The sequence below is a fragment of the Paralichthys olivaceus genome, chromosome 10, assembly GCF_024713975.1.
Source record: "Paralichthys olivaceus isolate ysfri-2021 chromosome 10, ASM2471397v2, whole genome shotgun sequence".
Lineage (NCBI taxonomy): Eukaryota > Metazoa > Chordata > Actinopteri > Pleuronectiformes > Paralichthyidae > Paralichthys > Paralichthys olivaceus.
In genome coordinates this window covers 4,939,810-5,042,401 of record NC_091102.1, presented here as the reverse complement: position 1 = coordinate 5,042,401, position 102,592 = coordinate 4,939,810, and the positions used below count along the sequence as shown (strand labels likewise).

General features: G+C 42.4%; 11 protein-coding genes and 1 long non-coding RNA gene across 32 annotated transcripts; 9 read left to right on the top strand and 3 right to left on the bottom strand.

The window, feature by feature from the left end:
- Window positions 1-9,161: 9,161 nt before the first annotated feature.
- hao2 (hydroxyacid oxidase 2 (long chain)) lies at window positions 9,162-17,852 on the top strand. 9 transcript variants are annotated; one of them, XM_020100608.2, is made up of 9 exons: window positions 9,162-9,579; window positions 11,205-11,255; window positions 13,593-13,745; window positions 15,002-15,153; window positions 15,337-15,626; window positions 15,960-16,178; window positions 16,689-16,847; window positions 17,033-17,102; window positions 17,376-17,852. In XM_020100608.2, exons 2-9 carry the CDS (start codon window positions 11,239-11,241, stop codon window positions 17,429-17,431), a joined length of 1,116 nt encoding a protein of 371 aa, XP_019956167.1. In that variant the 5' UTR covers window positions 9,162-9,579; window positions 11,205-11,238; the 3' UTR covers window positions 17,432-17,852. The 9 variants fall into 9 exon arrangements, with proteins under 9 accessions (XP_019956167.1, XP_019956169.1, XP_019956168.1 ...); XM_020100610.2 differs by having other exon boundaries at window positions 9,477-9,579; window positions 15,337-15,620; XM_020100609.2 differs by having other exon boundaries at window positions 9,477-9,579; window positions 15,337-15,620; window positions 15,957-16,178.
- A 760-nt stretch (window positions 17,853-18,612) lies between these two features.
- On the top strand, window positions 18,613-27,269 carry LOC109637929 (kelch-like protein 9). Of its 2 annotated transcripts, none has more exons than XM_069532680.1 (11): window positions 18,613-18,858; window positions 20,010-20,057; window positions 20,898-21,019; window positions 21,329-21,516; window positions 21,785-21,917; window positions 22,265-22,461; window positions 22,676-22,751; window positions 23,185-23,742; window positions 23,870-24,049; window positions 24,239-24,352; window positions 25,772-27,269. In XM_069532680.1, the coding sequence occupies exons 1-11, from the start codon at window positions 18,692-18,694 to the stop codon at window positions 26,266-26,268; spliced, it is 2,280 nt and encodes a 759-aa protein (XP_069388781.1). In that variant the 5' UTR covers window positions 18,613-18,691; the 3' UTR covers window positions 26,269-27,269. The 2 variants fall into 2 exon arrangements, with proteins under 2 accessions (XP_069388781.1, XP_019956159.2); XM_020100600.2 differs by having other exon boundaries at window positions 18,647-18,858; window positions 20,898-21,040.
- A 957-nt stretch (window positions 27,270-28,226) lies between these two features.
- hsd3b1 (hydroxy-delta-5-steroid dehydrogenase, 3 beta- and steroid delta-isomerase 1) lies at window positions 28,227-30,353 on the top strand. The gene is made up of 3 exons (XM_020100624.2): window positions 28,227-28,509; window positions 28,601-28,765; window positions 28,910-30,353. The coding sequence occupies exons 1-3, from the start codon at window positions 28,359-28,361 to the stop codon at window positions 29,716-29,718; spliced, it is 1,125 nt and encodes a 374-aa protein (XP_019956183.2). The 5' UTR covers window positions 28,227-28,358; the 3' UTR covers window positions 29,719-30,353.
- Window positions 30,354-30,877: 524 nt separating this feature from the next.
- Window positions 30,878-37,760, top strand: pla1a (phospholipase A1 member A). 5 transcript variants are annotated; one of them, XM_069533551.1, is made up of 12 exons: window positions 30,878-31,014; window positions 31,151-31,344; window positions 31,852-32,068; window positions 32,631-32,808; window positions 33,095-33,203; window positions 33,914-34,015; window positions 34,099-34,191; window positions 34,408-34,572; window positions 35,336-35,425; window positions 35,614-35,719; window positions 36,847-37,002; window positions 37,328-37,760. In XM_069533551.1, exons 2-12 carry the CDS (start codon window positions 31,278-31,280, stop codon window positions 37,410-37,412), a joined length of 1,368 nt encoding a protein of 455 aa, XP_069389652.1. In that variant the 5' UTR covers window positions 30,878-31,014; window positions 31,151-31,277; the 3' UTR covers window positions 37,413-37,760. The 5 variants fall into 5 exon arrangements, with proteins under 5 accessions (XP_069389652.1, XP_019956136.2, XP_019956135.2 ...); XM_020100577.2 differs by having other exon boundaries at window positions 34,390-34,572; XM_020100576.2 differs by lacking the exon at window positions 30,878-31,014 and having other exon boundaries at window positions 31,021-31,344; window positions 31,814-32,068.
- A 658-nt stretch (window positions 37,761-38,418) lies between these two features.
- Window positions 38,419-45,407, bottom strand: popdc2 (popeye domain cAMP effector 2). 2 transcript variants are annotated; one of them, XM_020100579.2, is made up of 4 exons: window positions 44,652-45,407; window positions 41,953-42,061; window positions 40,820-41,414; window positions 38,419-39,401 (listed from the first exon to the last, which is right to left on the bottom strand). In XM_020100579.2, exons 1-3 carry the CDS (start codon window positions 45,143-45,145, stop codon window positions 40,869-40,871), a joined length of 1,149 nt encoding a protein of 382 aa, XP_019956138.1. In that variant the 5' UTR covers window positions 45,146-45,407; the 3' UTR covers window positions 38,419-39,401; window positions 40,820-40,868. The 2 variants fall into 2 exon arrangements, with proteins under 2 accessions (XP_019956138.1, XP_019956139.1); XM_020100580.2 differs by having other exon boundaries at window positions 39,181-39,401; window positions 40,961-41,414.
- Window positions 45,408-46,750: 1,343 nt separating this feature from the next.
- On the bottom strand, window positions 46,751-49,572 carry cox17 (cytochrome c oxidase copper chaperone COX17). Its single transcript, XM_020100568.2, has 4 exons — window positions 49,433-49,572; window positions 48,270-48,405; window positions 48,081-48,185; window positions 46,751-46,931 (listed from the first exon to the last, which is right to left on the bottom strand). Exons 2-3 carry the CDS (start codon window positions 48,386-48,388, stop codon window positions 48,101-48,103), a joined length of 204 nt encoding a protein of 67 aa, XP_019956127.1. The 5' UTR covers window positions 48,389-48,405; window positions 49,433-49,572; the 3' UTR covers window positions 46,751-46,931; window positions 48,081-48,100.
- LOC138411925 (uncharacterized) lies at window positions 49,454-51,611 on the top strand. 2 transcript variants are annotated; one of them, XR_011244414.1, is made up of 4 exons: window positions 49,454-49,591; window positions 50,234-50,294; window positions 50,571-50,658; window positions 51,404-51,611. It is a non-coding gene; the product is annotated as an uncharacterized lncRNA (long non-coding RNA). The 2 variants fall into 2 exon arrangements; XR_011244413.1 differs by lacking the exon at window positions 51,404-51,611 and having other exon boundaries at window positions 50,234-50,298; window positions 50,571-51,381.
- Window positions 51,612-52,247: 636 nt separating this feature from the next.
- Window positions 52,248-59,172, top strand: hcn5 (hyperpolarization activated cyclic nucleotide-gated potassium channel 5). The gene is made up of 10 exons (XM_020100567.2): window positions 52,248-52,564; window positions 53,573-53,759; window positions 54,379-54,483; window positions 54,754-54,891; window positions 55,193-55,354; window positions 55,538-55,631; window positions 55,732-55,859; window positions 56,491-56,637; window positions 56,856-57,093; window positions 57,847-59,172. The coding sequence occupies exons 1-10, from the start codon at window positions 52,380-52,382 to the stop codon at window positions 58,017-58,019; spliced, it is 1,557 nt and encodes a 518-aa protein (XP_019956126.2). The 5' UTR covers window positions 52,248-52,379; the 3' UTR covers window positions 58,020-59,172.
- A 32-nt stretch (window positions 59,173-59,204) lies between these two features.
- LOC138411794 (uncharacterized) lies at window positions 59,205-65,025 on the bottom strand. The gene is made up of 4 exons (XM_069532748.1): window positions 64,889-65,025; window positions 64,506-64,695; window positions 62,915-63,118; window positions 59,205-59,939 (listed from the first exon to the last, which is right to left on the bottom strand). The coding sequence occupies exons 1-4, from the start codon at window positions 64,939-64,941 to the stop codon at window positions 59,205-59,207; spliced, it is 1,182 nt and encodes a 393-aa protein (XP_069388849.1). The 5' UTR covers window positions 64,942-65,025.
- Window positions 65,026-65,625: 600 nt separating this feature from the next.
- ska3 (spindle and kinetochore associated complex subunit 3) lies at window positions 65,626-70,593 on the top strand. 2 transcript variants are annotated; one of them, XM_020100544.2, is made up of 11 exons: window positions 65,626-65,906; window positions 65,992-66,053; window positions 66,337-66,508; window positions 66,632-67,100; window positions 67,256-67,317; window positions 67,660-67,868; window positions 67,973-68,179; window positions 68,280-68,471; window positions 68,868-68,947; window positions 69,101-69,228; window positions 69,676-70,593. In XM_020100544.2, the coding sequence occupies exons 1-11, from the start codon at window positions 65,789-65,791 to the stop codon at window positions 69,831-69,833; spliced, it is 1,857 nt and encodes a 618-aa protein (XP_019956103.2). In that variant the 5' UTR covers window positions 65,626-65,788; the 3' UTR covers window positions 69,834-70,593. The 2 variants fall into 2 exon arrangements, with proteins under 2 accessions (XP_019956103.2, XP_019956102.2); XM_020100543.2 differs by having other exon boundaries at window positions 65,638-65,906; window positions 67,657-67,868.
- A 534-nt stretch (window positions 70,594-71,127) lies between these two features.
- Window positions 71,128-76,703, top strand: LOC109638005 (uncharacterized). Of its 5 annotated transcripts, XM_020100751.2 has the most exons (3): window positions 71,128-71,410; window positions 71,983-72,012; window positions 72,085-76,703. In XM_020100751.2, the coding sequence occupies exons 1-3, from the start codon at window positions 71,233-71,235 to the stop codon at window positions 73,347-73,349; spliced, it is 1,473 nt and encodes a 490-aa protein (XP_019956310.2). In that variant the 5' UTR covers window positions 71,128-71,232; the 3' UTR covers window positions 73,350-76,703. The 5 variants fall into 5 exon arrangements, with proteins under 5 accessions (XP_019956310.2, XP_019956312.2, XP_019956311.2 ...); XM_020100753.2 differs by lacking the exon at window positions 71,983-72,012 and having other exon boundaries at window positions 71,137-71,410; XM_020100752.2 differs by lacking the exon at window positions 71,983-72,012 and having other exon boundaries at window positions 71,137-71,410; window positions 72,070-76,703.
- Window positions 76,704-77,856: 1,153 nt separating this feature from the next.
- lats2 (large tumor suppressor kinase 2) lies at window positions 77,857-102,158 on the top strand. Its single transcript, XM_020100718.2, has 9 exons — window positions 77,857-78,076; window positions 84,001-84,729; window positions 93,188-93,320; window positions 93,433-95,009; window positions 95,607-95,834; window positions 95,949-96,303; window positions 96,549-96,731; window positions 97,244-97,350; window positions 97,535-102,158. The coding sequence occupies exons 2-9, from the start codon at window positions 84,364-84,366 to the stop codon at window positions 98,090-98,092; spliced, it is 3,507 nt and encodes a 1,168-aa protein (XP_019956277.1). The 5' UTR covers window positions 77,857-78,076; window positions 84,001-84,363; the 3' UTR covers window positions 98,093-102,158.
- Window positions 102,159-102,592: the final 434 nt, after the last annotated feature.

Here is a 102,592-nt window from a genome sequence, read left to right as displayed (position 1 = left end):
ATGCCAATGAGGTTAAATACTGTAAATAACTTATTACTGTAAATTTCAGACTCGTTTTTACCTTTGATAGAATTTTTATACGACTTCAACAGGAGGATTTGATCAAATCACTGCAAAGGACAAAATTTGCCGAAATCTGTTTTGTATTAGATTTTTTTTTTTCTTCTTCAATAAAGTCAAATTCCAGCTCTCTGTATTGGATTAAACAGTTTCTAATAGTGGATACTCTTAAATGAAACACCCCAAAGTCGTCACAGCACAACACGACATCTCACTTCATCCCTCGAGGGTTGCCACACACACACACACACACACACACACACACACACACACTTGAACTAAAAATACACTAACGCTCATGGTTTGAAATGATATCTGATACGGCTTATTTTTATGGATTTAATTCTTTGTTGAATCAAACAGAAAATGTGTAAAACTAATGTGGCGCCACTTTTCATTTGGTAGATAAGCCGTTTTGTGCCCGTCACGCTGTTTCCATATTTTGGGGCGAGGGGGAAAACCAACAGGCTTCAGAGGCAGTGCCAGAGCCTGTGGCGCTTTAGCGTGTGAGCACTCATCTTTTTGGAATTAAAAGAGGAGGTGATTGACAACTTTTCGTGATGGCCGGAGGGGAGATTCAGAGACCCACACACACATACACACACACACACACACACACACACACACACACACACACACACACACACACACATGCATGCTCACAGAATCACATGTGTGCTCATGCAAACTTTTCCCAAAAGCCCACAATTTGTCCAGTTTTCATCAGAGGGGGAAAATGAGAGTTTAGCATACTGACTCTAATCCATAACAAATCCTTAGTTCCTGCTGCCAAACCAAAAAATCAAAAGCCCAGATTTGAAATAAACAACTGTGGACTTTAACTTGTAAAACGCGGTTATTTGAGGATGAAGGAACTTGGGTTCATACAGACAAGAATCCCAGTAAAACATATTTAACCTTTGACCTCTTTAACGCGAACTTGAAAGTCTGCTATTGTCTCTCGCTGCCTTCGTATTGGCAGTGACACAGTCAGCCAGTGAAGTGATTCCCATCCCTCTCGCCTCGTTCCACATCTGCTGCATATCATTAGATGGAAAAATCCAGTAAAAATATTTACTTGCCGCTCGGCTCTTTGAGCTAAATATACTTCTCCAGTTGTGTTGGGATTGATTGGGCCCTGAGAGCTGGCGGTGGTGACGGCCTCACTTTGTGAGCAGCTGACACAAATCAGGTGTCTGATTTTCATCAAGTGTGTCCGTCCTGCGACAGATTAGAGCAGCGCGGCGGTCCATCGAAGGACCAGCGAGGAGATGAATGCCTTCTGCCGTTTAACCTCCAGAAACACACGCACGCTCTAGAGTTTAAAAATCTTAGGCTCCCTCTTCTCCCTCTGCCTGACACGTATCTGTGTTCATATTACAGACTCGTTTTCTGCACATCGTGTGGTGGCTTCCACTGTTTTTGACTAATTTCCACAAACCCTTAATTGATTCTCCTAAATGAGGCGTGTTGCTCCGCCATCAATTCAGTAATGGAGAGGATTTGGCCAAACTCTTTTCCTCTTTCCCCTCAACTGAGTAATGTTGTGTGCGATTCCACGAGGAATGGATTACACCGAGCGTATTCTCAGCTGTAATATTTATTTTGCTTTTTTCCCTCTTACATCCACGGATAATTAGTTACAGCATTAAAGTGCCTGAGTGTGGGTTTTTTAATAGACGTGCCCTGCAGTCTGCTGGAAGTTATACTCCCGAAGTGACAGGGGTCGGGAAAGGAGAGTGTATTAATAATAATATAACACAATTAGAATTAAAAGAGGAATCATTTACTAAAATTCAAACCACACACTGGAGTTGAAACCGTTTCTTAACTTGCCAAAAGCTTCAGCTAATTTTGGTATTTGTCAAAACAAACTATTTGAATGTTTAAATGGGGATTTCTCACTGATTTACCATTTTATTGATTTGTTTCAGTGTTTCAAAGGATTTCAGTGACTCAAAATGTAAATCCTGCAAAAAAAAAAAAGACTTTATTTAAGCAACATCTTTTCAGATTGGTAATTGAAAACATGTTTGGTTGAGACCTCATCTGGCTTAATGTGCTTTAAAACATTGTTGGAGCTGCCTGGGAAAGTTCAAACTTGCCTATAAAATACTACCAATGCATATTATTCTGTCATTTGTCACCTGAATGTATTTGTGAGTCCTTTTTTCCAAAGCGTCGTTGGTCCAAATTTTCAATTATCTCATATCTTTAAGCCTTGGATTTAAAATCACGAAACCAATCCCAGTGTTGTAAAACCCCTGAAACAAACCAGACCTTAAACGATGGACAGTTCCTCCGAATTTTGATTGTGAAATAAAAATGAAATGGATTTTTCAACTGTTAAAACTTAGTAAACAGTAAAAAACTTTTGTATCCAAAGTTCAATCTCTGGCAGCTGCAAATCTTCAACTGAAAAACAACCAGAGTTCAGCCAGAGCGACGCATTCATCCAGTGGGTATATGTCATGAGAATGTGCGTGCATGTTGCTACGGGCATTTAAGCCTCCACCCGATTCAACGTCCAGGTTGGAGAGTCCACACGTATGTGGAGAAGATACACGCAGCCACTTAAATATTGGCATTGCATCATCCCGTGTGCACTGATGTCCTCTTCTTCCCCTCGAGAAGGAACCAAAATAAGACCCCGAGGATGAGTGAGGAGTTTGGTTTGATTCTAATTGGCCAGGTTATTGCCTTGTGATTTGCATAATGTCTAAGAGCAGGATGGCGAGCTGATTAGAGAAAATGTCACAGTGGATTCACATTTCCGCAGCGACTGATTGGACGTGAAGTTTACCAAATGAGCCCCAAGGACGCATGAAGAGTCCTGAGACAACAATGAACGAGAAAATGTGGGAAGAGAAAAGAGAGCGGTTGAGAGGGCGGGCTGGAGAGCATTCTTATTTCATAGAGGCATTAAATCAAGGCTCGCTAGATTCTCAATGATCAGAAAGAATCATTCCCGAGTATTTATTACACATTATTAAGTAGAATAGCCGCGCACCATGAGTTTTATGTGTTTTTTATGTGTCTTTTTATTTTCATAAAGTCTTTGTGTCCCCAAGGCAAGTTCAAGTATTCACCCCAGTGAAAGAGTTCACAGATCCAGGCATGAGGATACAAAGTTTAAAGCTGTTATATATGACACAAGTGAAGCCCCCACAAACTTCAAAGTGTTTGGTTTTTATCATCCATTATTTCCTCTCAGGAAAAACACAAATGAGCGTTTTGCTGAAAGTCAAAGACGGAGACAACATGCAAACAGTCTCTGCAGCTGAGAGACCAGAGTCGCTCTCTGCATCTGTGAACTCGCTGCAAACCCGACAAGTTATCAGTCCCGTTACTTTCAACAGTGATTTCATAACATGCACCCAAGTCCACTGACTTGACTCACAACAAGCAGGTGGGTGAGTTGATGACGTTCCTAAGATGTAAACATGAAAAGACAAAGATTCAACATGTTTTGACGATGAGGGCTGACGACGGATGCACTGTTGGTCTGGTTCTCTTTTTTATCAGTTTTTATCAGGTAAGTGCACATCGACATGTTTTCTGAAACAGGTCAAATCAAATGTGACAGTTAAAAAAGGTCTTGAATACGTATATAAATATTTATATAACTGTTTAACAATTTAAGTCTTTTATTCTACCTTGTTATTTCTCTTTTCTCATCTTGAAAATTTTTTTATTTCTCTATCTGTGCTCGGTGTGATCTCGGTGTAAAGCAGCTTGTTCCTGTGTTGTGAAAGACGCTATATTAATAAAGTTTGATTCTATTTATTGTTATTATTATGAGACCATTTACATTTACAGTTGTGAATTTATCACTGGTTTAAAAATAATTTAAATTCCGTTGTATGACTGTTATTAGTTACCTTTCTACAGATTCTCAATAGAATAAAGAAATAGTCACGGATGTATGTTTGAAAACAGCTCATGTCTTGATTTGTGAAGAATTAGCAAGTAAAGTTTAATTACAAACTGTAGCATGGCAGGAAAAGGAGAAGTAAGGTTGTTAGATTGCAGATAGTTGATTTCATAAAATACGTCAATTTATATTTATATATATTCTTAATCTTTAGTTCTTGTTTTATCTCCTGACTTAAAGTCCAAAATCTTTCACAGAGGACCAGCCACAGATTCAAATAAGTTAATAACTGAAGTGGAGATTTATTGCTCATGAGGAAAAACAAGGAGCTCTCAGTGACGGCAGGAATAAAACCTTGTCATCTTCGTCCACTTGAAGTCATTATTAAATTGGCTCTCTGGTTGAAACTGAAGCCAACACTTATCAACTGGATCTGGTCTTCATCTGGGACGTTTGGCAGATGGACGTTTGTATCCCCTGGGTGTTGACATTTTACTACCAACCGCTCTTGAATGTTGTTGTGAGGAAAATCCAGAGATAAGATCACGATGAAGCCACTAAACTTTTTAATAACTTTTGATGTGTTGACCGCTGGTGGAGAAAATGTCGTTTAATTCTCTTTGTCTTACAGAATCACTGTCAGTCAAAGAAAACACTGAATGCACAAGCAGTCACTCACACACACACACACACACACACACACACACATACACTTTCCCTCAGGCTGTTATATTACCGTGCACTAGTTGGATCAGTAAAACATAATTTCATTCAATTTCATCCAGAAATGACAGAAAACTCCAACAACTCAAATGAAGATCCGGCAACTGTCTGGACTTTTCACCGTTTTGTCGCCACAGATTTCCAAACCTGTCAAAACTCTATAATTATAATTAAGTGATCATTTATCCCAGTTCCACGGGCTGAGGTTTGGTGAACGGCCTTGAAGCTGATTCATCACAATCGAAGAAAAAAAGCCGCAAAGAAAGAAACCACAAAGAATGACTTCACACACACACACACACACAGATGAAGACTTTTTTTACTTAGTTTAGGTTCATGTCTTTAAACGAAAAAATATAATTATCAAAAATGCTGATCCAACTTCTTAAATGTCAAATGCAGCCTCGTGAAATTTAACAAAATGAGTATGGTATCAAAATACGGCTTTACATGTCGTCAGGGGCAATTTGAGATTCAGTGTCTTGCCCAATGGCACTTCAGCAGGAGCCGGGGATTGAAACATTGACCTTCAGGTTATTGGACTTCCCGCTCCTCATGAGCAGCGGAGGCCAAACCGAAATTAGTCGATTTCGTCTACTAAGGATTTCAACTCAACCAAACCAAGGGGCCGGAAAACGTTCTCATCGGCCCGAGAAGGAGCCACACATCGGATTCATCGTTGCCCGAGAATGGAAGGATGCATTCAGAGGAGGCTTTGAAATGAAACAGTCGCTGTCTTCAAACGCAGCCTCCGAAGGATACGACCTGAATCGAGTCACATTTTGGGTGAGATCATCAAAACGTCACATCTGAGCAACTGAAATAACAAAGTCAGGGTTGAGTTTCAGGTCGTGCTCGGAGAAAACATGGTGAAAATGAAATAAAAGCTGATTGAAATAAGTTAAATGTCTCCTCTCATCACACCGACTCCCTCACACTCAGTTTTTCACGAGTCATTCTACTTCCTGTCTCATGTCACGTCCAACTAACCCATTTCCTGGAAAACACAGACTCGTGCTCTGACGTCTGCGTGGGAACGTGCGTTCGCATTTTGAAGACGTCAAGTTCCTTTAGCGTAACGTCAGCGGACAGGACTCCAAACTATCACTGCACAGCCGAGTGAGGAGAACACTCTGACTCCCACCACACAAAAGCAAAACTTAAACAAACTACAGAAAGAGGAGAAGTGGACAGGAAGTGGCGTTCGTGTGCAGCGAAGGTTTTAATGTCTCAACGCTCCCACAGAGTTCACAGTCGTCACCGTGGAGTTTTCTTCAAGCACACATCGGGGAGGAATGAATCCTTCACTCAAATCATGACGTGCCCCTCCCTCGTTCAAACTGAGCACAAATAAAACTTTCACACAACACCACCGCCCCTCGGTAGATGTGAGCAAATCGTCCATGGATGGTGCATGGATTGAATCATAAGAGGGTGATATGGCGTGACTGCGAAGTGTGAGTTATGCTCAGATCTCTCCCAGACATCAAATGCTCTGGACATCCATCACTCAGCCGCTACATGACATTTACAGCCACTGATGTGTTCACTCCTTTGCCTTCGTTTTGGTGCTCAGACACACACAACTGCAAAATACACACCCCAGCTCCAGAAATAGAAACTCATCCATAGAAGTTTATTAAACGCCCTGAATGGATTTATGATTCTAGTTTGAGAAAAGTCTTTGGCCTCTGTTCTTTTCATTAAAAGTATTTTTCATCTGAAAACTCAAAATCTAAAATACATACATACTGACATAATGTTATTAGGTACATGTGCTTTTTCATTATATTTATTTTTATATCTTTTGTTTTCAGGATTTTCAAATATATCTTACTTTTGTATGTGTACATTATTTACTGTAACGTAATTTGTTCTGTTTATAAAAAAATTGAAAAATACAAAGTTGTATCAGAGTTGTACATTTTGGAATAAACTAAAATCTACACATCCAGAGGTCTATTTGAAAGGTGGATAATTACAACAAATGTCTTTTGATATGTTTTATGTCCCAACCTAGATATGCTGTAATGATACCTGAATATTACGGGTCAAAGTTATCTCAGACGCAACAATTAACTTCAAAATTTTCACCTCTAATTTTTAAAGAGCTCAAAAGTTAATATTTTGAATTTTCTACCTCAGAACTGTAATTCTTTAATCTTCAGTTTTTTTCACCATCATTGTTATATTCAGCCTTTAAAACCCAGTCGGTGGAGTTGTTCACTTCCTGTTTGTTTTTTAAATACACATTAGTTTAATTAAAGATAATCTTGTTTGTTAGATTTTTATCTGATTTAATTCTTTACAAATCCTTACACACATCAGATCCACAAAAAATGTATTAAAAATAAAAAGGTTTAATCACATTAAAGATCCATCCTCAGACCCTGGAGTCAGATAATCAACGGTCTGAAACAAACAGGATTTATCTTTGGTCCCTTTCAACCCGTTGTTTTTCGCTGTTTAACCCATTTAATCATTTCTGCAGTTTTATTGCTCCTTTGTTTTAACTGTTGTGGGAGAAAACCTGCTAAGAACTGTTTTAAATTGAGTGTGGCCCCCAGCAGCTAACGCCTCCCCTTCTAACATTCCTTTGCTGTTTTTCCTGCTAAGAAAAAAAAATGCATAACCACAAGAAAACTGCAGCTCCATGATGGACAGCCATCAGACCGGGCCTCGCTGCAGAGTCCAATGAAAGCCTGCGTGGATTTGCGACCCATGTCCGTGTCTGTATTTAGTCTGATAATAAACCTGGGAAAGACAGAGGTGGAGGAGCTCGGAGCCTCGCCAGGGCATGATAACACCTTGACAATTCAACACACATGTGCTGCGGCGTGCTGGGCTGCAGCCCGAGGGTAGAGCCTCGACCGGCATGTGGAAGAGGTTTTCCACTCAGCTGAACGTCCAGCACATCCAACACGGCGGCCCCAGAGCCAGATCTGACTCTGTGGTGTCAGGCATCCAGGCCAGCTGTGGATTAACACAATTTGCACCTCCTCTCGGTTCCAGGTAACACCCACTACTCCCCGCGGAGGTCCAGCTCGTCGGATTTAGCCCTTGGCTCCACCTTCACAGCCCTTTGTGTGAAAGCCAAAATAAAACACATGAATTCACACACACACACACACACAGAGAGACAGACGTCTCTCAAGAAGCCAGGTTTTGTTACCGAAGATATTACATTTACAAAGAGAAAATTCAATTCAAACGCTGTAATGGAATAAGAGCGAGAGAATCTAATTTAGAATCACTGCACCCCACTGCTGTTTTGAAACGCTCGAACAACTTCTCAGGGCGTTTTGTTGCGTCCACTTCGAGCGGACGCACTGTGACATCGCCATCAATCCATCACTTACATGGGGACCCTAACATAACAAGCTGGTGATATCAAAGCTCAGGACATCTGTGTTATATATGTCAAGAGCCTCAAAACACCTGTCACACAGGTCTGTTTGACAAGCCTGACATTTGGAGACGGAGCGAAGAGTCCTTTTATTTTTCTACATTTTAGGGTTTAATCTGGACCGATTCACCGGAGCTATAGTCCAGTGAATTTTAGACATATCAGATACCAGCGGCCCCAAGCGCCTGCTAAACTGTTAAATCTTTTCTTATCTTATTGTGCAACAAGCCGCTCCCAGGGAGGTGACGACACTAGATCCATTAAACACTAGATCCATTAAACAATCTGTAAAACAAGGACCCGTCATTCACAAGTGTCATTCATTAGACCTTTGACAGTTTCCTTTGTTTTCCAGACATGCGCCTGATTTAGAAATTGATTCATGATCTTACAACAGCATCACTTAAACAATGACTACATTTACATGGACACCAATATTCCAACTTCCCGAATCAAGGGCCTGGGCTCACATTCCCACAATGCAAAGCCAACCTCGTTGAACTTCAAACTACAATTTGCCACAGGAAGCCAAATGTTTTATTCGTTTCAAATAACTTTTGCATAACTGTTGCAACCTCAGTGACAGCAGCAGAAAAATGGAGCTGAATTCCCACTTACATCAGAAAATACGCAAGCTTCAGTATTTTTTAAACAAAACTTTACACATGGATCAAGACAAATCAGTCACGTGATCATTGACCATGATCATGAAGACTTTGTTATGTATTTCTTGTCTGATGCTTTATATGTGACTGTTTATAAAGTCCTGTTAATAATTGAATGTTACAGAATTTTATTTATTTATTTTCCTGCCCAGAGACTGCAGATGCAAATTAGCTGTAACGCTAACTCAACAGTTGTGTTGTGCAAATAAACTAAACTAACCTGAGTTGGATAAAGACTCCTGACCTGTGAGTGAATCAATATAAACTCCTGCTCCGACATCTAAAATACCAAGTGCTCGAATGTGGCCTGAATTAGTCAATGAGTGCCAAACAAAAACGTCTGTTACCTTTAATTTGACTTGTGCAGTGAGGATTAACTATTAGCCAGGTTGAACACTTCATTTGCATTTGACAAATATTGACCGAAGTGCTTGGACAAACTCAGAAAAAGAACATCAGGTGGGAAGGAAGGGAAGATCACACGAGGAACAAACGAAAGGAATAAAGTTGGAAATATGCAAGGGGATGAAGGAAAAGTGGGAGGAAGGAAGGATGAAAGTGAGGAGGGGAAAGAGGAAAAAGAAGGGACAGAAGGAGGACGGGACAACAAACCATTGACCTGCAGCATTTGGTGTGTTTTTGGCACAAAGAGAGGCCGGGGTTCAGACTGCTGACGTGACGGCTTATAGCTGGTGCAGAGCCACCGAGGGCGGAGCGTCACACTGTGAGGGGGGAGGATGGGGAAGATCGTACAGGGGGGTCAGGTGGGCCGGGGGGGCTGCCCTCTGACATGACCCTGTCACATGAGAAGGGAACCAACACTGTAAGCTGGACAAGCAGCTCACTTTCAGGTAAGACAATGATTTTATCCCCTTCACTGACTTTTCTGTATTTTACTGAATTCTGCTTTTCTGTTTTTTTTAACCTTTTTTCAGCCAAATGTAGACACACAGGTTATTTCTTCTTCCCAGATGTTTTAATGGCAGCGACAAGGTGTTTATTTCCTGGCGATGAGTCGAGGGACAGGCTGACTAAAGGCCCACGATGAACATATAATCTATAACAGAAGCCGATTAGACCTTATCCTTGTTTTTTTGCATTTCACACGAAATGCCAAACACCAGGTATTCTAGAAACTCACCTGGACAATGTGCCATTCAGTGAATGTCACCTTTCACACCCACACAGGGCAGAGCTCACATTCAACACACACATCCAGCCACAGAGGGAAAAAACTACTAACTCACAGTAAAAACTAAGAAATAATTATATTTAAGTTAAGACATATATGAGATATTCTAGCTGTTTTGTCCGGTGGAAAAATAAAGGTTATAAAAATGTACTTTAACACAACATGACACGCTTAACACGCTTGACTTAAATGTATTTATAGTTGTTATAGTGTTTAAGTACAACGGTGAAATGGAACAAATAACTGCAAATATGTAAAATTATTTAGTAATAATCTTTAAATCTCACATTAGCCTTATTTCTTAATCATTCTTAAGTGCCACAATATAGAAAAAAAAAACTAAAAGCTAAAATCCAGATTTTTCTTGTCACATCAAATAAACTCTAGTTTGAGTTTTAAAGGAACAAAAAGCAGGTTTGTACAGTTACAGAGTTGTTGAGTGTGTAGTGTGTGTAGCATCATGTTTACTACTGTACATATTACTTCAGATATTATTACTACAGACATCAGAGGCCATGTATAGTGTTTCTATAAAGTTTTCAGGCTGCAGTACTCACAAACACACACACACACACACACACACACACACATTAAATGAAGCTTGTGTTACAGATGTTGAGTGTCGCTTTAAGAACTGGCTTCAGTCTTTCAGATTCAGTCAGTGTTGTACTGCCCTCAAGTGTTCACAGATGAAAACTTATACAACAGGATTTGTGCTGGACAGATTTATATATTTTATTGTATTTGGTCTTATATTTCTTTATATTGTATTTGCAGCAGTAATCAAGTTTAACTACATAGTACTTTGTTATTTATTTTGTTTATCTCATATGAGACAAATGTGCCTCAAAATCCAACAAATATATATGATATAGCAGTGGTAGTAGTAGTAGTAGTAGTAGTAGTAGTGGTAGTAGTAGTAGTGGTGTTCAGTGTTTATCAGAAGCACCACAGTAACAGTAGCTAAAGGCAGCACCACAAGTATTTGTTGTATTATTATCAATATCTGAAATATGTGTGTAAAAGTAAATGATAGTAGCAGCCTCTAAATTGTACTAGCAGTAGCGGTACTGGTATTTGTAATATAGTGTTGTACTATATTCTCTGTTGTAGTAGTAGTACCACCAGTACTTGAGGTAGTAGTAGGAGCTCTGTTAGCAGTAAAAGCAGTCGCTCTGGTCTTATGGTCAAAGTAGTAGTAGTATTAATCTAAGTACTGGAAGTAGCAGCAGTATAGTATCTGTACAGTCAGCGGTGATGTAACTACCTGTGTTTTATTCTCAGGTTATGAGTCTGACAAGAGGGAAGATCTGTGAGAATGAACATTTGTAATCGGTGAGTAAACTAAACTTAAACACAACAAATGTACACAACTGTATGTACTGTATTTGTTAGCATGAATGTTTGTGTGCGTGTAAATGTGCGTGGCCATATGTACACTACTGTATGTACTGTATTAGTTACCATGTAGTAGTGGTGGGTGGTATATCAATCGGATGTTTTGTATCTATGGATGTTTTAAAGTTACAGTGTGTAGAATTGAGTGACATCTAGTGGTGAAGTTGCATGTTGCAGCTGAACAGGGTTAGGGTTAGGGTTAAACATGACAGAGAACCTGTGGCAGCTTCAGTTGTCATAAAAACTCAAAATGTTTAGTTTGTCCAGCCTGAGCTACTGTAAAAAAAAAAACATGGCGGCCTCCGTAGAGAGGGTCCACTCTTGATGTAAATATAAAGTATTCAAATTTAAAGTATTTGAATATAAAGTATGCAAATATAAAGGGCCCATTCTAGAGTAAAGAAAACAACCATTCTTACAATTACAGAGTGAACCCCCCCCCCACAAACACACGCACACACACACACACACACAAACACACACACACCCCGCGCATGCGTACTTAAGTCTCAGGAGCAGAGGTAAGACACTCAGAGAACATGGAGAGAAATAAGAGTCACAACGTGTGTGTGTGTGTGTGTGTGTGTGTGTGTGTGTGTGTGTGTGTGTGTGTGCTCGGAGCGAGTTGAGGTTTACACACACACTCATTCACTCACTCATTCACTCACTCCCCTGCACAGTGAGAGGTGCGTTCACGTGCAGCAGCCGGTCAGTGACCTTGTTGAAGATCAGTAGAAACAGTGAAAACACAGAGTTTCCTCCATCAGCTGTCAGTGACGCTGCTCACCGACCAGAGGACCACGTGTTTATAGTCCACTCGAAATGACGTCATTGACACTTTGCGTGTTTTCAGTCTAAATGTCAGCTTCTGACGAGGTGCATTCAGGGACCGTCGGGAATGCAAACGTCCGCTAACTTAGCCTCTTCCTGTGGACTTTTGTGAATTTAACATTTGTACACTGATTAAGAGTTGAATTCAACATATCGCCATATCAACATGTGTATCGTGTATCGCGATGAAGCCTAAAAATATCGCGATATTTGTTTAAGGCTAGCCCTACCATGTAGGAATGTGTGTACAGAGCATGTAAATGTGCGTGGCCATATGTATGCACTGTATTTGTTAGTATGCAGGATTGTGTACACGGTGTGTGTAAATGAATGAACTGTATTTGTTTGTATGTAGGGTTGTGTGTACAGAGCGTGTAGATGTGCGTGGCCGTACGTACACTACTGTATATCCCATCATTAGCTGCAGTGTGTCAGACGCCTCTTGTCCTCACTATAGCTGCAGTCACCATCAGCACATTTCCTGCTTGTGTAAACACAATAAGAGCAGGGGTCACCCTCGGGTCACATACACTGTCACTGGCTTTTATAGCGGCTCAATGAAAGTTTGATTCTGTCCCACACAAAAGCACCACAGTCGACACAAGGACTCACACACACACACACACACACACACAGATTTAAACCTGTTTAAAGGTCAACTTTGAGAAAAGTAAAGCAATCATTTAAGTTGCTCAGCTCGAGGTGTGACAGATTAGTTTGTGGGTCCACATTTGCTGAGTGCTGTTTTTGAGCGGTGATGTCGCAGCTCCAGTTCACCACGGAGGCTGTGTCATGTGAGAGTGACAGACTTTGTTTATGACGGCTCAGTCGTTTGGGGTAAGTACTGCTTGTTCATGGTTTTTTTCTGTCGGTGCCTGTAGCTGTTTATCTCACATCCTGTTTGACACCGGAGGAGAGATGACAGTTTGGGTTCAAGAAAAACAACTATGTGTAACAAGAGGGAGTTTACGTATATAAGGAAATATTTTGGATATAGTTCAAATCTATATTTAAAGTGAACCATCATTATACAGCTTGTGCATATGGTGAAATGCATCTTGACATGTTGTTAACTGAGGACGTTATGTTGTCATTGTTTGTCTGACTTTGAGCAGGATTAGGCAAAAACTTGAAAGAATGTGACACAGGCTGGAGAAGATCACGTTACAATTTAAAGTGGATCTTAATGAAAATATTTTGGTTTATTTAGGAAAAATACTGATGAAACATACTGACATATTTAGACTGACATCTATGAGTGTGGGTGATTTGATTGATCTAAGCAGCATTGGCGGAGGTTTGTGCCACACTGAGTCATTCTACTGAGACAAAGAAGGAAAATATAAGATTATCTTGTTGTTTTTCTGCTGATGTTTCGTTCTTGTCAATGTTAATAAACCTCAGACTGAAAGTGTTGTGATCTCTGCCCCCCCCCCCCCACAGAGAGGGAGGTCGCTGTGCAGAGATGGCGATGGTATGCCTGACAGATTTTGAGGAGTATGCCAAGGAGCATCTCTCAAAGGCCACCTGGGATTATTACGCAGCGGGAGCAGACGAATGCTGCACCAGGGACGACAATCTGCTGGCTTATAAAAGGTACTTGTATTTATGGTAACACTGGGTCACCTCCACACAGCACGGAGAGTGAACGGTTTTTATTGACTCTTTTAGTGTCATCAGCGTCACCTGAACTCATTTACACATTCTGACATGCTGAATAAAATACTTCACCTCTAGAGACCGACATGATTTGTGTTTCAGCTGCTGGTCGTGCGAGGACACAGCTTGTAAAAGATCACAAATCAAAGTTTAGTGGACTTTAATCTTCTGTAATTCATTTCAGTTGAAACAGTTTTGTACGTGTGGTTGTGATTCCTGATGATCACACACAGACAGTTATATTCCCCTCAGAGTTTGTGCAGATTTGTTGTTCCAGCTCCTTTATAAAGACAGAATCTGTTTTGAAACCAATGGGACAAAGTCATTTGTTTTCTTTAAATTGTCAGAATGTTTTTCCTCTGCGTGTCTCCTCGTGCATTCCTCCCAGCTTTGCTCATGTCTTTCTGAAGACTTATAGACTGTGCTTTTCCTCTCTGCGATGATCTATACATACATGTTTTTGCAACAACAAACCTGTTACCAAGGATTTATTTGCCGGTGCATTTGGCATGAAGTTGGAATTTCTTTCTCCCAGTAGGAATAAAGGCTGGGTTGTGTCCTAGAAGGATGTTGAGTCCAAGGTTTGGGAAAACATAATCACAGCTTGTCTTGATTCCAAGAAATATGATTTGTCACAGAAAAGCAGCCTGTTATCATCACAATAAGAATTTGACTTCATATATCATATCATATATTGCATCATGATTTTTCGATGCTTTGTCAATATTTTGGTTTGGTGTCATGACAGGTCAAGACAGTCACATTTTAACTTTACATAATTGCATATTTTGAGTTTTTGAACTGTTTGACATGTTATGAAGTCATTGATTTTCATAGATATGTGCCTTTTTATAACATAACACATATGAGAGAAATACAAATCATACCATGGCCGTTATCACTTAAATATCTGTATTATATCATTTATCAGCCACAGATTTTTCAGATCAATGAGTCTCATGGTTTCATTTTTGGTATTTAATACAATTTGTATTTGGATATATATGAAACATGTACTCATATTGAATTTGATGGATTCGGCAGAAAAGCATTTTACCTTTATCCAGCTGCTCAGTTGATAATGTTTACAAAACATATCAATACTGGCACATAAACCAGTTTTATGCAAATTACTCCACCTGAACCCCCTTCACCATGTTAATATCACAAGTTCATCCGCTCTCCACACCCAGAATCCGTCTGAGGCCTCGTATCTTGCGTGACGTGTCGGTGAGCGACACACGGACCACGGTGCAAGGGACAGAAATCAGCTTTCCAGTGGGCATCGCACCGACGGCCTTCCACTGCCTGGCCTGGCATGAGGGAGAGGTGGCCACCGCTCGGGGTGAGGACTGTGTTTGTGTGTTTGTGGGTCAGCGAGGAGAGTCTCTTCATGTTGATTGAACTGAACCGTGGAAAATTAAATAAAGGAGCCCTTAATTAAAAAAGATGGACGGAACCCTTTCTCTAATGGTTGTTTTAGATCTACACATCAAGTCGTGATAATTTCTAATCTGTCTCCACACAGCCACCGAGGCCCTGAACACCTGCTACATCACCAGCACCTACTCCACCTGCTCGGTGGAGGAGATTGTGGCGGCAGCACCGAACGGTTACCGCTGGTTCCAGCTGTACGTGTACCGGGACCGGAAGCTCTCAGAGCAGATAGTGCACCGCGTAGAGGCGCTCGGATACAAGGCCCTGGTCCTCACCGTCGACGTGCCCTACACCGGAAAGCGCCGCAACGACATACGCAACCAGTTCAAGCTGCCGCCTCACCTCAAGGTCAAGAACTTTGATGGAATGTTCCAGGTGACGGTACATTTGTTTTTTTACTACTCATTTTATTATTATTATTATTATTGCACTTTAATGTACAGACATAACAGATAAGGTCAAAGGTCAGAGCGAACATGGTAAAATCAAAAAGTCATATTGAAATTAAAATTTTTATATTTTTATATTTTCATGATGTCATGTTGTGCATATTTAATAATGTGTCTGTAAATAATCATTAAATGAAATATCATACAAGATCAACTCCATGTACCAGTGGTATCAGATCTCCCCCATCACAAGAAACAGCAGTGGTCCATTTGTATATCAGCCGCATACTTTAATTAGTTGTTGTTGTACGTCGTGTACCAGCAGGAGACTGCGGGCCCAGAGGACTATGGGATCCCAGCCAACACCTTGGACCCGTCTATCAGCTGGAAAGACGTGTACTGGCTGCAGTCCATCACCCGCCTGCCCATTATCATCAAGGGCATCCTGACCAAGGAGGACGCGGAGCTGGCCGTGGAGCACGGGGTCCAAGGCATCATTGTATCAAACCACGGAGGGAGACAGCTGGACGGAGGACCGGCCTCGGTACTCACAGAACACATCTTATTTCATATTTGAATAATTATCCTGTCTAAAGTTAACGAGCGGAAATCACAGCCTGAGGATAGATGTAGACGTAGCGGTGAAGCTCGTATACAGTAGAATAAGAAGTATTATAGCAGCTAAAGGAGCAGTATCATGTGGCCAAGTACTGGTGTTAGCTGTTCTCTTATTGAAAACACAAAGTGTAGTAACATTACTGCAGTTGGAGTCTCTCTCTGATGAAATCTACTTATTTTCAGCACAAAGACATGAGAAGGTTTCAGTTCTCTCACCCAGCCCCATGCAGGAAAACACATTTTAAAAATGTCAAACTATTCCTCCAAGGTTACTGTGTTGCTTGCAGTAATAATACTGTAGTACTATATAGTTAGTTTGAGTACGGGTTAGATGTTCTTCAGTCTGTGGTGACTCAGACAGTTTAACTGGAGGTGCAGTCGACATCTCTTTGATAAAGTGCGCTGGCCTTATGTCTCCACCTCTTGCTGCCGACAGATCGATGCCCTGTCAGAGATTGTGGACACGGTGCAGGGCAGGATCGAGGTCTATGTGGACGGAGGCATCAGGACAGGAAGTGATGTTTTGAAAGCGCTGGCCTTGGGTGCCAAGTGTGTTTTCATTGGCCGTCCAGCGGTGTGGGGCCTTGCGTACAAGGTAGGAGAGCAGCACTGATACGACTGTGTGTGAAACTCTGTGTGTCTGTTGATTGATTATTAAATAATGAATGTTAGGGTGACAACACAACCTATTCCAACTTAAGTGGATGTATATGAATGATTTTATGGATAATAATATATTTTGTATTGTATAATAATGATGGTTTCTGTGTGATCTTCCAGGGAGAGGAGGGAGTGAGGGAGGTACTGCAAATCCTGAATGATGAATTCCGTCTGTCCATGGCTTTGTCAGGTGAGGCAAACAAATGTACTAATCAAATCAATTCATTTTCCACAGCGACATTTTGAGGGTAGCAGAGTAAAAGGCCTATTTTTTGATTTTACTATTATATTATTATTTTTATAACATTTGGTTTTATTTGAAATTGTATTGTATTTTCTGAAACTGAACTCTTATTTCTTTAAAGGCCGTAAAGCCCAGAGTGTCACCATGTGAATATATTTTGTGCACATTCAACAATATTCAATCTCAACAGTGTCAGTTTTTTATATTCATCTCATTCAGGCTGCAGGAACGTCGCTGAAATCAACAGGAACCTCATTCAGTTCTCCAAACTGTAACTGACCTGCAGAGGGCAGCAGTGAGGACGATGCCTGCAGGACAGAATCAAACCAGAAGAAGTTGAACCTGGAGCCACAGACTGAATGAAATGATGAACTGAGAGATGTTCACCTCAAAACTTGTGTATTTATCATCTGAAGGAAGAGTGATACACTTGGGGAAGCTTCCATCATTTTGAAAAAATCTTGAGTCGGACATCCAACATGTGTTCAGAGGGAAGTGAGAGTGTCTGGGGGAGGCAGATTTAGCAAGTGACCAGTGAAAGTGTTTTTCGTTTGGAGGGGACTGAGGCGCTGATCATGAAAACGACAATTTTGTTTTGGTTTTATTGTAACAAATACAACTTACAATGATTTAAGCTGTGGTTTGAAAAGCTGCCAGATGCTTTTGTGCCATAATAAACACCTGCTGAGATGATGACCATTTGTTTTTGTCAAAAGCAGGAAACACATGTAGATGAAGCACAAGTCTTTTACACTAAAGGAGGATTACATAGATGATAACTCTGTTTGAATGCAGGGAGGATTCGGGTGTACAAGTCTGATAGAGGAATGAGGAAATGAAGGAAAAACAGAAAGGTCAAACAGGGTATTTAGTAACAAGCTGAGACGTAGACCGGTGTGAAGAATTCATTCATTCACCAATGAGTGAGGAGCACAGAGACTAAATACACGAGGGAGGTAGATAATTGATCACAGGTAAAACACATCAGGGAGGAGCAGACAACCAAAGGACAAAGACAGGAAGTAAAACGAGACGCAGTATGAAAGAAGCTAAAAAGTAAAACAGTAGCTCCTGAGAATGTCACACACTCAGGAAACAACCAGGCCAGAGTCAATAAATACAAAACAAGTCCGAACCGAATATCACAGAGTTTCACCAAGTCTATGATTTCAACGAGTCCAACACAAAGATAAATCAAAAGTCTGTCACAGGTGGAAAATCATGAAAGAACATGAATGACTTGCCAGGAAAACTTTAGTGATCAACCTTGTTGCTGCAACAGACCAGATTCTCACCAGCGTCTAGAAAACACAGTCACGTACTAAAAAAAAACTCAAGTATGAGTATGTTTCATGTAATAGATATAAAATTACCATCAATATGTAAGAATCAAGGATTATAGTTCAAAATACTATGTGAAACTTTCTGCTCATTTCACCCAGTGTCTGACACACTGTGGTGTTGAGCCTCAAGGTGCAGAAAGGCGCAGACGGGGATACAGAGAAGTAGAACAGGAAGTGGCTGAGGTCTGTGTTATGCTACAGAAACAACGACGCTCGCTCAGACGCCTCAAATCTCCAACCAGGGGGTGCAGTGCAGCAGACGCTCTCTGCTCGACTCTTCCTCTCGGAGCTCTGGTTGGTCCGACAGTCAGGCTGGAGGGTGGCCTCGGGTCCGGGCTGCTGAAGAGGATTTCTTCCAGGTAGGTTTGGATACGGCCCTGTGTAAAGTAACACAGAGCTGCATTTAGCTTAAAGACTGCAGCATATGACTTTATTTATTTCTGTTGAATATAACGTATGATGCTAATGAAGCTGAGCTGTTGTGTCTCTTCATTATGACACTGATGAGTTGAGGTGGTCGGTTTACACGGTTTATGTAAGAGTTGAGTTGATTCAAGGCTGAAAGACAAATTGCAGACGAGCCCCTCTGCTATGTACTAAACCTTAGACGATTTACCCATCGATCCTGAAACTCATTCTACGTTATATCCAACATTAAATAGTTTTAAATCACATATCATGAAAGTTCTTCATCCACTGTGGTGGGACTTTAAAAACACAAATGTCTATAATCAACATTTACACAAAACAACCAGAAGAAAGACGAGAACGAGAAGTGATATTAGTTTAGAAAGAGGACGTCTACATACTCTCACTAGGTACAGTTATGTGCTGCCGGGTATTTGAACATTTCAGATTAGACATTGAAATGAGTAAGACCCTACAACTACAAACACACAAGAAACTATAATAGAATAAAATAATTACAGATGTGTGCTGTTGTTAGAGATCAACAATAGAATAGAATAGAATATACAGTCATATAAAGCAAAAATCTATGGAAATTGACAAATATATGGTTAATTTCCTGTGTCAGATTACATATTGGTTTTATTATATTTCTACATGTGGAGAATATTTTGAGAATTTATGTTAGTTCAACATCATACATGTACATATGAGCAGCCATTTAAAAAAGAATAACTGCAGCACCTCTGACTGAAGTTTCAGATAAAAAGATACACAGGTAAATAAATGTTTTATGGGCTCAGAAAACACAGTGAATAAAATCTTACAGAAACGAGAGTGCCCAAAAGTTTAAAGTCAAGGTAGTGGAAGTTTCTATTGCAAAGAGATTAGGTCATATTTAACACAGAGTTTGAAATGTTGTGAAAAAGATAAATTCACTTCAGGAAACTAATCAGAATCAAAAAGAATCATCTTACACAGGATGTCATAGTTTTGCTTTTTGCATGTATGAACTTATGCACGCATTTGCAAAGTGTCTCTTCCTCTGGGGACAAAAAACGAATGATATAAATATATTTTTCTGTCCATTGTCTTCACTCAGGAAGTCTCGTCAGCGAAACAACAGTCCTCAAGAGGCCAATGAGATGGGGTATTATTCTTTTTTTATTCAGCACCATTAAAAGACTGAATTCATCATTAACTGGAGCCGTGTCTTTATGTTCGAAACACGTTCAAGATAAAAAAAACAGTAACGGGTGAAGTTTCCATATTTTCAATCATGTCCGAGCTTCTGTCTACAGTTTTAATTTTGATCTTTACTATTGTACCATATGATTAATGCTCACTAGGAACAAATGTTATATTCATCAGAGATTTATTTAGATATCTTACCTTAAAGAGTTTTGACAAAATATTAAATCATTTCGATTCTTGACTCCCCCATGTTAGATTTTAAATAATGTACGATGAATAAATCATTTAATGACAGCATGGAATTTAAATTGTGTGTATAAAGACACATGAAAAGCACAAACACATCAGATATTTTTATGTTTTTTCATTCATCGACGTAGTCGATGTTTAGCAGGAACCAGTTTCAAAAGAAGTGGTTTAAATGTAAGACCGATTTCCTAGTTCCTTCTTTTTAAGGTCACACACACTCACACACGCTCACACACACTCACACACACCCACAAGAGAGAATTTCGTCAGCTGTGTTAACATCTGTCAGTTCTGATGAAAAAAAGTTGAATTTGTACACAATCGTACAAGAGAGTGAAAGTCTCCGATGCAAAATGAACTGAACATTCAGTCAATGAAACTGTGAATAGATCTTGTTTTGTTCTCATTTGCATTAAATTGACTCTATATACAAGGTTTATAAAGTCAAACACGTGCAGCACTTTTGAATGTAGCTTAATCTCTATATGTTATTTGCTTTGGGGAAGTTTAATGTCACAGTGATACACCTTCTGCTCCTCCTCTGCAGGGGAAGTGGAGACGACAGCGTCCCTGGGAGGCTGAGCCGCAGACTGTCTCGTCTGGGCAGCAGGCATCAGTCCAGGGATCCACCGAGACCTCCAGCTCAGCCGGAAAGACCCCCGGCTCCAGGTGAGAGACCTGTGCACCAAGGTGTGTGGACACTGGCTCGCCTGTTCCTTCCATTTCACTTTGCCATTATACAATATATCTTTTCCTGTAAGTGTTCTCCTAACATCGAGGTACTTGAGGTTAAAGTCAAGTCCCACGTTTTCTAAGGCTTTTAACTGTTCGATTCACGTTTTAGCATTTTATTTAATTGATTTTCACATTCATACATTTCTCAGTGTTTTTATTTTGTTTTCATTATACGACTCTGGTCAAATGAATTCATTTAAATCAAGCAGTACCACGGCTTTAATCATATCTTTGGTGCTATAGATGACAGGCCTGCTCCACCAGCTGCTGCTCCACCTCCACCTCCAGCTCCAGCACCAGCTCCTGCTCCTCCCTCACCGCCCGTGGATATGCCACCTAAACGCACGGACAAAGCAACCAAGCCCAAACTTCCTCCTCGGCCTCTGTCCAAAGTTTTCAGCAGCACTGGCCACGGAGCAGCTGTGTTGCAGGTAGACTACACCGTGTATCACCCTTCTTGATCCACGGCCACCTTGACACCTTTTTCTACACTTTCTTGGTGGCTTTTCTTCTTCTTCTTCTTCTTCTTCTTCTTCTTCTTCTATGTTGAGTTTAATGGCTGACCAAGGTCAAGGTGCACTTCAGCCATGTGGCCGCCACACGCCTCCTACATTCTGCTCATCCAGCTCCAGATATCTAGATATTTTAGATATCTAGATATTTAGTGATGTTCAGGTTTGTTTTCTCTCTCACACACAGGGCTTTGACCATTTTCGGGCAGATAAGACTCTCTGCGATGTCGTCCTGGTTCCAGGGGACAGCAACGAAACCTTCCCGGTCCACAGAGTTATCATGGCTTCGTCCAGTGACTATTTTAAGGCCATGTTCACAGGTGAGTGGTCGTCTCTCAACGAAATATAAACATCCATTACAGTGACCCATATACTTCTCTGCTTTCATCTTTCTCCACTCTTTTAATTCATATTTTACTCACTGTAGTAAAAGAAGAGGAAGTGTTTTTTTGGAATCTTATCAACTTTTGCTGTTAAATATAAAAAAACTTGACTTCTGCCATTAACTTCTTGTGGTTTGAGCAACTGCAAACTTTTTATCGTCAGCTTCATCTTTGTATCTTGCTGACGGTGACGCTTCTGCACCGGACAAACCTTCAGAAATGCTGCAGACAAACTCTTTCACCTTGTCCATGTCTCTTTTGTACTTTTTTATGTCTTTGCTCAGGAGGCATGAGGGAGCAGGATATGAAAGAGATCAAACTGCATGGGGTGACTCAGTTGGGTTTGAAAAACATTATAGACTTCATTTACACATCCAAAGTCAGCCTGGACATGGGTAATCTCCAGGACACGCTGGAGGCTGCAAACTTCTTGCAGGTCATGCCCGTGCTGAGATTCTCTAATCAGCTTCTGAGCAGTGAGGTGAGAGAGTTTTTTAGAAAAGTTACATGTCACATTTTTTTTGCCTCTGCGCTCATCAATTATATTCCAGGATCCTGAAGGTCAGAACTCATTAAACTGTCCTTCCCCTCCAACTTTTCCCTGTGTCAGCTGAACAGTCATCATGACTCAGCCAATATGAAAGGGATGCAGGAAGTAAAGACCGTGAACTATATTGTGGTTTTTTTGTTGATAGATCACGATCGATAACTGTGTGGAAATCGAACGCATCGCAACTGACCTGCTTCTGGAGGAAGTTCAGTTTAACATAGGTAAGAGGAATAAAGCTTCAAGCTTGGTAACCAAGGTACAATGTGTATTATACCTGTATGATGAGGTTAAAGATGCAATATACAACAATTCTTCATTAAAATGTCTAAAAACATTTTATTCGAGGCAACGTATAATTTTTTTGCCGTTTAATTACATAAAATGCAACGAATGATGAAGGAAAAACTGTTGGGTAGTTTGACAGACTTTTCCTTAAACGGTTTGTGTTGGTCACGTGTGATGAATCATGGTTATCCATTGTTGTTTGTAACGTAAACATGATTCACGTCTTTGTTTTGCATCAGGTAGATTTTCATTGTTTTTGTTATTGTTTTGATAGAGAGACCCCTAGTGGCTGAAAAGTCATATTGTCAGTTTAACCTTTGGTGGAATAAACTGACAGATTATCATTATTCATTTTTTCTATCAAACCAGGTGAGTTTGTGAGTCAGAACCTCTTAGCGTTGGTGCAGTGTGGCCGTTACCTCCAGCTCTCAGAGAGCAGCATGGCCATGGCTCTGTCCAGCAACTCGCTGGAAGGTTTCTCTGAACTGGAGCTCTACCACATCGCCAGAGGATGGCTGGACCACGAACCTCCCAAACGTCGCTCGTCCGTCTTTGCTTTAATGCGTCATATTCGCTTCCCACTGATGAGCCCGAGTGAGCTGATCCAGATCTCACAGGACGATGAGGAAGGAGGCGACTCCATGATGCGCTCTGACACGGCCTGTGTGAACCTCCTGCTGGAGGCCAGCAACTACCAGATGATGCCCTTCATGCAGCCGGCCCTGCAAACTGAGCGGACACAAATACGCTCAAACTCTACGCATATTCTTGCACTGGGCGGCGTGATGAGGCAGCAGCTGGTGGTGAGCCGCGAGCTGAGGCTGTATGACGAGAACAGCGACCAGTGGAGGGCCCTGAAACCCATGGAGGCTCCACGCTACCAGCACGGTGTCGCTCTTCTGGGCGGCTTCCTCTTCATTGTTGGAGGTCAGTACAACAACTGTACACTGTGCTGTGAACCCTGGATACTTTCAGGACAATACTCATCATCACAACACATTAAGGTAGCTGCTTCAGGTATTTGTGTTCCAACACCAAAATATATTCCCCACAGGCCAGAGCACGTACGACACCAAGGGTAAGACGGCGATCGACAGTGCGTACCGCTACGACCCGCGCTTCGACAGGTGGCTTCAGATTGCTTCACTCAACGAGAAGAGGACGTTCTTCCACCTCAGCGCACTGAAGGGGAAACTGTTCGCAGTTGGAGGAAGAAACGCGTCAGGAGAGATCGGTGAGCTGCTTGAAATGCTTTAGGAATTGCAGTTTGAATTACCGAAAAGAAGATAATTCTCTGGAGAAAATCATCACTGTAACTAAATTTCAACTATTGTGCTATGATAATGTGAATACGAACTTTTTATACGAAAATGCATGTTTGAATTAAGTTTTGACCCAGTTGTGTCTCGGTCGCTGTGCTCAGACACGGTGGAGTGCTACAACCTGAGGAAGAACGAGTGGACCTTTGTGACCAGTATGGTGGAGCCTCACTACGGTCATGCTGGAACGGTTCACGGCAACCTCATGTACATCTCAGGTAAAAACAACACACTGTGAAACACACTCATTTCACACAAATTAAAAGTGGATCTCTAATTTCTATAATCTCAAACTCTATTGCTTTGAATCTCTTGGAATAAATCTGGGGGTCACTTTCCAATAAACCACAATTCATGATGCATTGATAATCTGAAATTATTGGCTCTACTACTGTTTACTTACGCAAACGTTCTCTATCAGTTAAAAGACGTTAATAATGTTTGTACTCCCTTGTAAAGGTAAATCACTTTTTACTGTAGTCATTTGCAGAGATAGGAATATGTGTGGTATTGCACGACATCATGATCAAAATCCATTTATTAACACTTTTAACATAACAGATTATTCTCTCTAGCCCATTATTACCCATCATTGAAATGAATTATTAACATTAAATAAAGTTGTCAAGTGAAGCTTGTGAGTAATGGTTTTATAAAAGGTTTATTTTTGGAACGTGAAAAGCTAGGGGATAAAATAAGAAGGGATGAGGTTAAACCATCAAATATAAATAAAGATTAAAAAAGGTTGTTTCTTCAGACAAAACTAGAGTTGCTCAGGAACATTGTTATATTCCTAAACTTCACCCGTTACTGTTTAACATCAAATGATGTTTTCTGTTCCAGAAGCTCTGTCCGTCAAAGTTTAGGAAACAAAAACTACGGTCGGGGAAAGATCATGGTCATGCTCAGAGTTAAAGAGAAAAACAAATTCAAACCCCAGGCTTAACATTCTAAAACCATCCAACCACACTTCCTCTTTTTTTCAGGTGTGGAACAAAGTCGTGCAGTTGCTTTGAAACGGGGCAGTTGTAAAGAAACTGTTAAAAAATATTCAAGAAATGACTCAGTCATCAAATGTCATCCCCTGTCAGAAGTACAACAAGACTCCTAATGCTAAATGCACTGTGATGTACACTTGAACAAGATGAACTACACACAGCACTTGCATGACCGACCTTATACAGTATGTTACCACTTCCTGTTTAGCGGCTGCTCGTCGTCTGATCTAAGGCAGGTTTCTTAGCAACGCTGGACAGGAAATCGGCCTCTTGTGTTCAGAGCAGAAATATACGTTTCACACGTAGGAGGGACCTGTGGTTGAGGGTTTTTCAACAAAGTTAAACCCCACGAATTGATACTGCTGCACAGTGTTGGAAAGGTTTTTTTATTATTTACTGGAATATAACTCACACTTTACGTAGTCACAACATCCTGTATTAATATCATGCACTGTATCGTTTCAGTCCAAAACTGTTTCTGAATTGCAACTGATGCTCTGTAGCAAAATAAAAACTCAAATACTAACAACAATTGTTAAAAACTACAGGGAATGTAATTTAGAATTGAATTTTTTTCACATTCTACTGCACATGTAGGTATGTGATGTAATTTTTGTTGGCTTCTGTTCTGTCCCTCAGGTGGAATCACCCGTGACACGTTCCAGAAGGAGCTTTGGTGCTATGATGCTGCAGCCGACACGTGGAGCCGGCGTGCAGACATGAGGGAGCTCCGCGGATTGCACTGCATGTGCACCGTGGGAGACAGACTCTATGTCATGGGCGGGAATCACTTCCGAGGCAGCAGCGACTACGACGACGTCCTGGGCTGCGAGTACTACAGCCCCGAGACGGACCAGTGGTCGGTGGTGGCGCCCATGCCTCGGGGCCAGAGCGACGTCGGAGTGACTGTGTTTAACGGGCAGATCTATGTGGTGGGAGGGTATTCCTGGAACAGCAGGTGCATGGTGGAGATAGTGCAGCGATACGATCCAGAGCAGGACGCATGGGACCGTGTGTTCAACGTGCTGGAGCCTCTGGGGGGGATTCGGGCCTGTACGATGACGGTTCATCTCCCGGAGGGGTCAGTGGATGAGGCTCAGATACAGGAGTGCCCGCTACCTGCAGTGAAGAACTGAGCACACGCCACAAAGAGGAGGGGTTCCTTCTTCTACTCTGACCACCATCGATGAAAAGTGCAAAAAAGTTGTGTTTGCAAACACAAGCTGCAGCTACAAGCATGGCTATACAGCATTGTACAGTTAAAAAGCTCTGCATCTTTCTTCAAACACCATCTTTAGTTTCATTTCCTGTCCTTGTCAGACCTGCAGCGTCACTCCAACACAGCTACTTGTTGTTCCTTCTCTCTGCAGATATGCTAATTAAAGGAAACAGTCGATGCATCCTGAAAGAGAGGGCAAACCCATGGAGTATCTTTGGTTTGAAGGTCAAAGTCAGACGCACTATAAGAGACGAAACAAACCACGTAAAGGATACTGAATAAACTGATACCCAGAAATGAGTTTGCATCTTTGCACTTCTCAGTTCCTCAATCCTGAAGTTGAAGTGTTTTTAAATGGGGTTTTAGAGACTTTTAATATATAAGTTCTGTGTCAATCACAAGCTCAAGACATTTCCTGTTTTATTCCACAAAATAAACATCAGTAAATACCCTGCCTGTGAGTTTTAAGATTGTATGACTTAAAACAAAGGCTAAAAGGCTAAATAAGACTATACAGAGGTTGTCTGGACATGAATACCAATCTACTCTATTCCACCATTACAGCCTTGATTTAATCTCCAAATATGGTTACCTCTGGTTTCAAAAAAACCAAGATGGCACTGGACACAAGGTCAAACACAAGGCCTCAGCTCACAAACCAGTCAACCTTGTTCTTACTGTGGAATCAAAAATATTATTTTGCAGGCCACGCAGCTTATCATTCAGTGTGTAGGAGAAAATACAAAACAAAAGATGAGCTCATTTGCTCTTAATTACAGAATTGTTCCCTACTTACATTTAAGTACAAGCAGTTTGTTGTCAAAACAAAAGCTCACTCACTCACTTTCATTTTTTGTATATTTATGCTGATATGCAGTGTTTTGAAATGAAAATAAAAAAAGGTTGTTTCCCTCTTTATTTTGCATTGAGACTCACATTGTTCACTTTCAGTCATCCAGGTCATAGTATCTTTAGAAGTTGTGCAAGTTTCACCTCTTATCCCCGAGGGATGGTGGTTGAGGTCGTTGGGGTCCTCTGCATCAAGGTGTGAATTGTAGATCCATCCTGATTACAGGGTACAACAAACAAACACACACACACACACACACACACACACACACCATGTCTCTTCGTGTGTGATGTAAATGAATGATAATGAAGCTGTCCTTGAGAATTCTCCTCCAGATCAAACAACAGACTGCTGTGATATCCAAAGTAAACTTTTACTTTACATAAGTGTGTGTTGCAAAACCAAATTAAAAAGTCACTAAATCAGTTATATTTTTGGAGAAAAGATGCTCATAGATATTTTTAATCCACTCTCCTTGTTAGGAAAATAGAATCCGTCCATCTGGCAGACACACGTCACCTTGAAACTTCAAATCTTGTTTTATTTAGCTGATCTGGCATGATGGTTTCCTCTTAAGTGCAAAGTATTTAAAACACGACCCATCTTCCCTTTTAAAGTGTTACACTGTAAAACTCTGACACTCAGCAACAAGGGTGTGACCTTGTAGAGTTAGATTTTGAAGCCGGTATCTTGTTTTGTCTGCTGTGAGGCAAAGATTTAAAATATACAAAGTGTTAAAAAGCTACAAACACGTTCTGTTCACACAGTCTATGTACAACAGAACAGGATTTTCACTACTATACTTGGATTTAAGTAAAATCTTGAACACATGACTTTTACCTGTAATGGATTATTTCTAGATTTAAAGATTTAAAGTCTAAATATCTTTCATTTCAGTGCGTAACCCTCGTCTCTGGCCTTGTTTTTCTGAGTCTGCCCACCCCCCCCCCCCCGAATCACAGCAGCATCAACATAAAAAAAGTATTTATCTTGTATCTTCCAGCAGCAACTGTCCTTGGCTTATAAAAGGTCCATCCTACATTCAGCGGAGTTCACATTCCCAGTCTTTTTAATTTTTCTGACAAGGCTCTTGAGTAGATCTCCGAGAGAAGAGCTTTGGAAGAGGAGGATCTCTTTGTTTGTCTTTAACCCCGGCCATGTCTCTGGGAGGTGATGTGTGTGTGGTGACAGGAGCCTGTGGATTCCTGGGACAGAGGCTGGTGAGGCTGCTGCTGGAGGAAGAGACGATGGCTGAGATCCGGATGCTGGACAAACACGTTCAACCTCAAGTTTTACAAACTCTGGAGGGTAAAATCTTCCCTTCCTATCATAAAACATACATGTATGTATAAGTACTTTTATTGTGTTGTGACATTTTGTACTTGATGTACTGGGTAAGATTGCAGAGGCAGCACACAGCTGAGCGTGTTCGAGGGAGACATCAGGGACAGTGATTTTGTGAGGAAAGCCTGTCGAGGTGCGTCCGTCGTCTTCCACACGGCCTCCATCATCAACGTCACTGGATCGGTGGAGCACAGTGAAATGTACAGCGTCAATGTCAAGGGTGAGGCGGACACTTCAATCCACAACTAACACTCATGTAACTGTGACTTACAGAGAGAGGGGACTTGAAACTGGTTTATTTAGAAAATATCTAGAGAAGGAAATATTTTCTTCAACACAACTAAAGAGCGTCTTTGCTTTGCAGGCACGCAGGTTATTCTGGAGGCCTGTATTCAGGAGAACGTGGTGTCCTTAATCTACACCAGCTCCATCGAGGTGATGGGACCAAACCCCAAAGGTGAACCCATCATCAACGGCACCGAGGACACAATTTATGACAGTACCTTGAGGTTTTCCTACAGCAAGACCAAAAAGGAGGCCGAGCAGAGAACCCTGCTGGCCCACGGAGAGGTGCTCCAGAACGGAGGCCGACTGGCCACCTGTGCCCTCAGACCGATGTACATCTTCGGAGAGGGGTGCCGCTTCCTGCTGGGCCACATGGATGACGGGATACGAAACAGAGATGTTCTGTTGAGGATGTCTTTGCCAGAGGCTCGAGTGAATCCTGTCTATGTGGGAAACGTAGCCGCGGCTCATCTTCAAGCAGCTCGCGGCCTCAAAGATCCACAAAAGAGAAATGTGATAGGAGGAAAGTTTTTCTTTATTTCTGACGACACGCCGCCGGTGAGCTACTCAGACTTCAACCACGCCCTGATGGCGCCTCTGGGCTTCAACATTCAAGAGAAACTCCGGCTGCCGCTCCACCTCCTATATGCGCTCTGTTTCATTTTGGAAATCCTGTGCATGATGATCCGACCTCTCATACGAGTCGTCTTGCCGCTGAACCGGCAGCTCATCACCATGTTGAACACCCCGTTCACCTTCTCCTATCAGAAAGCCAAGAGGGATCTGGGATATGAACCCATGTACAGCTGGGAGGAAGCACGCAAACGCACCATTGAATGGTTAGCCACAGAACTGCCTAAAGAGAGGGAACGAATTACAGCTAAATGATTAAAAGTTGTTTTCACCAAATTAACTATCTCTCCCTCACATTTGTAGTTATATATAACAGCTAACTTGTTGTTGAAGATTTATATTTATTTTACAAAATAGAACTTACTGAATTAATCACCATATGTGTCTGCAGAGGGCGCTGTTACATGCTGTTGCTTTAATTTACATTTTTGGTAACGTGGGAAAAAATATTCACTCTCCAAAGATTTGATCTTTCAGAAAAATATTCATCTTTACACCAATGTTTCTGCCCTCAGGGAGAGATTTCATTTTTTCCACATTGTTTTGGTGTTTCTGATTTGTTTTATTTCCTTTATCTCTGTTTTATGATGATTATTAACTTGTAGTAATTACACATAAAAAATGATCCAGCTTTCAAATGAGCTGTAATCCCGTGACATAGAAAATGGCCTTTGAGATTCATGCTTTTGAATTTTCTGATGATTAAGATGATTATCATCAAACTAATGAGCTGAGATGCAAACATGTCACAGCATCACTCAAAGAAAATGTCCTGTAATGACGACAACACAACTTTACTTTTCTGCCTCTGTATATTTTAGATTTGAACGCACTGTTCCCTTCATGTCCTTCTCTTCTCTCAGACAAATAAAATAACATAAAAAACAAAATGCATCACTTGTGAACTTTTTGCATCCAAAGAAAGAATTCAATTGTTCTTTGAGGTTTTAAGCAAAGAGATTTGTGGATCAGAATGTTTCATTTTTTTTCTACTGAGGTTTTAAACATAACTAAGCTTTAAATCATGATTAACACTGAGCCAAACAAATCACTGCCAACTGTAGCAAACATCCTTGACCTATTTTCCTGGGGAAGGATTACTTTTTTGTGTGACTGCTCCAAAACAACTAGTTGTACTTGTATCTGGAGTGAATATACATACGTATAATTAAATACGGAAATAGAGGTGAAATGATTTAAATGCTTAAAGCGGTGGAATGAATAGAGTATTACATAAACCAGCATTGATGGTGGAACAATCAATCAGCTGATGATTGATTTAATTCAGACGTAGCAGGATGACCTCTCCTCTCACACACACACACACACACACACACACACACACACACACACACACACGCACACACAGTTCAGGCCAGAGTCCAGCTTTTCAAACAAACAGCCATTGAACACCAGTGAGGTCATTCATGTATTCACCACCCGGCAAAGAGCTTCAAACACTTGTCGGCTTGAACAAACCCGGTCTGAGAAAAAAGAAATTCTCTGACAAATGTGATGACTGAGTGAAAACACAGAGGAAGGTTTGTTTCGGTGGGTTCAGGCTCAAAGAAGCGGGGACGCCACGAGGGTCATAAAAACATTTGTATTTTTGGATTCTTTGGATTATGGATTCCTGCCTTGCTTCATGTCTGCTATTTGCAATTTAGAGGCTGTGTTGTCGTTCCAGAGTTCAGCACTGCACTGGATTTTCTCCAGCTTCCAATCCTGGGCTGAGGAGAACAGCAGCATTAGGCACCAACTACAGCTCCAGGCAGGTTCGTCTCTTTCCCATTCACCGTCCTGTTGCTACAGACATGAAGTGGGAAAACAAAGTGGTCCTCCTCTGTGTGTGGTCGGTCTACATCACATCACTGGTGGTGGGTAAGTGCTCCACTCATGCAGGACACATTTTCTTCTGCATCACTTCTTTTTGGAATGTGGTTGACACTGCTTTATATTATAGACTGTAAATAAAGATGGACAACGCGTCTCCTCCTGTTTTACATGAATGGAGCTCAAATATCCCAGATTTGGGAACTGCCACGTTTCACTTTTGACTTCAGTTTGAACCAGAGTCTGCACCGTGACGATCGAGGGATGTAAAAAGATAAAGAAAAGAGTCTTTGGTAGAACTGCTAACAACTCTGAATAATGCTAATAACTCAGAAACACTAATTACTGTAAAGTACTATAATCAACTGCAACGACAAATATTTTTCCGAAGATACAAAAATTGTGATGCACTTTATAAGTAACATCATTGTGTCAAATACACAACACAAGCTTTTAGGCTATTTATTGCTTCCATCATGTGAGAAATGATTTAATGATGCAGATGCTCCACATTCAGACCCGGTCGTGGGGAAACGCTTCCTTCTGATCAACCAGGTTTGGAGGAGACGCAGGGAGACGATGAGTGTGCCGACCTCAATAACACGACGTGGAACAGGTACCGGCAGCAGAGGGACAAACTGCAGGTCCAGTACCTGCTGCTGACCAGGACAAACATGGACTGTGCACAAATGTTCGACCAGGAGTCTCTCACCGGGCAGCCGTCCTATTTCAACGCCTCCCGTCCCACCAAGGTCATCGTCCATGGATACAGGTGAGAGGAGGAGTCCCAAAGGCCCTGAAAACACCTGGACCACATCAGACAAGGTCGAAAACCACCGTAGGCCAAATTGGAACTTCACCAACAGTGTGAGGGACCTGTCAAGCATAGCTTCAGATTTGTTGAATCAAACCTTTATTGCACAATCAAGTATTCACATGAGTCAAATGACCCTTGTTCTTGTGTTTTCACAAACACAAGAAAGTTTCACAGACAAATTGTTCGACATGTGCAGGATTTAAATCATTAACTATCATTTGAGTGTCAAATATTTATTTATGTAAAATGTTAGTTTTCAAGGGATTTTCAGCCAAACATAGTAATCGCAGCAAGTGAATCTCATGAAATCCAAAAAACAGAACAAGACAGCAAAACTAACAGGAACCATCCAGTGGTCTGTTTCACGATCTCGTTCAGCTCCTACAGAAACACTGAGGCATCCTACAAGCTCAGATCATTTACATCTGAAGAGCACCTCATCTGGTTTGGTTTTATTCTTGTTTTCCAAACTCATCATGAACCCACCATCCATGATCCGACCCCCCCGCCCTCACAGAGCCATGGGCAGTAAGCCGTCCTGGGTGAAGGAGCTGGCCCAGGCCCTGCTCAGGGCACAGGACGCCAACGTGCTGATGGTGGACTGGGTCTACGGCGCCTCCTTCGCCTACAACCTGGTGGTGGAGAACTACAAGGAGGTGGCGGTGCAGATCTCCGTCCTCATCAACCAGCTGCAGGTGAGACAAACGTCACAGAGCTGATATTCAGACTTCATCTTTGTTTTCAGAATTGTCATGACGTATTTTTAATTCTGCTTTACCTCAAAATAATAATACTGAAATTTAATGTCAACAACAGTTTGAATTTATGTGAGGATTCAGGGGCTCAAAATTTAAACCTGCCAGGACCCAAATGTATTTGGGGGATTTTATTTCAACATTTTTTCTGTTGTCTGGAAAGTTTTCAGGTATCATTCTTTAATAGTTTAATGCTATTTTAATGGACTCTTGTCTCGTCCAACAGGAGCACGGATGCACGCTGGAGTCCATCCACTTCATCGGGATCAGTCTCGGGGCGCACGTCGCTGGTTTTGTGGGGACTCTGTTCGAGGGGAAGATCGGAAGAATCACAGGTGAGTGTGGATCAGAGATGGCTCCTGCTTCTCTTTAATCCCACTATGCTGCTGGTGAATAGGAAAATAAAAGCTGTCGGCTGTTGTGACTCTGCTGCATCGTCTAGAGTCAAAGTATTAACAACAGAGGTGACCGAGCCTCTCGTCTGCAGCAGCGTGACGTTGGAAGATTAGTGGCGCTCTTCAGGGGACGAGGACACTTCGGCTGTTTCTGTCTGAGTGTGTGAGTTTAAATGTGCAGCTCAGAGGAGCCACAGATGTGGACTGCAACTGGAATTCTGTAACGTTTACAGATCAAATATGTGGTTGCAAGAAATATGTACTTGTACCTAAAATACATCCATATTTATATATTTATATAACAAAACCACGTAAAGCGACCGCAGAGGCGGATATGTCCTACAGTCGCTGGAAGCGGCTGACCAATCACAACAGAGTGGTCCAGCTGGCCAATCAGAGCAGACTGGGTTTTATCAGGAGGTGGGGGGTCTTAAAGAGACAGAGGCTATAATCATGTGTTTGAGACAGAGGCTGAAAAGAGGAGCTGCAGCAATGGACATTCTGAGGAGACAAAAGATTTCTTGGGCTCAAAAAGTTCCCTGTAGGAGTTTAGGGTCGTCTCTCTGTACCAGAGAGTTGCATTTGAAATTCAAAGTCTTCACAAGAGATTCTGAACCGCCAACACCAGGTTTTCCGTCCTTGTCTTCCAGGCCTGGATCCTGCTGGACCCATGTTTAAAGGAGCGGACATCTCTGATCGGCTGGACCCGTCTGACGCTCAGTTTGTTGATGCCATCCACACGGACTCTGACTGTGAGCAGACAACTTTATCTTTAACTTTCTTTCCAAGCTGATGGAGCCTAAAATTTAAAAGATGAGGTTTTCTCCTGCATCAGATTTTGGCATCTCCATCCCTGTGGGTCACGTGGACTTCTTCCTGAACGGAGGGAAGGATCAGGCGGGATGTGCCCGCTCCAGGTTCGCCTCAAGTACGTTCAACACTAACTGTGAACAACTGTAAAAATAAGTTGGGACTAATTGAGAGCAGCAGCAGCTGTGCTTCCTCAGGCCACTTTAAATTAATATGTTATTATTAAAATGTCAATTATAACACAGAATCTTTTTTTTTTTTAATATCCATAATTCCGGGAACATGTGGCTCCCTTAGTTTCTGTGTGTGCTGTCAGTTCTTATCTACTCTCCAGTGTACGGTTATGTGATATGTGACCATATGAGGGCGCTGCACGTCTACATGAGTGCATTGAATGGCTCCTGCCCGATGAGGGGGATCCCGTGCTTCAACTATGAGGACTTCCAGAGGGGACAGTGTGTGGACTGTGATGTCTTCAAGGGAACGTGTCCAACTATAGGTAATAATGCACCAACCAATAACGTATATCAAGTAATGTTTGCTATTTGATTGGATTTTACGGTATTTTTTTTACAAATTAAATATGATACACACTTTAAAAATATAAAATGAACTTGCATGAAAGTTGAAAATCAAACAACACAAAAGTACGACTACGGAGATAAATGAGTGTGATCACCTTGACTGCATTTAAACAGTCAAATCTATTTTATTGGTCACTAAAATAAAACAAAATCAATAAACATCTTAATAATTCACTTAAATTTTACTTACAGCAGCAGAGACAGTAGGTGCCCTGTGATAGTGTCAGCATTATTTTTGATTCTACATGTTCTGTATTGTTAATTACTGAGGCCACTGTGATATAAGTTCACTTATTTCTATTTTAACAGATTGACATTGACTCCATATGATTTGTAACTGTCTCCTCCTTTACATCCAGAGATGAAACTCGACATGTGCATTGGAGGTAATAGATGTTTCCTCCAGAATGTGGAGAAACAGATAGGATGGCAAAACACCAGCCCATAAAAGAATAGAGGTCAAAACTGCGTATCGTGTTTCAGTCACAGTGTCACCGGTCAATGGAACATCAGGCTGCACTCACACAGCAGCTCCTGGCAGCTTATCATCATCTCAGGCCCTGATACGCCAACACACACTGATACTGTGACACGGTTAACGTACACGGAGCCCTTTCTTATTTGTGACGTACAAGTGTGACCCTCATTCACTCATTTGTGTGTGTATGTGTGTTTCAGGTTTATCAGACAACAATGGGATAGCCATATCTCCAATCCCCAAAGAGCAGAAGCTATTCCTTCTCACGACCTCGTCACCACCTTTCTGCAGTGAGTGTGTGTGTGAGAGATAATAGATTTATTTCTCTGAAAACCGGGTGGCTAGCTTTAAGCCAGGGACTTTGAGGCCCGCAGGCAAAATTGGCCGTACACCAACATCCAAGAGTTTTTATGTTTGTTGTCATTTAGACGGCTGGAGCGTCAGAAGGTAAAGAATGTGTGTTGTTGCTTCTGCTCAGCTCATCACATGCTGCTGGAGCTGGAAGTTTCTCCGCTGGATAAAAGCGCTGAGGTGGAAGTGACTCTGAGGACCGGGAGCCAGAGAACAGAGCAGAGGTTCAGGCTGTACGTACCACTACCTCTGCAGACTGTCTTCATTCAACTTTGAATTAAGTTCTGCAGGACAAAATAAAAACTTGAAATAATAGTAAGATCTGAAACCTCTGACAAATTACAGATTTAAAATATATTTTCTGTTTGAAATCAAAATGTTACATCTGGAACTAATGATTATAATAATTAATCACTTAATGAAACAGGAATAATAATCTTAAGTAATTTTTAAATCAAAAGTGCCAAACCAAACAAAGCTCCATAGAGGAAATGATTAATAATGAAAATAATTGTTAGTTACAGCAAAATGATGCTCTCACACAAAACGTCTGCATGTTTGAACCTCTGATGTCGTACATGCTGTTTATAAGAAGAAAGGACGAGCTGAGATCCTGTTTCCTGAATTTTAAACAAATATAAATTAATGAGGATGAAGGACGAGGAGGAAAAAATACAAGAAGCCTGTGATGTTCCTTTGTTTACTGAGTTACTTAATTAAAGATGGCGGCTTTAAGTTGACGTCATGGAAATCAACACAAACACCCACAAACCCGACGAGTAAACTCGCTCAGGGAGCAAAATAATCTTCAATATTACGTAAACTCTAAACTCCCAGCAATAATTTCAGTGTGACAGCTCTGACAGAAGCTCCTCATCCCGCAGCTCGTGCTGTAATCACTTTTCTTTACAGAAGAGGTGAGTGTGCAGCTTCTATTTTCAGACGCGAGGTGCTGTGTGTTCCACTGTAAAGAGCCAGGTGCAAGATGCTGAGGCAGAAACGCTGAGAGAGGAGAAGTGCACAGGTTCACTCCAGTTCGACGAAATCGTTTTTTCTTCACCTGCTTTTCATTAACTTTACCAGCGGGAGTAAATAAATCTATTTCTAGGATACTTTTGTTTTTGCAATATTAGATTTAATAAAATCGAGCAAACACAACAACACTTATGGAGAAGTTTGAATTTCAGTCTGTTCCATTCATTTTTAATTGGCAATAACCAGGGGCACCGCTAGAAGTGTTGAAATATGACACTGGGCCCCCAATGACAATAATATTGGTCATATGCTGATGAATATTGCTCATGTGCGTTTTTACCTTATTCCCATGGAGATGCTGTGTGTGTGTGAAAACGTGTTTCAGTCAGACGTCTACGACTGCGTACCGCACGGTGATGGCTCATCCCGTGGCTCTGTGTGAGATCCACTCCATCCAGCTGAAGAACACCGGCACTTGGCTCTACCGGCAGGGAGACATCCACTTCAAGTCCGTCTGTCTGTCCCAGTTCCCCTCTGTCAGGTAAACAGGACCAGACATATATGTTTAAGTGTTTCTTATGGCTCGAACTCATCTACTGAGACGTCGGGCACATAACATAAAATGCGCGCAACATCCCTGATTGGATTCTCACCAGGTTCTATGTTGCATGTCATCTTCTCTATTTGTCTTTATGAAAATACTGAAATGTTAAAAATAATCATAGAAGTACAGAAAAAAAGAAAACTAGAGACTCCACCTGAACCACTTTGGTCTTGTACTGTTTAATCTCAGGTTGTTTCGTCCCATATTTAATGTCTAGTTTAGTTTTGAAGTTTAACATTTAAATTACATGTCTGTGTTTCAGACGAGAGGATCCGTTGTGCGTGAACAACATCCACGTCAGACGAGGAGTTCTGTGGTCTCATGACTTTGTGCAGGTTTGTGACTGACGGAAGAGAGAAATCTTCTCAACTGGAAGAAACTCAGTTGATCTACGCCGAAGTCAGACATCGGTGGCAACATGACGTCACGATCACCATCTTGAAAATGAGATTTAAATCTCCACTCTGAAAAACCACACGCTGTTCTGGATCTACTCTACCACAGTGTCAAAATGTAAACTAGTCCGACTGTTCGGCTCATCCACTGATTCACATGGTGCCTGAGCCTGAAATGTTTATTTCTGATTCTGTTTCTGGTTATTTAACTTTGCCCATTCCTTTCTGTTGAGGTGTTTTTTTTCTTTTCCTGCTGTTGTATCTTTAGTGATTCTGTCAATAAACAGAAAAATAAGTGGTGGTTGTTTACTGTAAACTGTGAATGGAAACATCTACATGATAGTTTACCGTAATCAAAGATTTGAGAAGTGCATAGCTATCATTACATAAAGCTACAAACATACAAACAAGCTGTTGGCTCTGACGGTAATGTGACACCAAACACAGCAGTCGATACAGGGCGGCTCGAAGGTTCGATGCCCAGCTCCTCCAGTTTACATTCCAATGTGACTAGAAAGTGCTTGAGTGCTCGATACTTGTGTCGTGACGTTTTATGAGTATTACATTAAGAATTTTGAGTTTAATTACATCAACTAAAATTTAAATCACAGAAAACCAGATACACCGTCACTGCACACAAACATCTTTATGGAGAAATCTTGGCCCCATGAGAAAAACTTTTACAAACACTACGTCATTTTAGTCCCATCTCTAATATTTTGGAAGATTACAACAGACAATTCACATTGTGAATCTGTGTATTAAATTCTCAATTAATTACAAAAGATAAAATACAAAACAACATCTGCAGGTATCCAATATATCGCCGGAGAAGAAGTGAGAGGTGGTCGTACATCAACTGTTAAAAAGCATCATTTCTGCTACTGAACCAAGAGTCACGGTGCATTCAGGTAAATAAACATGTCAACAGCACATGAAAGTAACAGAGAAAATCAACGCTGTCTTGTTTTATCCTGAAATATAATATTTTCCATTTCGTAAGAGAATGATGAGTTGACTGTGATGCAGATCTTCCTCCTTTATACACTTGTACATCATATACATGTATCCATGTGGATTTATGACCAAATGCATCTAAATTTAATATCTAGAAAATGTGTTGAAATTGTTACCCAACTTAAAATAGTTCAATGAGTGACATATGTTTTTTGAACACTTGATTCATCTCTGTGTCACCACTTCAAGTCATTTTTCAAGTTGGTCCAACAATTTTCTTTTTCTAAACTGATTTCTGAACTTAAACCTGTGCAGTTAAATTCATTTTGTAAATACAAGTGATTTTTTGTGAATCAAACATCCAAAGTCCTTAAATCAGGTGAATTCGAGTCCAAATCAAACAATCACAGATCGAACATCGAATATTAATGAGATGAAAACCAACATAAAATCAGATTTTAAAACATTAAAATAACTTTTCAGACATTTAACGTGCTGGTAATTGACAAACTGAAGGCTTGACTCTTTGTTAACATTTGATTATTCTCATTATGTTGGATACAGAATCCCCTCATGTCCAACTTTCTATCTCTTAGAACATTTAATCAACTCCCGCAGGTTTTAAATTGTACATTTTAAAAATTAGACATTTACATTTTGGCCTAAACGCTGCTTCAAAGCCTCCACAAAAAGACTTTCAGGCAAACTGATTATAAAGTTAATAGGTGATAACTATCAAAATATCAATATTGCATTTTTGCCTCAGGGAGAACGAGGAGCACATGTTGACCGTGCTCAGGACTGAAGATGTGAACGAGGAGGAGGAGACAGAACAAGTGACATGTGAAACATTCTTTCAACTGTAAATAACAAATATTTGTGTTTCCAGGAGAGACTGTTCTCACAGTTTGGGAGTGTCGGTGGGAGCCAGCGGCGCTCGGCCTCTCTGAAACCGAGGCGGTAGATCCCCGTCGCTATCACCTCCTGGAAGAAATTCAAATCGTTAGTAAAGATGCTCTGCGGCATGTAAAAGTCATGCCTTCAAATTCTACTTGATTTAAAACGCAAAGATATTAGTATCCAAAGCAAAAGAAGATAAGATAAAATAATTATGAAGAATGATGTGACAATATACATAAAATCATTGAGACAGCTGCAGAGGTGACGATACACACACAACTTTTATATTATTCTATTTTTATTAGAAGAAATCTTACACACTGAACCTTTAATCACAGAAGGACGAATGACTGATGTCAAACCACAGAGCTGCTACATACAATACATTTCACACCATTCGAATATCTCCCTCTGAATGAGCCGAGTCATCGGCCTCCTCTGTCTGAGTGGATGTAGTGTTTCTTCGCTCTGTGATGGATTTGATCTACGGCCTCACAGCCGCGCTGCAACACGAGCCGGACATTAAACCAACTACCTGGCTATGAAATGTGATGCTCCACCTGTGACAGGGTGGAGGGCTGGTAGACAGGCGGGTGGGGTTGAGGCGGGGTGGTGAACACATAAGCTGACAGATAGCCAAGTGGTTAGCACACTGGATTAAAAGAGCCGCACTGAACTTTTTGGACACCCCCTGAATTTCCAGGCTCTAAATCCTCGTCAGATGAGGACACAGCTGCCCCCCCCTTCAGTCGGCTGTCGGAAAGCAACATGAAGCCGCTCTGCACTGATTTCCTGTCAAACTGTTTCAACTGAGCAGATCGCTTTTATCTGAGAGGACACTTTTAACTCTGCTACTGCACCAACTGCGACCTGCAGCTCGTAGAGCAAAACTACAGCAAAATAATTAATTGGTTAATGTTTAGTTTTTTTCTCTTAAGACTCAGAATAAACAATTCCTTATCATTCTAGATTCATTTCATGTTATGTCTGTAGTTAATCTGCTGATGAAGATCATTTGATATAGTTAAAAGTTTAAGAACAAGTTACTAATTGACCTTGCGTTGAGATTATTTACTTTTTACAACTTTAAAACATGTCATTGTGTTTTCATTTCATCCAGGAAGGTTACTTCACAGTAAATAAATATTATTGTACACAAAACATAGCATAATGTGCGAAATACAGATATTTTTATTGATACTGGTCCATTGACGTGTAGCATTTTGATGTTTTAGTTGGTTGATGTATTATATATGTATTATATTATATATATATTAGTATTTTATATCTTGATGCAAGTAATAATACTAATTTCAATGAAAACACGATTGTAGCTGCAACAGCACTAAATCCATATTGAAAATTAATGATGAAATATTGTAGGATTACTGCCCAGCCCTACGTGTCACAACAAAGCCAGGGTTAGTAAGAACTGTGCACTCCAAGCCATGCACACACACGCCCCCCCCCAACACCACTCTCCGCCCAGGTGAGGTACTTACATGTAGCTTAAGTGGTGACCCAGTGTGTTAGCTCCAGCACCCTGCCCCTCTACCTCAAATAATCCCTCTCACTGCCATAATCCATTAAGGAGCCCGCCACATCAGCAAAGTCCTCCAGGACCAGGCTGGTGGAGTCCTCACCAGAGAGCAGCTCCGGGTCAGACGCCCAGGGGTGCTGATACCGGTCGGGCTGGGAGGGCCGGGGTTCGTCCAGGTAGGGCTTCCTTGGTCCCTGCAGGTACGGCTGGAGGGGCTGACACTGGGCTGGGTCGGTCTTCTCGTAGGCCGGCACTTGGTCTTCTACCTGCTGCTCAACTTGTTGCTCCTTGGTGACGCCGCCATCGCTGCAGCTGCCGCCCTCGCTGCCCTGCGATGAGGGGGCCAGCACGTGGTAGAGACTGGGCAGGCGGATATCCAGCAGCACGCCGCTCTTGATGTAGAGCTTGCTGTTGAGGTTGTAGAGCTTTTCTGCGATGTCATAGCCCAGCATGACGGAGAAGAGGCGGGCGATGTAGCGTTCCTTTGAGATCAGCATGTAGAGGTGGCGGCGGCGCCATGAGATGAAGCGGGAGTCCTCCTCGGCTGTCAGGGTCACCTGGGGAGTAGAATGAGTGTTTTTTTAATTTGAAAATACCTGGAGCTTTGTTACAGAGAAAAATCGGTGGCCGTAAAGTGCAGGACAACTTGGCACTGCACCAAAAAAGATGGACCGGAATAAAACTGCAGGCTAGCTAGTAAACATGGACACAAACATGACTTTAAATATTTGAGATGACAAGTCGAAGAAGACATTATGCAAGTTTCAGAAATGTTTGTGTAACATAAAATGTGTGTCTGAGGTCGTGTCAGGTTTCTTCTTCAACTGTACTCATCTAAATCAACAGGATGCGTGAAAGACAAGAGGTCAAGTGCTTTCTCCTGTTCACTGTATCAGTCAGATGCTGAGTCCGATATGAGGCAACAAAAGACGACTTGATGTCTGGTGTCTCCTTTCAGCTCCTTCAGTGATAGTGACAGTTCATTTATCATTTTAGTGCCTCGCTCAGGCCCGGACACGTCTGCTTATTGAATTTACTTAAGATAAAACATGTAAACAACTTCAACATCTCGGCGTGTTGAGGCCTCTGCAGTACCTGGAACTTTCCCTCCTCGTTTGGTCTGATAGACTCCCACTCTGGAGAGTCGAGGAACTGGTGGCGGTGGATGTAATGTAGGAACTGGCCCTCCAACGAAACATTGATCCTGAGAGTCAGAGAGGAAGAGAGACGTGGTGTTAAAAAGGCAAAAAGGGATTGTTCAGCATTTTCAGATAAACTGATACCAAACATTCTCTTCTGCCTCTTCGCACACAGAAATCATAATTCAGGGACATTGAGACATTCCTCCTCCTCAGGGAAGTTTGATTTAATAAGGACATAGTTTCCGCAGAGTGAGATAATCCAGCACACGCAACATCAGGACTTCATTGGATTACGTCAAAAGTGTCCGTCAAAGTTTGTTTTATCCTCACTTTGGTGTCATATCAGCACTGCAGACGATCTGCTTCATATCAATCACCTGACATCTGCACAAAGAGATGGACGTCTCCCCCAGGAAATTATTCTTTCAAAGTAAATATTCTCGTCCCGACTTTGTCCTGGACCAGGATTTCTTAAGTCTTTGTTACAGCAGCTGGTACGTCCACAGGGAATTCAAAAATGCAATTGAAGTAAAAAATAAACTGCGAGTTACTGTAAACTGACAGAGAACTTATAATGACAACCCTAAGTATTACTGGTATTCTGTTTTGGCAAAATTAAAGTTTTTATTTCAGTGTCTGTTCATTTGAGCTTGCGGAATTAGGGCAGACAAAACATAGCAGAAATCTTTTTTTACACTCTACACAACAGTGTTAATTAAGAGAAAACCTTTGGACTCAGAACATATAATTGGATTGCCTGTACAGCAGTCCCACCAATTAACAGCTATGTTGCTGCAGTGCATTGTGGTCTAATTACCCTATGAGGAATCTACACAGTCGGGGACTGGGATCTCCTCTGGGGAGTCCCACGCTAAAAATGTCCCTGTAACACCAGGACCTCCGGGGGCAACTGTGTGTTTTGTCGGTGGCTCAATCCCCGGCTCATACAGCGCACATGTTGTACAGTAGTGTCCTTCCGCAAGATGCTGAACAACACATGTGTCGGCTGTGTGTGAACGTGTGTGACAGAAATATTCTGTGTGAATGGGTGAACGCAGCTTTTTCTGTCTAATGCTCTGAGCTGCATTAAAGTGACAGTGAAACAAATCTGTTTAACCCTAAGAGAGTTCCAGAGGCTTGTCAGGTATCTTTGATAACTGTGGCACTGAAACAGAGCCAGGCACACAACCATAAGGTTTTTCTTTCATGAACAAGATATATAGTACAATATGGCAGATGTAGGGTGAGTCTAAAGCCATTTTCGTACATAAACTGTGCAGAAAATGTGAGTTTTTCCACATATGAACCACACAGCAGGAGATTGTCTGGGTCACACGCATTCACAATAACAGAAAAATGTCTGGAGCATTTAGGTGAGGGGTGGAAGAGCTTTAAACTATTTCTTACAAAGTTGATCAGTTTGGGCCGAGGCCTGAGAAGAAATGGTTTTCTGAGTTTGGTGCAGAAGAACTTGACTGGCGTGCACATGCAGAGCCCTGACCTCAACCCCATTGGAAGCAGTCAGAGTTGTAGAACATTAACACCCACGGTCGTGGAATGAAATGTTCCAACGAGCACGTCTGTGTGTCCACATATTTTTGGCCATGTGAACAGGAGACTCTTGATGAGGATGACACATTCAAACTTGAGCTGGTTAAATATCAACAACGCAAACCTTTAAATCTAAAAGTATGACTGTTAATACACAACTATTTAATATATGCAGACAAAATCAGCTCTTTGTTTCTTTGTTGTTTAAAACGCGTCTCACTGCCGGAGCAGACAGCGTCCACTCTCCCTCCATGTCCTAAGTACAAAGCTATCATTTAACCAGCTGGCACTCTGCAGGGGGACGACACACCGGTGAGTCACAGACAAAAATACTCTGTTTAACATTTCTCTTGTGTAGGCTCCAGGACTGTGAGATCCAACGCAGCTCTACTTTGAGGATGTTTGGATGAAGAGGATACATTTCCTGTAACGGCTGCACGCTGCCAACAGTCGAGGCAAAAATAGAAATCCAACTCTGGAGTAGCTGGTTGAAATAGATTTCATCCGGAAAAACAAAACAACAACAATCGGTGCTATGTTTAGCTTTAAAACAATAAATTCTACACTATGCCCGTAGTAGAAATGGGTGAGACATAATATAGTTTCGTTAATTTAAACTTAAACACTTTAAAATTAAACATATAACACAACATTTCAGAGGGAACATTGGTATAAGTGACTAAACTCCATTTATCTGACAGCATATTTAGATGCTTTGTGGGTTACATAGAAAACATATGATCATATCTTAAATGTAATATATTGAATTCCAATGTATTTAAAGTGTAATATTGTGTTAACTATGTAACACCAGCTTTCCCCTCATGTAACTCAGCTAAAGATCCAGATATTTCCCTCAGCAGATGGTAGAGACTAAAAACGGAGCTAAAAGAAAGTAGGTATTGCACTTAAATTCAAAGAGTGGACGTGAACACAAAATTAAATGAATGCTAATGTTGCTCCATGAATGTGTTGATAAGCTAAAGCCATTTTTAAATCAAAGGTGATCCTGAATGTGAGATGTGTTTTCACTGGTTAGCGTGTGTTGGTTGTGTTCTCTGGAAACAGTGGTAGTGGTTTACATCATGCACACGAACACACCTCCCAGACAGCAGGAACGAGAGCTGGTCGATGGGCGTCTTGCCCTCCACAGCGTACGTCTCTCCGGCCTTCAGCTCCACCACCTTGTTCTCAAACGCTCTCGCTATCTCCTTGAACACCTGGACGGGGACGCCCAGCGGCAGGTAGACCGCCTGGTAGAGGGAGGTGAGCTCCTCGCTGCGAATGCCCTCCTGGTGCAGCCGATGGAGGAGATGGCAGATCTGAGCCAAGCAGGCCAGCAGCAGGAGCAGGTTCCAGGTGAAGACATCCAGTCCGCACATGGTCATCCAGCCCCACAGGGTCAGGCACGAGAAGGCCGGGGTCAGGAAGCCGAAGATGAAGAGGCACCCGTAGGCCCCGCTGCCCCCCATGTAGCCCAAGAACAGGATGGTGTTGCCCAGGTGGTAGACGGCTCCCTCGGTGTTGTTGGTCCAGCCATCGCACAGAGGGGCGAACAACAAGCTGTCCAGCAAAGATGAGTTGTCTGCGCTCATGTTTGAAACTCGAACAGACTTCTTATCCAACTCTGAGTTTGTTCGACTCACAGCTCGACCCAAAATACTGAGCAAAAACGTTTGTTCCCTGGAGCTGCAGTGAAAAATTCTTCAATGTGAAGACGTTCTCACGACTCTACTTGTGATAGAAACACAGCTGGAATGTCTCCTCTTCTTTCATAATGTGTCCCTTCCTCTCTCTCCCCTCCGTCTTGTCCCCTCTGCGTCTTCCTGTCGTCCCTCTTCGCTGTGCTCCTCTGCCTATGTGTCTCGCCCGCCGGCCTGCAACCAACAGCTGGACGAGAAGTGACACGGGGAGGGGGAGGTTGCCGATTGAGCCCTAGAAGGATAACCATGTTTGGAATTGAAACCCAAGGAGGGAAGAGTGGTGGACGGAAAGCAGGCCTGCTACTTAACATAACAGAAAGAGAGAGAGGGGCAGGAAACAGGAGAGAGAGAGGGGACTATAACAAATATCTAAGAGACTCACAAAGGGTCACACATTTGTTGATAAAGTTCCTCCAGAGCTGCAGCACAGTTCAGCTCCTGACACCAGTTGAGTCCCAGCAGAGCGTGTGGCTCCGCTGGGGAATATTTAGAGACACTGAAATGAGTGGAACGACAGCACAGGTCAGATTTCAGGTATAAACACCCACCAGCTCCGACAGCGCCTTCATGTCACAGTCAGGAGAACTCTGAGAACACGTCAGTTCATTACAAATACATGTTTTCTGGGTGTTTTAACTTTTATCAGTGCACGGCCATAAACAGATAATGTAATAGTAATGAGTATGAACAACGTCAGTGAAAATAGAAATAAAATGACTATTTACACAAAGAACCAGTTTTCTTGGTTATGGTTAAAGTTAGTACATTTAAGAAAACTGGGGAAAATATCAATTCAATCATTGGAATAGATATTCACAACATTATAATCTGATATTAGATGCGTAAATAATTTAAAATTGTAACAGAAGTAACCGACAGTGGGATTTGTACTGAGCAGATCTTACTCATTGTCAAAAATGTAATTGCAAAGTTCCATAAAAGTATTAGAAAAAAAAATATGTACACAAATTATCGTTCCTGTAAAACTTAATGCATCAAACAGGACTCATGTGGTTACTACATATAATACTGTGTGAGTTAAGGCACAAATTTAGTAACTCAATGCTATGGAGAGATCAAAGATTGATTTTAAATGGCAATCACAAATACACGATTTAAATTAAATTTGCATTTAAATTGTGTGCAGGTATTCACACGTTTCTAATGGCAAGAGGTCGTCACTGTGAACAAAGTTTCAAAACACAATCAACTAGTCACGTCCAAGTTTGCAAATTAATGTCAAGCCATGTGTCCGCTGCCGGGCACACTTCAGTAACACCGACAGTGTGTGGAGAAAGAATGCAGATAGGGCAAGTATTGACTTTGCAGGGGCAGGAGTTATTTTTAAGCCTAAGTGCATACCAGGGACAGCAACTGTGGCAAGTAACCGATCACAGGCAGAAAGGACCTTCACGGCTGTCAGGACCTTTAGATGAATATACACCAACAACCCTCAAATGCACTTAATCCAAACTGAAATAGATTTAACGGACAACATTTATTGCATAGAACTTTTATTTAATCATACACACAGCAGTTTAGGTTTTCACATTAAAAAAACATTCCCACACAGGTCGAACCATCCCAGTCTAAATCCATCATTTCTACAGTTCCCTTCTCGTCAAGGTATAAATAAGAGGGGGGGGAGCAAGGGTTTTCTTCCACTCACTGCAACACACTGCAGGGAAATCAAAACACAAAAGAACACAATGAGCATTTCACCTTGAACACTGAGTCAAACAAGTCAAGAGCATTACATCAGGATTCTAAGTTCAGCAATCACATGCAAAAATTAACCCACAGCAAAAGCTGAGATGTGGATTTAAATTAAGTTCATTTCATAAGAGCAGGTGAGAAAGAAGGTTAACCTGCTGAGAACTCAGCCGTGTGGCTATGGGCAAGTTTCATGATTACTAATTCAAAAAAAGACGAGATGTGACCCCCACAACACCCCTCCCCCCCCCATCTGTGCCCCTAGATACATGATATTCTAGTCTGATACTGCAGCACGTGGTCAACAATGGATTAAATCAGCAATTGCCAAGAGACACAACTGACCCAGCAAGAGGAGGCTGAAACAGTCTGGTGAATACAAATAACAGAAAACAGGTGTCTTAGACCTGAAACATTATTTAAAGGAAAAAATGGCAGCTATTGTGAATTTTTACAATTAAGGGAAAACCTATAATCTTAAATTGTATCCATTATGACATAATTGATTATTAAACATCTGGACAGTTAAATGTCTACTTGGATTCAGAACAAATTTTGAAGTTGTTTAAAATGAAATTTGATGGAGACATTAAAACGCAAGAATGTAAAATCTACAAATGAAATTCTAACATTCAAAAGTGTGCAGAGAGCAATGGTAGTTCCTCAACAAACAAAATGTTTCACGGACACAAATACTGAGCAATCTGAACACATTTAAACTGAATCTGATTGGAAAATCTTTTGTAACCAAGTGTCCCAAAAATCTGCCAGGTTCTGTTCTGCTGCCACATGATTGGCTGATTGGATAATTGCATGAACAAGGAGGTGCTGCAAATAGTTTCACTGAGTTTTAGACATTGTAAATACCTTGTATTTATGTCTATTAATTAGATTCATTCATGAGTTAACTGCATGTTTAAAACTGAAATGCAGTAATTATATATTTTGGTGCATGGTTGTTGGAGCTCAGGTGTTCAGTCAAGTCAATGGTGGATGAATCAGAAGCAGCTGAGGGATACGAACGACCCAGTCGGAGGAGATTTGTTTCAAACAAGCTAATGCAGCAAAGTGACCTTGTGAGTTTAGGCTTGTAATTGTTGAATACGATACTCACCACACAAACAAATGGAGTAGCTAAATCTTGAATCCAAGTGCCCTCATGCAATCTTTGTGTGCCTCGATCAGCTCTGAGCAGCCTTCCGCTCCCTTTTCAATGATGCTGTGCAGGAAAAATTAAGGGGAGGCATGAATAAATATTCTCCAAAGACAGAATGTTTCAGTTCCTCAGGCGACGGAGACTCACCAAGCATCCCTGACTTTCTTTGTCTCTGGACAAGCGCAGCATGCTTTCAGTGGCTTCTTCTGCTCAGTGCTCTCAGCCACATGAGCAGACTCCAGGCTGGCTGCAGACACGGTCGACATCTTCAGGCTGAGGGAGACTAACAAAGACAGAACATTAGATAAGAGCATTTTTCACTTTCGCATCTCAGAACAGGCTCAAGGTCGTTCATGCAGATTTGAATTATCTCATCTTAATCCACAGACAACACTGATAAGTAAAGAACAGGTGAAAACAGTAAGACAATTAATGCCACGTAGTTTCTTACAGGGACCTCTTCACAAGTACAGACACAAATAATGTCATAATTTTCAGGTTACAAAACACGAGAGTATGAACATCAAAATGTAAGGTTTAAGCTCTAAACATTGTCATTTGAGTACATTTCAATTCAGGACATTTCAGGAAGAAGAAAAGAGACAATTTGAGGATAATTAATTGCCTCTCAATCATGAAAGGATCTTTTCATACAGTCAAAGTCTTTGACTGTATGAAAAAGACAAGAGGTGAGATTGAACTGCAGTTTCTCTGTGTAAACATGCAAGTACACAAACATTAAGTACTCAAAACACAGTACACAGGTCACAGTATGCAGTCATGAGGACAAAGCAGACGGTGGACAAGAGGAGGAAGTAATGGACAAACACAGAATGAAGGAAATAGCAGTTTAATAACAGTTGTAGTATGAGGAAGTATTTACATTAAAAACACACATAACTTAAAAACGCTCCTGGTTGTTGGTTCTGGCTTCGACAGAGTGAATATGTGATGCTTTGCTCCCTGTGATGTGACATTAACGCAATATGTCTTGTTTTAAAGAAGCAGTTTAATGTTTCTGACGCTTCACACCAGTGTGTTTGAATCAGATCCACGCAGGAACAGTGGAGGAGGTCGATGATGTAACACGCACACGTTATTTCCTCTAACACGTGAATGTGCCTGATAACCTGTGAACTGGAGGAGCTAGCATCTTTTAGCTTCCTGCTCTTTAAAGTTAGCAAACAGCAGCGACATCAAAGACGCGCGCGCTCACAGACAGGAAGTGAGTCGGTGAACGAGGTGACCACACGGAAAACAGCGCGGGTCTCAACGCGGTGCAGAAGCTACAGCTCGGCTGTGTCACTTACGATGATGGAGGACGAAGAACTGCGAAGACTTCACCTTCAAAATGAGCGAGGACGACGAGAGCACGTGCCCCCGTTTTATACAATCTCACGTGATCCCGGCGGCAGCGAGGGCTTCTGGGAAATGTAGTACGTTGCCCTCTGCGGCCAATTGAGGGAAAGGTAAGACAATTTAAATTCTGCAGCGTAAATTCATGTACACTTTGGTTTTTGTGATATTTATTAAGACAAAACGTTTGTAAATTAATAAATGTTTTTGTGTGGAGTGAAGGTTTTTTTCTAAATTCTAGAAAATAATCTTAATTCAGCGTCTGCTTATTGAGTAATATTTGTTTCCAGGTCCCTGCTGTCTTCTGTTTCACACAATTGATTCATTATTTCCTCAGAAAACAAACAGTACTCTGTTAACAGCTTCGACAAAACATTACTTACAAAAGAGTTGGTAAATATAAACTATAGACGGAGACAAGAGATCGATATTAAACACCCTAAACAAACCATTCAAATTATATATCATTATAAGCTCCAGTGATCCTGATTCATGTATTAAGTGCCACACACACACAGCCTCAAACTTACCCTGACCTATATAAAAGTGAACTCTTTCAATTCATGATTAAATCAAAGTTTATTATCACACCTTACTGATGTGTTCCGCCAAAACACCAAGTTATTGTTTTTCCCACACGAGCAGGTTCTATAGCAGATATCATATTCGGAGCTGTAAGAATATATTGCTGATGGGCACACCGCTGTGGTTTGGGAGTTTTTTAAAATGAAAAATGTTCCTATTCTGTCCGACAGGGGTGGAGGTGTGTGTGTTTCCACGTCTGCTGGGTCCACAGTACGTCAGCGCAGCGCAGCAGTGCGTAAGCAGCATTACTGAGTCACTTACTCTGGTTTGAGGGCCAGCTGTGTGCTAGATAAATGAGCAAGTAAGCACATTATAGGTGTGCTCTGTATATACATGTATGTGTGTGTGTGTGCATCTCCATGTGAAACACACTCTGCAGTCTTTCCCCAGGATTAGAATCCACTTGGTGTGGCACTCAACCAAAAGCTGAACATGCAAGTAAAATACCTTTAAATTCACTCAGAGTTTTATCTTAAGTGTGTCATTGTTTTGGGGGGTTTCCTGTAGAAATCTGCCCCCTGATGGAGAAGAGGAGTAAGCCGAGGTCCTGACCATGTGCCGCCTCATCTGCATGTCGGCTAAAGCTTCCAGCAGTGTGAGTCTTTTCCTTTTTTTGACTGGTGTTTGTTGTGCTCACATCTGATAATTCTCCCTTGTTCTGTATATCCCAACAAGCTTTGCATTGCCATCCCACAAAACAACGCTCCAGAAAAATGTATCTAGGTCACATTATGTCAATGGATTACAAACACCAGTGTTTTTTAATCCAAGCAAAATACAACAACTCAGGCGTTTACTGGTGAACAAATGTCAGACTAAAACATGTTAGTGTTATTTTACTGAGAGACAAATATCAACCCTCTAATAAGAAGAACTCAGGTGATAAAAAATATCTTGTTCTGCCTTTTAATCACATACTTGCAATTTCCTGTATTGCACTTAACTTGGCCTTAACTATAGAAGTGGCAGATCAGAAAATACATAAAGATTCTTTTAAATGGTCATGTGGACCGTTTGGAAATGTATGAAGAACAACCCACTCGTCTTGATTTAAATCTCTATAAATCAGATGATTGATTTGGTCGAAATGTTGGTTTAACCCACTCACTCCTCTTTCTCTTGGACAGATCATGTTTCCAGAACAAGATTAAAATGTTTTTTGAAAACTGTATTTTGGATTTGATGCAGAAAAAGTACAAAAGCTCTGATATTCCTGTGCACAAGGGGTAGTTGCCTATTGTAGTAGTTGACTACACCGTGTTTTCCAGTAACACTTCATGTATCATCCAACTCTTTTCTAAAACAAGTATTGGAGAAACGTTTTCTTTTTTCTTCTGTAGAATCACAAGTGCTGTTTCCTGTACCTCTCTTCTCTTGTCCTGAAATACTCTGAGCAGAGTAATCTCATAAATTGTCCCTCACATTATGAGACATCTCACCTCACCCACTGAGATGACCCCTCAGCTAATCCCACTGCGCTGCTACATCCTGTAACATCATTTTCTTGTTCAAACTTGAACCTGCCTCAAAATCCCACCAACCCTCCGCTGGAAAAGTGAAAAAGATCCACACGAATAAAATCCCACTCTTCTACTCATGTGTGATTCCTGAAATGAAATATTTGGGTTGTGTTTATGCTTCTGATGTGAAAAGTGCATGGTAGCACGGTAGCTGGCTCCGAGCTGTGAGCATATGTACAGCATCACTAGCATCAGGTAACACAGTACAGTGTTTAATTACATCCCTGGTATAGAGACAGCCCAGACTGAACTTGTCCTCTGCACATGCTGGCAGATGTCGAGTTCACATGACTATAATTGTGATCCCCTTAACACACACACACACGCACACACGCACACACACACAAAGACACATACACACACACACACACACACACACACACACACACACGCCATTGTCTTCAGTATTAATGTGAGCTGGACCTTACCCCCTTGACATGGCTTGATTTATGTGGGGATGAGACACAGACACTGAATAGTTGATGAGCTGGGAGAAAAAGAAAAGAAGTGTAGGGGATGGGTGGGGGCAGAAGTAGAGAGAGGCTGACAGAGAGGGAGGGAGGGAGGGAGGGAGTGAGGCAGGCAGCTGAAAGGAGGGTGCCCGCTCGCCTAGCTCCACACAGCTTCTATAAGCCCTGAGGTTTGGAGCGTTGGTGGAAAATTACCTTGTGAACAAGAGGGGAGGTCAGAACTGGAAGAGTCAGACTCCACTCGTCCTGAGAGGAAGAAGAGGCAGCAGCAGCAGAGGGAGGATGGAGCCTGCGATGGGCTGATCAGAGGGGACCAAGGTCGGGCCATGGAGAAACTAAAAGGTCCCACTGAGGGATGCACTATGGCCACCTGTGGATGGAGAGCCCTGCTCCTCCCGCAGCTGAACAGACAGTCGCTGTACTTGTACGGAAGCGAGGTGGCCGTGGAGAAGGAGTGCCTCCGACAGCTGGAGAGCGGGGTCTTTGTCATTCACCCTTTCAGCCTCATGAGGTATTTGATCATTCTGATTCAGGCCAGTCCTGGACTCTAACCCTAACCCCAACCTCATACCTCCAAACAGTTGTAGAAGTTGTGTTGTTGAAGTGAGTTGTTGCAGGTATTTTGCTATCATCTTATTTTATCTTATCTATGTCTGTATTGGAACTGAATTAAAGAGTCATTTAATTGATTAATTGTTGATTGATTGAAAATTAATTAGCAACCATTTTTCTAGTTCCAGCTCGTCGGTTTTACAGTACTGCTTAGGATGTAAGGAAATTGTGTTTTATGATATATATATATAATATTATAAATTTATAAAAAAATTATTTGGCCAATTATTGAGTAATTTATCTGAATCATAAATAAATCTTTAAAAAAAAAAAATATATATATATATATATATATATATAAATAAAAATGTATCAGCAAAAAAAACAATCCCTCACCTACTCACCTACTTTTTTCCTATTAATATTTTTACTTATTATTAAACGATGCAATTATTCATTCATGATTATTTGTGTCACATTTCAGAAATCCATTTGTGCGTAAACAGATTCAGTGTCATTTGTGTAAAATCTAAAGAGAAACATAAACATAAGAAATAACAGAGACAATTAAATGAGAATTAAAATGATAACATTTAAATTCTAGGTGCATTTAAACAGTTGAGGATTGTAAGAGGAAAAAGCAGATGGATCAAATTACTTCTTTAAGAGCCCGTTTTCACAGACGAATGGCTCTGCATTATCCATATTGTTATTATTAGTCTGTAAGGCGATCAGATGGAGTGAAAACAGAGAGGGGATGAAACAATCGGGATCAGAGAGCAGGGAGTTATTCGAGCCTGGTATTGAGCTCCGGCTGAGGAGATGTGCAGTTACAGTATCAGAGAGAATCTTCCTGCTGCAGCTAATGAGTCCCTCTGGCAAATGAACTGAGACTCTAGAAAACTACATAGCAAACAAGATCTGAGGGTCACTCAACAGTCACATGTGATGTTTGTTTGTGCTGTAGGAGTTACTACATCATGTGCATGATGGCCATCACGTTTCTCAACCTGATCGGGATTCCCATGGAGATAGCCTTTCTGGACGGGACCAGCGGGCTGGCGTGGGAAGGATTTAACGTGTTTTCAGACACGCTGTTCCTGATAGACGTGGCTCTGAATTTCCGCATGGGCATCATAGCAGAGGACAGCGAGGTGAGAGTGGCTGTGCTCTATTTTCAGACACAATCTGGGAGACTATAATCCCCGTGCAGACAAGCACATACAATCCATCTCTGTCCCATCTGTAATCTACTCAATACACGAAAGGCTAGATTAACAAACCTGCCCCCTCATCTCCTGGACACGGGCGATATTGGCCCCTGCTGTTTGATTTTATAACAGGGATTATTGTAATGGGCGATTGAGAAGTATAACATTTCCAATTAAGTATTATGCAGACAACTACATCCTGTTTGTTTTCATCTGCATATGCTCCGGCACTTCTATCTTGGCAATCACAAATGGGCCCATCTGTGGTGTTTACTCTGGACCTCCCGAGCATCTGGTTTCTCCAGATTTACCCTCAGTCGGTTTTTGCCTTGTTTGAAATATTCATGCATGAGCTTCTGCAACAGCTCAATGATGCCGTCAATTCAAATAAGATTCTCTTCTTTGAGCACAACGCTAATCTCATTTGACATCACTGTCTCCTTTAATGTTGGACAATCGCCCAAAACTATTGGTTCAGTTCAAGTGTTAAATTATACATCTGATCCGGCTGCACGGCGTCTTCATCCATCTGCTCGATCTGCTGCTCTGTTCTCTTTCACAGGAAGCTATTCTGGATATCAAGCGGATCCGGCTCAGTTACCTGAGGACATGGTTCATACCGGACGTCATAGCTGCTTTCCCGATCGGCTACATTCTGCTGTTTGCGGTAATGAAGTGATCAAAACTGTTGAAGCAGCAAAAAGCCCACAGTGTGCTGCAACACGTCAGTGCACAAAACCACCATGCTCTTAATTTTACATGAATTTGTTGGTGGTGTATAATTAAAAACGTTTGTAGCACTTAGAGCAGTGCTTTACAGACAGTAAATAATTGAGAAAAGTAAATAGAATGATCTGTTCAGAGTATTACAATATAGATGAATATAAAAGTTCACGATAATATCAGGTAATATACATTTTTGATTTCATTTTCCCAGGACTTGCATTACCACAACGATGACAACCCGTCCAAGACAAACAAGATGATGAGGATCCTGATGTTTGTTCGGATCCTCAGCTTGATCCGACTCGCCCGAGTGTCCCGGCTCGTCAGGTTCTTCAACGAAGTGGAGAAAGTAAGTTCAAACCCCGGAGGCTCGTCACAGCTCACCCCTGAAACTCTATCGACCTTTCTCCCTGTCCGCTGAAATCTTACCAGACCTGGATCAGATGACAAATCTGACTTTGACCACTTACAAAGTCATCTGTGAAACCAAAGCTTCTTATCACATGTGCCCAAAGTTAAGAGCTCAAACAACAGATGCTTCATGAAAAGTAAAGACATAGTGAACCTCAGATTTAATTTATGTTCCTTCTCACCAGGATGATGTGTAGTGCCATAAAGTCACATGTCGTTTCATGTGATCTCTTCATCAGGTGTCAAATGCAAACCTGGAGGTGGTCCGCCTGTTCTTCCGCATCCTGTCTTTGTTCATGATGATTTTCCTGCTGTGTCACTGGAACGGCTGCATCCAGTACTTCGTGCCCATGCTGGAGGAGTTCCCCTCTGACTGCTGGGTCCGCAAAGAAAACCTGATGGTAAAACTCATCACAGAATTCATGGTTGTCAACATGTTGTTACGCTCTCACATGAATGCAGAGTCACCAGACTGATAAGGACCAGCACAGTGAAACCTCAAGAGAGCCAGACCCTGTTACTTTGTGGTCCAGGCCCCAGATCTACGGACACTACTTCTAATGATACATAAATATTTGTTCCAGAATGCCACAGTGATTGTGAAGTACTCATGGGGAGTTTTTCGAGCTCTCTCACAGATGATTGCTCTCTCGTACGGCTCCATGGACGCTCCAACAAGTGAGAGATATTCAGTTCATTTGAAGTAAATGTGTATCACTCTCAGATATAAATACACCAAACGTTACACTAAACGAGCTGCTGTGTGTGTTGGTCCCAGATTATGTTGAGATGTGGATCGTCATGGTCAGCATGGTGTCCGGCTGTCTGATGTACACCGTCCTCGTGGCCAACGCCACCGCCATGATAGCCAACACCGACCCGGCAGCCAAGGAGTACAAGAGCAAGGTCCTCATGGGTGACAATTACTATCCTTCATCAGCAAATACAGACCATATTAAATAATTGCTACACCAGCTCGTAGTGATGAGTACAAATTTGTTTAAATTCAAATTCAAAATGATTTTAATTTAATAGCATTTTTAATTTTGGAGAACTTTCCAGAACTCAAATTACAAAGATCTTGACACAAGGCAACAAATTTAAAACAAGATCATAAGACAAAGAGATAAAGTAAGATGAAATCCCAATAATATTAGATTCTTGGGTTACTCATTCACAACATGAAATACAAGACAGATATTATAAATATATTATATTATGTTACATGTTAGAGACCATCTGAGTTAATGATGGTGTAAAAAAATTGATATTCACTAAATATTACATAGACCATCCTAATAATGTATTGGATTTAAAGTGGAGGATTAAAATAAAGAATGTCAGGCCTTTCTTAATTATTAAATGAACTAGTTATTAAGTTAATTTAGGGATTTAAATTATTTTTGAATTCTTCATGTGATATTTCTTCTCTTTTTATTAAAGCAGTTATATTAAAGTCTTCAGAAGGATAGAAATGACCTGTTGGAAAACTATGACAATGCAAATATTGAGTACCTGAGGCACCTTGTGACTGCAGATGAGTCGCTTGGAGCACTACATGGCCTTTATGAAGCTCCCGCCCGAACTGCAGCTTCGCATCAGCAACTACTACCAGGCTCGCTACGGAGGGAAGTGGTTTGACCAGAAGGACGTCATGGACACGGTGTCCTCAGCACTCAAGGAGGTAAATGCTCATCTCTGGACTTCTGTGTGTTTACCATGTTCACCATGCTGATATGACGTGAGGCTGTTCTGTGAGTGTGTCTCTGTCTCAGAGGTTTGGAGACCTCACCCACACCCAAACATCTGAAGAAGTAAAACCAATGAAAAACAAGTGTCAAAGTAAAAATAATTATTTCTTTCTTTCTTGCGAATTAATAAACATTTCTAATTATTTTTCAGCAAATCCTGACAGTGATGTGCAGCCGGCTGCTGAGAAAAGCTCCAATGTTTCAGAACCAAGATGAAAACTTCATCAGTGCCCTCCTCCCCAAACTGGAGTACGAGGTCTTCCAGGAGGGAGACGTCATTGTCCGAGAGAACGTCCCGGGCGACCGCATGTTCTTCATCGACCACGGCCAGGTCCTCATGGAGAGCGAGTCCTACGATAGGGAACTGTGTGATGGAGACTTCTTTGGAGGTGGGTGGGATTTTTCTCTATCCTGTCACCTATAGAGCACATTTTAATAAAATAACCAGCAGTAACATGCCTGTCTTGAAACATTTACTTAAAGACATTTTTTTAAAAATCAGTACATTTCATAAAACCAATTCATAGTTGCGCTCTGGATAATCCACAGACTGTGAACACTTTTCACCGGAGCTACTTTCTGCCAGAGATCGTCCCCATAAAAACAGCTGGCAGCTTGTTGTGAGGATTAACTACAGTAACATGGATCATGTTTCTAGGAAAGGTTGTTCCTCTTGCCATTTTTAGACTCTGTGAGCACCGCAACCATTTTTTTCCATCGCATTGAGAAAGAAATCCGAGGCAGGCATAGGATAATGTCTCAAAAACATATATTTTGATTTACTGATGAAATAAAAATTTATTCGGATTATATTTCAGGTAGGTACAGTGTGATTTTTCAATGTTTATCAGTGTGGAAGACAGGTTTTTTTTTTTTTTTTTACTCATTGGCAAATCAAAGTGAATAAATCAACATTTTCCAATTTGTGGGGCCGATTTAATTTGGGCTGAAAGTGGGAACAAGTCATAATCTTTTTGGCAGCGAAGCTCAGCAGCGTTTAGAGCTAAGCAGGCTTCCCGAAGCAACTCGGCTAAGTCTGGTTATTTAATTTAGGATTAATTGTCAGAGCTCATCCCCGTCATTAGGGTTTACTCGCTCATTAACCACGCTCTTGTGGTTCCCTCTGTGTGTGTGTGCTACAGAGACATGTGTGCTGACCAAAGGCAAACATCTGGCCACAATGAAGGCGCTGACCGACTGCCAGTGCTTCACTCTGTCCTGCGATGACTTCCGGGAGGTGCTGCAGGGCTTCCCAGATGTCAAGAAGGACTTGGAGAAAATGATTGAGCTCAACTCTGATGGTGGACTCGTGTAAAACCAAAAACAAGACTTTTTTCACTGAATGCTGCGGAAATTAACAGGAGAAATTATGTTATTATAGGATGGACATTAAAACCAAGGCTGATTCCACATGTGGACATGATTGGACATTTACTAATCGAGGAGATGGACAGTTCTCAAGCCTTGACTCGAACTGGGAATGATTACGTCTCCAGGAACAAGCAATGACCTCAACAGTAAAGACGGGTCAAACATTTCATCTCTGCTTTCTTAATGCGAAACAAGAACGATTCAGACATTTTATTTGAATACAACTTGGGGTTTGCTTTTGATGTTTTGGCCACGATCCCTATCAATAACTACATCGGAATCATCGAGTTAACCGCTAAGACCTGGGATCACATAGATTTCAACTAGAAACACAAGCTGTCAGACGATCATAGGTTGTAAATTAATCAATTATATTCTTGCCCAGTTGTTCAAAGATCCATCACTCTTCAGCAAAACACAGGTTTAACTTACATCTTTAGTTTTACCTTCAAAAAGTCATTTGGCTCAACTTGTAAACACCATCCGTTTGATTGTCTGTCCTCTTGTGTGTCTTCCCACGACATATCACCCTGTTAATGGATGACTGTACAGAATTAGATTAGACCCAAGTTGTTATAAACTGGAAATTAGCTTGAAAGGAAGGTGATATATAAACAGAATCTTGAGAATATAAAGAATATGCAGACGAGGGACAAGATTTTGGGTCCGGAGGCCTTCTGGTCTCTGTTTCTGGTTTGAGCAGGTGAACCATCAGTGTGGAGAGAGAGAGAGAGGCAGAACACATTGACTGTAATGCTTTTTCATTTACATTTATTTATATGCAGTTAGATATTAATATAGAGTTTAGCCAAAACATTGTCTGGACCTAAGACACCTACAAAGAGTAGAGCTGTTTGTGTTTTGTGTGGAGAAACGTTAATGAGTAAAAAAACTAGTCTTCCAGAAGCACCAAAATGTTGGCTGCTGCCCCCAGAAGCTAATTAACGACGGCAGGCTGAGTGATTGAAAGAAATTAAACACTGTCATCGTTTCTTTTCTCTAAAATGACATTTATTTGTAGCAACATTACACAAGACAAATTAATGTCAGTGTGAAAGCAACAAAAATAAAGCAGATACTTTAATATGATTATGAAACATCTGTGTGAGAACAGCAGGTCGTTTCCCTTTCATCCAAACACGCACACGGTGCCCGAGGCCAGCCGGTGCTTGTACTCGTAGAGGTAGTAGGAGGCCTGAGGGAAGTTGCACTTCATCTCCATCCTGCCCGGCACCACGTGGACCGCCACGCCGGAGCCCAGCCCCTCCTGCAGCTTCTTCAGCATGCGTGAGGCCAGGTAGCGCCGCGCCCTTCCTGGGTCCTCCTCGATGGAGGAGTACACTTCAGGGGGCGGGTTTGGGATCTTCCACTCCAGGTCCACGATGAGCTGGTGGATACGGCTCTTGTCCAGCGAAGTAGGCGTGTCTCGGTAGCACGCCACCACGTGGGGGGTTGGAGCTTCAGATGCCACTGACAGCAAATTGTTGGGCGGCTGCTCCACAGGTGCTTCTTCCTTTTCATCCTCTGTCTCCTCATCCTGCTCATCCTCCATAGGTCCCACAGCAGGGTGGAGCATCACCGCCCAGCGCAGCCAATCATAGTTCTTCTCCAGGGTCTTCAGGAGGCCCGTCGCTGCCTCCTCAGGTGGTGCACGGTTCTGCACGGCCTCATTTAGCTGTTTACGAATGTCCCCTTCCGCCTGCTCCAGGAAGTATCCAAGGCAGCGGCCGCCCATGTTCTTCATCTTCCTGTAGAGGGCGCCCATGCGGTCGGACCAGGTCTTCATCAGCAGAGCCTGATCTCTGCCTGTCAGAGAAGCCTGCGTGAAGAGACACAGCAGACCGGTGCCCAGGACAAAGTTTATCTGTTGAAATGAAGAGGAGGAGAAAAGTGGTCATCAGTTTTTAAAATGTGCTTTAACTTACAGGGAGAACCACAGGTTCTTTTAATGCACGGATGAAAAAGTGTTGAACATCCAGAAAAGAGGCCTTTTTGAACTAAAAGTCATTCTAGAAACATAAATGTTTGCTTTTGCGTTCAATGAGGCAGCAATACACACAGATCTGTTATGTTGCACTTTTTGTTATACTGTGGTTTGTACAGTTGGTTGGTTCATGGTTGGTTAGAGACGCCGCTTCCCCAATACTGAACACATCAAGTGGCTGTTTTTCAAATCTCTGTTTACTTTTGATTTCAGGTTTTGATAATCACTTCCCTGGAGCAGAGACATGACTGTACCTGACAGTCACAACACCAGAGCATAACTCTAACACATTTTAATTAGTGAAAATTAGATCTGCTGTGGTCACATTTGCTCATTTTGGCTGAAAACAAGTGTAGTTCACATCCAATCATACCTTGTACAGCTGCAGTCCGTCATCTATGACGCTGTATTGTCTTTACTAACACAATGAGCCATCTGGGATTTTTTTGGCGAAGACACTGACCTGAATAGTGTTTCCAAATCTCATTGTGAACAGAGGCTGGTGAGTCCTCTCTCCTTTGGATAAAGCTCACAGATGTCCCAAACTCATTTCAAAGAAAGAGCGCCACCAGAGGTTATCCAAGGTGAACTCAAGAGCGCAGAGCCTGGTGGCGTCTGCCGATCTTCGGTGGAGTTAGAGCAACCAAGCTTTTCGGGTGTGAAAATGAATCATACTATGATTATTGTTTTAGTTTTGTTTTCTTCATCTTATTAAAAAGCGTATCTTAGAGTTTCACCAGAGTTCTTGTGCCAGATGGAGCAGAAAAACCCACACGACACATAAACTTATCACCTACAACATGTTTAAATATGATTTGATCCAAGGTTAAAGAAACACGGTTGTGGTTCCTTTGCTTAACAAGGTCAGGTTCTGCAGAGTGACTTTGACGTCACTGCAGCTTCGTCTCAGAGCACCGTCGATTCCTCAGCTCATTATGCAGAGTAAAGTTTGTTCCATCGAATTGTTTACTGGATCGTTTCACTGAGATTCACTCTGACTGCAGCGTGAGGGCAAATTTTGCGATTCTTTGCCGCCTCAGTGGAGGCACTTTTCTTTTATTGTCCCCGGTGCATTTACGCAAACCAGGTCATAGTGCACACACAAGTCCTTGAAAGAGCACTGCACAAACAAATCACTGCTCCAGCTCCGAGTTCAAGCAGCAATTGCCGCAGCATTAAAGCTAATCCAGCGAGGCTGGCTGCCTCACACACTAAAGCCCCCTGATAAGTGGAATCTAGACTGATTTGAGTTTCTAAGCTGAAAACACCCTGTCCTTACAGCAGCTGCTTTAAATGAACAAACACTTTGTAAATAGCTCTTACGCTGCCCTCAGAGTGATCTTTACATCATGAGGGATAAATGTTGGTCCAACGTACGTCATGCCTAAGATTATTAACTCTGCCAAAGAGGTTATGTTTTCACCCCTGTCCCCTGTGACCTTTGTTTGTGATCAAGATTACACAAAACTTGGTGGAAGGATGTGGTATGAATGAAATTTAGTGCGGCTCCAGATCAGCGGCAGATGCAGGAATCTTTTTTTAACATGATTTTTTGATGAATAAAATCATGTTTTGAGGATTGATATTCATGAGCGTGGGCAGCACAGTGATGCAGTGGTTAGCAGCGAGGAGCTTCCCACTTCATATCTCAGTTTGCCAAATTGACGGTAAGTTAGAATGTGAGAGTGTACCCCAGCTCTCGGTCAATGTCAGCCACGTCCCCCATGAGACAAGGATATGTACCCCTCAAGAGGATGAGCAGTATGGATGATGGAAGGATGGATTTCTTTAACATCTACCTTCATTTCTCAGAGAATAATTCATGAAAAAAAAATATAGGAGTTTGTGCAATCTAAAAATCGGGATCTGGTGAATTTAAGGGGACTGTCTGCATTCTGCTGTTCGCTCTTTGAGTATTCATAAGGTAATTGCATAATTGCTTTTACATAACAAACAAGCCGGTGACTGCTGAGGTGCATTTACTCTCAAAGTGAACTCTCATTATGCAGCAGGCTGGTTCTGTGTGTGTCTTGCTCGGGGTCACAGCCGAACAACAGATGGACTAATGGACAAACATTGACTTTCCTTTTTTTTTTTTAAGTGAGTGGACCATCCAGTGCTCTGTGTTTTTTTTAATGTAAGCTCAATGTGACCCAAAGCAGACGTTTGCTTTTGTTCCTGTCAAATCTTTTCAGTTACACTCCAGTTATTTAATTCACAGAATACTTTGAATACCTAGTTTTAAGTTTATCTCATTTTTGTTGGATAAAAGAAGGTTTTACAACAGCAAAGGGGAAGTTGCCAACTCAGCACACATGAAACACAGGGAAGGTCACAGCTCTGCCTTATTAAATATTCAGTTTATTTTCATACCAAGAAGATAGATGCAGCCTGTTTCATTTCCCACAGGACCCCAATGTTTTTCTCTCACATTCATCTCTTTGGTCTGGGAACTGAATATTTAATCCTGTACAGCTGTGCATGCTCCTCCGTGCTATTACTGAGCATATTTGCATTATTTTCATAGAATGACATCTGAAGTAGCTTCTTGATTCTTTGGTCTTTAACATGGGGACAAACAGATGAGAGCTTCACTGCACCTCATTTTCAAAAAGCTGTCTGTGTCATTTTGACGTTTTTATTCCTACTCTTGTTTGTGTACTTGAGGACGTTGTGTGGCTGTGTCGCCTCAGGCCTCCTCCTGCTGTAGTTAAGCAGGGGTGCATGCTTCTGTATAATGACTTGTAAGATAGGAGAGAATTAAAATTTAACGACCTCTGTAGGGAGACAAGTTAAACACAGAGGAGCCCCCCCCCCCCCCACTCCTCCATGCTGTCCCCTGCACCTTCACCAACCTTGACGCAGAACTCCTTCAGCTCCCAGCGTTTGGGTTTGCGGGTCAGTATGAGCTGCTCCAGCAGGGTGGGCTGGTCGGTCAGCGCTGACACTCCCATCAGGCGGTTGTAGAGCGCCGTCACCTGCCTCTCCAGGCGATGGTCATGCACGTACTGCAGGAACACCTCCGTCTCCTTCTTGGTGAAATCTGACTGGGCCCTCACCTGGATCAAGAGGAGATGAGAGGGGTTTCTCTTGAGATATGGAGGTCAAGGAGGCAGGGGTGGGATTAGAAACTTTTAAATAAAAGAAATTTGTGTTCATTTTCGTGTCTTTGGCCATTTTGCCACTCTTCCTGTTCATTTTGTGTCTGTAGTCATTTTACGTCTCTTAGTGGTTGTGTTGTGCGTCTTGTTTTAGTAGTTGTATGCCTTGTTTTGTCTCTTTGTTGTCGTTTTGTGTTTTTTTGCAGATATTTGAATTCCTTTCCAACAAATAACATCAACAGTCATTTCAGATCCAGTGGGCCTGAGAAAAAAATCAATTTATTATCCAATCCTAGTTTGAATCCCAGCTTGGCCGTGACCTTTCTCTGTGGAGTTTTCATGTTCTCCCCGTGTATGTGTGTGTTTTTTCCCAGGTTCTCTGGCTTCCTCTCCAAAGACATGCAGATTGGCATTAAGTTAATTTGGGTGTGAATGGTTGTTTTTCTCTGTTGGTCCTGTGATACGCTGGCGACCTGTCCAATGTCAGCTGAGATTAGCTCCAGTAACACAAACATGACCCTCAAAGGATAAGTGGTATAGATAACGTGTGGATAACGGATCAAACTAAAACTCACATCCTGTTAGCATGAGGCTCATGGGACAGCCAGCGTTTTTAAAAGGGATCCAAAAAATTAAATATGTTTGTTTTCAGAGCTGAGACATAATGAACGCCAGAGAAAATAACGACCGCCAAAGTGTCCTTAAAAAGACAGACGCACATTCTCCCAGAATTTAATGCTCCGTCCTGCTGTTCCACATTTTACTCTGAATTTGAGCTTGTTCATCACACGTTCTTCTCGCTGATGAGTAGACACATTTTCTTTCACATTAGCATTTTGAAATAATTAAAACTGAAAAATAAAAAGGCAAAAGCCTGTTAATGCGAAGGCTGCTACGACTAAACAGATGCCTCGGTCATACATCTGTTCATATTTACATAACGCACTCCACATGATGAGTTCAGTCAGTCACGCTTTAGGATAATTGGCAGAGTTAGTGGTGTTCATGAAAACTACAAATATCAGAGGTAAATGGGTGACGGTTCAAGGACAGGGCAACCTGGTAATAAAACATCTGGTCCCAGCAGATACATTTAAATAATTCTGGAAATAAAGTTTCCTTCATTAACTTTTTTAAATTTAAAAACATGTATAAAGAAAATAATCATTTGCATGTTTGCATAACTTTCACAGCACTGTGTGTGATTTAACTGTTTCACATTCTCTTAACCTTCATAGTAAAACAGTGAGAAGCAGTTACTCTCCCTCCACAGTCATGTTAATGTAGTGAAGTATCTGTATACTCAGTCTAGTGCATGTATGAGGTTCAGGGACAGGTTCCTCACCGCTGTACCCAGCTGGTAGTAGACCACCGCCAGGTCGTCCTCCAGCCGGTGGACCTCCTCGTCCTCCAGCAGGCCGTGACCCGTCGCCCCCAGCTCCTGATCGATGTGGTCCAGGTTCTTCTTGGCCAGATCCATCTCCTCTGCTGTGGCACTGCCTCCCAGATAGGAGCAGATGCCCTGAACCAGAACCCTGATCCGCACACAGACACACACACACACACACACTACTGATTGACTTGTGTGATATGAGCAATGACAGAGCACCATACGGGTTGGAAATGCATTGGAAATATATTATTTGCTGAGTGTTCTCTCCCAGTTTTTGATAAAAAAGGACTCACTTAAAAGCTGATGTCACATTTATATGGAGAAGGCAAACTCACCTCACAGTTTGCATGTAGCCCACAGGCTCCAAAACCTTCCCAAACATCGCCATGGCTCTGGAGCTTTGTTCCGACAAATTAGCTACGGAGAAATATTACACCATTTAATTCACATTTATGATAAGTTATATAACAGAACATGTGTGTAGATTAGAAGCTGTGGATTTCTCTTGGCGTCTCACCTCAGTCGTGCTGCGTTCAGGTTCGTACTGACCTTCACAGTTGGATCAGTATTTATACACTTGCTGTATCTGATAAGAGAGCTACACACCTACTGTTCTCTCTGAACTTGACGGTACGAGAGGGAAATGATGCATGATAGGTGTAAATGTATATAGAGCCTAACTCCTTCAAATATTTAGAGGTACATTTATTCACTCCATCATTCAATCTCTTGCAGAAAGTCTCAGATGTACCACTTTATGCTCTGTTAATAAATAATGTTAACATAGGGCAACCATGTCTGGATTATGATAATAAAGGCTGAATCAGATATGGCAGCGAGAGAGTGATGGAGGCAGCAGAGGGAGAAAACTATATAACATCCAAGAATAAGTTTAACCTGACAGAAAAATTATTTATACAATGCCTCGAATAGATGATATTAGATGGACGAGGCTCGCTCGTCGAGGGGTCGCAGTGTTTGGTGGTAGGATGTATAACAAGGTGATAGACACAAGTTTTGAGGAGATAAACTGCAGTGATGTTTAACAACCGGTAGGAGGCAGCAGTGCAGTACACAGTGCCGAGTCTGCCGGAAAGAAGAAGAAGAAGAAACAGGAGAGCAGGAAAATCGAGGCGCCAAAAACCAAACGATTGTCCAGGTGAGAGTAGATGTAAACAAACGATTGTTTCTGTGGCGTCACGATCCTCGGGAGAAGCTCAGACTGGTGCGCGAACATGGAGCCGACGGAGCGGTTCTTCTCCAAACTCCGGAAGCTGGCGGTGACTCTGGAGTCGGAAACCTCCAAACTCCAGCAGTCTTTCGAAAACCGCGAGAAGAACGACGCTGACAGCGGTGAGAGAAGTCGTCCGGCTGCTTTAAAGTGCGTTGAAATACTTCAGTCAATTTAAATCAGGTTCATTCAATGATCTTATTCCAGAAGCCACCGCCAAGGCGATGCGAGCGTTCCACGAACTGAACTGCGACGTCGGGAACCTGAAGGTAGAAACTGTCCGAACCAAAGTCTGTTCAATAATCTGCTGATTTAACACAGCGTCTGTTTGAACTCCCACAAATACTACAGTTCAAGGTATTACAAGTACTCCTGTCGTTTGATTTGTTCTGTAAGTACTATAAGTAAGAATAAGACTTGTCACTGTCATGTTTTTAATATCTCTAGTCTTGTATTTTAAGTTTTACACTTACACATCCGGCCTGTTTCTAACACATCATCTTTATTATCTGTCAGTTTTGTGGAGAATAACTCTGATCTGTCCTCATGCAGGCGCAGGTCCAGGATCAGCTGACTCAACAGAAAGCGCAGGAGAATGAGGTGAGCAGCTTCATCCAGGCCTGCAGGGTGATGGAGCAGAGGGTCAGTCAGGACATCCAGACTCTGAAGCAACACTGGGAAAATTACGGCTATGAGGGTCCCAGAGATGCCCAGAGACCAACCAGTAAGTCATGAAGTCAGACCTGAACGCTGGCGGATGTCCACACAATTTGGTCTGGACTTTCTCTGGAGTTTGGCTTTCACACGTGAACCAACTGTGTTTTTATTGTTACCTTTTCTTTTACAGAAGACAAACACCAAGAGTCAGATACTGAAGAAGTAGCAGATGAAAGTGAAACTAAGTCAGCAGAGGAAGAAGAAGAAGAAGACGACGACGAAGAGGGAAGCCAGGAGGAGGCTGGAGATGATCAGGCCTCATCATTTCCGACAGTGGGGCCGCCGCCCTTCACTGACGTGATGCGAACCCCGCAGCTCTCTGACTTTGGTCTGTCTGAGATGCTGCTGAAGAGAGGTCTAGCCGGGGCCGAGTGGTGCTCTGAAGTGCCCCCCATGCCTGAGATGAGCCTCCGTCACCCCACACTCAACACGCCTACACCACCGCCCATGCCTTTAACACCCAAGCGTGCCCTGCGGATGGATGACACCGAGCTTCAGAGTCCTCAGATGCACGACTTTGGCATCTCCGAGCACACGATATGTCTGTACAACGACTTCACGATGAATCTGATCCAGAAGAACATTGAGAAGCCTCACAGGTAAAGAATGAGTATTAGAAGCAGTACAAAACAATTATGATCTTTATTGACCCCTGATGGGAACATGCAGGATTTGCAGCAGTACTGCCAGAGGTCTCTCAGGAGTCTATAACCACTGCTTATCCCTACTTTATAAAAGTCCTCTGCTTTAACAGATCATTACAAGACAAACCTGTGCCAACGGTGGAATCCCTAAAGGAGAGTTTACACACTAAAGGTATGACAGTTTTCTTACTCTAGAGCCAAAAAAATTAGAGTTCTGATACCAAAATAATTTTGAGAAATATGAACATGTTTTTTCTAAATAAAAAAAACGAAAGCCCATCTTCTCATTTTGACATTCATTTAAAAATACTCAAATCAGCACAATTTAAGAAAATGTCACTTAAGAGCATTACTGATGATGACATAGCAATGGTACAATTTCTTTAATAACACTACTAATAAATTAATTTAATAAAAACTTCACAATCCTCTTTGCATGAAAACAACAGAAATGACTGAAATGAAACACGTTTTGCTGTTTGCCCTCATATGACTTTGTTTTTGCCATCAGCAGAAACCTTGGAGTCCCCAGAACCGCCTGTGTTTAGCACCCAGGGGTTCAAAATCAAAAAGACAAACAAACCAACATCGAACAGCTCCCCTCCAGCAGCAGCAGCCAGTGGTGACCCAGAATCCCCCCCTCGCCCGGGCCCACTGTGTACTACCCCTGAGGTTCCTGCTTTTCAAACGCCTTATCTGAGCCGACTTGTGAGCACAAAGAAGGTATGATGTGTTTATGTGGTTTTTTTTTTAATATCTTAATTTGCTCATCCAGACTGGCTGAAAACGTTCAACTCAGAGTTTGTGCCTCTTGCACGTGTTCGCAGAGCGCAAAGCAGTCTGAGCCTATCAGCATGCAAGCTGATGATGACGTCCGCATGTCCAAACTTCTGACGCCATCTCATAAAACAGCAACCGGCTCCAAACGCATGTGGGAGTACAATGTGCCAGAGACATCCATCATGGGTATGGAGGACAAGGAAATGCCAGAAATGCCGAACCTGGAATCTCTTTTGGGGAAATCGCTACAAAATGTAAGACCAACTGGTTTTTTTTTTAGCAAAGTTATCAAATCCACAAATCTGAACTTGAACCTCTGATGAATGTTTAACGTGTCTCTTCTCTGCCTCCCAGAGAAGTGCAAAAATCCCAAAGAAGACGAGTGTGCATGAACAGGTGACGGAGGAGTTCGCTGTTAACAGACCGGAGCTGGACGATCCCACTCAGGACTTCAGCTTGGGGACACCTCGCATCAGGAGGGACTATCAGGAGCCCAGCACCCCTGAGATGCCCGACCTCAGCTCCGTAACACAGGACATCTGTAAAGTAAGTTGTGTTTTCCTATTAATTCAACTTCTCACAACTGAGGAGACCATACCTGTAGCTTTGTTTTAGCTTATTAACTAAAGATATTGTGTATTGCTGACAGTTCTGTGTACTGACAAGACAACCAGGGCCTTATTTTTCCCAAGGACAAGAATCTTCGCCTGGCCTATCTGGGCATTTATCCTCTTCAAAATACGTCTTCTTAGCTGCTTGTTTTTACCTCTGACAAGATCAGATTGTTATTTGAAGTGTCCGATTCCTGCAAAGCTGGACTTCTTTGTTAGAGTAAGATCCTTGTTGTTTAGCCATCATGTCATTTTACCTCACAGTCATTTAAACTCACTTGTCATACGCTTTTTGTGTAAAAAAATATGTCTTATGATTTCTGTTCTCTAGCTTGTGTCCCAGACTCAGTTGAAAAAGACAGAAGTGGCAGTTGTGCAACCAAATGTCAGGACAGAGAAACATAAAAACAGGTAAAACTGCTCAGAAAGTATTTTTTATAGATTCTCTGTTCTGTTCATTTCTATTATTTATTTTTATTTCCCTCTATCTTCATTTCGTGATATAATCTCAGGCGTGCAGTTTATAAATCAAAGTTTTTATAATAATGCGTCCTCTCTCTCCAGTGCTCCGAGTCTGTCTGCGGTGTCAGAGAGCGAGTTCCAGAGTTTACCACGCTACATGAGGCAGATGACTCTGTCCAACCTCAACCAGGTCGTCCACAACATCAACAAGTTCACTGCAGAGTTTCCAGGTCTGTTCCACAGTCCTTTTATGATTGAAGCAAATATATCAACGTATTGTCTTAATATCCTCTTTGAGTTGTAAAAGATTTAGAAAAATACATCATCACCACTTCCAGACTAAACATAGATTAACATGTTATTGGATACATGACGGAGACAAGTTGGTTGTCAGAGTGAGACGTTGAACCTGATGTTGTAGAAACTGAGAAAGGTTCTGACGCAGCAGGGCAGAAATAAGAGATGGTGTGTCAGTCACACAACAGTAAGAAAACCCCTCGGTGCACATGAGCGGTCATAATACTGTAGCTTTGCAGTCATACTGGTCATTAGGTAAGATTAACACAAAATAAACCAGACAACCACCAAAACAGCCCAAATGTGTTGGTTTAATAAATACTGGAGAAGGTTGGATTCACTCGTGTGTATCGAAGCCTGTTCTGTGCTGCCCTCTGCAGGAGAAAAGACGGAGCTGAATTTGGAGGAGCTGAAGAGGATCACCAACGTAGGGACCAAGACGCCCGTGTTCGTCCTGTGTCTCACCGAGCTCAAGAGGCTGCAGCACATGGGGGGAGCCAAGAACAACGCTGTGTACAAACTCAGCGCACAGAACTAACTGTTGCTTGGAGCTGAAATCCAGTGTTATCTCAACTCGTAAAACGCTGCTCATACAAGTTGTAGCTGCTGGTTTTTGGTTTTCTTCATTTGCACTTCTATGACTTAATGTTTCTAAATATAAATTGGCTTGTATTTAATAAATCCTAATGTTTCTGAACATAGTGTTGAAATGTGTTCTCCAGAGGCTTGTGTAGTATTTTCATGAGTCTTAGTTCAAACTTCACTAATTAAGAATAAAAGGTGATAGACATATTTACTCAATATAAGTGCATTATCTGAACTCTAGTCTACACAGACAAGACAGGATAACCAGTTATTTTACAATACACAAAGTACTAGAAATCAAAATCAACTTTTAATTAACTGTTAAAACCCCTAAACAGTTGTGACATGATGTCATCCCAAACGGTCCAATCAGATTGTTGAAATGTAAATTACATCACATTTAATTTTTTAAAGTTTTATTCCCCCTTCTTTTCCCATTTTTACTTCTTTTCACTACCTGCACTTTACATGTTTGGCTATTTACACCATCTTTACATTTATTTGCTAAAAGTTAACAGTTAGCATCGTTATAATACTGCGTGACCTCACCATTTAAATGACGTTAACCCAAACAGTCCAATCACAGTGTTGAATACAAACAGCTGTTATAGATGTAACTACCATTTTTTTGTTCTTTTCTTTCTTTTATTTATGGTTGATATGCCACGTTCCAATAAAGCTTGGAATTTCCATCGCCGAGTCGGAAGTTACAACTGGTCAGAGTTTTTACTCTTTATTAACACTTCTGTCATTAAATGTGTGGTACACAAAGTACTGTCCAATTACAGTCTGTGGGTGTTTTACTACGTTAGTATGTGTGAAATGCTGCGTAATAAGTTGTTTCGACCAGTTTTTTGCGTAAAGTTCGCTCCTGTGAAATTGGAACGTTATCAACGCTGATTGTTCGGGCGCGACGTCATTCCGAGGTTCATTGGAACGCGGGCCCTCACCCGGGGCTCCACACGAGCTCAACTCGCCACTGGTTAGCTTTAAATCTGTAAATATGACAGCTGGAGAAAATAAATAATTTCCTCTATATGTGACTTTTCGTAATTTATTCCTAATTTTGACTTCTTTCACTTTTTCACCATCTTTACATTTATTTTTGTAAACATTTAAAACCGCGTTAGAGTAGACCATGAGTAAAGAGCCCAGTGACGTCATCCCCAAACGGTGCAATCAGATCGTTGGTAAAAAAAAAAAAAAAATAGCATCGATGACGTCACTACCATGTGGTGTATATTTTTTTTTAATTCTCTCCTTTTGTCCCCTCCTCTCGTCGTCCGCCATTTTGGGAGTCAAGCGGCCACGGAGCGGGCCCCGCTCTCCTCTCCTCCTCCGCGCTCCAGACGATGGTTCACACGTGTGTGGTGACCGGCTGCAGGAACAGGAGGACCCCGGGCACCGGCCTCTCCTTCTACCGCTTCCCCCGGGACCCGGACAGGAAGCAGCGGTGGATCGAAGCTGTGAACCGGGAGGGCTGGGTCCCTAACGACGGCAGCAGACTGTGTAGTACTCACTTCATCTCAGGTACCAGTACTGTATGTGAAGTACTCACCATAGACTGCATGCAAAGTACCAACCGCATATTGTATAATACTGTATATAAAGTACAGACCATAGACTGAATATAAAGGTACCAACTATAGAATATATATAAACTAATACTGTATTTAAAGTACCGACCATATGTTTTTAATATTGTAGTTGTAAATGCAAAGTTATTATTTAATAAAAGAAACTTGTGGATTCATTAGATAACTTGGATGAAGTCTGTGTAATATCTTGGTCTTGTTATGATTTTCTCAATGCCACTTTTGCATCAATACATTTTGTTTAAAATCATACAAATGTCTCATAACTGTTCATAACGGCCGCTTTAACTTTACTAACTTTCCCCCAGGGAAGATTAGACAGATCCTAAATCTATCCCTTAAAATCTGTTGCTGTTATCAAACTGCTCTTTATGTTTGAGACGATAAGTGACTGAAAAAACATGGCTGCACGTCCATCATAATAAATCCTCAAACTACTGACTGAAGTAGACTGATACTGAGGGAAGTGCCAGAAACTTACTACTTACGTTATGCTATATTTTTCAGATTTTTCACCACCAGTGTTTCCACATGCAGGTAAACAGGTGAAGAATCCACGTTCGGCAGATTATGTTCCCTCTGTGTTCACCACAGCTCCCTTATCCCCAGAGATGAAGGAGCCGGGTGCCGTGGAGATCCTGGACAAGCAGGAGGCCCGCGTGGAGGCGGCCAACGCCTTGTTGTTCCTCCAGGGCCAGGGCAGCACTGCGGTGGGTGAGCGGGTCCAGGAGGAGCATCCCGAGGAGAGGGAGCAGGAGGCCATCGTGGAGGAAAGTGCGTCCTCCTCCCTCAGCACTGACGATGAGGATGAGGATGAATCTGTGAGTGACAGTAAGAAAGGAAAGTTCGATGCCCCCGTGAACTTTGAAGACATCCTGAGAGCCCTGAAGAAGGAAAACCAGGCCCTCAGGGAGTCTGTGGAGAAAATGTCTCTGTCCGAGAACTCTTTGAGGAACGATGCGGAGAAAGTCAAGTTTTACACGGGTTTACCAAACTACTTTGTCTTAGAGACGGTCATGTGGCTGCTGGCTCCGCACATGGACGGGATGAAGAATGTCCGGCTCTCCAAGTTCCAGCAGCTGCTGCTCACACTGATGCGGCTCCGCCTGGACCTCCGCAACCAGGACCTGGCGTACCGCTTTGGCGTGAAAGTCGGCATGCTAACCAAAACAGTGCACCGGATGGTCAACATCATGTCCTCCACTCTGGTGCCGACGGCCGTCTTCTGGCCCTCCAGAGCCGAGCTCCGGAAGAATCTGCCGGCAGCTCTGCGCACCTCCCACCCTGACTGCGCTGTTATCATAGACTGTTTCACCGTGCCTTTCGAGGAGCCGGTTTCCCGGGGCAACCAGCATCAGCAGCAGCAGAGGGTGGCGCCATCCTCTCAGGGTGAAGGGACAAGTTATAATGTGTTGAAGTACCTGATTGGTGTGGCTCCGCAAGGAGTCGTCACCTTCGTGTCCAGGGGTGTGCTGGGAAACGTCAGTGACAAGACTCTGGCAGAGGGTTGTGGATTTCTCTGCAAACTGCTCCCAGGCGACGTCGTGTTGGCGGCTCGCAATCTTGACATTGCAGATTCCGTGGCTGCCCGTGGAGCCTTGTTTAAAATAGCTTGCAGCCACCAAGGAGAGGCGAGTGGGAGCTCGGAGGGCTCGCCGCTCGCAGATTCTTCCTCTGAGGCGGTGAGCGTGCAGAGGCATGTGGAGAGGGTGATCTCCATGGTGAAGCGGAGATACGCCATGCTCACCGGCCCCGTCGAGAGCCCCTTCACCGCGGCCTCTGAGCGCACGTCGAACCTGTCAACCTTTGATAAGATTGTGCAAGTTGCTTGTGCCTTAAACAACCTGTGCATCTCTGCTGCTCCACTAGAGTGATTCGTACAGAAACACCTGGTGATCCTTACTGCTGGTCAGGCACTTAAAATCCCTTTACTGCTTTGGACCTTACGCCATGCTCTCACACTTCATCCCTGTGTTACTACTACACGATTACTACTGGAAGTTAATTTACACTAATCCACTTTAATTCTCACTCAGAGGGTGTGTGTGACTCACTGTTACCTTGGGCAGGATATACTTGGAAACAGGAGCTTCTCACAAATCCACAAACCACATCACTGAAGCCGTTTCAGACATGAACTGTGGGTGAAAATCCGGAGAGGTAGCCTTGTATGAGTAAGATTAATTTTTTATATATGTCCTCAGCCATTTGTAAGGAGGTACAGTATATAAACTGCAGTGTGGGTGGTGCTGCCAGGCAAGAGTCTGCAAGTTTTTTTCATTCCCAGCAAACGCAGCTGACTTCACAGATTATTTTCTCCCTTTGCAGGACACACAATACAAAGAGATGCAGCCCAGAACGGGTTCGATTAAAAAGCATGCACAGTGCAGCTTCAGCTCTGAGATGAACATTTCTGCTGCTCGTTCATCTTGCAGGGACACACACACGGTTAATGATGAAATACTGGGAATGTATTTTCACACACTTGCTAGCTAGAGTCAAGAATACACTCACCATGGGATAAGTCTGGTTTTGATTGATGTGATGCACAATACACACGCTCGACCAATCATGAGTCAGACTCAGCTGTCAATCATCAAATCTGCACATCCATGTTAAGAACAATCTCAAATAATAGAAACCCTCGTAGTTTGGTCCATGTCCCATCCGCTAACATGGAGAAAGAATGGACAAATAAATGTTTCTCATAGATGTCGTATGAGACAGTTCTATCACACTGAGGTTTGGATTTAATTAGTTATTTGATGACGTAAACATTCGAGAAGCATCAAGATAGACAGCTGAACTGACTCATGATTGGTCGAGCATGTGTATAGGCGGGACTGTCCGTGCCTCCAAATAACATGAGCTGTCAACACTCCAGAATATTTTGTCTTCATATTATTGACAGAGGGAGGAAGTGGAGATGAGTCATTCATCTTTAATTTTCTGCCACTGGGACCTTTAATGTGTAATTAAACATGATGTCAATATTTACTACGCCATCTAGTGTGTAACAACATTTCTGCATGTATGTTTTTTTAAAGATGTTCATACAGTGTTTCTCCAAACTGTCTAAACCTTCACATTAAATACAAAGTTTGAGATTTTTTTTTTTTTTAAATATTCCGGTGCGAGGTTGTTCCTCATGTTTCCAGATTCATTTTAAGTTAAAATACTTTTGTGTTATTGTCACATAGAGCCGGACAAACTCACAGGCAGCCGCTTGTGCACTGAGACTAAGATCCATTCTCCTACATGCTTCTGCAATTCTCCACAGTCACACAGCGTCAAATCATCATTGCGAGTAATTGGAGTAAATAGCGTTATGAAAGGAAAGATTTCCCGAAGGCGACCAGTGTTCGTTCTGGGTTGAGACAGCGCAAGTGTTGCTGATGAGGTTGTTGGGCCGAGTGCGTCGGCCTCGCCTCTTGGAGAATGTACGTTTTAATTTGTGACCGATTCATTCTCATCATCAGCTTTGTTCAATGTGTTCGGCTCTAATTGATTGTATCCGTGCTGAACCGTGACTACATACCACTGAGAAGAGTACAAAGCCGGAGGCTGTTTTCAAGAATGGTTACCAGCCACTGGAATGCTGTTTTTAAACAGTTTGTCAATTTCGGCTCCTATATGGGTTTTCGTGTCCTCATTTGAAATGAAAAATATCTTCAGTGTAACCTGTGTGAACAAAAACTCTGTCCGTTGAAACGCGTCTTCTGTTGTCCTGCGTTGCCGATGCCTTAGTTTGTTAAGCTGCTGTTACAAATCAGCCTTTTCCGCAGATCTTTATTTCTGCATCCTACTATACGCGTTAGACTATTTTTCTAGTTTGGCTACGAAGCTAAATGTGTGTAAACACTCAGCACTGAAGTGTAAATCATCTTTCATCACCGCTCACTCAGATCTGTGTGTGCACAGTGAGAAATGTCCCCCTTGTACCATTTAATGTGTAAAAATGATGTTAAATGGATGGATTGTACATTTCAACAGTGGTTCTTGTGCTTTGGCTCAGGGTCTGTATTTAATCGAAGAAGGTTTTTCACACATTGAGAAGCTTGATCCAGCGACAAAGAGGAAACTGTGTCAGTTCTGGTGTACGGCTTTAGAAGATGTCCGGTTCATGAGCAGTGATTTCACAGATCTGCATGTTGTGGTGCCCCGAAGTGGACTGTGCCTTCTGTACTCAGGCCCCTGCATATTCTTGTCTTTCACTGGTTGTGTTTGTCATGTGTTCTGTGTATTCCTTGAGGTTCCACATCAAACTAAAACTAAAAATGTCTCGTATTACCTTCGCCAAGGACGCTCTGTTTCCACCCTTGTCCGTGTATGTGTTTGTAAGCAAAATGACAAACGACTGAAGGGATTTCAATGAACCTTGATGGAAGTTTACGGGATGGGTCTTTAACACAGAAATGCTTCCTCCCACAATTAAATTTGCAAACCTGAATGCTTGTTGGTTAAAAGATGAAGAACACATGAGAGTTGCTGCTACACTGAGAGTAATCATTTTTAATTAACATTAAGACATCGTTATAGATACTGTGCTGTCTCTTTTTCCTTGGATTTTCTTGTTGTATTACTGTTGCCACCTCTGAAACCACCTTGTTGGGGGTTGGCATCAGGGAACACCAGTGTTAAAGGGGAAATCTGGTATTTTTCAACCTCGTATTTGTATTAAAGATTAATTGCATGGTACCTAGAAGACCTTTGGATGCAGTAGATAGCTTCCAACCTGGGGCAACTGCGACAGTCCACAAAATGTCCTCCCAGGATAAAAACTTTTAGCTTTTTATTGAAAAAAAAAAAGCACCTTTTGTCTCGATATGTCGCAGTTGCCCCGTGTCACTGCTGCCGACTCTTCTGATTCCAATAGTTTTTGTACCATTCATTCACACACAAATATTTAGAAACATATGGATCAGATTAAAAAATAACAAAATGTCCCTTACAGGAATAGTTAATACACTTTATGAGCAAAATGTTGATAAAAATGTTTCCTTTAGTTCTTTTGGGTTTTGCTTTGCATTCAACAGCAAATAGGAAATTGACTCTCGAAACAGTTTGATGTCTTAAGTTCTTTAAGTTGTTATTGTGCGTCTCCACGACACCTCTACTGTCACTGTTGGCCTTTACTGTTACGGGTGCATGTGCTTCCATGTTTAATGGCTCCACCTTTTCTTCATTAGTTCCTCTGTGAGTGATTAAATAAAGTCTTGGGAAATGCAGGATGACTCTTTTTTCCTCGCGTGTGTGTTTGTGTGTCTGTAGGCATTTTAAGTTTTGAGGCGCATGTGCTCTCAGGTCTCTGGTCCTCGTGTTTGATTACTGATAACAGAGTATAGATCTTTATTTGCTTCCTCAGTGATTCATGGCCTTTGGCTCCTCGGTATAGATTCCTCCCACAGACAGAGAGGACTGACTGAGTGATGAAAGTTTTTTATTCTAACAGAGACTCAAATGCTCTGGAGGAAGCTCCGCCTGGAATATGTGCGGTCAGAGAGGAGGGAAAAGACAGAGCTCTCACTCTGTTGAATATTTCAGCCTCTGGGACGCTGGCTCACAGATTTCCAACATATTTTCTAAGTTTGAACAATTTCAAGGATCCTGCAGTCACATACAAACTCTGCACATAGTGGTCTGTATCCATCATTGATGCACAGGCTGAAGATTTGGCTTTAATAATTGTTTTACCGTTATCCTGCTCTTGTTAAATCTGAGCAAAACACTGATTTTCCTACATAAGAACTATGAGGTTTCTGGATAAATAGGGCAGCAGCAGCTGTAATCTGATGAGAAAGGGGTCTTTATATCATGAGAATTAAGTTGTAATTTAATGAAGTCATAATTGTACAATAGTAGAATTTTAACATTTTGAGAAAATTCTGATATTGCAAGTATAAAATGTGAATTAAGAAGGGCGTTATTATATTAGAAGAATTAAGAATTTAGTCATAATAGAAGAATAGAGTTGGAGTTCAATGTAAAGTTGTTATATCACAAGAATAAAGTCAGAATTAAGAAGCAAGTAGTTCTATTAAGAGAATAAAGTTTTAATATAATGACAAAAAAGTCATAACAGAAGAATAGAGTTGGAACTGAATGTGAGTAAAGTTGTGATATTATGAGAATAAAACATGGGGGTAGACTTTATTTTTGGGTGAACTAACCCTTTAAGAGTGAATACTGATAATTGAATAATAGTAATAATTCAAAACGTTTTCGTAAAAAACAGATGTGAAGTGCAAGGAAGTTAAAGAAACCGGGGGAGCACACAGCTGGAGAGCACATCCTGTCTGTCGCGGACGATCTTCGGCCCCGCGCTGACGTGCGTCGGTGCGTCACGTGACCTGAGGAATGTTAACAATGCAGCGAGTGTCCAACTTTGTGCTGATTTCTGAGGCTGAGGAGAAAATGGAGGCTGGAGGTTCGAGTTAGCTCTCATCACGTCCACTCTGCCCGTCCGACTGCTCCGGTTCCCCCCGCGGACCTCCGCTCAGACCCTCGGAACTTTTCTTTTTCTTTTCCTCTCTCTCTCTCTCTCTCCTGCGGGGAGTCGCTCCTCAAACCTGGAGACATCGAGGCTGGTTCTTCTCACATGGTGAGTCTGTGGAGGGGAGTGGTGCTGGGGCTTTATCTGCACGGCTTGTTGACTGTGCTGGAAGGGGAAGAAAGAAAAAAAAGAAAGAAAGAAAGAAAGAAAGAAGTTCCTCCGTGTTGAAGGTGAAGTTCACGGGAGAAGTTTGAGGGTTGTTTGTGCAGGGTGAGGAGGGTGAGGAGGGTCTCTGCTGTGGCCCCCTCTCTCCCTCTCCCTCTCTCTCACTGTCGAAGGCCACAGGACGTTCAAACAGGGATTTCCTCTCATGTCCAAGGCCCCTCCAGCACTAACTACACAGACACCATTTTGTAACGGTTCTAAAGCTTTGGCACAGATGTTGGAGTGAGTTAATAAAAAAAAATAAAAAAAGAAGAACCAGAAAAACATCCTCTACCTGGTGACAAGTTGTTGCAGACATGTTGAGCCTCTTGCACGCCCCCCCCTCCCCAGGTTTAGGGCCCATGCAAAGGGGATCTAGAAGCTGTGAAGGATTTCACTACTTTCTGTGTTTAAAAAAGGCTCCAAGTTAAAACTGCTGGATCAGGTTTTATTCATCATTTCAACACTTTGGGTGAAATATCAGGAGTCTAGTGGCAGAAAGAAAAACTCAACTCTGTAACATCACTTCACTAAACATCTTGTTTTTACACTGTGTATATATGAGTTTTTATTCCATTATAGTTTTTATACTCCTTACACCTAAGTACTTATTACTTACTGATGCCTATTGTTGATTACATTATGGACTAAAAAACATGATTCCCTCGTGATAGTTTGAAGTACTTGCAGGATTCCCCATGTTTAGGGACGTCAAAGTATGCGTATTTAAACGTGTGTGTGTGTGTTTCAGAACATCCTGTGATCATTTTAGTGTTTTAGTCCCAAACTTACTCCTGAAACTGTTGGATCATGCTTTATTTATCGTTGTAACATGCGTGTGTGATACATTAGGAGTCTGGTGGCTTGAAAAACATGATCCCAATTTCAAGTAATTGCATTTATGCTGAAATCGCCATGTTTTTGCACGTGCCCCCATTTTGAGGCCCCATAAGTTGATAGTAAAGACATTTAGCAGCCATCCCAGTTCTGTAGGACCTTCTGCAGTATAAACACTCCTCATGGGGACCAGAGCCGGGTCCTGATGAGGAAAAACATCATTTCTGAAGTGCTGGTTGAGGTCAGAGGTCAGATGTGAATTGTGGTGAGGTTAAGGTTACAGTTAGACATGAATTAGTTAAGATAAGGGATTTTAGACTGTCCTCAATGAATGGAAGTCAAACCTGTGTGTGTGTGTGTGTGTGTGTGTGTGTGTGTGTGTGTGTGTGTGTGTGTGTGTGTGTGTGTGTGTGTGTGTGTGTGTGTGTGTGTGTTCTCTCTGTGACACATGTTTAAAAACCCAGAAACTATTGGATCATGTTTTATTTATCACTGTAACGTGTTCAGGGACCTGGAGAAAAAGGGGGTTGATCGTGCAGATGTGCGAGTGGGCGATTAAACAATCATTATCGTAAATATTATTTGATTTAAATATAACAAACCTTCCAAAACTCCGAAGCTAAAGTCAGTCTGTAAACTTGACAGAAATGATAATGTTACATTGACGCTGATGATTCTCAGTATTAACTGATGGAAAACGTGCGTCCTGAAAACATTTTGGCCGTTTGCAGAAGTTGTCGTTGAACGTGCTATTTTCACTCAGCTCCTGCATAGTTTGGCACTGATGCAACCATGTGTTCCATTCAGGTGTGCTGCTAATAGTACGACGTTTGAGCACTCTCTCTTTCTGCCTGACACACTTTTACCACATTAAATATCCAGCAGTGTCTGGTTCTGTCAGTTCAGGTTTTTTTTTTATTTAAGGGTTTCTGTGCCACTCGACTCCTCCGATTACCGAGCAGCAGGCCCGAGTTATGCAAAGCAGATAATAGCACCCAAGACACTTGCCAGTTTATTTCCCAGGGGTGAGAAGTCACTTTTTCTTTTTCTAACAATAAGAGCTATTATACAGAGTTTGTGCTGGTGGTGCGTCATCAGGTATTGAGCCACAGCTGGATCTAATTCTGTCAGGCGGTGCAGAGGCATCTGTCAGGGAGGAATTGCAGGGATGACTGCGGTGAGAAATCACCCACTGGACTACAAACGGAACAGATGCTGGCAGATGTTGGCCGTGGCCATTTTAAGCTGTGTTGTGGGTTTGTATTGTGCACCAGCAGGTAGCCAGATCCCGGCTCGGCAACAAATCAAAGCTACAAACATGGGTGTTAAGACAATGGAAAGAGCTGAAGGTGAAATGTGGGGATGAGATGATGTAAACTCTGGCAGAGGCCGAGGCTGATTTTTCATGTGCATGTGTCTGCTGGTGAAGATGGATGAACTCCGTGGGTGTGGAGAAGTATGCAGAAGAGATGTTTTGAACGTTGAAGTTGGATTTCTCTTAACTCGAGCTCAGATTACAGGGTTTTCTACAATCCTGCTTTTTAAAAATCTACTGACACACAAGGAGAAACTGATTTTTCTACACGGGATGAATTGCAAACAGTCCCACGACCAAGAGCAGCACTCAACTAATCTGCCCAGGGGGGTTTACACACCACTGCAGCTTTCTGCTTTGCAGCGACAGAGTCGTCTTTCTCTCTGAACTTCTGAGGCTTTTTCCTCAAGCTTTCTCTTTGTCTGTATAAACATGGACAAATGAAAGTTATGTGTTAGCTAGGGCAGACCGTGCCGCTAGCTTTACCCTCGTATCAATGGCATCCAATATAAAACTACATGGTGACGCTCCAACCTCTGTTTCGAAAGGTTCTCTATAGATGTTGTTTTAGCTGTAGCCTTTAGCTGACTTAAGTTTTGTTATTTTTCCTCTGTGTACATATTTCCATAGAATCCTTCAGATTTTAAAATCTATCACACAGTTTAGATTTAATCAGAGCTGCAGTGATTTGGTCAGAAAGGGTAAAAGTTTAATCTGCAAACTCACGTTACCAAAAATTCCGTGCTGAGAGAAAGACTGGGACATGTTTCTCTCCCAAAATATCGTCAGAAGGGCTCGACAACAGTAAAACTACCGTGTATATAGTATTTATACATCAGGGGCTGGAAATGATAGTGGAGCTGATGTAGAGAGAGAAACCAGCTCAGTGTGATGAGACACAACACGCATCCATTTTTAAAGGTTTATTAATTAACAACAACCGACAGGAAACAGAGAAAAGTGCTTTAATTCGTTTCGTTATTTAAAGCCACAGGTCAGAAAAATACATTTCTTTTCACTGTAGTGCAGCTGGAAACATCGAACATCGAAATATCATTACTTCAATTGTCATAGGAAGCAGAATTTCCAGTTTAGAGTCAGAGGTTTAGAGGTTTGGGTCAAAGCAGAGAAAAGCTCCAGGTGTGTGTTGGTGCAGGAAGTTTGCTGTGTGTAGGAGGTGTGAATACCAGCAGGAAAATGTTTTTGCACTTTTATTTTCTGTTAAATTTTTCAGGTTGGACCCATTATCCTCCTACGACTTATTTCCAGACAGCGATCATCCATAGATCTTTTTTTTTCCTTCAGTTTATTTTGGTCAGCATAGTCTGTCCCATGATTCATCGATGGTATGAGTTTACTTGTAGTTACTTGTGGAATGGCATGCTCGTTGGTCAGACATGGCGCCTGAAGCATTGCAGGAATGGAGGCAAGAGATCCCAGAGATGGGGCAACATTTGTGCAGCTTGGCTCCGCCCTTCTCCGTCTCCCACCAATATAAAAAAACCAACATGTTTTCGCCTACACTGAGTTTTATCTGTGCAAACAGGGAGAGCTGTGTCGTTCTGAGAAATGCCCCGAAGGGATGGAGGGTGGGGGTGAAGTTCAGCAGCTCTGGTGGGATCCCAGTCTTCTTCTTTGCATTTACGAAATGGATAAAACGTATTTTCTGTAAATCTATAATACAGAATATTATTACAAATATGTGCAAGTCACATAGAATCATCAAATTAATTCTCATTTCAATGAGCTATTTTCCACTTTTTGTCATTGCACAGCACCAGAATCCTCCTGTGGTGGTTTTCTTTAGTGTGAATTCACATTTTGAAAGTTTTCTTTCTGAGCAGTGTTTTAACAGATTAGTCTGTTGCATAAATACTACAATACCCATGAGCCACGGCAGCTTTTGCTATGAAGTCGATCAGATGTTTGAATCAAAGGTGCAGCAAATAGTAAACACTTAATTGTTGTAATTATAGTGTAGAGTTGACACAGGATTTATCTTCTGCCTGTTGTTTGTAGTTTTAAATGAATTTTACCTCCAGACGCCTGAATTTACAAAATAACTCTTATCTGTTGACAAAACTTGTCTTTACTATGCCGCTGCTGTATTTACTATCTACAGTTGTTACGTTCTTAGCAGGACGGTTATATTTCAGACTTACTTCTGCCAGCTGATATTTCACCAAGCAGTAATACCACCATCCTTTGGTCTGATCTGGGGTCAGTTTGTTATTGTTTTTTTTCTGGAAATTCAGGAACGTGTGCAGGCTAATTCAGATTTCATCCATCGCTCAGCTCGAGCTGTGACAATGGTCTGCAGAGCTCAGGTCAAAGTTCAACAGATTTGAACTTTGGGTGCCCCCCCCCCCCCCCTCCGCTCTGCAGATCTGTCATAACAGTGACAGAATTACTTTCTGTGGTATAAGAATAAAGCAGTAGTCTGGTTTTCATCCTGCAGCTGTTCCTCCTACGAGGACTGTGTCATAGGAGAGATTTTTTAGTGACCTATTGATTCATACATGAGCACTGAATCTGTCATTTTAAAGTGAAAGTGAAAAGAAGGACACGGTCCAGAAACAGAATCTAAGCTTTCAGTAGAAAAAAACTGTAGTTTAGATTCAGTACGTGTCACTTTTCTGCGTTTATTGCAGATCTTGTGCCTGTGATCCTCGCTCTCGTTTCTCCGTGTCCTCTCTTCTCTTCTCTCCTCTGATTCTTTTCCAAACACTCTACATCCCACTATTGCATTGTCGCCCGTCACGTACGGCGTCTGACAGGAACATGTGCATTTGTTCCGCACGTCATCCCATCTGCCCCGGAGGAGTAACGCTGCTGTGGCAGAATGCAGAGTATGTTCCTCCAGATAAGACTGTCAGATGGTGTTAAATGTCTGATCACAGGGGAGAATCGCAGGCAGAGCGGCGGTGGTGGTGGTGGTGGTGGGGGGTGGGGTCTGAGGCTGCAGCAGGGAGGGCTCCTCACTTGGTTTGACCCCACGATGCAGCGCTGCGCTCTCACAGGTCACTGATGACCACGTAGCAGAGGTATGAAGTGACTGGGCCGGACTTGTGCAACACAACTATGCATAGATGTGATGCAGAGGAGGGGGGGCAGGTCAGGTGGTATTTTCTGACCCCCCTCACATTCCCTTATTATGCCTTAGGTATTCACCAACGCTGCTTCTGCCCCACTGATACTGAATCTGACATCCAGGTTATACCAGACTGTAACTGGAGCCATGTTTGAGACGTCACTGAGAATATTATAATCCTGATATCAGGCTGGAAAAGAATCTTCCTTGTTTACCAGATAACAGCTGATTGACAAGAAATTCTGTTGTTTTCAGTTACTCTTCAAACTCCAGGTATCACCTTGGGCTCTTGGAGACGGTGATGAGTATTGTTTTTGCCATTTTCTGAGATTTAAAATGATCTAAATGATAAATCAGTTGGGAGCTACATGTTGGCATTTTCCTTCTTATCCCTCAGACAGCACGTACAACACATAACAACACGTATGAGGAATTAAAGCTCTGATCACTTAAAAGCGCTTCTAACGTCCCTGTGCTCACGATGTAAACAGACCAGTGTTGGCTTTAATTTTAGAATCTGACAAAAGCACCAACACTTTACTTGACCACATTCTTCATGCTCAAACTGTGTCCCTTCCTCCACAGGCGCAGATTGGCAGCATCATGGTTTGGCTCCGCAGTGCCCTCGTGACCGGCTGCATTTCCTGGAATAAGCTGGAACCTGAGCCTTGAGAGCCGCACCATGGAATGTCTGTAGTATCCCCACATCATCCTCAGCCACCCCACCAGCATCGGCAGGAATCAAAAACACAAAGAGAGACGCAAACAAATAAAGGGACACACGGGGACTCCCAGATCTGCTGCGGGACACTCTTTATCTATTTAGGTCAGCCAGCTTGAAAGGGATCCTTCGGAGGGTGCAGGGGAGCGACTGTCCGTTTGTGCGAGTGCATGTGTGCGTGTGTGTTTCCCTTTTAGAGTAGGTGCCTGTCCTTGGGCACTGAGGCCATGAGGCCAAAGACTTTCCCGGCCGCCCCGTACGTTGGCAACACGCGCCAGAGGCTTCAGGAGATCAAGGAGGGTCTGAAGCAGCCGGCCAAGCTGGTGAGCCAGGCCCTGCACGGGGGCAGCTCCCGGGCCGACGGCGGCAGAGGGGCCGACTGCAAGAGCGGGAAGGACACAACCAGCCGACAGCAGCAGCTCCGACCCCCGCAGAAGTTCAACAACTACCAGAATGCCCTGCGGGAAATCCGCAAGTCGCTCATGCCCTTCGCCAATGAGTCAGGTCCATCCTCCGGGTCGGGGCACCCAGCAGGTGCTGGGGAGGTGAACCGGCAGATGCTGCAAGAGCTGGTGAATGCTGGCTGTGATCAGGTGAGTCAGACATATATGCTGAATTTATATTATTGTCTTGGAAATTGGTGAAAATGTCCCAAAACGTCTTATCGCTCAATGATAATGAAAGTTAAAAAGAAGGTCTGGGTCGTGATGGATTATTTTGAGATCAATCCGTCCCTCCGAGTTAATATGTCCGGTAATTTCGATGTAATCCTGCTGACAAACAAACAAACAAACAAACGGACAGGGATGAAAACATTACATCCTGGATGGAGATAATAATTGGACAGAAATGCGAATGGAAGAGAGTATCCTCGTCAAAATGAGCGAATGTTTCGACCTTTTAACACCTCAACCAACTTCATCAACTCTTATTATAGATTTTGTATATTAGAAGCAGAATGAGAAAGGGTGAGCTGTTGTGTGTCTTGATGCAGTGTATGAATCTGTTGCTCTGTTACTCTCAGACATGCAAAGTCACTCTGCCTCCGTCAGTCAGGAATTCTTCAATGAAAGTAGCGGAGAAAGAATGAGAGCCGTACGCTCATGGATGCAATACAATACACGACGTCCTGGCCAAGTGCACAGTGCTGCCTTTACATTACACAGGCCTGAGCGTCGATATGTTGAAATATCAGGTGGATTTCTTAACCGTCAGAGTTGAGGAATGCAAATGCGCCATCAAACGTCCAGAGAGTTTCCCTGGCTGTGTTACTCTCGACCTTCGCCCGTAGAAATCACTGAAGGAGTCATGTGGATCCTGTTAATCAGGGGTCACTTCCCAGGAGTTGGAGGAGAGGTGACGTCAGCATCACACCACAACCCTGCATCTCCAAATGTTCAGAGCAGATTTATTCATCTGACAGATTCAGAGCTCATCTGCAAAGAGATGAATGTGTGAAATAGTTCTGTTGATTGTTAAACGTTGCATCAGCGATGACGCTGAGGGGACTTTCATATCAACACCAAGGGTTGAGTTGGAGTAGATCTGTTGCTATGATGTTCTGTGAGAAGATGAAATATAACAAGAGGTTAATCCTGATACAGGACTCACTGTGAAATGATTGAGGGAGTCTGGAGTCACACTTAATGTGCCCAACTTATTGTTCAATTATATTCTTCAATTTGTTGTAAAGTTCTCAGAGCAGAAGCTTCTCAGCCTCCCAGAGAACAAAAAGCTTTCAAAGAGCTTGATCCATGATGTGTTCAATTCTCCCTAAAAGGCCATCTCTCTATACTCTACACTGCTATATTCACTGTGACCAATATGAATCTACCAGTGTTATTTTATCTGATCTGGTCTGAAAACAGTGAAAACGTCCTCACATAAAGACTCATATTAGGGCCGTTAGGATATTAGTTTGTAAAGTGGTGTTCACAGATCTTTTCCGATTCATCTGTTGTAGATCGACTCGTGTTATTAAAGTCCGCGTGAGAGATTCCAGTTTGTGCAAGTTCGGGTTTAAAAACGGGGTCAAAACGCGTAACTGCAGCATCACACGCGCTGTGGGACGTTTGAGTTTCTGCTCTGTGTCTGTTCACATGTTCTCAAAAGCGCTTCTTTGTTCAGTGTGTTGTGTAACTGCACTGCTGTTGACACAGATTTTATTCACACAGTTTAACTTTTAACAAAACTAAACTCACTCGATCATAGACTTTAAATAAAAATGGACGACCTGTCTCCACTTCCTCCTGTTTGCTCAAATAAAGCCAAAATATCATGGACACGGGTGCCGCCATCTTGCACACAGATATTCCACTGTATTGATCGTGGCGTGGAGCTTCTGCTTTTGAAGCCCCACTGAAACACGAGCTCGAGCAGTTGCGAGGCAGTCCAGCTGCCATTTCCTCAGCTGGTTGACGTCCATTGCTGCCACCATTATGAATGGACCATACAAGTGCGGGCCCAGTCAATACAAACAGGAAGTGAACATTCAATGGCAGCAGGGTGGAACAGTTCCTCCTGCTGCAGACAAGTCTCCACCCAACTCGTCAACTCCCGAGCTCTGTATGTGATTTGGTTCAAATCTGGATTTGGAATAATCCGGGTCGGTGTGATCTCTTATGTCTGAAATCCTAAAATTTGAAAAACTGGAAGTTAGATTTCAGTTAACTAGTAAATGATTGGCTACTTGCTGCATCTTCACATCACCTAATGTTTACTAAAACGCTGCGTCTGCATTTGAAGATGATTTGGGTCACAGAGCTGTGACAAGGTTGCTCTATTTCAAAGGCTCCTTCAAATGCGGCCTACAGATGTGTCCTTTTCTCCAATAGGTGGATCCTTCTTGGGCCAACATTTCCCAGGATTCATTGCACATCGGCGATACATAAAGAGATAATGGTAGCAGCAAGCGATGAGACCAAAATGTCTGACACTTTTAAAGTTTTATGGTTCAACTCAACCGAGCAGTTACATGCTTTCTTGACCCTCTCATTTCTGTTTGTCCTTCATTGTCTACGCAGCCTCTGACTTTTTTTTATTTTTTTTTTATCAACCAGCTTCTTCTTCCGCCTCCTTCTCTCCGTCTTTCCCGTCTTCTCCGTCTGAAACTTACAGTGTGCAGTGTGGCTCGTTACATAATCACTTTTTCTTTTTTTAAGAAGGAAATGCTTTGGAGGGGGAGTGAGGGTGGGGGGGATGTAGTGGCATGCCACGCACCGAGATGACAGAGAAGGAAAGGAAGTGAAGGGAAAGGAAAGGAGGGAGCGGTCAGCTGCAATCCCAGCAGGCCTCTTGCTGTATGTGCAGGACAAACTGCGGCGGCGAAGGAATCTGTAGCGCGATGAGTGTTTTAAAACTGTGTTCATGTAACAGTGAGGTCAGCTGAACGTGACCTGGAAGCTGTGGATGAATCCTGGCTTCCCTCGCCTCACTCTGAAATCATTTGTCAATATGGGGAAACTCACTTAAGCATACTTGTTTTGTTTGTGTGTGTTGCTGCCATGGACGAGGGAGAGGAACGGAGGAAGATGGCGCAGGTTTTCATGGATCTGTGTGTGGAAATGATGCGTCCCTCTCGGAGCGTCCGTCCAGCTGCGCGCTGCTCCTGAACGTCCTCCATGTGGCTTTGATTTGAAGGGAATGTGTTTCTGGTTTGGTCAAGTTCGGAGGATAATGTTGTTGACCATCACAAGAGAAGAGTGTGTGTGTGTTTGTCTGTGTGTGAGCCCCTCAGCTTTTGTCAAGCTGTATGTGTGTGGACTTTGTAGGCTGGTGATTATGCATTTGGGATAAGTCGGCGGCTCGCAGCCCGCAACCATTATGACAAGAGTGAAAATATGGCCGGGATATTTTCGACTGGGACACAGAGAGACTATCCAGATTGCGAATAGCTTGAATTCTTGCTTCCTGGTCTGAGGAATGTGAGCAAGGAACATCTGTCGCCATGACAGCCGGGGTCACAGGGCCCGCCTCTGCACACGCACGCACACACGCGCACAATCAAAAAGAGGGACAACAAACAGTGGAAAGAAGAGTGGTTTTGAGATGACTCTCTGAAGTGTTCAATGTCAGCTTAGATATCTGTGGTTAAGTTTGTCAAAGATGAGTTAAAACCTTATTCCTGTTTTTCTACATAGTTTCTGTTTGACACAGAAAACACTGAGATATACTTTCAGTTGCTTCAACGTGTCCAGTCAGATGTGATTTGGATGAGCAGTAGGTTTTGTCTGTAAAATACTGTATTAAAAAAAAAAGTCTCTGAAGTTTGTCTTCCTACAGATTGAATTCTTCCCCCACTTATCACAACTAATTTGCAAAGAACTATATTGTCTGATGTTTGCAACAATTCTGCATTTTTCACATGTAAATCAGAGTGAAACACGTTCATGTGTCGAAAAACTGGGAATTCAAGAAGGGCCGTGAGTAATGAATGTTTTCTTCATTGCTGTATCTGCCTGTTGTTTTTTCACTTAAGTTATTATTGATTCTGTCTAGAAAATGTAAGAAAATCCCCCCGTTGATTTTCCCACAGCCCAAGTTACTCAGCTTGTCTTTAAGCCAACTGGACAATTGGCTTAGGACAGTTTGTCGTCCCACATCTACCTCTCTCCTTGTTTTCTTTAAGCTCTGTTCTTTATCCACTAAAAGCAGAAATCCTTTCACCTTTTAAACCATATACATTTGAATAATTCTGCATTAATTCCGGCCATTAAATCCAATTAGTCGTTATAAGAAAGAGGGATTCATGTGAGAAGCATGAGAGAGAGAGAGAGAGAGAGAAAGGGGGACATAATGTGACATTACAGGGCGGCTCTCTCTCTCTCTGCTCGCTACACAGGAATGCAACAGACATCCTCGTACACACAGGAAACAGAGTATAAACAGTGGTGTGTGTGTGTGCTTGCGCGTGTGCGTGTGTGCAGTCAGTCTCAGGGACATACAGTTATTTATGTACACCTATGTAGATGCACTGTGATGGACACTACACACACACACACACACACACACACACACACACACACAACAGAAGCCATAGAAAGTGTGTGGCCGTGGTATTTCCTGGCTTTGAGAGCTGACTGTGCCCACAGTTTCTGTGCGCTTCTACTTTTAAACCATTTATGTTTGATTTAGTTTCCTCCTGATGAATAAAGGCGGCCAGTCAGTCCGGGAAACTGCAGGAGGAAGGGGTACAAAATGGCGGCACAGGGCATAAAGCCTCTCTCCTGAGCTGTTCTTGCATTTCCTGACACTCAGAGGACAAAAAGTATATATTTCATTTATTCCATTATCATTCTTTGCTTTTTTACATGAAAGAAAACTCAAGGTTGTCATCAAGGTGTTTTTTTTTTACCAGCTTCAAAATGAATACTACCATTATATATAATATAATGCAGGTTAATTCACGTAACATCTGTCAAACATGGTCATAGTTCAAAGTGTTTTTACATAAGTCAAAGATTTACATAAGAAAATACCCGTCCATCCATCCATTCTCTACAGTTTATCATCTTTGGGTCATGGACTTGGACTGGAACCTTAAGAAAATCTTGCAACACAGTTAAATCAGTTAAAGTAGATAAAAGTACAAATGAGAGAGAAACAACAAACACAGTTTCAGTGCAGTAATAAGTTGCACCAGAGAAAATTCCAGTTTGAAGTTGCAGCACACTGAAGAGCATCGGAGAGTTTCTTCCATCTGTGTTCTGCCTAGTAGCTAAATTATAGTTTTACCATTTTGCTTCTGACCCCCAGGCTCTTTTATCTGAGTGCTGAGCCAGGCCTCTGACTGATTTATAAACTCGCTGCAGCCCTTTAAAAACTTCTAAAATAATCTTGAAGCCATTGTAAAGATTTAGGAGTGGGAATAATGTGCTCACTTCTCCTGGTTCTTGTTAGAAGTCTGGCAGCCGCAGTCTGAATTCACTGCAGGTGTTTAATGGGGACGAGTTGTGGAGCGCTCTTCCCAAAACTATTTTCTTAATTCAAGTTCTACATATTTAATTGTACTTGTGTTCTCTCTTTTTTATAGTTATGTATAATAAAGTTTATGGTTAAACTATAAAATATCCTGCAAAAAAAGTTTTAATTGTATTTCTAGGTCTCGAGGTTTCAAGAACATCAGCTTTAGAATCACTGCCAATATCTTTTTGATGTGTATCAGCCGATATATGGGTATGAGAAAGTTTTTATTGATTAAGTCATGGATAAAAAGTTAAAGTACAATGATAAAAACAAAATCAGTAAAAAGTAAAATGCATAGAAGATAAGTTAAAACAAATGATGGGTATTAACGGACTTATCAGACTTGAGCTGAATTTAAAGGCAAGAATAAAAAGTTAGAACGTAATTATTTACTTTACTTTTATTATAGATTATCAACATTGGGTCCTGACGCAGAGATTGTGGGCAACAGCTTGGTTTAATTTTGTAGATTTATTTAAATGAAAAGAAGTAAATACAATTTCAAATAGATATTAATCTTTAAATATAAATGCGCCTATTATTTTTTTAGTTCATGGACTTTAAACATGGAAAAATGATGGTTGGCAAGTTGGTATGATGTTTTACTTCTTTTTCTCATCAAAAATCAGAAACATGTGATTTGCCCGGGGCTGGGCTGTAAAGCCAGAATTTAACACTGTCACGGTTTGTGGTTGAACTCCCGCTGTGACCCCATGAATAATGACATGCACTTAATGTCATCTGTAAAAGTCTCAAGCCCTTAATTTGTAGCTGCCGTCCCTCTGTGTGACCAGCAGGGGCGCCTTTTCTGGCTCCGTCCGGGCGTCTGGGCAGAGGTCTGAGTATAAATGTCTCTGCAGTGAGGTCATGTGCCATACGAGGGGATTTCCTCATTGAGGTGTGGGTCGCTCTGTGGAGAGGGGAAGACATATTCTGTGTTGTTTAGCTTTCCACCTCGGTGTCCTGCTTGTTTACTTGTTTACTCGTGTAAAGGAAACTGTAAATTAATGCAGTTTGATGGCATAACCTGGAGAATATTTTATTTGCAGGCAAGGGGATGTTATAAAAGTTTGTTTCACTCTGCAGTAAAGAAAGGAATTCTTGTAAAAAGTCTTATTAAAATAGATTCTCCCCATTAAATAAAAATGCATAAATCCAGCCCCATAGGAAGAAATGTAGACAAACAAACAAATAAACTTATAATAATGAATATGATGATAAATTATTATATAAATCGCCTTATGCTGTATAAAACACTGGCAGCTCGTCCGTGTGCAGCATATAAAGGCCTTCAGTCACTGTACAACACAGTTAGTAACTATCTCTCTCAATACAATGACCTATTTATATCCTGCTGCAGCCAAAAGACGCTGTGTTATAATTTAAGTGTATGAAACCGTCACCGTAATAAAACACATAAACAAAAAAAAACCAAAAAAGCCTGTTATAGAGCCAAACCTTTCAAACCATAACCAGAAAATACAATTGCTCACTGTGTCTGAAGCACATGTTCACTGTGTGTGTGTGTGTGGGGGGGGGTTTATTTTACATTTTCAATTTCGAGTTGAATAGCTTCTATAATCTCCCCCTTTTTAGATTAACATGGACCAAAGGAATGACTGGCATTGCCTAATAAATGGGTCATTAACTGGAAAGGAATGCTCTACATGTTTACTCCTTCGCATTTTTTTGGCCGCAACATTTTTCACATAGGTGACCTACATACCAGTGGGTTTTTTACAGTGACCCACCTGTTGGGAGCGAAAATCGCCAGGCAAGGGCTGAGCTCCAGATGTCCCACCTGTGGGTACGAGTGATCGAGAGGGAGGGAGACGAGCCAAAGGGCAAATAAAATACAGATTTACGAGGAGGATGCAATCGACTTGATGCAAAGATCATCAACAGAAGAAACCGTTGCTGCTTCGCCACACACAGTTAACCAATGCAAGTAAAACACTCTGTGTTTTTAATATCGAGGCCAGGTCAACATTAATAACTTGGGTGGTGCATCATCGATGATGGGAAACTCCCGTATCCAAGATTTCAGAGTTGGCGGCCAAACAGGAATCTTTTTAGCAGGCTTCATTCCCTTGATCCTTTTCACAACATCCACATGTTAACTCTTCCTTGGCCTGTGGTGATGCTGGTTGCAGGTTTCTTTGTGAATCTATAAATGTGACCTGTAGTAATTAGGCCTCAGCAAATAAAGACCGCCTGCAGGACTCGCTCCTCAGAAACCTGAAGCTGCACAAAGATCCTTCCACCTGTTTAAGTTCAGTGAAGCTTGACTCTGCACGTAAAACCCTCACCTGGAGAATCAGGTGTTATTGTCAGCTGCTCATTCAAAGTTTACTCATACTTAATAATAATACATATGACAAGTGTGAAGCCAGTAAGATGAACACAAGAGATTTCTGGAGAAGTGCACTTTGTCCATGATCTAAAACAGAAACTCAGATTTTGTCCCTAAAAGGTAAAAGTGTTCCGGTCATTTATTAGAAATGGACCACGCCCTGCTGACGGGCCTCAGCCACTGAATCAGTCACATGAAATAATTTCACATTACTGATAACCACGTGGCTTCATAATAATTACACTGGCTCACAGTTTTCTTTGAATACAAACTAAGAATCACCATTTCTATTTCTCATGTTTAATTTTTGTTGTTTTGATATTGAAATCACATTTATCACAAAAAAGGGTTTCTTTTCCCTTCACAACTTATTTCTATTTTTCGTTTGCCCTCATTTTTGGTGGTATGTTTTTTGTGTGTTGTTGTGACACAGGAAGTCACTGGTGTGTGACCCCATGTTAGGAGGAAGCAGGTGCTTGAGCACCTACTGGGTCACTGTGTATTTAAAAGTTTGTTTTCAATTTCTGGGTCTTCTCATTAGTCTTGTTCACCAATCATATAGTTCCCTTAATGATTTTTTTTAATATGTTACATTTATCTATTCAGGCAGAAAAAAATCTTGTGCAGCTGCCTGTGTATAGACGACATTATACAGTACTTTAAACATTTGTAAAAGTATATAAGTAATGTATCAAAGTTTCTCAACTTGTTTTCTTTGTGTGTGTGCTTTGCAGGAGATGGCGGTGCGGGCGTTGAAGCAAACAGGAAGCAGGAACATCGAAGCGGCCTTAGAGTACATCAGCAAAATGGGTTACCTAGACCCTCGCAAAGAGCTCATCGTCCGTGTCATCAAGCAGACTTCACCAGGTACAAATACGTCCTCCTAATCTTAATCATGATCATAATCTAATGGTCCACTTTTAACTACACAGTAAGGATGCAGTTGCTGTTTTCTGAGTGGTATTTCTTGTCCTTACAGGAAAAGGCGGCATGCCAAATACTATGGATCACCGGCCTGCGATGGAGGCCTCAGGTGAAGCAGCTGTGATGCCTCCATACCATCAGATGGGGGCTCCCATGTATGAGGGGGCAGGGGGATATGGCCCTGAGGGGGAGATGCCCAGACCCTACATGAGTGCCCCGCCTGTGATGAACTACATGATGCCCCCACCGGGCGCAGCACAGGGAAACCCGATGGGTCGACCTCCTAGTATGGGCACCTATCCACCAGTGATGGCCGCCCAGAGCAACCCAGCCAACACCATGTACCCTCCAGGGGGCCAGCAGAAAGGCTACCCTGGGAGTATAGAGCAGCACGGGCCCATGATGAGCTACAATGTTCCCGGTCAACCTCTGCAACTCCAGCCACAGCCACAAGGGGGCCCTGTTCCAGGTTCACACTATGACTACGGTCATGCCAGGCCGCACATGATGGAGCCGGCTAGCTATGGCGTTAAGAGGACCCCTTCCTTCCAGAACAAGATGGCACCGCCCCCCATGGCGCCCCCAGACAACTACGTTAACATGCAGGGGAAAGGGGCCATGGGCCAAAATGGACCTGGAGGCGGAGGCGGGGGAGGGTACCCCACTAACCTGTACTTGCCCCCTCATTCACACCCCCGACAGGCCAGCCCCACGTCCCACCAAGTCCACATGATGTCCCGTTCTCCAGGTGGAGTGTCAGCCATGGGCCCGGATTTCTCAGATCTGCCGCAGAGTTTGATGACACCATCCAGGGCCAGCCTCAACCTGGACCTGTATGAGCACCACTGGGCGGGGCCTCCAGGCCCGGAAGGGGCCCCTCCAGCCAGGCAATCCCAGCCCCAGGGCCCATTCAGGGGGGAGGTGCGTGTCCCCAGCAGAACCAACTCCTTCAACAGTCGCTCTGCAGGCCCCAACGTTGTCCGGCCTGCGATGGCTGCGCCTCCTGCAGCTGGAAAACAGGACCCCTCCTTGGGCCCACCAAACACCATCACAGCTGTAACATCCCCACCTATTCAACAGCCCGTCAAGAGCATCCGTGTGATGAGGCCGGAGCCCAAGACAGCTGTGGGACCTTGTCACCCAGGCTGGATGACGGCTCAGGCCCAGGATGCAGCAGAACCTCTGGCCTACATGCCGGAGGAGACTTACCCACTTGAGCCTGCTCAGGAGCCACGCTGCCCGCCACCACCTTACCCCAAAAGTCTGCTCATGTCGGGCGAACCAGGGGCCCTGGATGGAGCCATGTGCGGAGCTCAGGACCTCAGCAACCCTGCAGCCAGAAGCTCACGCAACGGCAGCGGAGGGAGTTGGAAGGGAGAGGAGAGCCAGCAGGTGAAAGAGAAGACGAAGATGAGCAAGGGAGAAAAAACGGTGAAGGACAAGAAGCAGATCCAGACGTCACCAGTTCCATTGAGGAAGAACGGCCGCGACGAGGAGAAGAGGGAGTCGCGCATCAAGACCTACTCACCTTTCGCGTTCAAGTTCTACATGGAGCAGCACATAGAGAACGTGATGAAGACCCACCAGCAGAAACTCAACCGCAGGCTTCAGCTGGAACAAGAGATGTCGAAGGTAAGACTAATTCAAACTTCTGATTTACCTGAATCACACACAGGAAGAGTAAAAAAACTGTTATGCATGAAAATGTTTTGTGTCACATAATTAGTAGAAAACTTGTGAGTGAGACTCAGACTTTGAAAGTAAATGAATCGCTGTCTTCAGGTTGGAGATCAATATAAAACTCATAAACGTTGTGGAAAATTGTCAGAAGTGAAAAATCCATTTGTATTTAAAAGACTAAAAAACCCAGTGGATGATGGGTTGTTTGGAGAAGTGATGTCCAAGACGTTGCCGCCCAGAAACTTCTCCCTCTGGACTTTTGTGATAGACAACAAAACCTTTGTCTTGGTGTCAGGAGTCAGTGAGTTCACTTTAGTGTTTGCATGAGCTTGTCCTGGATCATGACTTTGCCCTCTGACCTACTTCAAAGTGCCTGAAAGACATTCTTTAGACGAGACAAAATACCACAGTCACACCCAGACAGTCCAATAACACAACGGGTTAACTCCGACCACACAGGTCAGGGTGTGCCGGGTCGGGCTCTAATGCTGCATTCCGAGGACGTTACTAATCATAAATGAGAAATTAATGTCCACCATCTTTGTCCAGGCTGGACTTTCGGAGGCGGAGCAGGAACAGATGAGGAAGATGCTGAACCAGAAGGAGTCCAACTACAACAGGCTACGCCGAGCCAAAATGGACAAGTCCATGTTTGTCAAAATCAAGACGCTGGGCATCGGTGCCTTTGGTGAAGTGTGTCTGACGCGTAAAGTGGACACGTGTGCCCTTTATGCCATGAAAACGCTTCGCAAGAAAGACGTCCTCAACCGCAACCAGGTGATTTAATTGTTCATTCATCCACCAGGAATGTGCCTTTGAATGTAATGTTATTGAAAACCGCTGGTGACGAGTTGTTGCGTTAACTAATTCAGTGAACCTCCTCTGATGCAGGTGGCTCATGTGAAAGCGGAGCGTGACATCTTAGCGGAGGCAGACAACGAGTGGGTGGTGCGTCTCTACTACTCCTTTCAGGACCGCGACAGCCTCTACTTCGTCATGGACTACATCCCCGGAGGAGACATGATGAGCCTGCTCATCCGGATGGGTGTCTTCCCCGAACCTCTTGCGCGCTTCTACGTGGCAGAGTTGACGCTGGCCATCGAGAGCGTCCACAAGATGGGCTTCATCCACCGAGACATCAAGCCCGACAACATCCTCATCGACCTGGACGGACACATCAAGCTGACAGACTTTGGTCTGTGCACGGGCTTCCGCTGGACGCACAACTCCAAGTACTACCAGAAAGGTGAGGAAGTTTAGTATTATGCCTATGATGCTCATGCTAAATGACTTAAATATCTTATCATGCACATCCACACATATTGTTTAAACATGCAACCTATGTAGTACACGTATATATAACTGTACAACCCAAGGTTAAAGATGTGCATAATGGTGTGATCACAAACGTACAGCATGATGAGGTAGAAGAAAGAAGCCTGCGTGTTTTCTGTCTGTCTAACAACATAGTTCCTCTTCTTCTGTCTTCAGGAAGTCACATCAGACAGGACAGCATGGAGCCCAGTGACTTCTGGGACGACGTGTCCAACTGTCGCTGTGGTGATCGGCTGATGACACTGGAGCAGCGTGCCAACCGTCAGCACCAGCGCTGCCTCGCTCACTCTCTGGTGGGAACACCCAATTACATAGCGCCTGAGGTGCTGCTGCGCAAAGGTGAGTGACAATAAGACGGACACTTAACGGAGACACAGCTGAACAGTGTCTGAAATAATAATAACAATGATACAAATATGTATCTGACAACTGAAAACCCTTTTTATCCTGTGGTTATTGAATCAAATTGAATCCAGATTTAAGGGTTTCGATGCTGCTGCTTTGAGTCTCACGTGAAGGACATGTGACAACTTGTGTAAAAAAAGGACCAGAGGCCTAAGAATTAAAAATAACCTGATTCATGAACCAAATTAAAATTACTTTCACTCTTTGCCTTTGTCTTTTGATGGAGTGAACAATGTTGAAATAATTTTTTTTCATTAACTATGATTAACTATTTTTTTGAGTAAACAGTAGAAAATGTTGATTTGATTTCAAATGAATGTTATGAGGAGTAGAGCCAACACAATAGGAAACACTGCATGTGTCCGTACAGATGCTTAGAACAGCTGATTGTGCTGTTTGTATGTAAAGTGAGAGAACTCATAGATTCATCTGATATCCGTGTGCAGGTTACACTCAGCTGTGTGACTGGTGGAGTGTCGGAGTAATCCTGTTTGAGATGCTGGTGGGACAGCCGCCCTTCCTGGCTTCCACACCCACCGAGACTCAGATTAAGGTCAGTGAAGAAGTCAAATATTCCCCATGTTTGATTTACATTAAAATCATTGACCAGCAGATGAGTGACTCCTGGTGTCAGTTCAGGTGCAGCAGACAAACTGCTCTCAAAAGTGGGGGGTGTCCCTCCGAAACTCTGGATCTGACCTGACTGTGTAGTAATCTCATGTCTCTCCCTCCCACAGGTCATTAACTGGGAGAGCACGCTGCAGGTGCCTGCACAGGTCAAACTCAGCCCAGAGTCTGTCGACATAATCGCTCGTCTCTGCTGCTCCGCAGAGGATCGGCTGGGCGCCAATGGAGCCGGCGAAATCAAGGCCCATCCCTTCTTCAGCCAGACGGACTTCTCCAGCAATCTACGGCAGCAGCCTGCCCCCTACAGGCCCAAGATCGCCCACCCGATGGACACGTCCAACTTTGACCCCGTGGAGGAGGAGGGCGGCCCCGGGGCATGGAGTGACAGCGGGGACAGCACCCGAGCTTTGGACACGCTCTTCTCGCCGCATGGGAAGCACCCAGAGCACGCCTTCTACGAATTCACCTTCCGGAGGTTCTTTGATGACAACGGCTGCCCCTTCAGATACCCCAAACCGCTTGAGGCCAGCGAGATGCCGCCGAGCATCACCGGAGCCAGTGGCATGGGGGAGGAGGAGGAACAAGATGAGGAGGAGGTGGATGACGAAGAAGAAGATGAAGAGGAGGGAGAAGAGCAGGGGGAGGGATGTGAGCCGGTGTACGTGTAGAGCTGCAGACTGAACTCTTACTAACGTTCATCATTCAGCTCGTGACCCTCCCGCCCTCTTCTTCTGTTTATGTGTCTGTGTGTGTTTATGCATATCTGGCATGTGTGATTGTTAACTTGCAGGAGCAGGAACATCGCCACCTTGTGGAATCTATAGTGCGTCCACCCTGACTTCAAATACAAGACTCCCCTGATCCGGGACCAAGAGACAACATTCAGCGTGTTATCAAGGGTGAAGCGTATGCGGTTTGCAGAGCAAGACTCAGACTGTTCAGGTTGCACGGAGATCCTCGGGAACGTAAGGATGTCTGGATCCAATGGTTCTAGTTAGAGGACGGCTTCTGGTTCTTCCAGCAGTTTCTTCTCCCATTCCTTCCACCCTTGGTCTTACGGACAATCGAAACACCTCGACGGTGATTGTCTGGCACGGGAAGTTACTCCCTGTTCTACCTGAGCTGCTTTTTACGGCAATGTGAAGAGTGGAACTAGTTTACTTGTTGATCATGCACGGGGGAAGGGGGGGATTCGGGTGGGTTGGGGACTAGCGACACACCTCTTTCACAGCTGCTGCAAAATAAGCTACAAAACGCATGCGTGCACGCACTCACACTTATTCAGTTCAGCTCGTGTTCGGGTCACAAAGGATGAAAGTGCACGGCTCTCTGCAGATAGATTGTCACTTGTCTCAGAAGTCGTCTAAGACCAGATGGAAAAACTAATTCTCCTGAATTTCACCCATAAAGAAAAAGTTGTTTTTGGCCTGAAAGAGAATTCATCATTGAATTTTTCACATTTTTTTATATTTTTGTGCCTTTCTCTTGAATTTCTACCTTTGTGACATTACATTTTAAAGGAGACATATGATGCTTCTTTTCAGTGTTTCTTTGCTGTAGTGTGTTGAATGTAAAATTGCCGCAAAGCCCAAAGTCCACATTAAAGGGAGCTCCTCATAGTGTTTCAGACAAAGGCTGAAAAGAGGAGCTGCAGCAATGAACAGTCTGTTTTCGGATCACTACAACATGTAAACTTTTAAGTAATGACACTATTTAGAATTGTCAACCTGAGTATGACCAGAATATGTCTCCTTTAAAAAGAAAATAGAAAGAAACCAAACAAAAGAGTTTTTGGTTGTTCTGTCCTCTACATCCACAGCTGCCTCATTTTGTGCCAACTGTAGTTAATGTTTTGTCCTGAAGATGGAGCCAGATACTCCTTCCCTCAGAGGTCGCTGTTACAAATATCCTCGTTATTGTGAAATACTTCCTGTTACTGACTCTCTGTCTGGACTCACCATTTCAAACGTTACCTCCAGAAAAGATCCACAAAAGACAAAAGAGCAAAAGAGAGTTTGTAGAGTTTGGTTTGGGCTCTACAGCCAGATTTTAGTTTCTAGTCCGATCCAAGACTGAACCACAAACCAGAAATTTCAATGTCAGCCTCACATTCTCAAATCACAGGAGGAGTCGGATCAGATGAAAAATATATTTTTGTTCAAATGATCTGTTTATTTCACGTGTTTGCACAACAAAGTTTTTTTGTTTCAAAGACTGATTCACAAAGGCCTGAAACGTCAGTGTCTGACTGAGACGTACAAACACATACACACACATTGACCAAGGTGAACAATTTTACAGCTATTTCTGAAAGAAAGATCAGCCCCACCATTTTAACTTAACCAGCCTCCTCGGTCCACAACAACACAAAGCGACAAGTTCTTACAACAGCCAAACATGTGATAGTTTGACTATGTGCAATACAAAAAAAATACATTATATATAGTTTTCTAAACACTTACTATCTTTTTTTTTTTTGAGCTTTCAGTACTGAAATGTACAAATATATTGGTTTATATATATTTTCTTTTTCAGTTACATCATGCTGCTTATTAATGTGGTTAATATTATTTACATTATTATTATAATTGTTATGACGTGTACCTGTTTTTGCCTTTTTAAAAGAAGTGTTGGCTCAGTTGCCGTGTGTGCGTGGGTTTTGAAAGTAACGAGCTATGTGCCTTTTCTAATTGAATGTTGGAGTGTGTGTGTCGGGTCCGGTGACAGCAGGCGATGATGACGATGATGATCAGTGTTTGCAGAACCCTTTCTCGCTTCACCTCCTGCGGCCGGGCTGGTCCTGAACGCAGGAGAGAGGAGCGTGTAAAAGGTTTCACGGTTCAGAAAGAGACAGTAGAAGTTAGAGGAGGAGGAGGAGGAGCGAGGCAGGTCGGCTTTAGGAAATGTAATTGTAAAATAAGAATGAATTGCTTTCTCTATTTTACGAACAAACGGTTAAACTTCAGTAAGGAGTTGTTGTTTGGTACATTTTCTTTATTTATCCGAAATGACCACAAAGTTTGAGTGTTGTTAAACTCTGTACTTTTACTACAGAATGGTGCCGTGTCCTGTGTCACTCAGCAGACAACACGTCATCCTACACCTTCATGCTTATTGACAATCAGTAAACGGTGACCGCTCTTTGAACTGAGCTGTGTGCTTCATTAATACTCAGCCGTTCCAACAGTATTGTGAATTTGACTTAATGTCGGCGTAACGCTAAAGAAGTCAGAACTTTTCCAGTGATTCTCTGATGCAGAACTGGTAGAATGATGAAAAAATGTGTGGATAAGATTTGTTACAGATGATTTTTTTTTTATTATTATTATTATTTTGCTTGACAATGTATTGAACGTTTTGCTTTTTTCTGAAAATGTGCCTTGTGTTCTAAAGTGAGCAGCACAATCTTTAAAAGATTTCCTTCTCTACGACCTTCTGTTTTTACACAGACCTCTGTTGTCACTCTTGATGTGGGGAAACTGACAGAGCCAATTCTGTTCCATGTTCACACTGGCTTTGTTTACATGCACAAACATTACTGTTGTTATTCTGGTCGGCAATTTACCTCACGTAGAGCTAGAGCGGCTCAGAAGAGCTCATAACTCTGCCAACAGTCCCCTTAGTACTCTAAGTACTCTAAATTATGACCTGGGTAATTGGTCTAAACGTCCAAAAATCTCAAAGTGTTAAATATTTTGTTGAAAAAAATATTCCTGGATCCGTCCCTTTGCTGAGATCTGTGCTAAAATGTTATGTGTTTTTTTCTTGGCCCATGTTGTTCCAACAAGTTTTGTAGAAATCTGTCCAGGAGTTTTTCAGCAGGGGGCGAAATCTAAACTTCCTTGGTGGATAATTTGACAAGGCTAAAGCTTCTGCGACCAAAAACTGAAGAGACATATCTGAAAGTGCCGCTTTTTTTACACCATTAAAATTGTGTTTACAGTGACTGTTTATTTCCAGTTACGACAAATAGTTTCAGGGTGGTTTTTATTTATAGTGGACTGTTCACAATTTTAATTTCATTTCATTTCATAGACTGAGAATGTTTCAACTATGAATGTGTCTGTAAACACAGCCAGTGTTTCCTGTGAGCCCCTGACCAGAGCCACAGTCTTCTGCAGGTCCATCACTTATGGTTTAGGTGCCTTGCTCGTTGGCACCGTCACCTTGACTGTTAAAGCAGGCAGACGTTGCTCTCTCATTCTTCCCCATCCAGTTGTTTCTGTGATCCGGTCCAGACGTCCTTCCACTTCTCTCAACCTCTCGTTGACCAGGACAGACTGCTGCATGAACAAATAGCTTTATAACGACTCTGTGCAGAGTGTGTGAGTGCCACAAAGTGTGTGAGGTGTTTCCTGGATGTGTGTTGTTTTTTTTTTTAAGGTTAAAGAGTGATGACTGACAATCTTCAACTGACTTGATTTCTTCACTTGTGTATCTTTTTCATTTTTGTATTTTTACTCTAAGGAGCCTCTGCTCATTTTCGTTGCTTCTTAATGTATGATACATTCTGTTACTCTTGAATTTATATTTATACAGATATACATATTTTTTGTATCTTTCTTCCCCCTTGTGCTAATGTTCAAACATCCATGTCTACACAGTATTATAGATGATGTAATGTGGACAGCTTTCTCTTTTTTTTACATTTATGTATGAACTGAGAATTTGTAAAAATGCTTTCACAGTCCTTGTGTGTAAAATGTATGTATAAATTAAATTAACCAATGTGGACTTGTGCTTTATTTCATTGTTTTTGATGTGTGAACGGAGGAGGATGACAAAGAAGCTTTATTACCATTTTTAAACATGTTTAGGCTTGGGCTATATCCCATATTGATGGATTATTTTAATTGTAATCGAGTAAAAAAATCCCCTTGAGAAGAAGAGTGGAACACCCACAAAATATTACAGTTTTCTTCTTGTAAACTTGTGACTTTTTTCCTCATTAAATTACAACTTCATTTTCATTATATTACAATTTTACTCTCTTTAAATACCAACTGGTAGTTCTTGTATTATGACTTTCTCATAATATTCCAACTTTATTCTCCTAATCTAATGACTTCCTTCTAAATTCGTCTTAATTCTCATAAGATTGCAACTTTCTCAAAATATTACAATTTTATTGTAAAATTATGAAGTTTACTTCATCAAATTACAACTTA

Coding starts and splice junctions, on each gene's coding strand:
- hao2 (XM_020100607.2), top strand. Junction 15,154..15,336: donor AGAGGTGGCCACCGCTCGGG/GTGAGGACTGTG, acceptor GTCTCCACACAG/CCACCGAGGCCCTGAACACC. Junction 16,179..16,688: donor TGGACGGAGGACCGGCCTCG/GTACTCACAGAA, acceptor TGCTGCCGACAG/ATCGATGCCCTGTCAGAGAT.
- LOC109637929 (XM_020100600.2), top strand. CDS start 18,692: ATGCTACAGAAACAACGACGCTCGCTCAGACGCCTCAAATCTCCAACC. Junction 22,752..23,184: donor GGAAGTTCAGTTTAACATAG/GTAAGAGGAATA, acceptor CTATCAAACCAG/GTGAGTTTGTGAGTCAGAAC. Junction 24,353..25,771: donor CAACCTCATGTACATCTCAG/GTAAAAACAACA, acceptor TCTGTCCCTCAG/GTGGAATCACCCGTGACACG.
- hsd3b1 (XM_020100624.2), top strand. CDS start 28,359: ATGTCTCTGGGAGGTGATGTGTGTGTGGTGACAGGAGCCTGTGGATTC. Junction 28,510..28,600: donor AGTTTTACAAACTCTGGAGG/GTAAAATCTTCC, acceptor GTACTGGGTAAG/ATTGCAGAGGCAGCACACAG. Junction 28,766..28,909: donor GTACAGCGTCAATGTCAAGG/GTGAGGCGGACA, acceptor TTTGCTTTGCAG/GCACGCAGGTTATTCTGGAG.
- pla1a (XM_020100575.2), top strand. CDS start 31,109: ATGTCTGCTATTTGCAATTTAGAGGCTGTGTTGTCGTTCCAGAGTTCA. Junction 34,016..34,098: donor CATCCACACGGACTCTGACT/GTGAGCAGACAA, acceptor CTCCTGCATCAG/ATTTTGGCATCTCCATCCCT. Junction 37,003..37,327: donor TCCCAGTTCCCCTCTGTCAG/GTAAACAGGACC, acceptor TCTGTGTTTCAG/ACGAGAGGATCCGTTGTGCG.
- popdc2 (XM_020100579.2), bottom strand. CDS start 45,145: ATGAGCGCAGACAACTCATCTTTGCTGGACAGCTTGTTGTTCGCCCCT. Junction 42,062..44,651: donor TCGTTCCTGCTGTCTGGGAG/GTGTGTTCGTGT, acceptor TCTGACTCTCAG/GATCAATGTTTCGTTGGAGG. Junction 41,415..41,952: donor ACGAGGAGGGAAAGTTCCAG/GTACTGCAGAGG, acceptor TCTACTCCCCAG/GTGACCCTGACAGCCGAGGA.
- cox17 (XM_020100568.2), bottom strand. CDS start 48,388: ATGTCGACCGTGTCTGCAGCCAGCCTGGAGTCTGCTCATGTGGCTGAG. Junction 48,186..48,269: donor AAGAAAGTCAGGGATGCTTG/GTGAGTCTCCGT, acceptor TTTCCTGCACAG/CATCATTGAAAAGGGAGCGG.
- hcn5 (XM_020100567.2), top strand. CDS start 52,380: ATGGAGAAACTAAAAGGTCCCACTGAGGGATGCACTATGGCCACCTGT. Junction 53,760..54,378: donor TCATAGCAGAGGACAGCGAG/GTGAGAGTGGCT, acceptor TCTCTTTCACAG/GAAGCTATTCTGGATATCAA. Junction 55,860..56,490: donor CCAAGGAGTACAAGAGCAAG/GTCCTCATGGGT, acceptor TTGTGACTGCAG/ATGAGTCGCTTGGAGCACTA.
- LOC138411794 (XM_069532748.1), bottom strand. CDS start 64,941: ATGGCGATGTTTGGGAAGGTTTTGGAGCCTGTGGGCTACATGCAAACT. Junction 64,696..64,888: donor GGCTACATGCAAACTGTGAG/GTGAGTTTGCCT, acceptor TGTGCGGATCAG/GGTTCTGGTTCAGGGCATCT. Junction 59,940..62,914: donor TGAAGGAGTTCTGCGTCAAG/GTTGGTGAAGGT, acceptor TCATTTCAACAG/ATAAACTTTGTCCTGGGCAC.
- ska3 (XM_020100543.2), top strand. CDS start 65,789: ATGGAGCCGACGGAGCGGTTCTTCTCCAAACTCCGGAAGCTGGCGGTG. Junction 67,101..67,255: donor AACATTGAGAAGCCTCACAG/GTAAAGAATGAG, acceptor CTGCTTTAACAG/ATCATTACAAGACAAACCTG. Junction 68,948..69,100: donor ACAGAGAAACATAAAAACAG/GTAAAACTGCTC, acceptor CTCTCTCTCCAG/TGCTCCGAGTCTGTCTGCGG.
- LOC109638005 (XM_020100749.2), top strand. CDS start 71,233: ATGGTTCACACGTGTGTGGTGACCGGCTGCAGGAACAGGAGGACCCCG. Junction 71,411..71,982: donor TAGTACTCACTTCATCTCAG/GTACCAGTACTG, acceptor TATATTTTTCAG/ATTTTTCACCACCAGTGTTT.
- lats2 (XM_020100718.2), top strand. CDS start 84,364: ATGAGGCCAAAGACTTTCCCGGCCGCCCCGTACGTTGGCAACACGCGC. Junction 96,304..96,548: donor CTCCAAGTACTACCAGAAAG/GTGAGGAAGTTT, acceptor TTCTGTCTTCAG/GAAGTCACATCAGACAGGAC. Junction 96,732..97,243: donor TGAGGTGCTGCTGCGCAAAG/GTGAGTGACAAT, acceptor ATCCGTGTGCAG/GTTACACTCAGCTGTGTGAC.